The sequence below is a fragment of the Pituophis catenifer genome, unplaced genomic scaffold (genome assembly GCF_029215685.1).
Source record: "Pituophis catenifer annectens isolate HBS135680 unplaced genomic scaffold, rPitCat1.0.hap2 SCAF_19, whole genome shotgun sequence".
In the NCBI taxonomy this organism is placed as follows: Eukaryota; Metazoa; Chordata; class Lepidosauria; order Squamata; family Colubridae; genus Pituophis; species Pituophis catenifer.
The window spans coordinates 1,070,743-1,214,921 of record NW_027256899.1 but is presented as its reverse complement, the minus strand read 5'-3'; the positions used below and the strand labels follow the sequence as shown (position 1 = coordinate 1,214,921).

Sequence of the window (144,179 nt, the reverse complement as noted above, 5' to 3'; positions counted from 1 at the left end):
CCACCTTCCTGAGTGGAGAAGGTCCCCTCCGGACAAGGAACGCAGTCATAGCAGCAAACTGGCTCTCCTTCTCGAGCCCTCTTGAGAAATCCAGGATGGCAACTTTCCACACATTTGGACTGAGGCAGAGACTGAGCAGAAGAAAAAGAATGCCAAAGAAAAGGTGTTAGGACACTCCGTCCATGGAAAATGGAGGTAAAAATGGATGGAGACAAGTAGCCTCTGGTCTTCCCTGAGACAAATATGAAACCTCTGACTACTTCTAAACAGATGCAGGAGGTAAAACAACTGGCAGGTTCTTCGTTTAGTTCCTCCCTTTTGCTTTCAGAATTTAACATTACAATAAAGTACTTTTCCATTTAATAAAGTCTAGAGGGATGGAATTGAAAAAAGATTTAAATATGATGATATATTCATATTAAAACTGAGAACAAAGTTTACTGTAAAAGATTTAGGAAACTTATTTCCATTAGATTTTTTAATATGAAATTAAACTGTGATGAAGAAACCTCTGGCCAGTAAGATCTTGAAAGGTTTCCATAAAACATGGCAAAGCCACTCCACTTAGGTCCCGTCTGTTGAAGAGCTTCCATGAGATGACACCACCTGGCATGGGAGGCCAACCACCCTGGAGACTCCAGGCTTTGCCCCAGTGGTGAAATGTAAAATTCATTGTTACCGGTTCTGCGGGCATGGCTTGGGGCATGGCTTGGTGGGGTCATGTGACTGGGTGGGCTTGGCCAACTTTTTTTTTTTACTTTTTTAAAGCATTTTTTTTACTACCAGTTCAGGTGAATAGGTAGTAAAAAAAATGCTTTAAAAAGTAAAAAAAAAAAAAAAAAGGTTCCGATGATTACAGCTGTGCTGTGCGATCGTCGGAACCTTTTTTTACCTTTTAAAAGTATTTTTTATTACCAGTTTGCCTAAACCAGAGTGAACCGGTAGCATTTCACCCCTGCTTTGCCCACTTGAAATGGGACCTCAGGCTTTGGAAAACAGAGAAATGACACCAAAATTTCTCCCACCTTATTGAGCAACTTTAGCAGTGAAAGAGCATTTTGGTTGATAGAAAATCTTTGTCTTTTAAAATATGCCAGAATTTTTCTCCAGGGATCCTCCTTGGGGAGAACCAAGAAGCCCAAAATGCCCAGATCTGCTGTTATCTCTCCATTTTGGTCCAAGTACAGTTTCTTCTCAGAAATATTCCAAAATTCGTTCTTCTCCAGAAAGGGATGAAACTAGAATGGGAACATCCAGGAATTTGAAAAACAGAAAACTTTATTTCTTATCCCACATTGAATCTTTCTTCCACAATTGTCTAATCTCCAAATATGGTTAAATAGGATACAAATAATGCCATTACCTTCATAAGTGAATGAAAAGTTTTGAGAAAGATTTGTCCATCATATACTGACAAAGCATAGAGAAAATATAATTGACACAATTGGTCAATTATAGGGAACATTCTAGAGCAGATGACAAATAAAATGAACAGAGGGGAAAAAAAGATGATTCATAAACTCTTTGAAAACAAGAGGTTGATTCCCAGAAAGCATGGGTTGATCAAGAAGAAAGTAGTCAGGCTAATCTTCTCCCTGGTCATCCTGATGGAAAACACCTCCAGATGGAGAGTGGCTGGCTCTGGAGAATTTGATCGCTGAAGAGGGAGCCGGGTTTAGAGAGGGGAGAGGCACTACCGATCAGTGCTTAGTTCTTCATCAACTGATGGAAAAATACATATCAAATAGACCTGCATCATTCTACGCCTGCTTTATAGATCTCAAGGCAGCCTTTGATACAGTTCCCAGGACTAAACTATGGGAGAAGCTGGAAGCTGTCTCAATTGACCACAGGCTTCTTCATCTCTTACCTGCCCTACATACTAAAACATCCCTCAAGGTGAGGTGTGATATGCAGGGGTCCCTCTCGAAGTCAGTTAAAACTCAAAAGGGGGTTAAACGGGGGCATTTTGGCCCCCCTGCTTTTCAACTTTTACATAACTGGCATGGTAAAATGGTTAAACAAACCAAATCACTCCCCCACCAGGGGTGAAATGCTCCCGGTTCAGACCGGCTCGGGCGAGTAGGTAGCGATGGCGGCGGGCAGTTCAGAGAACCGGTAGCAAAAATCCCTGCCCCCGTCCCCCATGCCCAGCTGAGCCGCGTGATCATCAGAGCCTTTTTTTTCTTTGAAATGGTTCTGACAATCCAAGCTCTGATGATCAGGCAACTCAGCTGGGATCGTCAGAGCCTTTTGAAAGCATTTTTTAACATGTAAAAAATGGTTTTAAAAGTAAAAAAAAAATTGGCCATGCCCACCCAGTCACATTACCCCCCCACCAAGCCACGCCCACAGAACTGGTAGTAACAAATTTTAGATTTCACCCCTGCCCCCCCACCGCAAAAAAAATAGGTGACCGAAGCATCGCCCTCCTGCTCTATGCAGATGCCCCTGTGATCCTCTCCAGGACACCAGAAGGCCTGAAAAGAGCCTTGCGAGCCCTTCTCCAGCACTGTAATTACAATCAACTGGGCATAAATGATGAGAAAACAAAGATCAAAAAGGCCAAAACTTGATTCATGGTATCTAAATGGCCACAAAATAGAGCAGGTACCACCTTCAAATCCCTGGGGGTGGCCATTCAGGCCAAGGGTTCAAGAGAGATGCAGCTGCCCTGGGCCAAAGATCAGCCAGCACCATTCTTCATTGTTTCCGCACAAAGGGAGGCTACTATGTCCCTGCTGCTATTCAGCTTTTTGTGCCGAAGTCGCTAGCACAGCTCCTTTATGGGACGTTGCTTGGACCGTCAGCTTCATGTTTTACATCATTAGATGTAGTTCAATCCAAATTCACCAGATCAATTCTCCAGGTGCCACGTTGTGTCTCAAATGCACTTCTGCGCCTGGAGACAGGATTGACAGAAGCCGAAGCAAGAATCCGTATAGCTGTTGTGGCCCACCAGAGGCCAGTGGAGCTGGCAGCAGATTCGGACAGTGAAGAGGTTGGGGAGGGACATGGGCCAGTCCTGGAGTCTGGGGAGGCTCTGATGAGGGATCTGTGGCAGTGCGGACACATTTGCGAACCGGTAGGGAAGGTAAGTGAATTTCACCCCTGGATTCTCCCCTCTTCTCTGATCCTTCCCTAGGCAGCCTCTCTTCTCCTCATCCCAAAAGTCATTCTCACACTTCATTGCACTTCCTAAATAGATTATGGGAACTCTGGTGATATCACTGGATTTCAGTAACGGACTCAGAAACAATTGTGTGATGTGATTAGAAAACTGAGGGGCGGATGGTATGACAACTAAGTGGATAAAAACTGTCTTCAAAATGATACTCAAATAATTTTTAATCTTTTTAAATTTTTCCAACGACACCTGAAGGTTATGTTTGTTTACTTGATTGATTAGTCCATGGGCCAAATCAAAGTGCAGAGTTCCAAGCACAAATTATTACTAACATCCGATAAAAACAATTTAAAATGAGATTGGAATAGAATGCAATAATATATGGATAAATAAAATATGATAAAATTATATTTCAATATCACCCCTTCAGCCTACCCCAATCAGTCCCACAAATTCCGATCTCAACCGAGCCATTTTGCTCAAGTACTGAGCTGTATTAAATGTTGTTTTCAAATTCTGGCTGCAGATAAGGTGAGTCGTTTTGATATGGGATTCCCAATGGGTCCTTCGTTTGGTATATGGACCAAGGTACCTGCCTCTCACCCTTTTCTGCGGGCAGCAATCAAACAGGATGTGAACCAGGACTTCTGCCTCTGCCACTCTGCATATGCAGAGACGTCCATTATAAGGTCTAGAGTGGAATCTCCCATATCTGACCATTGTGTCCAGCTGTTTGAATCTCGCTCGCGTAAATCTCTCCCTAAGATGTTTTGGCAGTTGTAACTTTCAATAGTTGTCTAGTTGAAAAGTAGGTTTGTATTTGCTCAGCCATTTCAACTTACCCACCTTACTAAGAATAGCCATGTCATTTTGTGCTTCTACGTCCTTAATTCTTTGGGCAGCTGTTTTTTTGAATTGTTCTCCTGTTACGCAAGAGACAGGAAGGCCACAGCTACTTCCAAAATTAATCAGTTTAGTGATCCAAGAGGTTTGTGATTGTGAGTTTATCTGCTCTAGTAAGCATAACTTGGGGAGTCTATCAGTCTCCATTCCATTGACTTTGTGCCAGTGGTTTTATGCTTTGATCTTGGATAGTGGATGAATTGTATACATTCCCAATTCAGCTCTAACTGCTGCAGCAGATGTCCTTAGATCTACACCCACAATACAGGTCAGGTGCTGGGACTGTGTTTGTTCTAGTACTGTGGTTGAGTAGAAATCCCAAACTTCTGCTCCATACAAGAGCATAGGGGGAACCTTTATATACGTACATTAATGGGCCAGGGATTGAAGGTTAGGGATAACTTTTTGCTATTGGACATAAATTTTTCTATGTTATCATTAATATGGTCAAGTTGATAAATCCCCTTCACACAAGATTTGATCTAAGATGTAGATCCTAGAGTAAGCTAATTTGATGTGATTTAATTTAAAGACTATAAAGTTTTTCTACTTAAAAACCTTATTTGAAGCTTCATTTAAAAAGTTTGATAAAATAACAATGGTTTTAAATCAACTTAAAGGCGATAATCAGAAGCAAACAACAATTTTTTCTAGATCTAGATCCGTTCCAGTCGGGCTTCAGGCCTGGGTACAGCACGGAAACACGGCATTGGTCGCGTTGGTTGATGATCTCTGGAGGGCTCGGGACAGAGGTTGTTTCTCTGTCCTGGTCCTATTAGATCTCTCAGCAGCTTTTGATACCATCGACCATGATATCATGCTGCACCGGTTGGAAGGGTTGGGGGTGGGAGGCACCGTACTACCGTGGTTCTCCTCCTTTCTCTCTGACCGGTCGCAGTCTGTGTTGACTGGGGGGCAGAGGTCAACCCCGAGGCCCCTTATATGTGGGGTGCCACAAGGATCGGTCCTCTCGCCCCTTTTGTTCAACATTTATGTAAAGCCGCTGGGCGAGATCATCCGTGGTTTCGGGGTGGAGTACTATCAGTACGCTGACGACACCCAGATGTACATCTCCACCCCAGACCACCCCAACGATGCCTTTCAAGTGATGTCCCGGTGCCTGGAGGCCGTACGGATCTGGATGGGGAGAAAGAGGCTCAGGCTCAACCCATCCAAGACCGAGTGGCTGTGGTTTCCGACGTCCCGATATAGTCAGCTGGTGCCATCGCTGACTATTGGGGGCGAATCATTGGCCCCCACGGAGAGGGCTCGCAACTTGGGCGTCCTCCTGGATTCACGGCTGTCTTTAGAAGAGCACTTGACGACCATGACCGGGAGGATTTTTCATCAGGTTCACCTGATCCGCCAGTTGCGTCCCTTTCTGGATCGGGACTCGGTACGCACGGTCACTCATGCCCTCATCACCTCCCATCTGGACTATTGTAATGCTCTCTACATGGGGCTCCCCTTGAGGAGCACTCGGGGGCTCCAACTGGCGCAGAGTGCGGCCACGCGGGTGGTGATGGGAGCAACGTGGCGCTCCCATGTAACGCCTCTCCTGCGCGAGCTGCACTGGCTCCCCCTGGTCTTCCGAGTGCGCTTCAAGGTTTTGGTTATCACCTTCAGAGCGCTCCATGGCTTAGGACCTGGTTATTTACGGGACCGCTTGCTACCACCAATAGTCTCCCACCGACCGGTACGCTCCCATAGAGAGGGGCTTCTCTGGGTGCCGTCGGCCAAACAATGTCGACTGGCGGCCCGCAGGGGGAGAGCCTTCTCTGTGGGGGCACCTACTATCTGGAATGAGCTCCCCCCGGAGATACGGAGGATCCCGGATCTGCGTACCTTCCATTGCGCGCTGAAGACGTTCCTATTTCATCAAGCTGGCCTGACCTAAATTTTCCTCTTTTAAACGGGAATTTTAAATTCAGTTTTAAATTATTGGGGTTTTAAAATGTTTCAGCCAAATTTATTTAATCGGTTTTATCTCTGTTTTAAATTTTGTATCTATATGTTTTATTTTATGGCTGTTCACCGCCCTGAGTCCTTCGGGAGTAGGGCGGTATACAAATTTAATTAAATAAAATAAATAAATAAATAAAATTGTTGAATCGGATGAATTGGATGGATGGACTGGAACTGAATTTGCTGCTGGCATCCCTGAAGAGGGAGTCTGGTTTGAAGGCAGGCTGCTTGGAGATGGCTGGAGAGGCCATGGACCCTGAAGACTCAAAGTGGGCAGAACGGATGACTGAAGAAATGGATTCTTTCAAGAAGATTGAGGGAGATTGGGGAATGGACTTGTCATATTTAACTGGAAAACAAATCTTAAGAGTCATCGTGTTTCAATTTACAGGAGGTCCTATGACTTTGGGGGATGAAAAGCAGTTGCTGGGAAAGATCCTAATTAAATTTTAAGGAAATGAATTATTATTAAGAATCAAACAAAGATATTGAATTATGAACAGATTCAGGATGGGTCAGAGATAATGATTGTGGTGGTCTGAGATACATAATAAGCCCCTGCAAATTGTCTGAGAATTAAATATAATAGCAGATAACAGACAGTTTTGAAGTTTTGAAATTATATTTTTTTTATTGCCTGTTAAGTACATTTTTTTATATACAGCAGACAGATGACAAGTCAAGTGGTTGCAAATATATCGGTAGAAGTTTATAATTGTGGGCCTATTTTGCAAGGGGGAGAAATGTACATCTGTCAGTATTCAACTGGAGAACAATATATGCATATTTGGTTTTATCTGTTTTTAATGCAATTTTTTTAAAAAAATGTTTCATATAATTTTGTTTTGTCTTTGTAATAGTTTTATTTTTTGAAGTTTACCTTTTTGAATAAAATAAAATTTAATGAAAGGAATATCAAGTTTCCAGAAACAATATTTATCATCAGCACACACAGAAGGGTGCATATGTAAAAAGCAGTAGAAAAATATCTGATTTTTAGCAACTAGGACTTGACTAACAATAGAGTCTCATATAAGAACATGAATGGTGGACTGGAAGAAAGATGAGGGATACCAAACTTGACATTTATGTTTTTGAAAAAGATCTCAAAATCGTAGTTAACTGGAAACAGACTATGAGTCAGCAGGGAGATGTTCATGGAAAGAAGGCAAATGCAGCCATAAGAATCTCAAGAAGTGAACATTGTGGTTTGGAGACATCCCAACTCAAGGACCAGGTCCCCTTGCAGGCATCATGCTTAGAGGAGAATTTGCACAAAATCTACATGTGAACTTCAGGGAAGGACAATGAAGCCAAGGAAGAGATCAAAGGGGCTGCTGTTAGCTTTGAGGAAAGAGAACAAGGAGAAGAGCTGAAGATCAGGAGGAGTCTGGGAGCCCCTTTTCCAACTGACACAATCTCTCGGTTGGAGAAGGGAGGATGCAGCCCTCTTCCAATCACTGACACAGGTTACACACGAGTGTAAGATCTGCTCACTATTATTCCAGACTGTCAGACACAGAAAAATGAATTCAGTTACAAGAGAGGAGATTTTAGCTGAATGAAAGAAAAAATATGATAAAAGGATGAGCTGTTTTAGAGCTGAGCCAGTAAAGCAGAGAAGTTCAGTCTCCTCTTCATGGATTATCTGAGTGCAAAGACTGAATGCATCAGTCAGAGAAGCTTTAACTGGGATTCCTGCAGAGAGGAGGGGTTGGGCTAAGTGATCTCAGGGTCTCCTCCAAATTTATAAAGGTTGTCATGCCACAACATGTATCTATTGTGCTGTTGTTGCTCTAGCCCCACCTAGTGGCCGGGGGCAGATAAGCTTAACTGTATGGTCTGAAGCCAGACTCCCTTTTCTCTCAGTCTTTGGAGAAGACGGAAGCAGCTGGTTTGACCGAGACACATGGTCATCCGGAGGCCTCCGTCCCTCACACGGAGCATCCCTGGAGAGGTTCCAGCTGCTTCTTTGTTGGCTGATAGTTAATGCTGCCTATCTCCTATTTATATTTGATTCTAATTTTTTCCACTTCCTCAGTTTCTCCATGCCCTTTTCTCCCAATGAAACACCCAGATCCACCCCAGGCTCCCTTTCACTGGAGGAGAAGAGGGAGGTTTATCTGCCTGTTGAGCTGCACACAGACCCACCTGCAGTGGGGACAGAACAAAGGGGAAATTCCACCATGCTCATCACAAACCCACAAATACGGGAATTCATTTAAGAAGGAATACAGCATTTTCAAATGAGCAGAGTTTAATATCAAAATGCCACGGTATCTACTCTTTGGAACTATTATTTCCTGAGCAATTAACAGATCTATTGAGTTGGTTCCCCTCCTTCTCCTCTGGATTCCTTTTCCAAAGGATCTAAGATTAATGGATCCATATCGGGACCCCCATACCTGCCACGGCTGCAGTCTTGGAGACCCCAAACTCTTTTCTCCCTCCTTCCTTCTCCTCCTCCATCTGGAGGAATAAGCAGCATTCAAGGCTTTGTCCACAGTCTTCATGATACTGTAATAATGATCGTAATTTGTGACCCGGATCCTGTTCCTTTTCTCCTGGATCTCCAGTGGGGCTTTCTGGGTGCATCTTCTGCGGCCTTTGACAGAAAAGACGTTTTTTGAAAGAGAACAGTGGAAATAAAAATCTTGAAACTTTTCTTCCACAAAGAAATTGGGTTCAAAGGCATTATTCATTGGCCTTCCTTTTCCCAGATAACCAAAGTTCCAAATACTATGGATGTATTTGAGAAGTCTGCGCTTCTTCATTGTATACGTTATAAAATTTGTGAGGATCCAGACTTTCCCTTCAATGGGTCCTGTCAGACGCATAAATGTTAAATGGAAAGGAAGGATTCTCTCCCAAATGGAATCAAATTCCATGAAATGAACAAAGATGTTGACTTGTCTCCACTTAGAGAGGGAATCCCTGAGGTATGCTGTATATCCAGTTGTTGAGAACAGTTGCGATATAACAACACAAATTCCACTCCTGACAAGCACAGGAGGAAAAATCCTCATGAAATTCTCTCCCTTCTCTGTGTCTGAAGCAAAGAGGCCAATCAGGGTCCATCTGAAATGGAGGAGCAGTGGGACAATTGCTGGGTACTGGAATCCTTCTTTGGGGAGCATCCCGTGGAAAAAGGGGAATTGACTTTTATCACTCAGAGCCTCTGAAGCAATTGCAAGACGGATCTGAAAAAGCAATGAAGAATGCTGTGTTATATTTGGGGTCAGACCAAGTCCAAAATATTAGATTTTAATAAATCCAACCTGGTTCTCATGAATGTATTAGAATAGTTTGTTAATCAGACATTTTTTAAAATATTAAAGACAGAATATTAGCAAGATTGTATCATAATAATGGAAAATAATAAACAAATAAAAAAACAATAAAAATGTATATCATATTACTGTATCACCCCTACAATTTATTACTATTAGATTAACACGTGCAAATGCCAACTGGAGTATTCTATTCCAATAAAGAGCCTATTATAATTTTTGAGGATTGCTGCATCTTTTTTTGCTTCTCTATCCCAGATTCTTCCTAGAGGAAATTTTTTAACTTCTCTCTCCAGTTATACAATAAACAGGCAGACCTCAAAGCCTAATAAGATTTGTCAGTTGCATAATCCAAGTATGCTCTTTAATTGAAGTTTTGTCTGTTCCAACAGCCACAATTTTCCGAGTCTGTCAGTTTCAATAGATTAAATTTTATGCCAATGCCCATATTTTCTGAATTTAGACAAAGCAGGGCAGCAATTGGAGCCCTTTTACCCACCCCAAGATACTCCTCAGAGGCTGAGATTGGGTTGGTTCTGTTATGTATTGATACTTTTCAGCGGAAGTTTCAAACCTGCCTAAGTTTCTGATTGGTTGACGGCCTCTCCGGAATTGTATATAAGGAGGGCTGCAGCCCCTGAGTTTTTTCTGAAGTCTCACTGTATATTAAAGAGCTGTTGTCACTAGCCTGCTTGTGCCTCTCGTTATTCCCGAACCACTTCATTGGCGACGAAGGTGGGATTGAGGCCACAAGAAGCGAACCAGTGAGACCACGAGCTTCAGCCAGGCAATGAGGCGAACTACAGGAGGCATACCGAACATGTCTGCCTACGTTCCGCCCAAGCCTTTTGATCCGGCCCGCGAAAAATGGGTCTCGTACCTAACGAGGTTTGAGTGCTCGCTTGAAGCCAGCGACATGCAGGGACTCTCCGCTAATCGAAAGAGAGCCCTCTTCCTAAGCCACTGCGGACCGGACGTATTCGAGATGGCAGAATCACTGTGTGAGCCAACGCCGGTCCAGACCGTTTCCTAGGACACCCTGATGGCAACTCTTCCCGCTCACTATGCTCCCATGCCCTCCAAGTTCGTGCAACGATACCAACTCAGACAGCGCGTGCAACAGGAGGGAGAACCAGTCAGCGCTTACATGGTGAGCCTGCGTAAAGCCGCAACACATTGCGACTATAGAGACTTGGATGATGCGCTGCTTGAGCAGCTAATCTGTGGCGTCCGAGATATAAGGCGACTACTCGCTAAGCCTGATCTAGCGCTTGCTGGAGCCCTAGACGAGGTCAGGGCTCATGAAGCTTCTACAAAAGCCGCAGAAACACTGCAGCGTCTGCTGACCAGCAAAGACAGTCCCAAGTCCACACCAGTGCACAGGGAAGACGCCGGATCCAGCTCGGAGTCCGAGTCTGATGAGGATGTCTTCCGAACAGAGCACCACAGAAAAGACGCAGGCAGCCCCCGGTGCAACTGCCCCAGCTGTGGCGGGCATCATGATAGACTGTTCTGCAAATACAGAGAGGCTATTTGCAGGCGTTGCGAGAAAAAAGGGCACTTGGCACGAGTCTGTAGAGCCATTCTGCCCAGAAAACACCAACCACGTGAGCGCCACAGCCAACCAGAACCAATGCGCCAGAAGCATCCAATGAGAGAAGGCGGCGCGAAGAAACGGCGCGAATTTGAACAGCGAGATGGCTGGATACACATCGACCAGGCCAGCATGACGATCGAGGACAAAGTCAGCACAGTGGTCGAAATCAACGGCAAGCCATGCTCGATGGAGATCGACACCAGATCAGCCCTCTCCATAATGTCGTGGGCAACCCTGAAGACCATCCTGCCGTCATTCCGGAAGGACCAGCTGTCCAAGCAGAGACTGCGCATCCTAGACTACCAGGGGAACCGGGTCCCCCTTGAAGGAGTAGGCACGTTCTGAGTCACCTACGGAGACTTCGAAAAAGACCTGCCGCTAACCATTGTTTCAAAGCAGCTGCCAAGCCTTCTGGGCATGGGGTGGTTCTGAGCCCTTGGCATGGGCTTCACTGGCGTCCACCGAATGTCCGAGCCGTCACTGAAGGACAGCCTCCTGAACGAGTTCCAAGACGTCTTCAGGGACACGTTGGGCAAGTATGTGGCGACCCCTATCTCCCTAAACTTAGACCCCAACGTAGCCCAAATAAGACTTAAAGCCAGACGGGTGCCTTTCGCATTGAAACCAAAGATCGATGCGGAACTGGACAAATTAATTAAACAAGGGGTGTTGGTCCCCGTTGACCATGCAAAATGGGAGACCCCCATAGTGACCCCAGTTAAATCTGACGGCTCAATCAGGATTTGCGCCGACTACAAGTGCACGATCAACAAGGCTTTGCAGCCGAGCGCCTATCCGGTGCCAATCGTGCATCATCTACTACACTCCCTGGGGCCCGGCAAAATTTTTGCCAAATTAGACCTAGCTCAGGCCTACCAACAATTGCCAGTCGATGACGCCACGGCAGAGGCACAGACAATTGTAACTCATAGGGGTGCATTCAAGTGCACCAGGCTCCAGTTTGGGGTGAGCGTCGCACCCGGCCTATTTCAAAGCACCATGGAGCGCCTCTTGCAAGGGCTCCCAGGGGTGGTGCCCTATTTTGACGACGTTTTAATCAGCGCTCAGGATGAACGTCAACTAGGGGACAGAGTGAGGAATGTCCTTTCCAGATTTAGGGAAGCGGGACTTAAATTAAAGAAAAATAAATGCATGATCGCTGTCCCCTCTGTTGAATTTTTGGGGTACAGGGTGGATGGCACAGGCATCCACCCCACCGAAAGCAAAGTGAGAGCTATCAAAAACACACCAGCCCCCAAAACCAAAGCGGAGCTCCAAGCCTTCCTTGGACTGCTCAATTTCTATTCAATGTTTTTAAAGGATAAGGCTACAGTCGCAGATCCCCTACACAAACTCTTAGGAAAAAACGTACCATGGGTTTGGGGGAAAGCACAGGCAGCCGCTTTTGAGGCTGCAAAGAGACTTCTATCTGAAGACAGTTTCCTAATCCAATACAACGCAGCGCTACCATTGTATTGGTTTGTGACGCCTCCCCCGTAGGAGTTGGTGCCGCCCTAGGCTAGAGACTACCAAACGGCCTAGAGGCGCCCATTGCGTTTTACTCTCGCACCCTGTCAAGCGCAGAGCGGAGCTATAGTCAGTTGGACAGAGAGGCTCTGGCTGCAATTGCGGGGGTTAAAAAGTTCCATGAATACCTCTATGGCCGTCAATTCGAACTTGTGACTGACCACCGGCCCTTGCTGGGACTTTTGGCCAGTGACAAGCCCACCCCCACTGCCCTCTCCCCACGGTTGACCAGGTGGGCCATTTTCCTATCGGCCTATTCATACCAGCTTGTCCATTGACCCGGACGGACCTTGGGCCATGCGGACACCCTCAGCCGCTGCCCCCTCCCCGATTTGCTGGTCAACCCCACGCCGGAGACCCCCGTTCTGCTGCTCGACGCTATGACTTTGGGACCTATCTCCTCTTGCGAGGTGGCGAAAGCCTCTGCAAGGGACCCTGTAATTCGTACTGTAATGGGTTGGATCCTTAAGGGGTGGCCGGTCAAAGCGGTCGGTGGGGAGTACCAGGGTTATGTTAACAAACGTAACGAATTGTTTATGCAAGGGGGTTGCTTGTTGTGGGGTGATAGGGTGGTAATACCATCGAAACTGAGAATGAGGGTCTTGGAGTTACTGCACAAGTTTGGGATTGTCCAAATGAAAAGTTTAGCCCGCAGTTACGTTTGGTGGCCCAACATGGACCAAGTCATATCCGAGTGGGTGGGGAAGTGCAGACCCTGTCAGGAGTCTCACCCCGATCCCCCGATAGCGCCCATCCAAGAGTGGGAGAAACCAAAAGGGCCATGGGGGAGGATCCATATTGACTTTGCCGGCCCCTTCCACGGGCAAACATTTTTAATCGTAGTCGATGCCTTTTCAAAATGGCTCGAAATAATACTCATGCCCTCAACCACAGCCGAAGCAGTCATCAAAGTCCTTTGCAAACTATTTGCCACCCATGGCCTACCGGATACTCTGGTATCTGACAACGGCCCTCAATTCACAGCGACCCTGTTTGAGGGCTACCTGGCCGGACTGGGCATCCGCCATGCCCTATCGGCCCCGTTCCATCCGGCTTCTAATGGCTTGGCTGAATGTTTCGTAAGAAGGGCCAAAGAAGCATTGTCCCGGCTAGATAATGGGGACTGGCAGGCCAGGATAGACCAATTTCTAGCTGTCCAGCATGCCACACCATGCACGGCCACAGGGAGAAGCCCAGCCAAACTCCTCATGGGCAGGAAGCTTCGGTGCATGTTAGACAGGCTTCACCCCAATTACACACATGAGAATTTTAAGGGAGAGACCACCGGACTAAGGCAGTTCCAGGTGGGGTCCCCGGTGTTCGCTCGCAATTATGCTAGCGGACCTCTATGGATTGCAGGAACCATAGTGGGCATAACGGGCCCAAAATCATACACAGTGGACGTGGGAGTAGACAGACTCTGGAAACGCCATATAGACCAACTAAGGAAAAGATTAGTCAGCGAGGCAAACATCAATTTAGACATCTCCGAACCTAACTACAACAACTTTCCCAAAACAGCTAACTCAAGCCCGGGTTCGAGAGAATACTTAGCTGACAAGCCCTGGTTCCAGCACTGCCCCAGCAAGTCGCCACTCCCAGCCGGGGATAACCACGCCCCGGACAAAATCCAGGAGGTTCCATTGGCGGAGCCGGGATAGAAAGTCCCTCCGACCAGCTCGACGCCCCACCAAACACTGAACTGCGCAGGTCAACTAGAACGAGAACTCGGCCAGGGCACCTGCGAGATTTTGTGTGTACTTATGTAAATATTTGAATGTTAGTGCCTTCTGGGAAGGGAGGGGTGTTATATGTATTGATACTTTTCAGCGGGAGTTTCAAACCTGCCTAAGTTTCTGATTGGTTGACAGCCTCTCCGGAATTGTATATAAGGAGGGCTACAGCCCCTGAGTTTTTGCTGAAGTCTCACTGTATATTAAAGAGCTGTTGTCACTAGCCTGCTTGTGCCTCTCGTTATTCCCGAACCACTTCAGGTTCTGCTGTGGTTTCTCTCTGAAGCCCCAAACATCAGATTGATGTAAGAACATGGGGGAAAACTGGGTCTCGTATACTTTAATAATTGGGGCTGAGGAAGCTGGAGAGCTATGAGGTTTTCATTTAAGCACCACTTTCACTCCTGCCCTTTCTCTAACTGAGCTCCTTTGATGATGAGGGAGCCAAGATTCAGTCTCAGAGAAAACAATCCCAGGTAAGGAAATGTGTTACTTGCTCTAATGGCTGGCCATTTATGTCTATGATGTCATTTCACAAAGACCATAACTTTTGAACTTGCTTTAATGTGATAGTATGATACTATCACATTATCAGTATAAATCAGTGTATTCCAATAGGAATTTAGCAGGCTAAACGTGTACCTATAACAGAATTTATAACAAAATAGAAGGGTTGGAAGGGACCTTGGAGGTCCTCTAGTCCAACCCCCTCAAGCAGGAGACCCTATACATATATAGACTGGGTGAAATCAGGCTTAACAACAGTAACTGTCAGAGAAATCCTGGAGTCTTAGTCATCATTGGCATACTTCAGTCTCAAGAGACTCTGGTATCGTGCTCTGGAAAGAGGTCCTAAAACAGCATCTGGTGTGACTAAAAAGGCCAATTCGAGAGTGGCAATCCCTTCCACACTGAGGGCAGATACATTCTGTCCCCTGCCCAGCCCCCAGATTTCACTGGTTCCGGGACTGCCTCTTTGCCTCAGCCTGCCGAACAAGTGTCTCTTCGAATTGGAGAAGACCATGCTGCGTCTTTAGCCTCCAAGCTGAACAATCGGAGGGCAAGGTTTCCCAGTCGTTAATGTCCATTCCCAGGGCCTTTAGGTCCCTCTTGCAGATATCCTTATATCGCAGCTGTGGTCTCCCTCTGAGGTGCTTTTCCTGCACTAATTCTCCATACAGGAGATCTTTCGGAATCCGACCATCAGCCATTCTCACAACATGCCCCAGCCAGCATAGCCGTCGCTGTTTCAATAGTGTATACATGCTAGAAATTCCAGCACGTTCCAAGACTGCGCTATTTGGAACTTTGTCCTGCCAGGAGATGCCAAGAATTTGTCGGAGACAGCGCATATGAAAGGTGTTCAGCTTTCTCTCCTGCCGTGCGTAAAGGGTCCAAGACTCACTGCAGTACAAGAGTGTGCTCAGGACGCAGGCTCTATAGACCTGGATCTTTGTATGTTCCGTCAGCTTCTTATTAAGCCATACTCTCTTTGTAAGTCTGGAAAATGTGGTGGCCACTTTAGCAATACATTTATTCAGCTCAGAGAGAGTGTCAGAGATAGTTGAGCTGAGGTAGACAAAGTCATGGACAACCTCCAGTTCTTGTGCAGAGATTGTAATACAGGGAGGTGAATCCACGTCCTGACCCATGACCTGTGTTTTTTTCGGGCTGATTGTTAGTCCAAAGTCTTAGCAGGCCTTGCTAAAACTGTCCATAAGTTGTTGAAGGTCTTCAGCAGATTGAGCAGTGATGGCAGCAGAATCAGCGAAGAGGAAATCCCATAAGCATTTCAGCTGGACTTTAGACTTTGCTCTCAATCTAGAGAGATTAAAGAGTTTTCCATCTGATCTGGTCCAGAGGTAAATACCCTCTGTTGCAGTTCCAAAAGCATGTTTCAGCATGACAGCAAAAAAGATCCCAAATAAAATTGGCGTGAGGACACAGCCCTGCTTCACTCCACTTTGAATATCAAAGGAATCTGAAGTTAAGTCATCAAAAACGACAGTGCCGTCATTTCCTCATGAAAGGACCTGATGATGTTGAGGAGCTGAGGTGGATATCCTGTTATGTAAATAGGTTTCTTGGCGGGAAGTTTGAACTAACTGATCAGCAGCGGATTGGCTGACCACCACAGCTGCAAGGTATATAAAGGGAGCTGTTTCCCTAGGTCAATTGCTGTGTTCTCACCCTACAATAAAGAGCTGTTGTCACTCACTGCCTGGCTTGCTGCGTCCTCATTCCTACAACTTAACATTGGCGACGAAGGTGGGATTTGAGGCCAGAAGCCAAGGAAAGAGCTGAAACCATGTTCTGAGAGAGACGCGGAACGGCTGAATCCAGAATCCAGCCAGGCGAGCGAGCGGAGCACCGGAGAATCACGAACGATGTCTGCCTACACACCACCAGCACCTTTCAACCCCAAGGAGGAAAAGTGGGGATCCTATATGTCCAGGTTCGAGTGTTTCATTGTGGCCAATGACCTGCAAGGGCTACCGGACGTTCGGAGGAAGGCCCTGTTCCTGAGCCACTGCGGACCACGGGTGTTCAACACGGCCGAAGCATTGTCAGAGCCGAATTCGGTCCACACCATATCATGGTCAATGCTACAGATCCTGCTGAAAGACCACTATGCCCAAATGCCTTCGAAGTACGTCCAGCGGTACGAGTTTCAGCAAAGGTTGCAGCAGGATGGCAAATCGATCAGCGAGTACGTCGCCGCCCTACATAAAGCCGCAAACTAGTGCGAATACCAAGACCTGGATGAGATGCTCCTAGAGCAACTAGTTTGCAGAGTGAGGGACGGCCGGCTACAAAGGAGACTACTCGCAAGATCAAACCTGACCCTGCACATCGCCCTAGACGAAGCCCAAGCCCAAGAGTCGTCCGTAAAGGCTGCCGAAAAACTGCAAGTGGCCATCCATGGGCGGGCAGCGCAGAAGTCGGCGACCATGCACCGGGTGTTGAGCCTCGGTTGGGTCTCGCCATCACTGGGGAGGACGACGAGGAGGGGGCGAGCTGCTGGACTCTCCGGGGGCGTGTCATCAGCTGTTTGAGAAGTCTTTACCACTCACGCACAAAATGAAGCAAACGCTTTCATCGGAGATCGGGGGGGCATGGAGTATGCAGATGATGCTGCCTTGTGATGTAACAGAGGCGCTCTCTCCTACAGGCCAGCTAGGGGAAGGAGGGATGATGTTGACTGTTTGATTGCCAATTGATTTATTGCGCTCCTCCTACAGGCCAGCTAGGGGAAGGAGGGGTGATGTTAACTGTTTGATTGCCAATTGATTTATTGCGCTCCTCCTACAGGCCAGCTAGGGGAAGGAGGGGTGATGTTAACTGTTTGATTGCCAATTGATTTATTGCTGCGTATATAAAAGGCGCTACACTGCGATTGCGTGTAGCGCTAACTTTAAACCTTGTTTCCGGCTTGTGCCTTTCTCCTGCCTGTGTTTGCTGTGCTGAATCTAATTAAAGAAATTGCAACTGCTTTATTCCGTTCTGGTGGTGGCTTGTTTCCAGTGCAGTTGGGTGGACTGGCCGAGACCGGGAAGCCGTAAGCACCGAGAGCGAAGGGGAGTCCGAGGAGGAGGTATACCGCACAGAGCAGTCCCGGCCGGACTGGAGGGGACCCAGGGACGATTGCACCAGCTGCGGAGGACCCCATTCCCGAAACAACTGTAAGTTCAGGGACGCAATCTGCCGTTTCTGCGAGAAGAAGGGCCATATCGCTCGATTCTGCATGGCCAAGCTGGCACAAGGCTACAAACCACGAGGCCAAACCGGCCAATCTGAGGCAGTGCCGTGCCGGAGGCCCAATAAAGATGGCGGAAGCCGGAAGGGCGCGAAACTTGAAGACGCCGAGGCCTACACCATACGCATTGGTCAGACCTGCACCTCTCCCGGAGAAAAGACCTACACCACGGTCGAGATCGAGGGACGTGAGTGCCAGATGGAGATCGACACGGGATCCCCCATATCCATCATGTCGTGGGACAACCTGAAGAAAGCCATCCCCAGCGCACGCAAGTGGCAACTCCAACCACAGTGGCACAGGCTAAAGGACTATCAAGGAAACCGCATCCCCGTCGAAGGAAGAAGTGAGTTCCAAGTGCAATACGGGGAATTCAGTGAGAAACTGCCCCTCACCATTGTCAGCGGCAAGCTCCCGAGCCTCCTGGGCATGGACTGGTTTCAAGCCCTGGGCATAGGATTCACCGGAGTAAGGAACATACGAAGCACCCTGAAAGACGACCTGATGCAGGAGTTCCAGGATGTGTTCGACGAACGGCTCGGCAAGTATGTGGGGACCCCTATCTCGTTCAATCTCAACCCCAACATTGCCCCAATCCGACTGAAGCCGAGGAGGGTACCGTTCGCCTTGAAACTCAAAATAGACATCGAGCTGGACAAATTGATTAAGCAAGGGGTGCTTGTACCAGTCGACCACGCCAAATGGGAGACTCCAATTGTCTCACCAGTGAAACTGGATGGGTCAGTGCACATATATGCTGATTATAAGTGTACGATTAATAAGGCCCTTCAACAGAGCGCTTATCCGGTTCCAATTGTACACCATTTGCTGCATTCCCTAGGCCCCGGCAAAATATTCGCTAAACTTGACCTTGCGCAGGCGTACCAGCAGCTACCGGTAGATGGCGCTACCGCGGAAGCACAGACTATCGTAACTCATAGAGGGGCCTTCAAATGCACCCGCCTGCAGTTTGGGGTTAGTATAGCCACCGGACTTTTTCAAAGCACCATGGTGCGGCTGCTGCAAGGGATCCCCGGGGTGGTTCCCTATTTCAATGATGTACTCATCACCGCTGAAGATGAACAGCAACTGGGGGGGGGGGGGAGGCTTAGAAAAGTCCTAGAAAAACTCAGGAGTGCTGGACTCAGGGTCAAACGCAACAAATGCATGATCACGGTCCCCTCAGTAGAGTTCCTAGGGTAACGAGTAGATGGCAACGGCATACACCCCACCGAGAGTAAAATCAGGGCGATTCAGGAGGCCCCCACCCCTAGGGATAAGACGGAGCTACAGGCGTTCCTGGGCCTGTTAAACTTCTACACATTTTTTTAAAAAGACAAGGCAACATTGGTCGAACCTCTGCACAGACTGTTAGCAAAAAAGTCCACTTGGAAATGGGGGAAGGCCGAGGACAAGGCATTCGCGAACATTAAAAGACTGCTGTCAGCTGAGAGTTTCTTGCTACAATACAACTCTATGCTTCCCCGTGTTTTAGCTTGTGATGCATCTCCTTTCGGCTTGGGAGCCATCCTGAGCCATAGACTCCCAAATGGCCTAGAGGCACCCATCGCCTACTACTCCCGAACTCAGTCAAGCGCTGAGAGAAACTATAGCCAGCTTGACAAGGAGGCCCTTGCCGCTGTCTCAAGAGTAAAAAAGTTCCACGAGTACCTATTCGGGAGGGATTTCGACCTGATCACCGACCATCGGCCACTACTGGGGCTCATCGCGGGAGACCAACCAACACCAGCAGCCTTATCGCCCAGGATGACACGCTGGGTCATCTTCCTCGCAGCATACTCTTATCGCCTCGTACATTGACCGGGGCGGACATGGGCAACGCTGACGCACTCAGCTGATGCCCACTACCAGACAAGTTGGAGGACCCCACACCCGGCATTCCCATCTTGTTGATAGTCATATTGGACTCGGGGCCCATTACATCAGCAGAAGTAGCGAGAGCCTCAACCAAGGACCACGTGATCCGGACAGTCGCAAGTTGGGTGACGAGGGGATGGCTGGAAAAGATTGGGGGCGGCGAATTTAAACAGTTTGCGAGCAAACGGGATGAACTAACTGTGCAAGGGGGGTGTCTCCTATGGGGCGATCGGGTTATTGTTCCTTTGTGCCTAAGGGAAAAAGTCTTAACACTATTGCATGAGGGGCACCCTGGGATTGTGCGAATGAAGGGACTAGCCAGGAGCTATGTCTGGTGGCCCAACATGGACGTAGACATTACCGAGTGGGTGGGGAGATGCCAGCCCTGCCAAGAGTCTAGGCCAGATCCACCAACAGCACCAGTGAGGGAGTGGGAAAGACTCCAGGGACCCTGGTCCAGGATCCACATAGATTTTGCCGGGCCATTTCATGGACAGACCTTTATGGTCATAGTGGACGCATTTTCAAAGTGGCTAGAGATTAAATTTATGAGGGCCACTACCACCAACGCGGTTATCAGAGAACTGAGACAGTTGTTCGCTACCCATGGGTTACCAGACATCCTAGTTTCAGACAACGGGCCCCAATGCACGGCCACACAATTCGAGGGGTACTTAGCGAACCTGGGGGTCAGACACGTCCTCTCGGCCCCGTTCCATCCGGCTAATAATGGTCAGGCTGAAAGATTTGTAAGATCAGCCAAGGAGGCCCTCTCACACTTAGGCCCCGGGGACTGGCAGGAAAGAATAGATCAATTTCTAACAGCCCAACACTCCACACCTTATACCGCTACAGGCCGAAGTCCGGCAGAGCTGTTAATGGGACGGAAGCTCCAAGGGGTATTGGATAGGCTCAATCCCAACTACTCCCCCGAGGTTTTTAAGAGGGGGGAAAGGAAGCTCAGGGAGTTCACCATAGGAACCCCACTCCATGCCAGGAACTATGGGAGGGGCCCACTCTGGGAAGCAGGAACGATTACAGAAATCATGGGGCCCAAATCATACAGGGTAGACATGGGGGACGGGAGAGTTGGCCAGGCACATAGATCAACTGAGGAGACGAGTAGCCACAGACGCCAAGGAAAACTTAAACGAACCGCTCCCTGACTACCAACCAGAACCACAAACTACATCAAGCCCGGGTACAGTGGAAGACTTAGCTGACTATCCGGGCATCCAGCACCGCCCCATTGAGGAGGTCCGACCACCCAGAGAAGTCGCCGCCCACAAAGAGATCTCGGAGGTTCCATTGGCGGAGCAGGGAGAGACAGGGAGTCCCTCCGACCTGCTCGACGCCTCCCCTCCAACTGAACTGCGCAGGTCGACCAGGATATGTACACGCCCTAGTCACCTGAGAGACTTTGTATGCAAATAGCAACCCAAAATAACTTCTGGGAGGGGAGGAGTGTTATGTAAATAGGTTTCTTGGTGGGAAGTTTAAACTAACTGACCAGCAGCAGATTGGCTGACCACCACAACTGCAAGGTATATAAAGGGAGCTGTTTCCCTAGGTCAGTTGCTGTGTTCTCACCCTACAATAAAGAGCTGTTGTCACTCACTGCCTGGCTTGCTGCATCCTCATTCCCACAACTTGACATATCCAATCTTGGGCAGAATTTTATAAAGGCCGTCCCTGCTAACCAAGTCAAAAGGCTTTGTAAGATCTATGAAGGCTACAAAAAGTGGCTGTCTTTGTTCCCTGCATTTCTCCTGCAACTGTCTAAGGGAAAATACCATGTCAATAGTGGACCTGTTGGCTCGAAATCGACAGTGTCATTCTGGATAGACTCTCTCTGCAAGCACCTTGAGCCACTTCAGTATGACATGGGCAAGCAGCTTCCCTACAACACTAAGAAGAGAGATTCCACGGTAGTTGTTACAGTCACCCCTGTCACCTTTGTTCTTGTACAGTGTGACGATAATTCCATCCTTCATGTCCTGTGGTACTCCTGTACCACAGGAGTCTTAGTGGACAACCAATTAAATATGAGTCAAGAGTGTGCAGCAGCAGCCAAAAAAGCCAATGCAATCCTAAATTGCATTAACAGAGGGATACAATCAAGATCAAATGAGGTACTAATACCACCCTATAAAGCCTTAGTAAGACCACACCTAGAATCCTACATCCAGTTTTGGTCACGACACTACAAAAAAGATGTTGAGACTCTAGAAAAAGTGCAGAGAAGAGCAACCAAGAGGATTAGGGGACTGGAGGCTAAAACATACAATGAACGGTTGCAGGAACTGGGCATGGCTGGTTTAGTGAAGAAAAGGATCAGGAGAGACATGATAGCAGTCTTCCAATATTTGAGGGGCTGCCACAGAGAGGAGGGGATCAAGCTATCTTCCAAAGCACCTGGAGGCCAGACAAGGAATAAGGAGAGATTCAACCTGGAAATAAGGAGAAATTTTCTGACAGTGAGAGCAATCAACCAATGGAAGAGAAGTTGCCTTCAGAAGTTGTGGGAGCTTCATCACTGGAGGCTTTCAAGAAGAGACTGGACCGTCATCTGTCAGAAATGGTGTAGGTAGGGTCTGCTTGGGTGAGGGGTTGGATTAGATGACCTACAAGGTCCCTTCCAACTCTGTTAATCTGTATCTATCTATACTATTCCAGACAAGTGGCTGTCCAGTCTCTTCTTAAAAGCCTCCAGTGATGGACCACCCACAATTTCTGAAGGGGAGACGTTCCATTCCTCACCATTAGGAAATTTCTCCTTAGTTCTAGGTTGTTTCTCTCCTTGATTAGTTTCCCTCCATTGTTTCTTATCTTGCCTTCTAGTACTCTGGAAAATAGGTGGACCTCCTCTTCTCTGTGGCAGCCCCCCAAATATTGGTACATTGCTATGATGTCACCCCTCGTCCTTTTCACTAGACTAGACATACAGAATTCCTGCAACTGTTCCTCATATGTTTTAGTCTCCAGGCTCTTAATCATCTTTTCTGCACTCTTTCCAGAGTCTCTACATCATTTTTAAAATATGGAGACTAAAACTGGATGCACTATTTAAGTGTGGTCTTGCCAAGGCATTATAAAGCGGTACTAATACTTCATGTGATCTTGATTTTATCCCTCTGTTAATGCAACCTAGGACTTAATTAACTTTTTTAGCTGCTGCTACAGATTGCTGGCTCATATTTAAGTGATTGTCCACTCGGACTCCAAGATCCTCTCACAGTTACACTTATTGAGGCAGGTTTCACCTCATCTGTAAGTGGACATTTGGTTTTTCTAACCTAAGGGTAGAACCAGTGGTGAAATGTAAAATTTGTTACTACCGATTCTGAGGCCATGGCTTGTCGGGGGGGGGGGGGGGGGGGAGTAATGTGACTGGGTGGGCATGGCCAACTTTTTTTTTTCTTTTAAAATCATTTTTTCTACAACCTCTTCAGCCAAAGAGATTGTAGAAAAAATGCTTTTAAAAGTAAAAAAAAACAGCCTCTGATGATCGCGCGGCTCAGCTGGACATGGTGGTGGTGGGGTCCACAAGGATTTTTGCTACCGGTTCTCTGAACCACCCGCATCCATCGCTACCGGATCATTTACCGGGAGCATTTCACCCCTTACTTTTCTCTACATTGAATTTCATTTAGTTAAATAGGTCCAGGATTCAAGTCTATCTAGATCTATCTGGATCTTGAGCCTATTTTGATGTTGGCTATTCCTGCCACTTTAGTGTTGTCTTCAAATTTGATGATTTCCCCATTTCTCCAATAATTCATGAAGATGTTGAAGAGAACTGGGCCTAAAATGGAACCTTGGGGTCCCCCACTGCTTGTTTCCCTCCATGCAGACGTAGTTCCATTGAGGACCACAGGCTGACTCCATCTGGGGGTGATGCTGTCCATCCCACATATTTTTAGTGTACTGAGAAATAGGTTGTGGTTTACTTTGTCAAAGCCTTTCTGAAATACTGTATACTATGTGCACTGCATTTCATTGGTCCACTAATTTAGTCATTTTTGTCAAAGAATGAAATAAGATTTATTTATAATGTGTTTTTTTATCCTTCATTATTCCTAGTAAGTCATTCATATCTAGATTGAATAAGAAGGGTTTAAATATGCACCTTTCCCTTCCCCCTTGGTAAGCATAGATCCTTCTTCTCATGGCCCCATTGAGCCCAAACCTCCCTCTCAAACAAGGGCTTGGATCAGGGCCAACAGTCTGAGCTCCATTTTGAGGGCCATCCATTTTCTCCATCATATTTCTCTGTTTATTGAGTCCAAGCTGCACTAACTTCTAGAAAGTCAGCAAACCTTGTTTTACCTCACTGATATAGATTAGATATTTCAAGACAAACTTGTTGCCAATATTAGATTATTAACTTATCCATTATTCCTTATAAAATCTATATAGCTTTTAATTCTACCTAAAACCTCCTGGTTCTTCTGTAAGGAATGCATTTTTCTCAAGTTTAAGTAAGAGGACCATGGCATAAATTTTAGCCACAATATATGCTAGTCTATTTGGTCTATAATTGCTAGAGTCCTTTTTATTCCACTTTTTAGATGGATAAAATGCTACTATTGCCAACTTCAATCTGACTGGATAGGACAGGCATTATTTATCTGTGAAAATGAAGATGCCAATAGAGGCCCCAACAACCAGGGATATTTTTTGATCAGTTAAATAGTTGGTAGAATATCTTCTCCAGGGAATGTATTGCTTGCGTTTCAGGCCTTTTATGATTAATCTCAACATGAACATAATGGGGTAAAATATTGACATTTTTGCTAATATGGAGAAAAGCAGCTCTTTGATTCCATGGAGAAGACATGATTGCATCTATTGCTCATCCACCACACCCACCCCTCACTTTACCAGAAGGAGAAACACACACACAAACCTGTGGGACTTTGTAGGTGCCTCCTAATGTTGACATCTGGATGGAGATGTCCCTTCTAGCTCCATCAAGAAGAGCCAGTAGGTTTTCCTTCCTTCCACAGCTGTAGTTGGGGACATTGGCTTCTCCAGTGGAAAGACTGTCCACCAAGGCATCTGAAGTGTGGAAAGCGCTCCAATAGTTGTTATGGAGGTTGTAGCCCAGTGTCAGGTTGTGCAAGAGATGGGAATTCTTGTTGACCGTTTGAATATTGAAAATGAATCGTAAGCCATGTGAAAAATCATGATAATTCCTATTGTAGAAAAAATGTTATTATAATCAACAGCCACAACAAATACTTTTGTTATATATTATATATATAATCCTCCACAAGCCTACTGAGCCTTAAGCCAACATTGATTCAAAAGCAATGATCAGTTACACAAATATGGTAATGGGCTGAGGTACGGCAATTACAACTGGTTCCACCACTACTATAAATAAAACTCATTATTCAAGTGATAAATTAAGGATTGAACAGAGAGAGGAAAATAATCTGAAGTATTTTCAACTTTTTTTCATACCCATTTTTGAGTCTCTTTCACAAAATCAGACGAAAGAGAGAAGCCATGAAAATCAAAATCATTCAGGAAATTGGACATATTCCCCAATATAGGAATACATGAAAAATAAAAAAAACAGAAAAAGAGAGTGTTAGAATGGAGGGAGTGCAACTCCATTACTCTGAATGACTTACGGATCATCGAAAACAAACTGAAGAGAAGGAGCCACGTTGAAAAGCAACTTTGTATGCAATCCTTTCTTTCCACTGATGACTATACTGATTAGATGGTCTCCTGGTTTGTAAAAGCTCCATGGATTGTTTCCATCTTGGTTCTCCAAACTCAGTGGGCATTTCATTCTCAGCTTCCCAGAGACTGGATGGGACAAAAGCTGCATCAGAAGCAGAAACAGGAGGTCCATCATTCATGGGGTGAATCAATGAATCCGTTTCCTGTTTGTAAAGAAGAATTAGAAGAATCAAAGGACTCTCACAAGGTGGAAACTCCAGTTGCTTTTTCTCAATGCAGAGAAATACTCAGCTTCACCTGGAAAGGAGAGAGATGTACATTCAAGAGCACAGACTCTGCCTGTCCCAAAACTCCATATTTCTCTGCCCAAAGTCTCCCCTGGAGGATTCAGCCAAAGAGCAGAGCTGAAACTTTTATCATAATTCTCCCTCTCAGGAGGGATCCCTGGATAATTCAATTAGTTCTTGGACTAAAAAATTGTTGGGCATTTCTCTGGAGGGAAATGAAAGGGAAATAATCCTCATGTGATTCATAATAACAGGGGCAGAGATGGAATTAAATCGGTCATCTAGAATTGAGAGGTTTGGAGAATTGAGAGTTTTGGGAGCTCCATGCAGGGAATACATGGCACCTGTGGCTGAAGAAACAAATAAATCTGATGTTTGTTTGCATAGTGATGAAAGACAAAACTCCGGGGACCGGTTAATGCTGGAGCATGTCACAGATCTGAAATAGCTCCCAGCTGAGTTGGAACCAAAATTTACTTGGTTTTGAAAGCTAATGCTCAAGGGCACTGCACAAAAGAGAGAGAGGGAGGGAGGAGGAGGGAGGGAGGGAAGGAGGGAGGGAGGGAAGGAGGGAGGGAGGGGGGAGGGAGGAGGAGGGAGAGAGGGAGGGAGGGAAGGAGGGAGGGAGGGGGGAGGGAGGGAGAGAAGGAGGGAGGGAGGAGGAGGGAAGGAGGGAGGGGGGGGCGGAAGGGAGGGGAAGGTTCCCCTCCCACCAGAACGAGGGAAACGGAGGGAGCATATTTCGGAATCTCAGTCCCTGTTTTCAGGGCCTCCATGGCCGACTCAGGATGAGGCCCCTGGTCCTCCACTCTGCAGGCCTCCTCCACACCCACCCACACAGGCCGCCCTCAAAGGGCCCACAGGCAGCTCGGAGGCCCCGCAGGGAAACCTCCAGGAGGGCGGAGGGGCTCCTGCTTGGGCTGGGGTCTGACTGGATGACCTCTGGGGGCCCCTCCAGCCCTGGGATCCTCTGGGGCTCCCCCGAAAGAACTGGGAGGGGCTGCTGATCTACCGCCCAACCTCCCTCCCCCCCTTTGGGGAACCTTCCGAACTCCTGGCTGGAGAGGAAAGAAAATCTCCCCGCAGCTTTTTCTCCCCTCAAAATGGAGGGAGGGAGAATCGCCTCAGGGAAAAAGAGGCCACAAAATGGAGGAGGCTGCGGGGTCTTTGTCCGCTTTAGCTGTCCTGTTGGCTGCCTGTGGGGGCCAGCTGGGGCTGAAAGGCCGCACTGTAGGCTGCCCACTACAGGCAGCGTGAGGGACAGCTAAAGCATGGAAAGAGGACCTCGAGTACTGGACAGGGGATTCTGGGAGTTGAAGTCCAGAGGCCTTTGCTGAGGTTGAGCCACCTGCCCTGGGAGGCCCTGCACTGGACACTCGGACAGATGACCTCCACTGAAGGCCCCCCTATTTATTTTTCTCATGGGCTTCCTGGCTGCCATCTGCTTCACGGTGGCTTTCCTGGCCAGGAACCTGCCTGGGGCCTTCAACGAAGCCAAGCTGATCACCTTCAGCATGCTGGTCTTCTGCAGTGTCTGGGTGACTTTTGTGCCCACCTACCTGAGCACCAAAGGGAAATCCATGGTGGCTGTGCAGGTCTTCTCCATCCTGGCCTCCAGTGCTGGTCTGCTGGGCTGCATCTTCATCCCCAAGTGCTACATTATCCTTCTGAGGCCAGTCCTCAACACAAAGGAGCAGCTCACAGCCAGAACAAATGTGAAAACATGAGATATAACACCATTGTGATATTGGAAGAATTGTTAAAAGTTTCTTTTATTTGAAAGGAGATATTTTTCCATTTAGATAGTATGCAGGAGTCCAAAAAATAAAATGTATATGTTTCAAATTTGGAAATTTTTGAATTCTTCACAAAGGAGCAGTTTACAGCCAGAAGAAATGTGTAAATGTGAGACTGAGAATTTCAACTTTTAACATTTTCCACAGTCCAAACATAGAAAATGGTCCAAGCTGTTCTGCGTGCATGAGTGGGCCAACTATTTTTCTTGAAATAAATAAACGGTGTGTGGAAGATTGTGAGGAGACAAATTTCTTGGAGAAATGGGAGCATGTTAGCAAGACAGAAATATAGAAGGAATGTATGGAGCAACGTTGATGCCCTCATTTCTCAGTACATTTCACCCAAACTGCTCTGGCAACTGAGACATTTCTTTTTGTTTACACAATAACTCTTTCTTGAGGGTAGCAACAATACAAGGCTTACATCATCTATTAAATGAAATATGCATATGTATGATTGTCATTTTCTCCTCCTTTCCTGGAATGTATAAATATGAGTGTATCCTTTTGTCTGGAAAAATTTCCTCCCACTATTTTCTGGGGAGAAATTCCTCCAATGGACACTGAATAAATAACAACTGCCGTGAGCCTGGATTATTGGTTTTTTGGCTCCTGTGTTTTTTTCCACAGAAACTGGTGTCAGGAGTGAGAGTCACATTCTTCCATCTGTCACCAGGGACAACAGATGGGGCAGCCCTATAGGGTGAGTGTTGGGAGATTGATCCCATAACCTTCCCACTGCCACATAAAGGCACCATAGGAGCTTCTGTCAGACCACAGTCTGTGTCCAAGTGTCTCTTGTGGCTGGAAAGGTTTGTGGTCCCTTCCGTCCCAATTTCTCAGCCTGCCTGGCCCTGCTGTGAGCTCAGCCAAGCGATGTCTGGAGGCATCCAGGAACTGAAGGGGAATTTGGCTTTGCGGAGTGAATGGGACCCTCTGTGTGGAAGAATGGAGACTGACCCAGAGGTTCTGTGCAAACTCCCTTTTTCCTATTGTCTGAATGGAGGAATTCAGCTGATTTTAGGCAGGGAGGGAAGTGGATGATGGGGCTCAGGCGGACTCTGGGGAAGGAATCTTTCCCAAAGAAACAGGGAAACTTGCTGTGTCCCAGGGCTGGGAGGGGGTCCAGTGTCCCCAAACTGCAAAAAAAGGAGTGAGTGAAATTGGAAGGGATGATTAAAAAAAAACTTTTCCTCCTTGTGAGAAGAGAAATTCCTGAATCTGCACAAGGCTAGGAGAGATTCCATGAAAAAAGAAGCAGGAAAGCCGGTTTTTATTTTTGTTAGATTTTATTTTCATTGTTTTTATTATTTTTTCAAATAACTAAAGCAGGTAAACATGTCCAACTCTTCTTCTTCCTCCTCTTTTCCCCACAACAATCGCCCTGTGAGGTGGGCTTGTCTGAAAGAGAGTGTCTGTCCTGAGGTCAGCAAACAGGCTTTCAGGGCTAAGGCAGGACTTGAACTCAGGATCTCTTACAACTTGGACTGATGCCTTAACCATTGTCACTGTTAAGGCAGGGCGGATATTGGGCAAAGGCCCTGCTGGTCCCCACTGCCGCCTCGTCTTCCAGCAGGACCCCAAGTCCCCCCTCCCCCCTGGGTCTTTCTGGGGTAGAGCAGCCCCATCCGAGAGCAAAGGAGAGAAACTCCAGGACACAGAGAGAGCCCCCCCCCCAACGCCTTGGGTTCTGGAGGTGGGTCCTTGCAATAGTCATTGTCATTAAGTGAGTATTTCGGCTGGTCACTCTGCAGGTCCCAGAGGAATGAAAGCCCACCTACCTTTGGTGTGGTGGGATCAGCCCCATGAATAGGATGGCTGCATCCAGGCGGTTTTCTTGAGAGCAGGAGAGGTCGGCCTCTGCCTTTTTCTCTCTCTCTGCTTTTTCATTTTTTTCTCAGTTTATAATATAAAATGCAGAAATGCAGGAGAAAATGGGAGGGAAAACGGGGGAGGGAAAAGGGAGAAAAAGCTTCCGGCTCCCTTCTCAACCGAACCCTGGCATCTCCTGGTGGTCTCCCAACCCTGTTTAAATCCAAGCCTGCTTCAGCTTTTCCAGATCCGTCCGCTGCTGCATCCTTAAGATAGTCCTTGACTTACGACCAGTATTGCAATTGCTAAGCTGGGTGGTCGTTAAGTGAGTTGCTCTCAGTTTTGCAATGTTTATGCCATGCTTATTAAGCAAATCGCTGCATTGTTTAGTGAATCAGGTGGTCATTAAGCAAGTTCAGTTTTCACCTTTGATGTTGCTTGTCGTATTTCCATGCCGTTGTCAGGAGCACGTGACCATGGGGATGCTGCTTTCAGTCATACTTGCGAGGACCCGTCATAAATCCCTTTTTTCAGGGCCATCAGAACCTGGGACTTTCCTGGTTGTAAGCAGAAGACGACTATGGGGTCCTTGATTAGGGACGGTGTGAAATTGAATTCCTGCGTTTCTTCAGCCACCTTCTCCCCATCTCTTCTTCAGCTGAATGATCCCTGATCCTTCCTCCCATTTCTCTTCCAACTCCTCTTCAGCTGGGCCTGGAGAGGAAAACCTGGATTCCCTGGCTCTCTAATGCCGGACTCCAGATACAAGGGACAACGTTTCAATTTGGACTGCACCCCCAAACAAGGGGAACAACCTGTGGCTTCCCAGCTCTCCAGACAACTGACAGCTGTCCGTTCAGATGGACGAGTTCTGGTTGACCCGATTCAGGGCTTGCTTGTAAGAGCCCTTTAAGATTCAGTGGATAAGCCCCGCCCCCAGGTGAAGGCAGCCGTTGGTGGTTATTTTTCAAATCTCAGGCCCAGGCCAATCAGAGCCTTAGCTTGTGATGTCAGAGGCTCCTCCTGAGCTCATTGGCTGGAGCTCACCATGGTAACCTCCAGCATCCTTGGGGAGTCTGGACCACATCATGGAGGCTCTGCTCAGCATCCCTGGAAAGTGGCTGGATTGGATGGCAGCACTGGGGGCATTGCAGGGCCTCCCTCGCCTGGGCTCCTCAGGAGGCAGAGACCCTCCCCTTTAAGGCAGAATTAAGGGGGGGGAGATGAGTGAAATGGGGTTCAACCAAACACGACAGACGTGCTGATACCTGCCGTGTCTGCAGCCTCCATACCTGTCACCAAACTCCTCATCCACCATCTCGAAGGTCCTTGTCTCGGGAAAGGGGCTGGGGCCGGGCGGCTGGGGGGCAGCGATATCAACTTGGGAAAAAATTGGCTTCGGGATGTCCCAGTTGGAGAGGCATTGAGACCCCAAAGCTGGAAACTGACCTGGGGAAATTAACCTAAAAAGGGATTCCGTTGGCCAGATGTAGTTATTCCCCAAACAGACTCGGTCTGGTGATTGACTTATTTATATGTTTTCATTTTTTATTGCTTAGATTTTTATCCACCTTTATTGTTTCTCTAAATAGCTCAAGGCATGAATATACTGAAGATGCCTTTGCCCTCACAACAACCTTGTGAGGTAGGCTACGGCTGAGAGGGAGGGACTGGCCCAAGGTGACCCTCCAGGCTTTCGTGCCTTGGATGGGACTGGTAAGTCCTTGGAGGGGGGGCTCTTTCCTAATCCGAATGGTCACCTCCTCCTTTCCCTGTGATCAGAAGCCCCCTAGCAGTGCCAGAGATGGCCGAATTGATCGATCGCTGATTCTGACTCCTTTGGAGAGTTTTGATCGATGAGATGCCTCGAATTGGAGCCAGAATCAAATGGGAAGTCGGGACAGTTTGAAGGGAGACCAGTTGTGATGGATTGTCTCAGTGTTTCTCAAACTGGGCCCCTTGAAGGCATCTGTGGACTTAAGGCCGGTTAGCAAAATGTCCCCTGAACTGAGAGAGGAAGTGACTGTGTCTCTCCATTTTTCAAACAGGTCAGCACCAGGGAAGAAAAGGTCCTTGAGGGAAGATCCTTGGGGAATCTCTCAGCGAGCAGTGATGGCCTCCATCTCCAGATTAACCGGCTGAGAGATTCCTTTGACTTTCAGATCCAGGAATTCAAGAAAGACAAACAACAGATGGAAGAGCAGCACAGTTGTCTCAAGCAGACATTGGATCAACTTCAGACCACAACAGAAGACCTGCAGAAAACTCTGCTGGAGAACAAATGGAGGTTGGACCATGCCAACACGATGATCCACCAGTTAGAGGTAGAGAACAAGTCTTTGGTGAAACACACTGAAGAAATGTCTGGGGTTACTAATCAAGTGGCCTTCCTCAGAGTTGAGAAGGCTGCCTTAGAACCTCTGAGAAACTCCTCAAAGAGGTCTTGAACCTTCTTAAGAAGTTAAGAAGCACCTCTAGAGTCTTCAGCATGAACTGGCTGAGAGGGACAAAAGTTCCACTTTATGGAGAAAAGCCCCTCCATCCAACTGAGGCAGAAAGTCACCCCTCTTCAGAATGTGAGGGGAAATGAGAAGAAGCACCTCAACAATCGGCATCAGCAGCAGACCTGTGTTTACCAGGCCACAATGGAAGACCAGCAGAAAACTCTGGAGGACAACAAAGAAGGAGTGAACCAGGTCAGAATGGCCATCCAAGAATCAGAGCTGCAGAACAGGCGTTTGGAGAAAGTCAGAGAAGATCTCCACAGAGAGGTCACCAGCCAAGTGGGCTTCTTCAGAAATGATGTTGGCACTCCTGAGTGACCAGCACATGGCAGAACTTTGCTGACACTCTCTCCCCATAGCTGGAATGGAGGAATGGGGGCCTTTTACCCATTTGAGAAAGAAAAGAGACTCTTCCCCTCCCTTCCCTTGACTTGCCACCCAGTGTGCCAGGGGAGTCATGAGAGCCCTACCCTTACCAGGGGAAGCCCCTCCCTTAACCCCACCTTAACAGTCACTGCAGGACTGCCAGCTGAGCTGAAAGCCTCCCAGCCACCCAGCATCAGGGCCTGAGAGCACGGAGGAATCCCAGGGCTCCGAGCCAAGAAGGAGGGTGGAGGTGATGGCTGTGGCAGTGGTGAAGTGAGGTTGGTAACGGTGAGTCCCCAGGGTCAGATCCAACCTTCGGAGTGCCAGCTGAGGCCGAGGGGCAGCAGTGATGAGGGTGAGGGCTCTGCTGTGGGGAGAGCAGAGATCTGGGAGCTAGAAATGAGCACCCGAATGAGCCGAGCAGCTGGGAGCAGGGCAGCCGCAGGAGAGGAGGAGAAAGGAGAACAGCTAGAAGCCGAAGTGGGAGCTGAGGGGTCTGCAGGAGATGCCCAGAGGCAGCAGAGACCCCCGGAGGCCATAAGGCTGATGGAGCTGGTGACAGAGCTGGAAGACAGGGCTGGGTTGAGGGTCTCGGGGGCAGGCAGAAACTCCTGCTGCTCCAGAGGCTGCAAGAGAGGAGCAACAGGAGGGGGAAGCCGGGGGCCACCAAGGCCAACTAGAGCTGGTCAGTGGCCGGTGGGTGGAGAAGTCGTCTTAGGGATGGTAGAACATAGGAGAGAGATTGATAGGACTGGAAGGGACTTTGGAGGTCTTCTAGTCCAACCCTCTGCTCAAGGCAGGAACTTTATACCATCCGGTTCTCTTGTCCACTCTGGAAACTTCCAGAGATGGAGCCCTCACTCCTTTGGGAGGCAACCTATTCCATTGCTTGATTCTTCCTACTGTATGAAAAATTTATCCTGACTTCTAGATTGGGTCTCTCTTTAACAACCCCCCCCCATTTCCTCTTGTCCTTCCCTCCAGTGCTCTGGAGATGGAGCCCCTCCCCTCTTCTCTGTCAGATCCCTAAAAGTGCCGGAAGATTCTATCATGGCTGCCCAATCCTTCCCACCTTGTCTCAGCCAGACATAGCAAACTCCCTCAACCGTCCATCAAGTGATTTAGACTCCAGACCTTAAATCATCTTTGTTCCTCTTCTCTTCACACTGAATCTCCACAACTTTTTCTTTTTCTAGAGTCTCAACATCTTTTTTATAGTGTGGTGACCAAAACTGGATGCGGTATTCTAGGTGCGGGTGGGGGAGGGGCTGCACTCCCTGCCCAAAAGGTTCCCCATCAACTGTCCTAAAACATCAACTGTCATTTTATGTAAATCTTCATCCATTCGAATTGATAGTATATGTACAAATACAGGTAATTTTGTGCGTAAGAACAACAACAGTAATAATATACATACTTCTTCTTTTGGAACTTTATTTTACAAAATTAGGGATTTTATTGCAGTACAATAAATTTTAGTAGTAAGCTTTCTAATCTTCTAATTTTCAGCTCTTCTTCCATCCCTTAAGGGCAGACTCTTCATCCTGGAATCATGTTTTGGCTCTAATGTTACTTTATCTTGCTCGATGAAAGAAAGAAAGTTTTGCATGTAAGTAGAGATCAGGAAATCTCTACTTTCTCCGTCTCTGCCATGGATGGTCTGAGAAAGTCCGTGTCTCACCTCCTCAGTCGCTCCGTGAAGTCCTTTCTGATATTCTCCTTTTCTTCGGTCAAAACCCTTTTCTCAGTTACAAGGCTCTCAATTTTACGCTGGAGTTCCAGTCTCTCGTTCTCCATCACACCTATGATTGTTTCTGTTCTGTAAGTTTAGAAGACCAGAGATAAATTAGCCTTCTAATTTTTTTGCTTCCATCACCAAGAATCATTAAGTTCTTAATTGTTTTTACCCTGCATTTGCTTCTATCTTATATACATAAACATATACACACACAGATATACACTTATTTCCTTTTGACCCCCGAAAAAACAGCTAGGGCTTCTTTTTTGGGGAGAGGGGGTCTTATTTCCCCCCCCCACAGTACCGGGAGGCAGGGATGAGTTGCCCCTCACACCTCCTTGCCTAACTGTCTTACCAGCAGCTTACTCTGTGAAACAGCTGATCTGCGGGTGGGCTCCTGCCGGCAGCTCCAAGGAGCACGGCCACTTTTGCAGCCTCAATCCACAGGCGCTGGGCATACAGCTATGCTGAGCCTGGCGGTCTTTGGGCCCAGCAGCCTCCACTACCTTCCACTGGAGCTACTCCACACAGAGATGAGAAGAGAGCTACAGCACCTGTCAGGGCCTGAAGTGTGCCAGGCTCAGCATGGCTGTAAGCCCGATGCCTGCAGCACCGAATAGGCAGGCAGGCCAGCATTCAGCAGCCCAAAGGCATCAGTGGGCAAGGCGACATAGGCAGCACAGCTCCACCGGTGGCTGATCAAAAAGGGGCCCTGGCAGACTGGCAGCCCAGCAGGGCTGCTGAGAGCAGAGCTGCCAGGAGGGCGAAGAGGCCCCGTGACACCAGCAGCAACAGGGGCAGCTGCTTGGCAGCCAGTACGGGGCATGCCGCAGCCGAGACGTGCCCAGCAGTAGCTTTTTCTTTCTTTCTTTCTTTCTTTCTTTCTTTCTTTCTTTCTTTCTTTCTTTCTTTCTTTCTTTCTTTCTTTCTTTCTCTCTTTCTCTTTCTTTCTTTCTCTTTCTTTCTTGTCTCTCTCTCTCTTTCTTGTCTCTCTCTCTCTCTCTCCCCTCCCTTCCCTCCCTCCTTCCTCCTTCAAAGGCTAGGAAAGAGAGACCCACCCGAGACATGCGAGGTGGGAGGCCCGAGAGAAAGCGCCTGGTCTGGGCACACAGCCCTCCATGATGAAGCCCTTCCCAGGGAGCAAAGCAAGAATTTACCAATCCTGATCCTGATGGTGAGCTCCAGCCACGGCAGCGGTGGCGGAAGGAGAGCTCCAGAGCGGTGGCAGTGGTGCTCCGGGAGGGCAGCCCTCAGGGCCCCGGGAAAGCGCACAGCCAGGAGTTGCCACTTTGGGTCCTCCCAGTCCAGAAAACGCTGCAGGCAGCAGAGCTCTCCTGTTGGGAGTGAAGTCGGACCCAAAGCTAAATTTCGCTGTGCTGCGAAAGACTCTTTCCCATCCCCAGCAAGAGCAGCAGGGGAAAGAAGCAGCTGCTGACCCAGAAAACACGCCCACAAAATAAGCCACGCCCACAGAACCCGTAGGGAAGATGTTTAGATTTCGCCCCTGTTCTCCTGCCTTTCAGCCCTGCACAGGTAACTCTGCAACCTGTGGAAGCAGATCACACTGATCCAGAATTTTATATTTTATATTTTTGAGATGCAATGTAGACTTACGTGGCATTCTTCTCCCTCACACTCCTCAGCGTTTCCCCCCCGGATGTTGTAGGAGCCTGGAAAAGTTAAAATAAATAACAGGTGTGGAATATACTTATAAATCAGCTCGCTCACCCTCCGCTATCCCCAACCCTCACATCTTATTATGACAGGCACAATTTTTCAGGTATAACCTCTCCTGGTTAAAGAAAAATGGGGTTTTCACAAGGTTATTTGCTATGTGAGAGAATTGATCTCTCAGCCCAGGGGTGAAATCTAACAGGTTCTGGAGAACTGGTAGCAGAAATTTTGAGCAGTTCAGAGAACCAGCAAATATCATCTCTGGCTGGCCCCAGGAGTGAGGAGGGAATGGGGATTTTGCAGTATCCTTCCCCTGGAGTGTGGAGGGAATGGGGATTTTGCAGTATCCAACCCCTGCCACGCCCACCAAGCCATACCCACAGAACTTGTAGTAAAAAAAATTGGATTTCACCACTGTCTCAGCTTGATTCGTTCACATAATAAAATGATCATATGAAAATTTGCCATCCTTAGTAACGGACACTTAGACCATTCCCCAGAAGATTTAGACTGCTTACCTGAGGGGGGCGGGGGGTGATGGACCGCTGAGGAGGAAGAGGCCCTTTTTGGATGGGGGTCAGCTGGCCGGCACCTGAAGCCTTCTGCTGAAAAGCCATGGAGGTCATGAGGACGTTGGGCCTGGACACGAGGGAGACCCCCAAGCCCAGTTAACACAGGCACCCTGGGTCCTATAGATGGGTTGGAACTATATATTACATACCTCCGTGTGCCTCCATAAACCCAAATCCAGTGTCTCTTCTGGTACCACTGGGGAAAAAAATAGACTTCTTTAAAAACACAAACTTATTGGCCGCGATTAAAGACATTCATTTTTTCAGCCACAGTTTGATCTGGGTTCTTTATTCCCCAATATTAGGAGCCAGCTGATACTTCTGGCATCTAAACTCTTCACCCTTCCTGCTCAAGTTAAGGAGATAGTGTTGTTTTTTAATTGTATTCTACCTCTATTTGTAGACTTTCCCTTCCTTTTCATTACAGGGTTGGGTAATTACTATTCTAACTGCTAAAGTTAAGTGTTATAATAAGTCTCTTTTTAATTTCATTCTACCTCTATTTGAGAACTTCCTCTTCATTCTCATCCGTTGTAGGAAATTGCCTGCCATTGTCACAGAGGAAATGCTCTTTCCTTCAGCACTCAACCCCTTGGGTGACCCAGAGCAGCCCAGGAGACCTTCTATGACACGGGCTACGATGTCACAATCTTTGGCCCAGCTGTGGGGAGAGGCCAGGGGTGCCCCTTGGGCAGCTCTGGGCCTCACAGGAGGAAGGGGTTGCAAGCCCAGATAGAGATCCTGGGAGGTCTCAGGCAAAGTCTGTGGAATAAAAAAAGAAAAAGAAAGACGGAGGGAAGCCCCCCAAGGCTCCCAGGGGAACTGAGCACACAGAACCTTCTCAAAGTGCTAAATGACTTGGGGGGGGGGATAAGAGGGGGGGTGTTGGTAGGAGGGAAGGACGAAGAGAGGGAGGGAAGGAGAGAGGGAAGGAGGGAGACAGGGAGGAGAAAACAAAGGGAAGGGAAGGGATGCTTAACTGGCTTCCTATCTGAGCACCATGAAGACTGAAGAAGTTTGCTGCAGGCACTAGAGGTGACCTTTGACTATCTCTCTGTCCAGGGTTAAAGGGATCAAGTGGATCACTCAGCCCACTCTGAATCCATCTCCCCTCTCCCTCTTCTCTATCCTGGATGCTCTGGCCCACTCCTTTCATAAAACTGACTGGCTTCCCTTCATTTCCTGGGAGGTTTATTTTGGGAGGTGGGACATCGGAGGCAGCTGGGGCAGCTGGGAAGGAGAGAGGCTGTCCGGTACAGAATTTATGGAAATATCAGATTCCAAAGTCTTTTTGGTCCAGAGGAGGAAAACCTCTTTCCCCCAAAGTGCCTGACTTTATTTATTTATTGGTTCGATTTATATGCCGCCTTTTTCCGGAGACTCAGAGTGGCTTACAATCCGTTAAGCAATAGCCTTCATACTTTTGTATATACCTGCTTAGTAGGGCTTTCGGGGGCCCCCAAGCGGTGTTCTTTTTTATACAAAGTCAGCTTATTGCCCCCACAAACTGGGTCCTCATTTTACCTACCTCGAAAGGATGGAAGGCTGAGTCAACTTGAGCCTGGTGAGATTCGAACTTGCAGTAATTGCAGGCAGCTGGTGTTACTTAACAGTGCTTTAGTCTACTGCGCCACCAAGGCTCTTATAAATAAATAATATAATAAATAAATCGGAGGCCTTGAAAGTTGCCTTAGATTGGCACCCCGGTTTGAAATTTTATTCACCTTTGCTTAGATTGCGTAAAGGCTGGGAATTGTATTTATGGTTTTGATGATGCTGAGAATCATATATAAATTGAGCAAATCAATGAGCTCCTTATAGCCAGAACTTGGACAAAGGCAGGAGCCTTAAAAGGTTTTATTTTCCCCACTCAGGTCAGTTACAGCCAGTCCTCGACTTATGGCCGTATCTTTAATAATGCTTCAAAGTTACAACGGCCTCGGATAAAGTCACTTGTGACCGTCGCAACATCCCTGGGGTCACGTGATCACAATTTCTGACCCTTTTTTTGCCAATTTCAGACATTGGGGAAGCCGGAATTGCTTAATCACAGCCTGATTCGCTTAATAACTGTATGATTTGCTTAATGACAATGGTGATTCACTCAACAACCTTGGAGATGTTGCCCCTTTGAGACCTGTATGCAGTGAAATTTCATTTTAATGTATGCCAATTAGTCTACATTTAAAGTGACAATAAAGTCTATTCTATTCTATTCTATTCTATTCTATTCTATTCTATTCTATTCTATTCTATTCTATTCTATTCTATTCTATTCTATTCTATCCTATCCTATCATATCCTATTCTAATTCTATTCTATTTCTAAGGATCAGGAATTGTGTATCAATCACAGTTATAAAAATATGGGACTGGGCTGGGCAGGGGCCACTACAACCGTTTCAATCACTACTTTAAACAAAAGTTAGCATTCAAGTGATGAGCTCAAGTTTGGATGGAGAGAGGAAAATAATCTGGAGTTGTTACAGTTTCTGTTCCGTCCCATCTTTGGATTCCAGGATTCCAGATCTCCTGGAGCAATCCCACCAATTGTTGTCAGTATATATTTTTGTTGAACCACCAAAGACTGGATTGACCCAGACGCCATTCTCACAAAGTACTAGAAACTTGAATTTGATTTGGGTTTTTTTCTCTTTCCCTTCAATAGCTGGGGTGAGATTTTTATTTCACAAATAAGAAAGCTTACACATTTTTAAAATTAAAATAAATAGAAATTCTAAATACTTTCAACCAGCACAGAATGTAATGTTAACACTATAACTATTTTAGCTATTTTCTATAAGCACTATTATAGAATAGTACTATTTTCTTTAACGTCCAATTTCACTTCATCTTCTGATCTTTCTGCTCTGCGTCTCCAATAGATTTGCTTAAGTCTGACTTTTATTAATCTTTGCTTTTAATTGCTTTATATCTCATGGATCTCACTCTAGACAGCTAAAGAACTTTTTCTACAGAGTTTGATCATTTATCTTTTTTTGGTGTTCCCTTTTTATTTTTCTTCTGTCAAAGTCTAGGTTTTCCTTTGTTTTTTAAAATATATTTTTAAATATTCCTTCGTTTTCTCTGACCCTTCCCTCCTTCTGATTCTGGGCTGCATCTGAACAGAAGAAAGCAGATTTTGCATTCAAATCCTCCAGTTGTTTTTTTTTCTCTTTAAACATTTTATTAATTATAGAATAAAATACAAAAATACAAAATCAAAAAGGAAGAGACAGGGGGAGGAGAAGGGAAAAGAGAAATGAGGGGGGAGGGAGGAAAGAAAACAAAAGCGTTGATTTCAGACTTCCTCTGTTGCAGTAAAATAAAGCATTAAAATTGAACATCTTTTTACTTTTCCGTAATAATATAAAGGAAAGCAGATTTTGCATTCAAATCCTCCAGTTCTCAGGGAAGACAAAAAATCCCGCCTCTCTCTCTCTTTAGTGGCCGCTTCTATTCCTGCCCCCTTCGTCATGACAATGATGTAGCCATTCAAAGAGGGGGAAGAGACAGTTGCCTGGGAGCTTCCCTGCCCTCAGCCTGATGGAGAAGAGGCTGAAGAAGCCAAGCCAAGGGGGGGGGGTCAGATAAAGAGCAAAATTCAAAGCTTTGGGCGGGATGAGAAAGAGGGAAAACCTTCCAGAATTGCAGAGGGAGGGGGCCTTAAGTCCCTTCCCCAGAAAAGGCTGCAATGAGGAGGGTCTCCTCAGCTGGGGGCTCTGGAGCAGTGGTGGTCCACAAGAAAATTTTAATGGTCTGCAGAAAAATTATTTGCGTTTTTTATATTCCTCAAACTATGGCCCCTGGGCCAGAGACGTGCAATTAACGTTTGTCTTGTAGCCAGCAGGGGCGCTACATCAGTCCCTGCAAACTCCATCACTTGAGCCCGGCTGGAGTTTCACGTGCCGCTCTCTGAAGTGCCCGGAGTCCCAGTGATGGGATGGGGTCTTTCGGGCACTTAGCTTGGCCTCCTGTTTAGTAGCTCCAGCCCCTCCCTCCCTCCCTGGGAATCCAGGTGCTTCAATGAGCAGCAGGCGAAACTCCTGCCGCCCAGGAGGAGAAGAGTGCACCGGAGCCCAAACGTTGGGCCTCGCTGGTCTCAGAAGCCAGGGATCCTGCAGGTATCTCAGCCATGTAAAGGTTGCCCAAATCCTCGGGTGTTCACTCCATTCGCCTGCCCTCCCAATGCACCTGGGCCTGCGGAGGGTATTGCAGAGGCTGCATTCACACAACAGGCATGACCAGGGCATTTGCGTGCTAAACTTAGTTGGCGTTGTGGCTGGTGTTCAGCTAGGACCCCCCTCCCTCCCCTCCACCAGGGCTGCGGAAGACCTCAAAGGAGCAGTGCTCTTTCTTCCTTTGCAGACTCTGGAAGGGGCAGAGAACCTCAGCGGAGATTGCAGCAGGCGGAGAGGGGAGGAGCGCAGGTGGCTTTAGTTGCAAGTGCGAAGGCTCCTATGCTCCTATGGGGATGTCGCTGCGCCAGGTGTGCCTCCTTCTCCTGGGCTGGTCATCCAGGCAAGCCAGTGCACCTGGGTGGAGGAGCTGCTCCGGGACGACCAATGGGCCAGTCCTGTGACTAGTATGGGACCGACTTTCCCACAGACATCAACAAGCTACCGTCAGTCTGCCTGTTTTCTTTTTTCCTTCACTCAGATTGACCACAAAGCTTTTCCCTGAGAGAAGGAACACAAAAGAGGTTGCTGGAAGGCTGTGTGCCCAGACCAGGTGCTTCATCTCGGGCCTCCCACCCGGAGGCCTGACAGAAGCAGAGATGGGCAGGAGGCCCAGAGAAAGCACCTGGTCTGGGCACACAGTCTCAAGCTAGGTTGACGTCCCCCTGCATCGATCCAGCAGACAAAACAGGAAAGGCGGGTAGAGAGAAACAGTCCAGTTGTCAAAGTATGCCTGAGTGGGAGCCTAGAGAACCGGAGAGCCTCTTCCCCGTCTTCCCAGGAGCCTGGGACTTCTTGCGACCGGCCCCTGAGCTCCCTTGCAGTTTGTTCTGCTGCTGCTGAGGATGGGCTGCAGCAGTCCCACCTTGGCCCACACCAGCTCCTTGCAGTCGCCCATGCCGGGATGGCTGCAGAGACTCCCCCCCTTCCAGGTCTTTTTGTGTGGGTCGGAGGGGGGCAGAAATTCCACCTTGGGGTCTGCTTCAGCCTCCTGATGTGGGGCGTTGGGCAAAGGCTGGAGGGAAGGGCTGCTGGTGGCAAAGAGCCGGAGGACCTTGTTCCAGTGGGACAGCATCATGGTCTGGAACTGGCTGACCTTCTCAGCCCACTGAGCCCCCAGGTGCCAGTACCTGGCCTTGCACTCCCGCAGGTCTTCCCTCTGCTTGGAAAGCCTATGCTCATAGTCCTCAGTGAGGTGCTTCTGCTGAGCCTCCTTCTAGGTCACATCCAGTTTGAACTGAGCTGTTTTGCCAACTCCTTTCTCGTGGTGCCTGCTTAGCTCCAACATCTGCTTCCTGTTGGGACCCTAAAGAGCCTGGGGGGGGGAAGGTGAGGAGTGGCTGGGAGGGAGGGGTGAGTAGAGGCTGGCGAGACACCCCTCAAGATGAGTGGCATCGAGTTGGCCACACCCACCCAGCCACATGACCACCTAGCCACGCCCACCCAGTCGGTCATTAGGCAGATCATATTAATGGTCCGCGGGATTTAAAATTATGAGTTTAATGGTCCCTGAGGTCCAAAAGGTTGGTGATCCCTGCTCTGGAGGGTCTGGAAGGGCCACGGGGAGCCCCATCTTCCTCAGAGTCATGGAGGGTCCCCTCCAGGGTGAGGCCAGCTGCCTTTTCCCCTAGGGCAACCCCAGATCCCCCTTGGAAGACCCAGCCCTGCATGGCTTCTCCCCCACAGGAGCCTCTCCTGGAAAGACACGGAGCCCAAGAGAGACTGGAGAAACCCCAGGGACTGCGTCCCCCCCCCAACATTCAACCCTGGGACCCATAAACCAGGTTAGTCTCTTCCCAGGTATGTCCCAGATCCCCTCCTCCTTCCTGGCCATCCTGGGCCTTCTCTGTGGGTCTGGGCTTTGCTTTCCCCTGAGTGCCCCATGCATGGAAAGAGGTGGCTGAGCAACATGGGATATGGTCTCCCCCATTTCCAGGACTCAGAAGATGGAACCTGGAGGGGGATTTTGCAGATCTGCTTCCCTTCCCCGAGGCTCCCCAGCTCCCTTCTTCCAAGAAGGGCTCCCCACTCAGCTGGGCAGAGTCCTGTCTGGCATCCTTGCAAGAGCCCCCTTGCCTGGCCTGTGCATGGGAAAGGGTGGCAGGGGAACATGGGATATGTTCCTCCCTCTCTTCCTTCCTTCCAGCGAGAGGCAGCCTTGATTTCTCCATCTCTTATAACTTCTCTCTCTCTCTCTCTCTCTCTCTCTCTCTCTCTCTGTGTGTGTGTGTGTGTGTGTGTGTGTGTGTGTGTTTGTTTGTTTGTATGTGGATGTAATTTTTTTAATTCTATTTTTTCACGAAAGCTGATTTTGTTCTTAGAAACTGGCCACACTATTGCATCAGCCCTTTTATGTGGTGCCCTTGAGCATTAGCTTTCAAAATAAAGTAGATTTTGGCTCCAACTCAGCTGGCAGCTATTTCAGATCTGTGACATACTGGCCTCTGAGATTTTCTCTTTAATCACTATGCAAACAAATATCAGGTTTATTTTTTCTTCAGCCACAGGTGCCATATATTCACTCTGGGGCCAATTTGAAGCATGGAGACTCCAAACCTCTCAATTCTAGATGACCGATTTAATTCCATCTCTGCCCCTGTTATTATGAATCACATGGAGATTATTTCCCTTTCATTTCCCTCCAGAGAATTTCCCAACAATCTTTGACTGCAAGAACTAGCTGAATTATCCAGGGATCCCTCTTGACAAGTACAATTATGATAAAAGTTTCAGCTCTGCTCTTTGGCCAGGGGAGACTTTGGGCAGAGAAATATGGAGTTTTGGGACAGGCAGAGTCTGTGCTCCTGAATGTACGTCTCTCTCCTTTCCAGATGAAGCTGAGTGTTTCTCTGTGTTGAGAAAAAGCATCTGGATATTCCACCTTGTGAGAGTCCTTTAAATTCTTCTAAATCTTCTTTAGAAACAGGAAAAGGGTTCATTGATTCACCCCATGAATTATGGACCTCCTGCTTCTGCCTCTGATGCTGCTTTTGTCCCATCCGGTCTCTGGGAAGCTGAGAATGAAATGCCCGCTGAGTTTCAAACAGGAGGATGGAAAACAACCACAGAGCTTTTACAGCCCAGGAGACCATCTCATTGGTTTAGTCATCACTGGAAATGAAATATTGCATATAAAGTTGCTTTTCAATGTGGCTCCTTCTCTTCAGTTTGTTTTCCATGATCCGTAAGTCATTCAGGGTGATGAAATTGCCCTCCCTCCATTCTAACACTCTCCTTCTTTTCTGTTTTTTATTTTTAATTTATTACTATATTGGGGAATATGTCTAATTTCCTGAATGATTTTGATTTCCATGGCTTCTCTCTTTTGTCTGATTTTGTGAAAGAGACTCAAATCCAAAAATGGGTCTGAAAAAAAGCTGAAAGGGCTGCCAATTATTTTCCTCTCTCTGTTCAATCCTTAATTTATCACTTGGATAATGAGTTTTATTTAAAGTAGTGGTGGAATCAGTTGTAGTTGCCGTACCTCAGCCCATTTCCATATTTGTGTAACTGATCATTGCTTTTGGATCAATGTTGGTTTAAGACTCAGGAGGCTTGTGGAGGATTATGTATTAAAAACAGTATTTATTGTTGCTTTTGATTATAATAACATGTTTTTACCATAGGAATTATTATGATTTTTCATATGGCTTACGATTCATTTTCAACATTCAAACGTTCAACAAGAATTCCCAGTTCCTGCACAACCTCACACTTGGCTACAACATCCACGACAACTATTTGAGCACTTTCCACACTTCAGATGCCTTGCTGGACATTCTCTCCACTGGAGAAGCCAATGTCCCCAACTACGGCTGTGGAAGGAAGGAGAACCTCCTGGCTCTTCTTGATGGAGCTGAAAGGGCCATCTCCATCCAGATGTCAACATTAGGAGGCACCTACAAAGTCCCACAGGTTTGTGTGTGTTTTTCTCCCTCTGGTAAAGTGAGGGGTGGGTGGTGGTGGGTGAGCAATAGATGCAATCATATCTTCTCCATGGAATTCAAGAGCTGCTTTTCTCCATATTAGCAAAAATGTCAATATTTTACCCCATTATGTTCATGTTGAGATTAATCATAAAAGACCTGAAATGCAAACAATACATTCCCTGGAGAAGATATTCTTACTTCAAAATTTAAATCAGTTTTGATTTAACTGATCAAAAAATATCCCTGGTTGTTGGGGCCTCTATTGGCATCTTCATTTTCACATATAAATAATGCCTGCCCTATCAAGTCAGATTGAAGTTGCCAATAGTAGCATTTTATCCATCTAAAATGTAGAATAAAAATTACTCTAGCAATTATAGGCCAAATAAACTAACAGATATTGTGACTAAAATTTATGCCATGATCCTCTTAGTTACACCTGAGAAAAATGCATTCCTTGCAGAAGAACCAGAAGGTTTTAGGTAGAATTAAATACTATATAGATTTTATAAGGAATATTGCACAAGTTAACAGTCTAATATTGGCAACAAATTTGTCTTGAAATATCTAATCTATATCAGCGATATTTGACTCAATTTGACTCAATTTGACTCAATAAACAGAGAAATATGATGGAGAAAATGGATGGCCCTCAAAATGGAGCTGTTGGCTCTGATCCAAGCCCTTGTTTGAGAGGGAGGTTTGGGCTCAATGGAGGCATGAGAAGAAGGATCTATGCTTACCAAGGGGGAAGGGAAAGATGCATATTTGAACCCTTGTTATTCAGTCTAGATATGAATGACTTACTAGGAGTAATGAAGGATAAAAAAACCAGATCATAAATAAATGTTATTTTATTCATTGACAAAAATGACTAAATTAGGGGACCAGTGAAATGCAGTGCATGTAATATATAGTACTTGGATTTCAGAAAGGCTTTGACAAAGTCTTCCACAACCTATTTCTCGGGAAGCTAAAAATATGTGGGATAGACAGCATCAGCCGCAGATGGAGTCAGCCTGTGGTCCTCAATGGAACTACGTCTGCATGGAGGGAAACAAGCAGTGGGGGACCCCAAGTTTCCATTTTAGGCCCAGTTCTCTTCAACATCTTCATGAATTATTGGAGAAATGGGGAAATCATCAAATTTGAAGACAACACTAAAGTGGCAGGAATAGCCAACATCAAAATAGGCTCAAGATCCAGATAGATCGAGATAGACTTGAATCCTGGGCCTATTTAATTAAGTGAATTTCATTGTAGAGAAAAGTAATGTTTTACACTTAGGCTAGAAAAACCAAATATACATTACAGATTAGGTGAAACCTGGCTCCATAGCATTAACTGTGAAAGGGATCTTGGAGTCCTAGTGGACAATCACTTAAATATGAGCCAGCAATATGTGGCTATAGAAAATCAGAGGCCAAGCATTTGCTCTGATCAAAGATGTTCCTCCTGCTCTCGCAGAGAGCTTTATTTTTTTATACAGTTTTACACAGGCAGATAAAAGGCAGGACAGCAACAGCGTTCTAATTGGAAAATCCTCCTCCCTGTTCCCCCACTTAGAAGGAAGGTCAGATAACACAGACCAGAGCCAGAGCCTTGAGATCATCCAGGAAGAAGATACATGACACCAGAAACAGAAGCAGTTTGCTGCATTCTGTCCGAATTAATTCTTCCATCCCTACATCTCACTCTTTTTTATCTTGTTTGTGAAGCCATCCTCTTACAAGGGCCAGAAAAAGGGGTTATTATCAGGAGAGGAATATCCTTGAAGTTATACATATGTTACAAAAGCAAGAAATACACTGAACAAAACAGCATCCTCCAATTAAAATAGCACAAATGATAAAATTATACAAAATTTTAAGTTGATGCTGAATGTTTCTTGAAGTGATGTCCCAGTGCATGGAGGCCGTGCGGGCCTGGATGGGGAGAAACAGGCTCCGACTCAACCCCTCCAAGACCGAGTGGCTGTGGCTTCCAGCGTCCCGATATAGCCAGCTGACGCCATCGCTGGCTATTGGGGGCGAATCACTCGCCCCCACGGAGAGGGCTCGCAACTTGAGCGTCCTCCTGGACGCACGGCTGTCTCTAGAAGACCATTTGACGGCCGTGGCCAGGGGGGCTTTTTATCAGGTTCGCCTGATACGCCAGTTGCGCCCCTTTCTAGATCGGGACTCTCTACGCACAGTCACTCAGGCACTAGTCACTTCCCGCCTGGACTACTGCAACGCTCTCTACATGGGGCTCCCCCTGGGGTGCACCCGGAGGCTCCAGCTGGTCCAGAACGCGGCCGCGCGGGGGATTATGGGGGCGACGAGGCGCTCCCATGTGACACCTCTCCTGCGCGAGCTGCACTGGCTACCGCTGGTCTTCCGGGTGCGCTTCAAGGTGTTGGTGACCACCTTTAAAGCGCTCCATGGCTTAGGGCCGGGGTATTTACGAGACCGCCTACTGCCACCAATAGCCTCCCACCGGCCAGTACGCTTGCACAGAGTGGGCCTCCTCAGGGTGCCGTCCGCCAGACAATGTCGGCTGGCGACCCCCAGGGGGAGAGCCTTCTCTGTGACGGCGCCCACCCTCTGGAATAACCTTCCCCCAGAGCTACGTATAATAACAGACCTCCGGATTTTTCGTCGGGCCCTGAAAACCTATTTATTTCAACTAGCTGGGCGGGCTTGAGCTAAATTTTTAATTGATTTTAAATTGGGTTGTTTTAATTTACGGCCAGAATATTTAATTATTTTAATACTGTTTTTTAAATTTTATATGCTTTGTTTTTACTTAGGCTGTGCACCGCCCTGAGTCCTATTTGGAGAAGGGCGGTATAGAAATTTAAATAAATAAATAAATAAATAAATTCATCTAAAATGTTAAAGCAACAAAGTTACATTTTCAAGAACTGAAACAAATCAATTGCGTTAGGGGGTGAATAATACACAGCTTCCCCCCAACGAGCTATATTCTTATAGTCAAAGTTCCCTTCGAACAAATACTCACTCAAATTACTAAAGTTTTGAATTACTACATACTGGGATTAAACATGTAGAAAGCAAATTTTCCATATCATAAACTTCAGACAAACAAAAGGCATCCATTTTGGGTTTTTTATTTTTTATTTATTTTTAAACAAAACATAAAACATCCATCATGAATCATCAGTGTGTCGGTTGGTAACAAGTCTTTTGTGCATCTTCACCATATTCATAGCTTATTTATTATCTAATTTCTCATATTATCAATCTAATATGTACCTGTATTATTATCCTCATTAATCATTTATTTAACAATGGCTATTTCTTCCCACGTTTCGTAGAAATATTTTCAAATTTAAGTTAATTTATATTATAATAGTCATTTCCTCCTCCTAGATCAGTCCAATAATCATACATCATTATATTGTATATTATATATTTCTACAATTCTTATATTATAAAGGTCTCAATCATATTTCATTTCCATGTTTTTTTATCTAGCCATTGATAAAACAGATCCCATATCTTGTAATATTGTTTATCTTCTTGTTCTCTAATTTCAAATGTCAATTTGCTCATTTCAGCACTTTCCATGATTTTCTTAATAACTTCCTCTTGTGTTGGTATTTTCTCATTTTTCCAATTTTTAGCAAACACAATTCTAGCTCCTGTTAATACATTCACAATCAAATATTTCAATTCTCTATTGTATATTTCAGGTACAATCCCCAATAAAAAGATCTCTGGTTTAAAGTCTATGTGTTTCTTTTTTTTTATTTTTTCCAACCATGTGTGGATTTTAGTCCAGTATTTTTTAGCTTCAGCACAAGTCCACCACATATGGTAATATGAACCTGGTATCTGATGACATTTCCAACATTTTTCAGATTTGCCCTTGAACATCCTGGCTATCCTCGTAGGGGGTAGATGCCACCTGTAAAACATCTTATACAAATTTCCTTTTATGCTGTTGACATTGTCATTTGATAATTTTGCAACCACAGTTTTTGCCATTTCTCTAAGTCAATTCCATGTCCAAAAATTTTCCCCCATGCTATCATTGTTTCTTTGACTTGTTCTTCCTCCAATTTAACCTCCAATAAATATTCATACAATTTTTTAATTACATTGTCATCTGCACCTGTTAAAATTTTATCCAAATTAGTCAAATTATTATAAAAGCCTTCTGTCTTAGAATCTTTATCATATCTAGAATGTATTTGCATATATGAAAACCAGTTCATCTTTATACCTTGTTCTTCTAATTCTTGCATAAATTTAAGTTCACCCTTTTCATTCAGTAATTCACTATATCTAACAATTTGTTTCTTTCTAAATGTTATTGAATATAAGAATGCTTCAATAGTTGATAACCAGACTGGAATTTTTAAATAATGTTGTTTTTTTAATCTTCTCCCAGTTTAATAACAGAGCCTCTCGTATGTAGTGTCTTCTAAAGTACCCCTGTGTTTTTGTTCCCTTATACCATAAAAAAGCATGCCATCCCAACAACAAGTCATGTCCTTCTAAAGTCAATAATTTAATATTTCTTAACATTATCCATTCTTTAATCCACGTCAGATTTGTCGCTTGATAATATAGTTCCCAATTGGGCAAACCAAAACCTCCTCTTATTCTAGCGTCTTGCAACAATTTTAATTTTATCCTCACCTTTTTACCCTGCCAAATGTATTTTAACACTATTTTGTTCAAATCTTCAAAATAATCTTTTCCCAACCTAATTGGAATTGTCTGGAACCAGTATAGAATTCTAGGCAGTATATTCATCTTAATGGTTGATATTCTCCCTATCAATGATAATTGTAAATTTTCCCATTTTGCCAAATCTGTCACTAACTGTTGTTTGCGTTTATCGTAATTGTTCTCTTTGAGTGCACTGCATCTTGTTGTCAAATGTATCCCCAAATACTTAAACTTATTTGTAACCTGCATCTTTGATACTTCCGCCAATTCTTTTTGTTTTATTAACATATTTTTTGTCAAAATCTTTGTTTTGTCTTTATTTATTTTCAAACTTGCTACTTTTCCAAATTCTCCAATTTTATCTATCAATATAATTATTGATTCTAATGGATCTTCAAGAATAAAAACCAGGTCATCTACAAATGCTTGCAATTTGTATTCTTCCTGTTGAATTTTCATTCCTTTTATATCTTTTCCTTCTCTAATATTCCTGTTTAGCACTTCTAATGTTAGCACAAACAACAGAGATGACAGTGGACAATCTTGTCTCGTTCCTTTTTTTATTTTAATAGACTCTGTCAATTCTCCATTTATCATTATTCTTGCTGTTTGTTTATGGTACATGGCTTCTATAGCTTGAATAAATTTTCTACCAAAGCCCATCTGTTCCAGTTGTAATGACATAAATCACCAATTCACATTATCAAAGGCTTTCTGTGCATCTAAAAATATCAAAGCCAAATTTGCTTTTCAGGATGTGCCTCATAATATTCCAAATATTCAGAATTATCCTCATATTGTCTCTAATCTGTCTTTTTGGCAGGAATCCATTTTGATCAGAGTGTATAAAATTATTTAAATATCTTTTCAGTCTTTCTGCCAATATTGAAGAGAAGATATCATAGGCTGAATTTAGCAGGGATATAGGCCTATAATTCTTGATTTGTTATGGGTCGGTATCCTCCTTTGGAACAAGTGTAATATATGCTTCTGACCATGACATGGGAATTTTCATCTTTGACATAACTTCATTCATGACTTCTAGCAATGGGAGATTCAATGATTCCTGTAATGTCTTATAATATTCCGCTGGCAGTCCATTCTTTTGTTTTTAAGTGCTTCAGTTAATTCCATCATTTTTATATTTCTTTCTAGCATCATTTCGGTATCCTTGGAAATCTGGGGTAGATTCGCCTTCTGTAAATATCTTTTAACATTTTCCTCATCTATATCCTCTTGTTCATACAGTTTTCTATAATAATCTTATATAATTTTTTTCTTCTCTTTATTCCCAAATCTAATTTGTCCTTGGTCATCCACTAGCTGTGTTATTTTTCTTGATTCTCTCTCTTTTTTCAGTTTATATGCTAGCCATCTACCTGGTTCGTTAGCATCTTCAAAATAATTCTGTTTAGGACTTCTAATTTTTTGTGCTAAATCTTCTTTTTCTATCAATCCCATTTTATATTTAATTGTATCCATTTTTATTTTAATATCCTTTTTTTGTGGAGATTTCTGTAATTCTTTTTCCAGTTTCTTGTAATTATCCTAGAATGTTTTATAAGCTCGTCTTTTCTTAATATTCCTTTTCCTTGTATAGTCTATTATCAAACCTCTAGCATAAGCTTTCATTGTATCCCAAAGATTTTGCATTGATATATCCTCTTTTCTATTCTCTTTAAAAAAGAAAGTCAATTCTTTCTCCGTTTTTTGTACAAAGTCCTTTTCTTTTAGTACTGTGTTATTTAGAGTCCATCTAGACCTTCTCCTTTGTCCTTTCCATTTCACTGTCATTGGATTGTGATCTGCCCAGGTATTTGCTTCTGTATCAATTTCTTCTATGTTGAAGTCAATTCCATTGTCGTCCAAATCATATCTATTCTAGACCATGATGAATGTCTATTGGAATAAAAAGTATATTGTCTACTTTTTGTGTTTCTTTCTCTCCATGCATCTTTTAAATTTATTTCCTCTGTCATTTTGAAAAAAGATTTCAGAAGAGTCTTTCTACTTTGCTTTATTGCCTTCTGTGTATTATAATCTAATTTCTCATCTACTATACCACTGAAGTCTCCCATCATGCAAATATTATCATAGTCCAATTCAATTATTTTCATATGTCATTTTCTATAAAAATCTTCTTGATTATCATTTGGAGCATATATTGCTATTAAAAGTATTTTCATATTATTATCTATTATTTCCACCATAAAAATAATCATCTGTATATATTTGCTCCGCTGAAATTGTATCTCTAATATATAAATCAACTCCTCTTTTCTTACATTGTGGCAATGAAGTAAATAATTTGCCTAATTTTGGCTGTACCAACAATTTAAAAGGCTTTAAAGGATGGCATTAGTACCTCTCTTGATCTTGATTGTATTCCTCTGTTAATGCAATATAGGATTGCATTGGCTTTTTTGGCTGCCGCTGCACACTCTTGACTCATATTTAATTGGTTGTCCACTAAGACACCAGGATCCCTCTCACAGTTACTGCTATTATGCCTGGTTTCACCCAGTCTATATGTGTATAGGGTCTCCTGCTTGAGGGGGGTGGACTAGAAGACCTCCAAGGTCCCTTCCAACCCTTTTATTTTGTTATAAATTCTGTTATAGGTACACATATTTAGCCTGCTAAATTCCTATTGGAACACACTGATTTACACTGATAATGTGATATTCTCATACTTACACATTGGATTGTATGCCCTGTGAAGAAGACTTGGATTTTTTTGTCATAATAATTATCTGATAATTAAAAAATCAAGTTCAAAAGTGATGGTTTTTGGAAAACAACATCATAGCCATAAATGCCTATTTGAGGGTAATCCAATAGAGCAAGTAACACCTTTCCTTACCTGGGTTAGTTTTCTCTGAGCCTGAATCTTGGCTCCCTCACCATCCAAGGAGCTCAGTTAGAGAAAGGGCAGGAGTGAAAGTGGTGCTTAAATGAAAACCTCATAGCTCTCCAGCTTCCTCAGCCCCAATTATTAAAGTATCTGAGGCCCAGTTTTCCCCCATGTTCTTACATCAATCTGATGTTTGGGGCTTCAGAGAGAAACCACCAGCAGAACCAACTCAATCTCAGCCTCTGAGGAGGATCTTGGGGTGGGTAAAAGGACTCCAGCTGCTGCCCTCAGAGCTGATTTGGGAATTTACACCATTTCTGCTTTGTCTAAATTCAGAAAATATGGGCATTGGCATAAAATTTAATCTATGGAAACTGACAGACTCTGAAAATTGTGGCTGTTGGAACAGACAAAACTTCAATTAAAGACCAAACTTGGATTATGCAACTGACAAATCTTATTTAGCTTTGAGGTCTGCCTGTTTCTTGTATAACTGGAGAAAGAAGTTAAAAAATTTCCTCCAGAAAGAATCTGGGATATAGAAACAAAAAAAATGCAGCAATCCTCAAAAATTATAATAGGCCCTTTATTGGAATAGAATACTCCAGTTGGCATTTGCACATGTAATCTAATTGTGATCAATTGTAGGGGTGATACAGTAATATGATTGACATTTTTATTGTTATTTAATTTGCTTATTATTTTCCATTATTATGATACAACCTTGCTAATATTCTGTCTTTAATATTTTAAACAATGTCTGATTAACAAACTATTCTAATACATTCATGAGAACCAGGTTGGATTTATTAAAATCTAATATTTTGGACTTGATCTGATCCCAAATGTAACAGCATTCTTCATTGCTTTTTTAGATGAATCTTGAAATTGCTTCAGAGGCTCTGAGTGATAAAAGGAAATTCCCCTTTTTCCACCAGATGAATCCCAAAGAAGGATTCCAGTACCCAGCAATTGTCCAGCTGCTCCTCCATTTCAGATGGACCCTGATTGGCCTCTTTGCTTCAGACACAGAGAAGGGAGAGAATTTCATGAGGATTTTTCCTCCTGTGCTTGTCAGGAATGGAATTTGTGTGGTTATATCACAACTGTTCTCAACAACTGGATACACAAGAGCATCCCTCAGGGATTCCCTCTCTAAGTGGAGACAAGTCAACATCTTTGTTCACTTCATAGAATATGTGTCCATTTGGGACAGAATTCTTCCTTTCCATTTAACATTTATGCGTCTTCCAGGACCCATTGAAGGGAAAGTCTGGATCCTCACAACTTTTCTATGGTATTCAATGAAGAAGCGTAGACTTCTCAAATACATCCATAGTATTTGGAACTTTGCTTATCTGCCAAAAGAAAGGCCAATGGATGATGCCTTTGAACCCCATTTCTTTGTGGAATATCAGTTTCAAGATCATTATTTTCTCTGTTCTCTTTCAAAGAACGTCTTTTCTGTCAAAAGCCGCAGAAGATGCACCCAGAAAGCCCCACTGGAGACCCAGGAGAAAAGGAACAGGATCCGGGCCCCAAATGAGTATCAATATTATAGTGTGATGAAGACTCTGGCCCAGGCCTTGAATGCCGCTTATTCCTCCAGATCGAGGAGGAGAAGGAAGGAGGGAGAAAAGAGTTTGGGGTCTCCAAGGCTGCAGCCGTGGCAGGTATGGGGGTCCCAATATGGATCCATTGATCTTAGATCCTTTGGAGGAGGAATCCAGAGGAGAAAGAGGGGAACCAACTCAAGAGATCTTCCAATTCAATTACTCAGGGAATAATGGTTCCAAAGAGTAGATCCCATGGCATTTTTATATTAAACTTTGCTCATTTGAAAATGCTGTATTCTTTTTTAAATACATTTCCATATTTGTGGGTATGTGATTAGCATGGTGGAATTTCTCCCTTGTTCCGCCCCCACTGCAGGTGGGTCTGTGTGCAGCTCAACAGGCAGTTAAACCCCCCTATTCTCCTCCAGTGAAAGGGAGCCTGGGGTGGATCTGGGTGTTTCATTGGGAGAAAAGGAGAAACTGAGGAAATGCAAAGAGTGAGAATCAAATATAAATAGGAGATAGGCAGCATTAACTAACAGCCAACAAAGAAGCAGCTGGAACCTCTCCAAGGATGCTCCGTGTGAGGGACGGAGGCCTCTGGATGACCATGTGTCTCGGTCAAACCGGCTGCTTCCGTCTCCTCCAAAGGCTGACAGAAAAGGGAGTCTGGCTTCAGACCATACAGTTAGGCTTATCTGCCCCCCGGCCATTAGATCGGGCTACAGCAACAACAGCACAATAGTTATATGTTGTGGCATGACAGCCTTCATAAATTTGGAGGAGACCCTGAGACCATCTAGCCCAACCCCTCCTTTCTGCAGGAATCCCAGTTAAAACTTCTCTGACTGATGGCTGCTCCGTCTTTGCATTCAGATAATCCATCAAGAGGAGACTGAACCTCTCTGCTTCACTGGCTCAGCTCTAAAACAGCTCATTCTTTTATCATATTTTTTTCTCTCCTTCAGCTAAAATCTCCTCTCTTGTAACTGAAATAATTTTTCTGTGTCTGACACTCTGGAATAATAGTGAGCAGATCTTACACTCATGTGTAACGTGTGTCAGTGATTGGAAGAGGGCTGCATCCTCCCTTCTCCAACCGAGAGATTGTGTCAGTTGGAAAAGGGGCTCCCAGACTCCTCCTGATCTTCAGCTCTTCTCCTTGTTCTCTTTCCTCAAGGCTAAGAGCAGCTCCTTTGATCTCTTCCTTGGCTTATTTCTCCTTCCCTGAAGTTCACACGTAGATTTTGGGCAAATTCTCCTCCAAGTGTGGTGCCTGCAAGGGGACCTGGTCCTTGAGTTGGGGTCTCCCCAAACCAAAACATTCACTTCCTGAGATTCTTATGGCTGCAATTGCCTTCTTTCCATGAACATCTCCCTGCTGACTCCGATTCTGTTTCCAGTTAACTATGATTTTGAGATCATTTTCACAAACATGCATATCAAGTTTGGTATCCCTCATCTTTCTTCCAATCCATCATTCGTGTTCTTATATGAGACTCTGTTAAAACTCAGATTTTTTCTATTGCTTTTTACTCATGTACCCTTCTCTGTGTCCTAATCATAAATATTGTTTCTGGAAACTTGATATTCCTCTTATTAAATTTTATTTTATTTGTTAAATTGGTGCAAATGCAGCAGGCGAGAGTCGCTAGTGATTCAGCACCCTTTTTATTTCCAGCAAATGTGACTGCGCTCTGCCGGCTGAGCTTCCGGAGGTTGTCTTTTAAGAAGCTCCAGACAGACCAGCCAGCTAATGACAGCAGGTTAAATCTCCCACGGTCAGGACAATCAATCAGCGGAGAGCACGAAACTTTATGTAGATTCTATCCAATCCAGGGCAAGCATGAAACCTTATGTAGATTCTAGCCAATCCATTCATAACACCCCTCCCCTCCTAGAATGAACAGTGTCCAATCCCCTGCCTACCTATGTGACATAGTCCTCTAGGTAGGCGGGTTGCCAGCTTCCTACTGGACCTGCGCAGTTCACTTGTCCCCGGGATCTTGGCTGCAGAGATTGAGTCTGGTGTTCCTCCGGCTGCCTGAGAAGGAGTTTCTGAGCTGTGGATCAGCTCATAATTGTATGCCGTGAGGAAAATGGCCCATCTGGTCATCCTCGGGGACATGTATGGCAGGGTCTGTTGGTTACTGGCGAGGAGTTCTAATAGGGGCTTATGGTCAGGTACAAGCTCGAAATGTCTACTGTACACATACTCGTGGAAACGCTTGATCCCTGCCACCATGGCCAAGGCCTCCTCATTAATTTGGCTGTAATTGCGCTCGGCCAATGACAGGGTCTTGGAGTAGTATGCTATTGGTGCTTCCATTCTGTCTGGTAGGCGGTGGCTGAGGACCGTCCCAACTCTGAAAGGAGAGGCGTCACAGGTGATCCGAACCAGCAACGTGTGGTTATATTGGATCAGGACGCTGTCGGATGAGAGGAGGTCTTTACTGCTGCAAAAGCTTGGTCTTCCTTCCGTCCCCAGGTCCACGGTGTCATCTTCCCCAGGAGGTTGTGAAGCGGTTCAGCAATGGTGGCCTTCTGTTGTAAAAATGTGCTATAAAAGTTTAACAGTCCCAAGAAGGCTTACAGTTGTGCCTTATTCCTTGGGGTGGGGGCATTCTTAATAGCTTTCATCTTGCTGTCAGTTGGGTGGATGCCCGACCCATCTATTAGGTAGTCCAGGAACTCTACCTGCCTTACGCCAATTTTGCATTTATTAGGGTTCACTTTGAGTCCTTTTTCCTGGAACCTCCCCAAGGTCTCGCGCATGTGTTCCATCAACTGGCCTATTGACTCTCCCAATATAAAAATGTCATTGAAGTATGGCACCACCCCTGGGATCCCGTGCAGTAGCCGCTCCATTAGGCACTGGAAAAGTCCTGGGGCTACGCTGACCCCAAACTGCAACCTGGTACATTTAAATGCCCTTCTGTGAGTCACTATGGTTTGTGCTTCGATGGTGGCTTCATCTACTGGCAGTTGCTGATAGGACTGGGCATGGTCCAGCTTGGCAAATATCTTCCTGCTTCCTAGGGAATGCAACAGATGTTGCACCATGGGCACTGGGTATGCACTCTGCTGGAGGGCCTTGTTCAGTGTACACTTGTAATCCGTGCAGATGCGGATGGACCCATCTGGCTTCATGGGGGTGACTATGGGAGTCTCCCACACCGCGTGGTCAGTTGGCATGAGGATTCCCTGGGCAATGAGCTTGTCTAATTGTTCCTCAACCTTGGGCCGCAAAGCAAATGGTACCCTACGGGGTTTGAGCCTGGTGGGGGTCACCTGGGGGTCTAGGTTAAATGAAATGGGTTTCCCCATATATTTACCTAGTGTTGTGGCCCCGCCCTCTGAGCCTGTCCCATCGGAGGAAGAAAGCTCCGAGCATGAGGAAGAGGAGTCAGCCAGGCCTCCCTCTCCAGGCCCTTCCCCTCTGGCATTGTCTCAAGTGCCGGCCGAGGGAGAGGAGACAGCTGATTCGAGTCAAAGTGATAATGACACATCATTCCTGGACGCACGCCTCCGAAGGCGTGATAAACGTTTGCAGCAGCTTGGGAGGCGTGCTAGGGATTAGAACTGAGTCACTGGACCACACCCCAGAGACCACACCCCAGAGACTATATAATAGAGAGTGGTGGTCAAGGATCTTTTGTGACGAACAAAGCAAAACCTTGGAGTCACTAAAGCCTCGTCCGGAACTGCTGGGAGGAATATTATTTCTGTTTGGACTTTCTTGAACGTTCGTATCTTATCTGTCTGTTTGTGAAAATAAAGTAACTTGGCAGACGGTGTGTCTATCGCTGCCAAGTCGGAGATAAGAACTGAATGCGTTCCAAAGTGTTTCCTTAACCCTCGACTGGCTGTGTGTGTGTGTGTGTGTGGGGACGGGGACAGATCATCTTGTTCGTCACCACATACTCCATCGTTAACCCACGATGGACCAACAGCTGCAGCAGCAGATACAGCAGATGCTGGAGGCCAATCAGCTTCTGCAACAGCAAGTAGCACAGCTAACTGCCCAACTTGCTTTGGGAAATGCTCCTGCAGCTCCACCTCCTCCCCCTCCCCATCCGAGATGCCCAGTGAATGTGCCAGATAGGTTTTCTGGGCAGCAGGAGATGTTTCCGGCCTTCTTGGGACAATGCCAACTGTTTATGGCAATGAGGCCGGAGGATTTTCCGGATGACCGGGCTCGGGTGGCATTTGTTATCAGCTCCCTCTCGGGCACTGCCGCCCGATGGGCCACGCCCCTGTTGTTGCAAGATAGCCCCTTGCTCCTGGACTTTCAGGGCTTTTTACAACACCTGCGCACTATGTTTGAGGACCCCCTCCGGGTGCAGACGGCAGCGAGGCGCATCAAGGACCTCCGCCAAGGCAAGCGCCCCCTGCAGGACTATATTGCAGAGTTCCGACTGCTAGGCCAGGATTCGGCTTGGAATGAGGTGGCGCTGATGGACGCCTTCCAGGACGGCCTTTCCGACGAGATGCAGGACGAGCTGGTTCGTGTGGAGGCGCCACTGACCCTCGACGCGCTGGTGACCCAATGCCTGCGTATCGACGCCCGCTTGCAACGGCGACGGCCCTGTCGGGCTCTTCCGGAACCATCGACAGCGTCGGCACCCCCCGCGTTTCGCACCGACAGCGCTCCGGATCGCACAGCGTTTTGTGGCGACGGCTGAGGAGCCTATGGAGCTCGGAGCAGCCAGACCTCAACTGACGGCCCAGGAGCGGATGCGGAGACGTCAAGGGGGGTTGTGCCTCTATTGCGGCGAGGCGGGACATTTTGCCGCCTCGTGTCCCCGGAAGCGGAGTGGACCGCTCAAGCCTGTTCCGGAGTCTCGGCGTGACCTGCCGGGAAATGGGCCAGGCCTGGCCTAGGGGAAACTCTGGGTCAGGCACGTGACCATGCCCCGCCGGAGTCGGCGGCTGTGGACTGTGAGCCCCCTCGGCACCTGATTTTGAACACCCGGGTGTTGTTGGCTAACCGGTCGGAGGGGCTCCAAGCGCACGCGCTGGTGGACTCGGGGGCCACCACGAACTTTATGGACCAGGCCTTTGTGGCCCATTACAAAGTCCCCTTGGTTCCAGTGGACCCTCCGTTGAGGGTTGAAACTATAGATGGGCGGGAACTCGTGGCGGGGCCCATCAAAACCGCTACCCAGCCCTTGCGCCTCGCCATTGGAAACCACGAGGAGGCGATCCAGTTTTACGTAACGGCGGATCTGCACTTTCCCTTGGTCCTGGGGATGGCCTGGCTTCGGGCGCACGACCCTCAGGTGGCGTGGTCGAGAAATGCCATCTCGTTCCCGAGCCTGCAGTGTGTCGACCACCTTCGCCACACCTGCGCCGGCCAGGACGTCTCTGCCCCAAACGTCTCCTTGCCTCCGGAGCTGACGCCCTTCGCCGACGTGTTCAGCGAGAAGGAGGCGGACCGCTTGCCCCCGCACCGACCCTACGACTGTGCGGTGGACCTAATGCCCAACGCGCCCCTGCCATCGGGACGCCTGTACTCCATGTCGGAGCCCGAGCTGGCCGCCTTACGGGACTTTCTGGAAAAGAACCTGGCCCGTGGGTTCATCCGGCCTTCGACCTCCCCGCTCTCGGCCCCGGTCCTCTTCGTTAAAAAGAAGACGGGGGACTTGCGCCTGTGTTGCGACTACCGGCGCTTGAATGCCATCACAGTGCGAAATCGCTACCCCCCTGCCGCTGATCCCGGAGCTGATGGAGAGGTTGCGGGAGGCCTCAATCTTCACTAAGCTCGATCTCCGAGGGGCTTACAACCTGGTGCGCGTGAGAGAGGGGGACGAGTGGAAGACGGCGTTCGGCACGCGGTACGGACACTTCGAGTATACCGTCATGCCGTTCGGGTTGACCAACGCCCCCGCGGTCTTCCAGCACTTGATGAACGATGTGTTCCGGGACATGCTGGATCGGTTCGTGGTGATCTACTTGGATGACATTTTGATCTATTCCCGGACCCCGGAAAGTCACCTCCAGCATGTCCGCCAGGTCCTGCAGCGCCTGCGGGAGCACCAGCTCTATGCGAAGTTGGAGAAATGCTACTTCTTCCAGACTTCCATAGAGTTCCTCGGGCACATCATCACCCCCGAGGGCATCGCGATGGACCCGCACAAGGTGGAGGCCTTGCGCAGTTGGGAACCCCCGCGTCGGGTGAAGGACGTCCAGCGTCTGTTGGGATTCGCCAACTACTATCGGACCTTCATCCCGGGCTTCGCCACCCTGACCTTGCCGTTGACCCAGCTCCTTCGGAAGAAGGTCCCGTTCCAGTGGGGGCCCCCGCAGCAGCAGGCCTTCGAGGTCCTCAAGCAGGCCTTCCTCACGGAGCCAGTCCTGAGGCACCCCAATCCACACCGTCCGTTCGTGGTGGAGACGGACGCGTCCAACGTGGCGATTGGGGCGGTGCTGCTACAGGCTCCGGTGGATGGCGGCACTCTTTTTCCCTGCGCATACTACTCCCGGAAACTCAACCCTTCCGAGCGCAACTACACCATCTGGGAAAAGGAGTTGCTGGCCATCAAGGCCGCGTTCGAGGCTTGGCGACATCACCTCGAGGGGGCCCGACACCAGGTGGAGGTGCGGACGGACCATCGGAACCTGGAGCACCTCACCACGGCATGGAAGTTGAACCAGCGGCAGATCCGGTGGTCGTTGTTTTTTGCCCGGTTCAACTTCCACGTCACCTACATTCCGAGCAACCTCAACCAGAGGGCGGACGCGCTATCCCGTAAGCCGGAATACTTTTGCCCCAAGGACTCCCTTCCCCCCCGGACGGTGCTGCCAGCGGACTCCTTGGCCGCGGTCCAGGAACCGGTGGACCTGCGGGCTCAGGTGCTGGAAGCGCAGCGACGGGACGACTGGTTGCAGCAGCGGAGAGCGGACGTCGGCCCCGCGTCCCCATGGACCGTGGAGAAGGGCTTGCTCAGACATCGGGGTCGGCTGTACGTGCCCACGAGTCCGCTCCGAGCCCTCGTTATGAACCAGTGTCATGACAACCCCGCGGCGGGGCACTTCGGCTTCTTTAAGACTTTGAACCTGGTGACACGGACTTTTTGGTGGCCTCGGGTACGGCACGACGTGCACGCCTACGTGACGTCCTGTGTGACGTGCCGACAGGCCAAAGCCGCGTCCGGCCCCCCTCCTGGACTCCTCCAGCCGCTGCCGACACCGGAGAGACCGTGGGGAGCCATCTCCATGGACTTCCTGACAGACCTGCCCCTGTCCGCTACGTACACGACCGTCCTCGTGGTGGTGGATGCACTCACGAAGATGGCACATTTCATCCCGTGCCGCGGCCTGCCCTCGGCCCGCACCACGGCTCGCCTGTTCCTGCAACATATCTTCCGCCTCCACGGCCTGCCGGACCGGGTGGTTTCGGACCGCGGGGCCCAGTTCACGGCCCGCTTCTGGAAAAGCCTGATGGCCGCGCTGGAGGTGCAGGTGCGCCTGTCGTCGTCGCACCATCCGGAGACTGACGGGGGCACGGAGAAGGTCATCGGCATACTGGAGCAGTACCTCCGCTGTTTTGTCAACCAGCAGCAGGACAACTGGGCCGAGTACCTTCCCCTGGCGGAGTTTGCCTTTAATAACTCCCAACACACCTCCACCCAGATGACCCCGTTCCATGCCAACGTCGGATACCATCCACGGCTTTTCCCGTTGACCATCATGGACTCCCCTGTTCCCGAGACCCGGGACTTCCTCTCAGAGCTGCAGGCGGTGCAGCAACTGGTGCGGCGGCAGCTGATCCGGGCGAAAGAGGATTATAAACGGTTCGCCGATCGCGCCCGCCGGGCGACGCCACCGCTGGAAGTAGGAGATCGGGTGTGGTTGTCCACGAAACACCTCCCCACGGACCGGCCGGTACGGAAACTGGCCCAACGCTTTATCGGTCCCTTCCCTATCGAGGCGGTCATCAATCCGGTGGCCTACCGGTTGACTCTACCCCGCTCCATGCGGCTCCATCCTGTTTTTCATCGGTCCCTCCTGGTCCCTGAGGCCCCCGCGAGCCATCTCCGCCGCCCACCGACGCCTGCCCCCCCAGCCGCAGCCGACGAGGACGACGCCTCGACGTACGAGGTGGACAGTATCCGGGACTCCCGTTGGCTGAAGGGGCGCTTCCAATACCTCATCGCCTGGAAGGGGTACGGGCCCGAGGATTTCACCTGGGTGGACGCGTCTGCCGTTCAGGCCCCTGACCTGGTGCGGGCTTTCCACGAACAGTTCCCGTCCCGACCCCATCCCGACCGTCAGACCCGGGGGAAGGGCCCTGCGGTGGGGGATAGTGTTGTGGCCCCGCCCTCTGAGCCTGTCCCATCGGAGGAAGAAAGCTCCGAGCATGAGGAAGAGGAGTCAGCCAGGCCTCCCTCTCCAGGCCCTTCCCCTCTGGCATTGTCTCAAGTGCCGGCCGAGGGAGAGGAGACAGCTGATTCGAGTCAAAGTGATAATGACACATCATTCCTGGACGCACGCCTCCGAAGGCGTGATAAACGTTTGCAGCAGCTTGGGAGGCGTGCTAGGGATTAGAACTGAGTCACTGGACCACACCCCAGAGACCACACCCCAGAGACTATATAATAGAGAGTGGTGGTCAAGGATCTTTTGTGACGAACAAAGCAAAACCTTGGAGTCACTAAAGCCTCGTCCGGAACTGCTGGGAGGAATATTATTTCTGTTTGGACTTTCTTGAACGTTCGTATCTTATCTGTCTGTTTGTGAAAATAAAGTAACTTGGCAGACGGTGTGTCTATCGCTGCCAAGTCGGAGATAAGAACTGAATGCGTTCCAAAGTGTTTCCTTAACCCTCGACTGGCTGTGTGTGTGTGTGTGTGGGGACGGGGACAGATCACCTAGGCCCTCGTTGAAGACGTCCGCGAACTCTGCCAATAGCTGGTCCAGTTTGTGGGTGGTTACGCTGTGCAGTCCGGTGATGTCCAGGCCCAGGAGTTTGAACCATTCTACTCCCAGCAGTAATGGCCGGTGGCTGCCAATGACCGTGAGCGGCAGCCAGACTTGGAACTTGTGGAATGTTACTTCGACCACCATTCTGACTAGTACCTCTATCCGGTTTCCTTGATAGTCATTCAGGCGGACATTTGGCGGCTTCAGGAACTTTCTGCTTGGAGCTGGGTTCAACTTCTTGATTGTTTGCCAGGATACGATTGTAAAATATGACCCTGTGTCCAGCTCCATTTTGCCTAGTTCCCCTTCAATGGTCACGATTGCATGGTATTTCTCCTGCTCATATGCATCTGTGCGTCCCACGGTTGTGTGATGGATTTCTCTGGGAGCTTGGCATTGGTCCTCTCTTCATCTGCTCCATTGTTGGCCGGCTCTAGGGTTCCCTGGTCTTCCTGATGGGGCTATAAGCTTTGGCTGAAAATGAATGGGTTGGGGCACTTTGCAGGCTTCAGCAATGTGGCCCTTTTTCTGGGATCGGCAACATGTTGCGTCCTGGAAATGGCAAGCCACCCTTGTGTGGAAACCCATGCAGCCCGGGCAACGTGGCTGCCTGCTCTCCGCATCCCTGAGGTTCTGCCATTTTTCTGGGTATACATGGTGGATGGTGTCGTCTGCATCGTCCCAGTTGTCATCGTACTCAGGGACTTCGGTTGACCAGTCAGGCTCCTGGTATGTGTGGTGCACCCCGCTGGTCTTCCTCACGTTTGCCGCCAAGTTGTCTGATGATTCCACAGCCCTGGCCTCCTCAACAACGTCCTTGAATGAGACCCCTCTCCTTATCAACAGTTCCTTTTGCAACGAGAGGTCTCTCATCCCCAGGATGATCCGGTCCTTCATCATTTCTTCGGGATTTATGAACTCGCACCTGGTAGCGATCTCCCAGAGTCTGGCCACAAAATCATTGACGGTTTCTCCCTCTTGTTGGCACCGGTGGTAAAACTCATTTCTGCTGACCATGGGGGCAGCGGATGGTGTGTAGTGGTCTTCTAGGGCATGTTGCAGGGTGGCCCAGGCGACGGTCTCCACATCTGCTGGGGTGATCAGCGTCTGTGCCATGTTGTAGATCTTGGTGCTGCAGTAGGTCAGGAATAATGGTCGCTTCCTGTTTTCAGGCCTGTCCTGGTAATCGTTGGCCTCCAGGAACATTCTGAAATGGCCCATGTATGTGTGCCAGTCTTCTGTCTGTGGGTCGAAGATCACTGGAGCCAGCGATGCTTCCGATGCCATTTGTGCAGGTGGTCGGGGATCCTTGTTGCAAGATAGCTGTGTGGTTCACGAGGAGGTTCTCAGGTCCCTTTTTGTCCTTCATCACAAGTGTTAAATTGGTGCAAATGCAGCAGGCGAGAGTCTCTAGTGATTCAGCACCCTTTTTATTTCCAGCAAATGTGACTGCGCTCTGCCAGCTGGGCTGCTGGAGCTCGTCTTTGAAGGAGCTCCAGGCAGACTAGCCAACCAATAACAGCAGGTTAAATCTCCCACGGGAGATTTGTTCTTTCAGATCTGCAACATTTTGTTAATTTCGCATTAAAATTAAATAAAATTAGCACATCTGGAGGTGTTTTCCGTCAGGATTACCAGGAAGAAGATTAGCCTGACAACTATCTTCTTGATCAACCCATGCTTTCTGGGAATCAACCTCTTTGATGATTCAAAGAATCATCTTTTTTTTTGCTCTGTTCATTTTATTTGTCATCTGCTCTAGAAGATTCCCTATAATTGACCAATTGTGTCAATTATATTTTTCTCTATATTTTGTCAGTATATGATGGACAATTTTTTCTCCAACTTTTTCATTCACTTTTGAAGATGATGGCAGTATTTGTATCCTAATTAAGCATATTTGGAGATGAGACAATTGTGGAAGAAAGATTCAATGTGGGATAAGAAACAAAGTTTTCTGTTTTTCAAATTCCTGGATGTTCCCATTCTAGTTTCATCCCTTTCTGGAGAAGAATGAATTTTGGAATATTTCTGAGAGGAAACTGTACTTGGACCAAAATGGAGAGATAACAGCAGATCTGGCCATTCATGGCTTCCTGGTTCTCCCCAAGGGGGATGTCAGGAGTGAGATTCTGGCGTATTTTGAAAGACAGAGACTTTCTGTCGACCAAGATGCTCTTTCATGGCTAAAGTTGCTCAATAAGGTGGGAGAAATGTTGGTGTCTTTTCTCTGTTTTCCAAAGCCTGAGGTCCCATTTCCAGTGGGCAAAGCCTAGAGTCTCCAGGGTGGTTGGCCTTCCATGCCAGTTGGTGTCATCTAATGGAAGTTTTTCAACAGACGGGACCTAAGTGGAGTGGCTTTGCCATGTTTTATGGAAACCTTTCATGATCTTACTGGTCAGAGGGATCTTTCTTCATTATAGTTTTACTCTACATTAAAAAATATAATGGAGACTTCTGGTTTGTCTGCCTCCGATGAAAGGCGGTCCTAAAAAGGGACCCGCTGCCTGTAGAGCCGCTTCGATCCCAAGAAGCGGCTTGAAAACTCCCAAATCTGAAGGATTGGAGGAGGAGAGTGAGCAAGGAGCTGGTTGAGCCCCTGTGAGCCCCCAGAAAATCGCTACTGGGGAGGAAACAGGCGCGGCTCCCTTTCAACTTGCTGAGACTCCAGACAGCGTGGGACGACTCTGCTTTCTGCAGAGCAAGTCGGCTGCAGCAACCATCCAAATTAAATGAAACCAACTTCAATAATTAGCGGAAATAACAACTTGAACCTTCAAATCTAAAAATTGCAAATATTATTGTTTTTGTGACTTTCTGACTTAAGTAAAAGTACGAGCGAGTGAAAGCGGCTTGAAAAAATGGCGCCCGGCTTCAGCGTTAACAAGCTGAGAGTGAGAGTGGATTTGTAAAGTTATTTTAACTAGCTACAAAGTCGCGCTGATTGTAACAAGGAGGAACAGGAGAAGAGGAAAAATTCTTTTTAAAATAAGCCTGAGCTTGCTTCAGTCTAATTCTATCCCCAATTTGATTAAACCTGGGGGACTTTTTTAGAGGACTTTGTGGTGGTGGAAAAGGAAAAAGGATCTCCTTTTTCAGAAAAGCTAATCTACGTGGCAGAATGGCTTCTAAGAAACAGGAAGGAAAGGCTGCAGGGGGGGGGATCCCCCACATATAAACCTGAGCAGCAGCTTCCTCCTGCTCAGCAGAGTCAGAAAAAAGATTTTGATGTTGAAAGTTTAAAAGATTTTATTACTCAGCCTCTGGATGATAAATTTCAAAAATCTCAACAGGAAATTAAGCAGGAAATTAATGAAATTAAAAAGGTGGTGCAAGAGAATTATGGCAAGGTGACTAATAAATTATCGAATGTGGTGTCTGGCCTGTCAGAAATTATTATTAAAGTGGATTCCAAACTGGAAGAATTTAAATCAGAAGTCAATGTTAAAATAAAGGATACTGACTATAAAATTTCTGATGTTGATAATAAAATGCAGAGAGTTGAAAACGAAATCACGATGATGCAATTCCGGTCCATGGAATTTGCCATTAGGATTAGAGGTATTAAGGAGAATGATCGACAAGACCTGAGACAGATTTGTGCTGATGCTTTGGCTGTGTTATTAAAAATTAACTCTGAAGAGATTTTTTACAAAATAGACAAAATTTACAGAGTGAATTCGTGGGTGGCCAGACAAAGACAATTGCCTAGAGATGTGGTGATATATTTTACAGATAGAAGAATGAGAAATGATATTTTGCAAAAATCCTTCCTCTCTTCCGTGCAAGTGGAGGGAGCTCAAATTGGAATTTATAAAGAACTACCACCTAAAATGTTAAAAGATAGAAAAGATTTTGGTTTTTTAGTGAATGAATTGAAAAAACAACAGATACCATTTCGGTGGGATGCCCCAACTGGCATAATTCTGAAGTACAATGGAGAAAGATATCGATTGAATACTGTTGAGAAGGCGGAACACTTCTATTCTACTGTTTTTAAAGAGAGATCACCATCTCCACGTACATCTACTGTGTTGGAGATAAAGGAGAGTGACAAGGAGAAGCAACCTCAGCAAGAGATGGAAGAGCAGCTTAAGCAGGTGGAGCCAGTGGAAGTGCAGGGTGCTACAGGAGGTTTTCTGGAGGAGCCCGTTAGAACCTTCCCCAATTTTGTCCACAAGAGATGTGGCTTTGGACCTAGCTTGGATGGCTGAAGCCAAAGACCAGCATATAACTCATGCAATTTCTAAGCAACTGAAAGAAAAGCAACAACAGGAAAGACAATACAAAAAGGGAGCTAAGAGTACTATACAAGAAAGTGAAGCCATGGGGAGAGCAAAGCCGAAGCTCTCGGAAGATATTCGGCAATTCTGCTCATCGCTTCAAAACAGTGTAGATGACAATTAAGTTTTTATCTTGGAATGTGAATGGACTGAATTCACCACAGAAAAGGAAGAAGTTATTTACATACTTGAGACAATTTAATAATGATATAATTTGCTTACAAGAAACTCATGTCAGAACACAAGATCAAAAATACTTGATAAACTCAAAATTAGGAACACATTTTATAGCTTCAACTTCGGAAAAAAAGAATGATGTGGTCATTTATATAAATAAAAGACTGTCAGCTAAAATTATAGAAGCAGATGAAGGCGGCAGGTTTATAGCAATTGAACTGCATACGGCAAATGGCCAAATTCTTGTGATTGGAATTTATGCTCCTAACCAACAACAGGATCATTTTTATAAAACTTTACACACTAAAATACTGCAATGGGATTATAGATCTATTTTAATTATGGGAGATTGGAATGGTGTAATTGATTCCAAATTAGATAAAAAGAGTTTGTCGAAGTCAAGGATTAGATTACCACAGACTTTTTTCGACATGAAAGAAGATTTGGAATTAAAAGATATTTGGAGAATACATAATCCAAAAGAATTGGACTATACCTTCTTCTCTGATAGACATAGATCTTTTTCCAGGATTGATTTTATTTTGTTATCAGATGATTTACTTGTTAAGACAAAAAGAACAAAGATTTTCCCAAGAACTTTAACAGACCATAGCCCAGTATGGATAGAAATTGAGATGGGAAAGACTGAGAGAAGATCATGGAGATTAAATGAAAACTTGTTCAGATATGAAAAAAATATAATAGAACTTAAAAAGCAGATGAAAGGATTTTTTGAAATAAACTTGAATAAGGGCACCCCAATTGAAATTGTGTGGGATGCGAGTAAAGCGTATATGAGAGGGGTACTCATTTATATGAATTCTAAACATAAACTGAATCGACAAAAGAAAAGATCTGAATTGGAAGTAGAAATAAAGAATAAAGAACAGTTACTTATTAAAAATCCAACAGATGAAAGAATACGTGGTGCTATAAAACTTTTGAAAGATCAATTTCAAATGCTTATGGTGGAACAAGCTGCAACAAATTTACAATATGCGAAGCACAATACATTTTGTAATGCCAATAAACCGGGCAGATGGTTGGCCTATACATTAAGGAAGAAGCAGAGTATGCGGACTATTGATAGTATCGATATTGGAGGGAAAGAAATTTTTCAACAAAAATTAATTAAAGAAGTCTTTGTAGACTATTATACCAAATTATATGCTAAAGATGATATGCAGAATGGACTTATAGAAAAATATTTAGAACATAAAAGAGTTACAAAAATTACCAACCAACAAAAGGAAAGAATGAATCATCCTATAACAGTTGAGGAGACAATTGCAGCAATTAAGCAATTGAAAAAAGCTAAAGCTCCTGGAACGGATGGCTTGACTGCAGTGTATTATAAAACTTTGCAAGCAGAAATGGTGGAACAACTCAGAAACTTATTTTGTAATATATAACAAGGGGATAAAATACCCCCATCATGGAAAACAGCTTACATTTCTTTGATACCAAAAGAGCATGTAGGTCCTAAAAAACCGGAGAACTATAGACCAATATCTCTTCTGAATAATGACTATAAAATTTATGCAAAAGTACTAGCCAACAGGTTGATGCCAGTAATTCAAGAGGTGATTCACGATGATCAAGCGGGATTTATAGAGGGCAGATATATGAAGGACAATGTAAGGCAAGTTATAGATATATTGGAATATCTTGAGAAGAATAAACAGATCCCTGCAGTGCTGGTTTTTTTGGATGTGGAGAAAGCCTTTGATAGAGTGGATTGGAACTTTCTACTAAAGACTTTAAGAAAGATGGACTTTGGGGATCAATTTATACAGGCGGTTTCAGCAATTTACCAAGAGCAAAAGGCACAGATTATTATTAATGGAAGTTTGACAACAGACTTTAATATTGAAAAAGGAACAAGACAAGGTTGTCCGTTATCCCCATTGTTATTTATTTTAACATTAGAAGTCTTGTTGAATACAATACGGGACTCGAATATCTTGAAAGGTATAGTGATAAGGCAAGAGGACTACAGAATAAGGGCATTTGCAGATGATCTGGTTGTTACCCTAACACAGCCGATGGAATCAATAATCCAGATGAAAGACATTATAAAAGACTATGGAACGGTATCAGGATTTAGACTGAACCAGAAAAAAACTAAGATGATAGTTAAAAATATGACACAAGATCGAAAACACGAACTTGAAAGGAGGGCAGGTTTTGAGATTGTCCCAAAGGTTAAATATCTAGGAGTTCAGGTTGCAGAATCAAATATGAAACTGTTTCAAAATAATTATGAGGCGTTGTGGCGAGATGTACAGAAAGATATGGAGACTTGGAAAAAACTGCAGCTGTCTTTACTTGGAAGAATAGCAGCAGTTAAGATGAACATTTTGCCAAGATTTCTTTTTTTGTTTCAAATGATTCCGGTGCTTAAAAGTGATAAACAACTGAAAGAATGGCAAAGTGGAGTGAATAAGTTTGTCTGGAACGAGAAAAAACCGAGAGTGAAATTGAAAATTATGCAAGATGTTCCAGAAAGGGGAGGTCTTAAACTTCCAAACCTACAGTTATATTATGAAGCAGCAGCTCTGACTCAAGCAAGCGATTGGTTTGGAAGGAAAAAGACTGGAATATTGAATATAGAAAGTTTTGATCTTGAATTTGGATGGCATGCTTACTTATTTTATGAAAACAAAGTGGATAAAGTATTTAAAAGCCATATACTTACAGAATCTTTGATGAGAGTTTGGAAGAAGCACCGATTCAAATGGGATTACAAAATACCGCTATGGCTGGATCTTGGTCATATTATGTGGAATACAAATATAATGTCACTCGGGGGGTTTTTATACAAAGAGGTTCTTTTCACAGATGCGGGCAGATGGCAACTGAAGACATTAGAGACACTGTTGGATGAAGGGATTAACTTAACTTGGTTACAATATAATCAATTACAATTGAGATGGAAAGAGGACCAAAAAACTGGTATTATGTTGCATGAGGAAGAATTGGTTAGACATATAAAAGAGAAAGGTCCAATGCATATTAAAAGGCTTTACAATGTTTTGTTAGAAAGGGATTCAGAAACTGAATTGGTTAAAGATTGTATGATTAAGTGGGCACAAAATTTTGCAGAACCAGTGATGTTGGAAACATGGGAAAAAATTTGGGTCCAGAATGTTAAATTCACACAGTCGCAGAATTTGAGGGAAAATTTTTATAAAATGTTTTATAGATGGCATTTAGATCCTAAGAAATTATCGTGTATGTACCCTAATGTTCAGCCAAAATGTTGGAGATGTGACTGTTTAGATGCTACATATTATCATGTTTGGTGGACTTGTAAGAAAGTTAAGGCTTTTTGGATAAAAATTTGGTGGGTCATGCAGAATGTTTTGAAGAAAAAAATTTAATTTTCTCCACAATTGTTTTTATTGGGTATAGTTAAGGGTTTTACATTGGATGAAACAAAGTTGATATTGTATATGATAACAGCAGCGAGATTATTGATAGGTAAATATTGGAAAAATGAAATTTTGCCCACTATCGAGGAATGGACTTTGAAGATGGCCAGCTTTGCAGAGATGGCGAAGATTTCAGCATATCTAAAAGACCGCTCACAAGAGACTTATGAATGGGAATGGAAAAAGTGGATAGATTATGTGCAGAACAAATATCAAATTAGGAAGTATCAAATAGCTTTTCAATGACAGTATTATATTAAGATAGAAATATTTGAATTTTGTGAAGATGAAAAATTATATGGGGGATGGAGGGGTTCAAGTTTTATATAAAGGGGATTTTGATGGGAGTACATTCTATGGAAGTCCGGGGGGAGGGGAGGGTTAGGGGGGGTTGGGGAGGGTTAGGTTGGGGAGCTTGGGGTGGGGCCGGGGGGGGGAAATGGGGTGAAAATGTAATTGTAAAACTTTTGCAATAAAAAAAAATCTAATGGAATTAGATTCAATCTTTTACAGTAAACTTTGTTCTCAGTTTTAAGATGAATATATCTTCATATCATCCCTCAAGACTTTATTAAATAGGAAAGTACTTTATTGTAATGTTAAATTCTGAAAGCAAAAGGGAGGAACTAAAGGAAGAATCTGTCAGTTGTTTTACCTCCTGCATCTGTTTAGAAGTAGTCAGAGGTTTCATATTTACCCCAGTGAAGACCAGAGACTACTTGTCTCCATCCATTTCTTTCCCCATTTTCCATGGACGGAGAGTCCTAACATCTTTTCTTTGGCATTCCTTTTCTTCTGCTCAGTCTCTGCCTCAGTCCAAATGTGTGGAAAGTTGTCATCCTGGGTTTGTCAAGAGGGCTCGAGAAGGAGAGCCAGTTTGCTGCTATGACTGCGTTCCTTGTCCGGAGGGGACCTTCTCCACTCAGGAAGGTGGGTCACACTGAGGAAAATGGGAGGCTTTGTGAAACTGGATCCATCCAGAGCATTTTGAGGAAAGTGCAAGCTAAAAGACAGATTGAAGCTCACCTGGGTTTTTTATTTTTAACCTGCACAATTTCTTATCTAAACGGAAGGAAATCAAAAAGACTTGGAAGGAGGGGGGCTGGGAAGGGATGGGAGGAGGGGGTGGCAGACTGGACAAGCTTTACTAACAGCAGAGGAAACATCTCTTCTGCTTTTTAGTTTGGATATGTGCTGCTAAGTTTACCTTTCTAGGAACATCTGAGATCTTTGAAACTTGTGAAAGACCTTGCAATTCATTGTTTATTGGCCTCCCTTGAGGACCATAATCTGGTGCTGTGGATAGTTATGGGGGGAACTCATTACACAAATATTCTGCCAGTCATGTAGATCAATCAATCAATCAATCAATCGGAATAGAATAGAGCTGGAAGGGACCTTGGAGGTCTTCTAGTCCTACCCCCTGCTCAAGCAGGAGAACCTAGACCATTTAAGACAAGTGACTGTCCAGTCTCTTCTTAAAAACCTTCAGTGTTGAAGCACCCAAAAGTCTGGAGGCCAGCTCTTTCCACTGGTTAATTGCTCTCACTGTTAGGAAGTTTCTCCTTAATTCCATATGGCTTCCAGATGTTACAATATGATGTAGATGTCCACCAAGTCTAGGATAATAACTGCCATGTGGCAGGACTCAAGATGTTTGTCTAAAAAGATTATATGATTCATTATTAACCTCTAATAATATAGGTTCCTATGAAGATTCTACACATTACACTGGAAATAATTAACATCCTAGAACCTCCCTCAACTTCATATACCTAGCTACATTTTTAAAGAAAAAAAATATCCTTCTTATGCTCTTTTTAATGAAATAGTTAAGAAATACTTCTTGGAAAATGCCTGTGGTATCAGCTGTTATCCAGAGAAGGTTTTTTCTTGCAAGAGAAAAGGACAGATATTAAGGATATATTCCTTTTTTGCTTTCTCAGATACAGAAAAATGCACCAAGTGTCCAGATGATAAATACCCAAATGAGGACAGAGTCCAATGCACCCCCAAAGTTATAACCTTCCTGTCTTATGAAGAACTTCTGGGAATCATCCTGATCTCTTTTGCCCTATTCTTCTTCCTAACCACAGATCTTGTTTTAATCATCTTCACTAAATACAGAGAAACTCCCCTTGTCAAAGCCAACAACCGGGACCTCTCCTACATCCTCCTGGTCTCCCTCCTGCTTTGCTTCTTCTCTCCTTTTCTGTTCATTGGTCAACCAAGGAAAGCCACCTGCCTTCTCCGACAAACGGTTTTCAGCATCATCTTCTCAGTTGCCGTTTCTTCTCTCTTGGCCAAAACCATCATGGTGGTGCTGGCCTTCCTGGCCACAAAACCAGGAAACCGAGTGAAGAGATGGTTGGGAAAGAGCTTGGCCAACTCCATCATCCTTTCTTGTTCTGCTGTCCAAATTATCATCTGCTCCATCTGGCTGGGAGTTTCTCCCCCCTTCCCTGACTCTGACCTCCAATCCCAGTCTGGAGAGATCATCCTGCAATGCAACGAAGGGGCCGTTGTCATGTTCTACGTCACCCTCAGCTACATGGGCTTCCTGGCTGCCATCTGCTTCACGGTGGCTTTCCTGGCCAGAAATCTGCCTGGGGCCTTCAACGAAGCCAAGCTGATCACCTTCAGCATGCTGGTCTTCTGCAGTGTCTGGGTGACTTTTGTGCCCACCTACCTGAGCACCAAAGGGAAATACATGGTGGCTGTGCAGGTCTTCTCCATCCTGGCCTCCAGTGCTGGTCTGCTGGGCTGCATCTTCATCCCCAAGTGCTACATTATCCTTCTGAGGTCAGAGTTGAATACAAAGGAGCAGCTCACAGCCAGAAGAAATGTGTAAATGTGAGACTGAGGAATTTCAACTTTTAACATTTCCCACACTCCAAACATAGAAAATGGTCCAAGCTCTTCTCCATGCATGAGTGGGCCAATTATTTTTCTTGAAATAAATAAAGGGTGTGTGGAAGATTGTGAGGAGACAAATTTCTTGGAGAAATGGGAGCATGTTAGCAAGACAGAAATATAGAAGGAATGTATGGAGCAATGTTGATGCCTTTATTTCTCAGTATATTTCACCCAAACTGCTGTGGCAACGCAACTGAGACGTTTCTTTTTGTTTACACAATAACTCTTTCTTGAGGGTAGCAACAATACAAAGCTGGGGAGGTAACTTGAGTCTCCCTAATTCTGAATATTCATGCTCACATCATCTATTAAATGAAATATGCATATGTATGATTGTCATTTTCTCCTCCTTTCCTGGAATGTATAGATATGATTGCATCCTTTTGTCTGTAAGATTTCCTCTCACTATTTTCTGGGGAGAATTCCTCCAGTGGACACTGAATAAATAATAACTGCAGTGAGCCTGGATTATTGGTTTTTTTGGGTCCTGTTTTTCTTTCCACAGTAACTGGTGTCAGGAGTGGGATTCACTGTTGTGTATGTATCTATTTTGTGCAGGAAATTCAAATGCATGGTGAATCCTGATTGGTTCTTGGTGACCTCTGGAAAGTATATAAAGAGGGCTGTTGCCTGTGAGTTTTTGCTGAAGTCTCACCCTGAATTAAAGAGCTGTTGTTGGTAGCCTGCTTCTGCCTCTCGTTATTCCCGCGCCACAACATTGGCGACGAAGGTGGGATAGAGGCCACAAGAGGCAAATCGAAAAGAGCTTGGAGTTTCAGCCAGGGTGACTGCCGAACACGGAGACGTGGCATGTCTGCCTACGTTCCGCCAAAGCCTTTCGACCCGACCCGAGAGAAGTGGGGATCGTATCTGACAAGGTTCGAGTGCTCCTTGGAAGCGAGCGAAATGCAAGGGCTCTCCGCAAACAGAAAATGGGCTCTGTTCCTAAGCCACTGCGGGCCAGACATATTCGAGATGGCAGAATCCCTCTGCAAGCCAACCCCAGTCCAGACAGTCCCCTGGGACGTCCTTCAAGCCAACCTGAAGGCTCACTATGCTCCCGTTCCATCCAAATTCATGCAGCGCTACGAACTCCGGCAAAGAGTTCAAAAAGAAGGGGAGCCGGTCAGTGCTTTTGTGGCCGCGCTTCGAAAAGCTACTATGCATTGTGACTACAGAGACTTACACGATGCATTGCTTGAGCAACTGATTTGCGGGGTTCGTGATACCCGGTTACAAAGGCGTCTCCTAGCCAAGCCGGACCTAATGCTAGCCGGCGCACTAGACGAAGCCCGAGCACACGAGGCATCAATGAAGGCATCGGAAGCGCTGCAATGTCCCAATTCAAGCAAGGACAGGCCGAAAACAGCCCCCGTCCACAGAGAAGAGGTGCGAACCAGCACTGAGGAAGAGTCGGACGAGGACATCTTCCATACAGAAAAGAGATCAAGTGAACAAAGCCGCCGCCACGAGAACTGCCCCAACTGTGGCGGGGATCACGAGAGACAGTCGTGTAAATACAGAGAAGCCATCTGCAGGCGTTGCGATAGAAAGGGCCATCTAGCACAAGTCTGCAGAGCTCAACTTCCGCGTAGTCAAAAACCACGTGACTACCGCGACCAACCAGAATCGGCTCGTTCAAAACAGCCAATCAAAGACGACGGCGCAAGAAAACGGCACGAACCTCAAAAGCGGGAAACCTACAGCATGACAATCGGCCAAACCAGCACGCCCAATGACGAGAAAGTCTACACGAAAGTAGAAATTGATGGCAAATCGTGCGAAATGGAGATCGACACCGGGTCGACGCTATCGATCATGTCCTAGTCAACACTCAAGGCACTCCTGCCCAAGCTTCAGAAAAGCCAGCTATCCCGACAGAAAATCCGCCTACTCGACTACCAGGGGAACCGAGTTCCTGTTGAAGGAGTGGGCACGTTCTGGGTCACCTACGGCGAGTTTCAGAAAGAGCTGCCTCTGACCGTCGTCAGCAAGCCCCTTCCGAGTCTACTGGGCATGAAATGGTTCTGAGCCCTTGGTATGGGTTTCACGGGCGTCCACAACATCAACGGATCATCACTGAAAGAAACACTGCTTCACGAATTTCGAGACGTTTCGAAGAGACTCTAGGCAAGTACGTGGGGACCCCTATTTCCTTCAATTTAGACCCCAACATAGCGCCAATTAGACTGAAGGCAAGGCGAGTTCCCTTTGCCTTAAAACCCAAAATCGATGCGGAGCTCGACAAGCTCATTAAACAAGGGGTGCTAGTTCCTGTAGATCACGCTAAGTGGGAAACCCCAATAGTTACTCCAGTTAAAGCAGATGGCTCAATTAGAATTTGCGCCGACTATAAATGTTCGATTAACAAGGCGTTGCAGCAGAGCGCCTATCCGGTTCCTATAGTCCACCATCTACTACACTCCCTGGGCCCTGGCAAGCTATTCGTGAAGCTAGACCTTGCGCAGGCGTACCAGCAACTGCCAGTAGATGACGCTACGGCAGAATCACAGACTATAGTAACCCACAGAGGTGCCTTCAAATGCACCAGGCTTCAGTTTGGGGTCAGCATCGCCCCAGGACGTTTTCAAAGTACCATGGAGCGCTTTCTACAAGGCCTCCCAGGCGTCATCCCGTATTTCGATGACGTTTTGATTAGTGGCCAGGACGAAGTGCAGTTGGGCCAAAGGGTTAGACAAGTCCTAACCAGATTCAGAGAAGTGGGACTTAAACTCAGGTGGAATAAATGCAGGATAGCAGTGCCATCAGTAGAATTCTTAGGCTACAGAATCGACGGCTCAGGCATTCACCCCACAGAGAGCAAAGTAAGGGCCATCCAAGGCGCACCCACCCCCAAGTCAAAAGCTGAGCTGCAGGCTTTCTTGGGCCTACTCAATTTCTATACGATGTTTTTGAAACAGAAAGCCACCGTTGTGGAGCCTCTGCACAGGCTCCTTGGAAAAAACGTCCCGTGGGTTTGGGGCAAGCGAGAAGCGACCACTTTCAACGCAGTAAAGAGACTTTTGTCCGAGGACAGTTTCCTCATTCAGTACAATGCTGAACTACCTCTGGTGTTAGTCTGTGACGCTTCCCCCTTTGGTGTTGGCGCAGTTTTAGGCCATAGACTGCCGAATGGGTTAGAGGCACCCATCGCCTATTACTCTCGCATTCTGTCTAGTGCTGAAAGGAACTATAGCCAGCTAGATAGGGAGGCACTAGCGGCTGTAGCAGGGGTCAAAAAATTTCACGAGTATCTGTTTGGCCGCACTTTTGAACTCATTAGAGACCACCAGCCTCTTTTGGGACTTTTGGCTGGAGATTAACCGACCCCGGCGGCCCTCTCCCCCCGGATGACCAGATGGTCCATATTCTTGGCCGCATACTCGTACAAACTGCTCCACCGACCGGGCAAAACCTTAGGACATGCTGACGCCCTCAGCCGATGTCCTTTACTGGAACTATTGGACAACCCGACCCCGGAAGCCCCGGTTTTACTGCTTGACATTGTTTCCCCGGGCCCCATTTCTTCGAACGAGGTGGCGAGGGTTTCTGCCAGAGACTCTGTTTTGCGCACAGTAATGGGCTGGGTAACGAGGGATTGGCCTACCAAGGTGGACGGTGGTGACTTCCAATTGTATTTCAACAAGAAAAATGAACTGTCACTGTTGGGGGATTGCTTGCTGCGGGGTGACAGGGTGGTCATTCCTTCGCGATTAAGGCACAGGGTTCTAGAAATGTTACACGAGGGACACCCTGGGGTTGTTCGCATGAAAGGCCTAGCTCGTAGCTATGTTTGGTGGCCACATCTCGACCAAGATGTCACTTAGTGGGTAGGGAAGTGTAGGCCCTGCCAGGAGTCCTGCCCAGATCCCCCCATAGCACCCGTTCGGGAGTGGGAAAAACCAAAGGGACCGTGGGGGAGGATTCACATAGATTTCGCTGGCCCGTTCCATGGCCAAAACTTTCTAATTATTGTAGATGCATATTCTAAGTGGCTCAAAATTGCCCTAATGCCATCGACCACTTCTGAGGCCGTAATCAAGGTACTCAGAAAACTATTCGGAACACACGGGTTGCCGGACACTCTGGTGTCCGACAATGGGCCCCAATTCACGGCAACTCAATTCGAAGGCTACCTAGCCGAACTAGGCATTAGACATGCACTATCCGCTCCTTTTCATCCGGCTTCTAATGGCCTTGTTGAACGATTTGTAAAAATGGCCAAAGAAGCCCTCTCCCGACTCGATGCAGGGGACTGGCAGGCTAGGATAGACGAGTTCCTAGCAGTACAGCATGCTACCCCGTGCCCCACTTCGGGCCGCAGCCCGGCCGAACTTTTAATGGGCCGAAAGCTACGATGCGTTCTAGACAGACTGCATCCTAATTACTCCTCTGATAGTTTCACTGGGGAAGGGGGAGGACTAAGACACTTCGAAGTAGGATCACTAGTCTTTGCTAGAAGCTACACCAATGGACCATTATGGGTAGAAGGAACCATCGTAGGAATTACTGGTCCAAAGTCATACACAGTAGATATTGGGCATGGTAAAATCTGGAGGAGACATATAGATCAATTGCGTAAACGTTTACCAAACGAAACCCCATGTCCTAACTACCCAAGTCTTTCCGACACAGCTACCTCAAGCCCGAATAAGCCGGAATACTTATCTGGCAACCCTGAGTTCCAGCGCCGCCCCACCGAGCCGACATTCCCAGCCGGAGATCGCCACACCTCCGGAGAAATCCAGGAGGTTCCATTGGCGGAGCCGGGAGAGACGGGAGGTCCCTCCGACCGGCTCGACGCCTCGCCAACAACTGAACTGCGCAGGTCAACCAGGATTAAGACACGCCCTGGTCACCTGCGTGATTTTGTATGTAAATATGTAAATAGATAGAATAAGTGCCTTCTGGGAAGGGAGGGGTGTTGTGTATGTATCTATTTTGTGCGGGAAATTCAAATGCATAGTGAATTCTGATTGGTTCTTGGTTACCTCTGGAAAGTATATAAAGAGGGCTGTTGCCTGTGAGTTTTTGCTGAAGTCTCACCCTGAATTAAAGAGCTGTTGTTACTAGCCTGCTTGTGCCTCTCGTTATTCCCGCGCTACAACAGGAGACAAAATCGGAAAGGGAGGGGAGGTGGGGGAGGACCTGGAGGTGCTCAGCCTCCCTGGCTTGGGGAGAAGAACGGAACTTAATGGGCCTCAGCGCAACAGCCGCTCTGAACGGCAGAGACAGACAGAATGAATGAAAGGAAGGAAGGAAGGAAGGAAGGAAAGAAGGAAGGAAGGAAGGAAAGAAGGAAGGAAGGAAGAAAAAGAAAGAAAGAAAGAAAGAAAGAAAGAAAGAAAGAAAGAAAGAAAGAAAGAAAGAGGAAGGAAGGAGAGAAAGAAAGAAAAAGGAAGAAAGAAAGAAAAAGGAAGGAAGGAAAGAAAGAAAGAAAGGAAGGAAGGAAGGAAGGGAAATAAGAAAGGAAGGAAGGAAAGAAAGGAAGGAAGGAAGGAAGGAGGAAAGAAAGAAAGAAAGAAAGAAAGAAAGAAAGAAAGAAAGAAAAAGAAAGAGAAAGAAAGAAAGAAAGAAAGAAAGAAAGAAAGAAAGAAAGAAAGAAAGCTTTTCTGTCCTGTGGGGGGGGGGGAGGGGGGAGGTCGGCTAACCCTCCAAAGGCTTCTGGGCAGGAGCTGCCAGGGGGAAGGACCGCCGTCCTAGGAGCGCTGGGTCAGACCAAGACCGGGGAAGGGATTAATATGGGGGGGGGAGGGGAAGCGATGCGCCCTTTCAGGTGGGAGGGGGAGAATTGAGAGACCTCAAATCTGCAGCGGATGAAAAGCTCCAGGTGATGCCGGTCCTCTTGGAAGCTCACCTGGACGCAGGTAAAAAAAAGGGGGGACGTTGACATCTTTAACCACCCCCCTCAAAAAACCTTCGCTTCCTCCCGAGCCCCCCCCAAGGGCTTCCCGCTCTGCGCCGTTGCTGCCACTGCCCTTCGCCTCGCCTTCCTCCGGGGTGAAGGGAGCTGCCGTTTCTCCCCACGCAGCAGCCCGACGGCTGCAACCTCGCAGGGAGAGGAATCCATCCCCGGAGCCCGGAGGTGGCCGATCCGCTCCCCCACAAAGCTGGTGCCCCCCCCACCCCGCAGACCCCCGGAAGTCCCACGTGGGCTCGCTCGGCCAGCCCCGGGGGAGGGAGGCGGGAGAGGGGCTGTCGGAGGCGGCGCTTGCCGAGCGGGGGGGGGGGCGAGGGAGTGGGGCAGGCGAGGGGTGCCAGGTGGAGGGGAGCCAGGGGGCAGCAGCAGAAAGCAGCTTCGTCTGTGGGAAGCCGTCAGTTGTGCCTGGAGACCATAGGGGGAGTCAAAGGCCGCTGAGGGACTTTGTGCCAATCACCGGAGCTTTAATCCCACCTTCCAACAAAAGCCAAATGGGGGACTTGGAGCCAATCATGGGGGACTTTGAGTCCTGCTCCAATTTTAGGCATGAAAGCCAGCTGGCTCTGAGTTCTAATCCTCCCTTAGGCATGGAAACTCCCTGGGGGACTTTGGGCCAATCACCAGGAGGCTCCTGAGTTCCAGTCCCGCCTTAGTACTTTTTGATTGGGGGAGTGAAACTTGGAAATATTTTCTCATATGAATATTCTGTTGTTACTAGCCTGCTTGTGCCTCTCGTTATTCCCGCGCCACAACATTGTGAGTTCTAGTTCTGTCTTAGGCATGAAAGCCAGCTGGGTGAGTTTGAGCCAAGGTCTAGGAGGCTCTGAGTTCTAATCCTCCCTTAGGCATGAAAACTTTCTGGGGGACTTTCAGCCAATCACCAGGAGACCTTTGAGTTCCAGTCCCGCCTTAGTCCTTTTTGATTGGGTGTGTGAATCTTGGAAATATTTTCCCAGATACCAGAATTGGGGATTCCTAGAGTGTGAGATGGCCGAGTGCCCAATATTGTGTGGGGTGATGGAGGAAAGTGAAATTGTGGGAAAACACCACTTCCATGTTGGGCAAAGCCATAAGTCTCTCTGCCTTCTGCTTGTGGGAGAACCAGAGGGATTTGTGTGGTCACTGTGAATCTTAGACTGATCTTGGTCTGATCCATCAGAGCTTTTCTTATTATCTTTAAAATGGAATTCACAAAAGGATTCCATTCACAATTAGGAGCCGTTCTGAGACTTAAACAGATTCCCAATTGATCAGCAATCTTTGTGGTTGGAGAGCAGAACAGCTTCCATGGGTGCCTCTCCCTAGAAACCAGGAAGTCCCCCCCCTATTCACCCCCTTCTTGGACCTGGATGAATATTATGCAGCATTGAAGGTTTGTGACCTGGTCAGTGATGCGGCTGCCTTTAGACAGGATCCCTTCAACCTCCTCCTGGGGAGAGTCTCCAGGTCCCCTTTCTCTGGACATCTTCTCCAGCCCTTCACAGACAAGACAAGCTTGGAAGAGGAGCAGAGAAATTGCTTTAGGTAGAAATTGTAGAGTGGAAAATTAAAGGCTCTGAAAACTGCTATTTTATTTCTCTGGTTGATGAAGGAAAAAAAAAATACAGTGGAAATTTCTTTATACACTTTATTTTTTATTTACTTCATTTATTTCTTATTATTTATTTATTTATTATCATTTATTTCTTATTATTTTGGTGTGAAATACATACCAAAATAAAAACAATCCCAAACTGAAATCCCAGACAGTTGTTCTGCTGAATTCTTTCTGCAAAGGAGGCTTTTATGAGGAAATCAAGAAAGAACTATATAAGAGTGATGAAGATTTCCCTCTTCAGCTGAGAGCCATTTAAACATGGCAATTGATATCATTCTGGCATTTTCAGGCAACCAGGCTGGTTCCCACAGCTTCCTCCTGGCCTCTTTTCCTCTTCACTCTCTCACACACACTTTTAGCTGCTGTCAGTAGGAACAAGTGCTCCAGGGGTGGGTTCTAAATTTTTTTACTACCGGTTCTGTGGGCGTGTCTTATTTTGTGGGTGTGGCTTGGAGGTCATGTGACTAGGTGGGCGTCGCTAGCTGGTCAGAGTCATTTCTGGAAGGTCCTTGCACTTACGACCCGACTCATTTGTTTGCTTTTAACACTGATCAGCTGTAGGACGGCCCTTTGAAGCCCCGCGGCAAGAGTTTAAACAGTTTTTTTCCCTCTAGTCATCAGCTGGAACTCAGGAGGCAGCAATAGGTTGGGGGTGGGACCAAATAAAAGCTAAGAATAACCTGCGGGGGTGGGGGGGTGAGAGGGCGGGGGAGGGGAGAACCGGTTCAGTGACGTCATATCATCACCGCTACCGGCTCGGCCCAACCGGATCAAACCGGGAGGAACCCACCACTGAAGTGCTCATATTTTTTATAAGGTGTCATATTTAGTAGCTGTTGCTGAACAGCAAATTCCTCTGAATGACTTTCACAGAGTTCTCTTTAACAAAATTTATTGAGCTGAAAAGAAAGAAAGAATTCCAATCGTTCAACAGTTTCCCATTTTGAAACTGATATTTTTTTCTTTTCCTGCATACTATGGAATGGAAATAATTAATATTTCCTTTCAAATAAAAGAACAATTACCAATTCTTCCAATATCACAATGGTGTTATATCTCATGTTTTTACATTTGATCTGGCTGTGAGCTGCTCCTTTGTGTTGAGGTCTGGCCTCAGAAGGATAATGTAGCACTTGGGGATGAAGATGCAGCCCAGCAGACCAGCACTGGAGGCCAGGATGGAGAAGACCTGCACAGCCACCATGTATTTCCCTTTGGTGCTCAGGTAGGTGGGCACAAAAGTCACCCAGACACTGCAGAAGACCAGCATGCTGAAGGTGATCAGCTTGGCTTCGTTGAAGGCCCCAGGCAGGTTCCTGGCCAGGAAAGCCACCGTGAAGCAGATGGCAGCCAGGAAGCCCATGTAGCTGAGGGTGACGTAGAACATGACAACGGCCCCTTCGTTGCATTGCAGGATGATCTCTCCAGGCTGGGAGTGGAGGTCAGAGTCAGGGAAGGGGGGAGAAACTCCCAGCCAGATGGAGCAGATGAGAATTTGGACAGCAGAAGAAGAAAGGATGATGGAGTTGGCCAAGCTCTTCCCCAACCATCTCTTCACTCGGTTTCCTGGTTTTGTGGCCAGGAAGGCCAACACCACCGTGATGGTTTTGGCCAAGAGAGAAGAAATGGCCACAGAGAAGATGAGGCTGAAAACTGTTTGTCGGAGAAGGCAGGTGGTTTTCCTTGGTTGACCAATGAAGAGAGAAGAAGACAAGAAGGAAAGCAGGAGGGAGACCAAGAGGATGTAGGAGAGGTCCCGGTTGTTGGCTTTGACAAGGGGAGTTTCTCTGTATTTAGTGAAGATGATTAAAACAAGATCTGTGGTTAGGAAGAAAAGTAGAGCAAAAGAGACCAGAATGATGCCCAGATATTCTTCATAAGACAAGAAAGTTATAACTTTCGACATACATTGGACTCTGGCCTCATTTGGATATTTATCGTCTGGACACTTGGTGCATTTTTCTGTATCTGAGAAAGCAAAAAAGCAATATTTCTTTAATATACTGGGTTTTTTTTACATTTCAAGAAATACCCTTTTTGGATGACAGCTGTTACCATGGGCATATTCCAAGAAGTATTTCTTAGCTATTTCATTAAAAAGATCATAAGAAGGATATTTTTTTAAAAAAATATAGCTAAGTATATGAAGGTGAGGGAAGACATAGGATATTAATTATTTCCTGTGTAATGCGTAGAATCTTCATAACAACCTATATTATTAGAGGTTAATAATGAATCAAATAATCGTTTTAGGCAAACATCCTGAATCCTGCCACATGGCAATTAATATCATGGACTTGGAGGATACCTACAGTATCCTGTAACATCTGGAAGCCATATGGAATTAAGGAGAAACTTACTAACAATGACAACAATTAACTAGTGGAACAGCTGGCCTCCAGAAGTTGTGGGTGCTTCAACATTGGAGGTTTTTAAGAAGAGACTGGACAGTCACTTGTCTGAAATGGTATAGGGTATAGGGGGTGGATTAAAAGACTCCAAAGTCCCTTCCAGCTCTATTCTATTCTATTCTATTCTATTCTATTCTATTCTATTCTATTCTATTCTATTCTATTCTATTCTATTCTATTCTATTCTATTCTATTCTATTCTATTCTATTCTATTCTGATTGATTGATTGATTGATTGATCGATTGATCGATCGATCTACATGACTGGCAGACTATTTGTGTAATGAGTTCCCCCCATAATTATCCACAGCACCACATTATGGACCTGTGACAACTTTTCAATGATCCTCAAGAGGTGGATCCAATATACAGTGGATTGCAAGGTCTTTCAGAAAGTGGACCTAAAACAATTCATAAAATTTCAAAGAACTCAGATGTTCCTAGAAAGATAAATTTAGCAGCACATATCCAAACTAAAAAGCAGAAGAGGTATTTCCTCTGTTGTTAGTAAAGCTTGCCCAGTCTGCCAACCCCTCCTCCCATCTCTTTCCCAGCCCCTCCTTCCAAATCTTTTTGATTTACTTCCTTTTAGATAAGAAATTGTGCAGGTTAAAAATAAAAACCCATGTGAGCTTCAATCTGTCTTTTAACTTGCACTTTAATGAAAATTCTCTGGATGGATCCAGTTCCACAAAGTCTCCCATTTTCCTCAGTGTGACCCACCTTCCTGAGTGGAGAAGGTCCCCTCCGGACAAGGAACACAGTCATAGCAGCAAACTGGCTCTCCTTCTCGAGCCCTCTTGACAAATCCAGGATGACAACTTTCCACACATTTGGACTGAGGCAGGGACTGAGCAGAAGAAAAGGAATGCCAAAGAAAAGATGTTAGGACTCTCTGTCCATGGAAAATGGAGGGAGAAATGGAAGAAGACAAGTAGTTTCTGGTCTTCAGTGAGGTAAATACAACACTTCTGACTACTTCTAAACAGATGCAGCGACTATATTTTACTGATAAAGAAATAAAGGGAGACTGGTATAGATCTATTTCAAGCTTCTTAGCTCTCATCAGCCAGCCTTACCCTTACTTGGATTCGAACCTGGGCTGCCTGCATGTTAGGCAGTTGTATTACCCACTGAGCCACAAGTTCTCCTCCCTTCATCAGCCTGAGCCAGGGGAAAGATTAAGTGTTTTACCGAGACACCTGGTCTACTCCAACATGTGGGAGAGAGCATTCTGCTCTCTTTTGCCTTTCAGCTGCAACCCAGGAGCCCTCAAGCAGTTGCATCCACAACAAACCATTTTTATACCAAATATATTTTACTGATAAAGAAATAAAGGGAGACTGGTATAGATCTATTTCCCTTACTTGGATTCGAACCTGGGCTGCCTGCATATATATATGAAAAAGAAAGAATATATAAATATCCTGGTTACGAAGAAAAAAACTGGCTAAAAGAAAAAACACACATAAAACCTACGAAAAGTAAGAATATATATATATATATATATATATATATATATATATATATATATATATATATATATATATATATATATATATATATATATATGTTAAGATCTCCGTCCATGGAAAATGGAGGGAGAAATGGAGGGAGACAAGTAGCCTCTGGTCTTCACTGAGGTAAGTATGAAATCTCTGACTACTCCTAAACAGATGCAGGAGGTAAAACAACTGGCAGATTCTTCATTTAGTTCCTCCCTTTCGCTTTTGGAATTTAACATTACAATAAAGTACTTTTCTACTTAATAAAGTCAAGAGGGGTGGAATTGAGAAAAGATTTAAGTATGATGATATATTCATCTTAAAACTGAGAACAAAATTTACTGTAAAAATTTTAGGAAGCTTTTATTCCATTAGGTTTTTTAATATGAAATTAAACATTGATGGAGAAAGAAACCTCTGACCAGTAAGATCTTAAAAGGTTTCCATAAAACGTGGCAAAGCCATATCACTTAGGTCCCGTCTCTTGAAGAGCTTCCATGAGATGACACCACCTGGCATGGGAGGCCAACCACCCTGGAGACTCCAGGCTTTGCCCACTGGAAATGGCTTTGCCCCAGTGGTGAAATGTAAAATTCTGTGGGCGTGGCTTGGTAGGCGTGGCTTGGTGGGGTCCTGTGACTGGGTGGGCTTGGCCAACTTCTTTTTTTTACTTTTTTAAAGCATTTTTTAAAATACCGGTTCGGGCAAATAGGTAGTAAAAAAATGCTATAAATTTTTTTTTAAAAAGGTTCCAATGATCACAGCTGTGCTGCGCGATTGTTGGAACCTTTTTTACCTTTTAAAAGTATTTTTACTACCAGTTCGGCCGAACTGATAGTTTTTATTACTACCAGTTTGCCTAAACCAGAGTGAGGTAGTACCATTTCACCCCTGCTTTGCCCACTTGAAATGGGACCTCAGGCTTTGGAAAACAGAGAAAAGACACCAAAATTTCTCCCACCTTATTGAGCAACTTTAGCCGTGAAAGAACACCTTCTCTGATAATAAATCTCTGTCTTAGAGAATACGCCAGAGTCTCTCTCCTGGCATCCTCCTTAGTGAGAACCAAGAAGCCATGAATGCCCAGATCTGCTGTTATCTCTCCATTTTGGTCCAAGTACAGTTTAAAGTAGGAAATATTGCAAAACTCGTTCTTCTCCAGAAAGAGATGAAACTAGAATGGGAAGATCCAGGAATTTGAAAAACAGAGAACTTTTTTCTTATGCCACATTGAATCTTTCTTCCACAATTGTCTAATCTCCAAATAAGGTTAAATAGGATACAAATACTGCCATTACGTTCATAAGTGAATGAAAAGGTTTGAGAAAAATTTGTCCATCATATACTGACAAAGCATAGAGAAAATATCATTGACACAATTGGTCAATTATAGGGAACATTCTAGAGCAGATGACAAATAAAATGAAGAGAGGGAATAAAAGATGATTCATAAACTCTTTGAAAACAAGAGGTTGATTCCCAGAAAGCATGGGTTGATCAAGAAGAAAGTTGTCAGGCTAATCTTCTCCCTAGTCATTCTGATGGAAAACACCTCCAGATGGAGAGTGGCTGGCTCTTGAGAATTTGATCGCTGAAGAGGGAGCCGGGTTTAGAGAGGGGAGAGGCACTACCGATCAGTGCTTAGTTCTTCATCAACTGATGGAAAAATACATATCAAATAGACCTGCATCATTCTACGCCTGCTTCATAGATCTCAAGGCAGCCTTTGATACGGTTCCCAGGACTAAGCTATGGGAGAAGCTGGAAGCTGCCTCAATTGACCACAGGCTTCTTCATCTCTTACCTGCCCTACATACTAAAACATCCCTCAAGGTGAGGTGTGATATGCAGGGGTCCCTCTCGAAGTCAGTTAAAACTCAAAAGGGGGTTAAACGGGGGCATTTTGGCCCCCCTGCTTTTCAACTTTTACATAACTGGCATGGTAAAATGGCTAAACAAACCAAATCACCACCCCCCAAAAAAAGTAGGTGACCGAAGCATCGCCCTCCTGCTCTATGCAGATGCCCCTGTGATCCTCTCCAGGACACCAGAAGGCCTTAAAAGAGCCTTGCGAGCCCTTCTCCAGCACTGTAATTACAATCAACTGGGCATAAATGATGAGAAAACAAAGATCAAAAAGGCCAAAACTTTATTCATGGTATCTAAATTGCCACAAAATAGAGCAGGGAAGCACCTTCAAATCCCTGGGGGTGGCCATTCAGGCCAAGGGTTCAAGAAACATGCAGCTGCCCTGGGCCAAAGATCAGCCAGCACCATTCTTCATTGTTTCCGCACAAAGGGAGGCTACTATGTCCCTGCTGCTATTCAGCTTTTTGTGCCCAAGTCGCTAGCACAGCTCCTTTATGGGACGTTGCTCGGACCGTCAGTTTCATGTTTTACATCATTAGAAGTAGTTCAGTCCAAGACCAGATCAATTCTCCATATGCCACGTTGTGTCTCAAATGCACTTCTGCGCCTGGAGACAGGATTGACAGAAGCCGAAGGAAGAATCCGTATAGCTGTTGTGGCCCACCAGAGGCCAGTGGAGCTGGCAGCAGATTCAGACAGTGAGGAGGTTGGGGAGGGACATGGGCCAGTCCTGGAGTCTGGGGGAGGCTCTGATGGGGGCTCTGTGGTAGTGCGCACACATTTGCGAACCGGTAGGGAAGGTAAGTGAATTTCACCCCTGGATTCTCCCCTCTTCTCTGATGCTTCCCTAGGCAGCCTATCTTCTCCTCATCCCAAAAGTCATTCTCACAGATCATTGCACTTCCTAAATAGATTATGGGAACTCTGCTGATATCACTGGATTTCAGTAAAGGACTCAGAAACAATTGTGTGATGTGATTAGAAAACTGAGGGGCGGATGGTATGATAATTAAGTGGATAAAAACTGTCTTCAAAGAGATACTCAAATATTTTTAATCTTTTTAAATTTTTCCTACGACACCTGAAGGTTATGTTTGTTTACTTGATTGATTAGTCCATGGGCCAAATCAAAGTTCAGAGTTCCAAACACAAATTATTACTAAAATCCGATAAAAACAATTTAAAATGAGATAGGAATAGAATATAATAATATATGGATAAATAAAATAGGATAAAATTATATTTCAATATCACCCCTTCAGTCTACGCCAATCAGCCCCACAAATGCCGATCTCAACCGAGCCATTTTGCTCAAGTACTGAGCTGTATTAAATGTTGTTTTCAAATTCTGGCTGCAGATAAGGTGAGTCGTTTTGATATGGGATTCCCAATGGGTCCTTCCTTTGGTCTATGGACCAAGGTACCTGCCTCTCACCCTCTTATGCAGGCAGCTATCAAATAGGATGTGAGCCAGGTCTTCTCCCTCTGCCACTCTGCAAATGCAGAGACGTCCATTATAAGGTCTAGAGTGGAATCTCCCATATCTGACCATTGTGTCCAGCTGTTTGAATCTCCCTCACGTAAATCTCTCCCTAAGATTTTTTTGGCAGTTGTAACTTTAAATAGTTGTCTAGTTGAAAAGTAGGTTTGTATTTGCTCAGCCATTTCAACTTACCCACCTTACTAAGAATAGCCATGTCATTTTGCGCTTCTATATCCTTAATTCTTTGGGCAGCTGTTTTTTTGAATTGTTCTCCTGTTAAGCAAGAGACAGGAAGGCCACAACTACTTCCAAAATTAATCAGTTTAGTGATCCAAGAGGTTTGTGATTGTGAGTTTATCTGCTCTAGTAAGCATAACTTGGGGAGTCTAGCAGTCTCCATTTCATTGACTTTGTGCCAGTGGTTAAATGCTTTGATCTTGGATAGTGGATGAATTGTATACATTCCTAATTCAGCTCTAACTGCTGCAGCAGATGTCCTTAGATCTACACCCACAATACAGCTCAGGTGCTGGGACTGTGTTTGTTCTCGTACTGTGGTTGAGTAAAAATCCCAAACTTCTGCTCCATACAAGAGCGTAGGGGTAATCTTTATATACTTTAATTAATGGGCCAGGGATTGAAGGTTAGGGATAACTTTTTGCTATTGGACATCAATTTTTCTAGGTTATCATTAATACGGTCAAGTAGATAAATCCCCTTCATGCAAGATTTGATCTAAGATGTAGATCCTAGAGTAAGCTAATTTGATGTTATTTAATTTAAAGAATATAAGGTTTTTCTATTTAAAAACCTTATTTGAAACATCATTTTAAAAGTTTGATAAAATAACAATGGTTTTAAATCAACTTAAAGATGATAATCAGAAGCAAGCAACAATTGTTGAATTGAATGGATTGGATGGATGGACTGGAACTGAATTTGCTGCTGGCATCCCTGAAGGAGGAGTCTGGTTTGAAGGCAGGCTGCTTGGAGATGGCTGGAGAGGCCATGGACCCTGAAGACTCAAAGTGGGCAGAACGGATGACTGAAGAAATGGATTCTTTCAAGAAGATTGAGGGAGATTGGGGAATGGACTTATCATACTTAACTGGAAAACAAATCTTAAGAGTCATTGTGTTTCAATTTACAGGAGGTCCTGTGACTTTGGGGAATGAAAAGCAGTTGCTGGGAAAGATCCTAATTAAAGTTTTAAGGAAATGAAGTATTATTAAGAATCAAACAAAGATATTGAATCATGAACAGATTCAGGATGGATCAGAGATAATGATTGTGGTGGTCTGTGGTAGATAAGAAGCCCCTGCAAATTGTCTGAGAGTTAAATAGAATAGAAGATAACAGACAGTTTTGAAGTTTTGACATTTATTTATTTATTTATTTTTGGATTACCTGTTAACAACATTTTTTATATACAGCAGACAGATGACAAGTCAAGTGGTTGCAAATATATCGGTAGAAGATTATAATTGTGGGCCTATTTTGCAAAGGGAGAGAAATGTACATCTGTCAGTATTCAACTGGGGAACAATATATGCATATGTGGTTTTTAGTGCACAATTTTTTAAAAAAATGTTTCATCTAATTTTGTTTTGTCTTTGTAATAGTTTTATTTTTTGAAGTTTGTAGTTTACCTTTTTGAATAAAATAAAATTTAATGAGAGGATTATCAAGTTTCCAGAAACAATATTTATCATTAGCACACAGAGAAGGGTGTGTAAGTAAAAAGCAGTAGAAAAATATCTGATTTTTAGCTACTAGGACTTGACTAACAATAGAGTCTCCTATAAGAACACGAATGAGGGACTGGAAGAAAGATGAGGGATACCAAACTTGATATTTATGTTTGTGGAAATGATCTCAAAATCATAGTTAACTGGAAAGAGAATCTGAGTCAGCAGGGAGATGTTCGTGGAAAGAAGGCAAATGTAGCCATAAGAATCTCAGGAAGTGAACGTTCTGGTTAGGGGAGACCCCAACTCAAGGACCAGGTCCCCTTGCAGGCACCACGCTTGGAGGAGAATTTGCAGAAAATCTATGTGTGAACTTCAGAGAAGGAGGAATAAGCCAAGGAAGAGTTCAAAGGGGCTGCTCTTAGCCTTGAGGAAAGAGAACAAGGAGAAGAGCTGAAGATCAGGAGGAGTCTGGGAGCCCCTTTTCCAACTGACACAATCTCTCGTTTGGAGAAGGGAGGATGCAGCCCTCTTCCAATCACTGACACAGGTTACACACAAGTGTAAGATCTGCTCACTATTATTCCAGAGTGTCAGTCATGCAAATATGCATTCAGTTACAAGAGAGGAGATTTTAGCTGAATGAAAGAAAAAAAATATGATAAAAGTTTGAGTTGTTTTAGAGCTGAGCCAGTTAAGCAGAGAAGTTCAGTCTCCTCTTCATGGATTGTCTGAATGCAAAGACTGAGCAGCCATCAGTCAGAGAAGCTTTAACTGGGATTCCTGAAGAGAGGAGGGGTTGGGCTAGATGGTCTCAGGGTCCCCTTCAAATTTATAAAGGTTGTCATGCCACAACATGTATCTATTGTGCTGTTGTTGCTCTAGCCCCTCCTAGTGGCCGGGGGCAGATAAGCCTAACTGTATGGTCTGAAGCCAGACTCCCTTTTCTCTCAGCCTTTGGAGGAGACGGAAGCAGCCAGTTTGACCGAGACACATGGTCATCCAGAGGCCTCCGTCCCTCACACGGAGCATCCCTGGAGAGGTTCCAGCTGCTTCTTTGTTGGCTGTTAGTTAATGCTGCCTATCTCCTATTTATATTTGATTCTCACTCTTTGCATTTCCTCAGTTTCTCCGTGCCCTTTTCTCCCAATGAAACACCCAGATCCACCCCAGGCTCCCTTTCACTGGAGGAGAATAGGGGGGTTTAGCTGCCTGTTGAGCTGCACACAGACCCACCTGCAGTGGGGATGGAACAAAGGGGAAATTCCACCATGCTCATCACAAACCCACAAATACAGGAATTCATTTAAGAAAGAATACAGCCTTTTCAAATCAACAGAGTTTACTATTAAAATGCCATGGTATCTACTCTTTGGAACCATTATTCCCTGAGTAATTGAATTGGACAGATCTGTTGAGTTGGTTCCCCTCCTTCTCCTCTGGATTCCTCCTCCAAAGGATCAAAGATTAATGGATCCATATCGGGATCCCCATACCTGCCATGGCTGCAGCCTTGGAGACCCCAAAGTCTTTTCTCCCTCCTTCCTTCTCCTCCTCCATCTGGAGGAATAAGCGGCATTCAAGGCCTGGGCCAGAGTCTTCATGAGACTGTAATATTGATACTCATTTGGCGCCCGGAGCCTGTTCCTTTTCCACTCGGTCTCCAGTGGGGCTTTCTGGGTGCATCTTCTGCGGCCTTTGACAGAAAAGACGTTATTTGAAAGAGAACAGCGGAAATAATGATCTTGAAACTTTTCTTCCACAAAGAAATAAGGTTCAAAGGCAGAATCCATTGGCCTTCCTTTTCCCAGATAAGCAAAGTTCCAAACACTATGGATGTATTTGTAAAGTCTGCGTTTGTTCATTGGATACCCTGCAAAATTTGTGAGGATCCAGACTTTCCCTTCAATGGGTCCTGGCAGACGCATAAATGTTAAATGGAAAGGAAGAATTCTCTCCCAAATGGAATCAAATTCTATGAAGTGAACAAAGACATTGACTTGTCTCCACTTAGAGAGGGAATCCCTGAGGTATACTGTATATCCAGTTGTTGAGAACAGTTGTGATATAACCACACAAATTCCACTCCTGACAAGCATAGGAGGAAAAATCCTCATGAAATTCTCTCCCTCCTCTGTGTCTGAAGCAAAGAGGCCAATGAAGGTCCATCTGAAATGGAGGAGCAGCTGGACAATTGCTGGGTACTGGAATCCTTCTTTGGGGAACATTTTGTGGAAAAAAGGGAATTTCCTTTTATCACTCAGAGCCTCTGAAGCAGTTTTAAGACTGATCTGAAAAAGCAATGAAGAATGCTGTGTTATATTTGGGGTCAGATCAAGTCCAAAATATTAGATTTTAATAAATCCAACTGGTTCTCATGAATATGTTAGAATAGTTTGTTAATCAGACATTGTTTAAAATATTAAAGACAGAATATGAGCAAGACTGTATCATAATAATGGAAAATAATAAGCAAATTAAAAAACAATAAAAATGTAAATCATATTACTGTATCCCACCCCTACAATTTATCACAATTAGATTAACACGTGCAAATGCCAACTGGAGTATTCTATTCCAATAAAGGGCCTATTATAATTTTCAAGGATAGCTGCACCTTTTTTTGCTTCTCTATCCCAGATTCTTTCTGGAGGAAATTTTTTAACTTCTTTCTCCAGTTATACAAGAAACAGGCAGACCTCAAAGCCTAATAAGATTTGTCAGTTGCATAATCCAAGTTTGGTCTTTAATTGAAGTTTTCTCTGTTCCAACAGCCACAATTTTCAGAGTCTGTCACTTTCCATAGATTAAATTTTATGCCAATAATACCCATATTTTCTGAATTTAGACAAAGCAGAAATTGGGTAAATTCCCAAATCAGCTCTGAGGGCAGCAGCTGGAGTCCTTTTACCCACCCAAAGATACTCCTCAGAGGCTGAGATTGAGTTGGTTCTGCTGGTGGTTTCTCTCTGGAGACCCAAACATCAGATTGATGTAAGAACATGGGGGAAAACTGGGCCTCAGATACTTTAATCATTGGGGCTGAGGAAGCTGGAGAGCTGTGAGGTTTTCATTTAAGCACCACTTTCACTCCTGCCCTTTCTCTAACTGAGCTCCTTGGATGATGAGGGAGCCAAGATTCAGGCTCAGAGAAAACAACCCCAGGTAAGGAAAGGTGTTACTTGCTCTAATGGCTGACCATCTATGGCTATGATGTCATTTCCCAAAGACCATAACTTTTGAACTTGCTTTATAAATTATCAGATAATTATTAAGACAAAATTGCATTAACAGAGGGATACAATCAAGATCAAGAGAGGTACTAATACCACCCTATAAAGCCTTAGTAAGACCACACCTAGAATCCTGCATCCAGTTTTGGTGACCACACTATAAAAAAGATGTTGAGACTCTAGAAAAAGTGCAGAGAAGAGCAACCAAGAGGATTAGGGGACTGGAGGCTAAAACATACAATGAACGGTTGCAGGAACTGGGCATCGCTGGTCTAGTGAAGAGAAGGACCAGGGAAGACATGATAGCAGTCTTCCAATATTTGAAGGGCTGCCACAGAGAGGACGGGGTCAAGCTGTTTTCCAAAGCACCCAAAGGCCGGAGAAGGAATAATGGATGGAAACTGAACAAGGAGAGATTCAACCTGGAAATAAAGAGATAAAGTTGCCTTCAGAAGTTGTGGGAGCTTCATCACTGGAAGCTTTCAAGAAGAGACTGGACCGTCATCTGTCAGAAATGGTGTAGGGTCTGCTTGGACTAGATGACCTACAAGGTCCCTTCCAACTCTGTTAATCTGTATCTATCTATACTATTCCAGACAAGTGGCTGTCCAGTCTCTTCTTAAAAGCCTCCAGTGATGGACCACCCACAATTTCTGAAGGGGAGACGTTGCATTCCTCACCATTAGGAAATTTCTCCTTAGTTCTAGGTTGTTTCTCTCCTTTGATTCTTGTCCTGCTTTCAAGTACTTTGGGAAATAGGTGGACCTCCTCTTCTTTGTGGCAGCCCCTCAAATATTGGTACATTGTTATGATGTCACCCCTCGTCCTTTTCACTAGACTAGACATACTGATTTCCTGCAACTGTTCCTCATATGTTTTAGTCTCCAGGCCTTTAATCATCTTTTCTGCACTCTTTCCAGAGTCTCTACATCTTCTTTATAATATGGTGACTAAAACTGGATGCACTATTCCAAGTGTGGTCTTGCCAAGGCATTATAAATCAGTACCAATACTTCATGTGATCTTTTTTTTTTATTGAAAAAGTTTTTCAAATACAGATTTTTCCCCTTTTTCCCCCCTCCTCCCTAACCCCCCCTCCCCCTCCCCCCCTGTGACTTCTTCATAATAAGACCCAAATTCATAACAGATTATATATTACTTTACCATCCACTTACTCCATCCCCATATGCTGACCCTTTCTTTCTAATAAAATTATCATATCCCCCTTATACTATACTATACTATACATTTCAAAGTGACATTCTATTATAACATTATCTAATAACTCCTAATTTAACATAATAATATTATTATATCTCCCAATTTAGCGATTTCTGCTCATAATCTACCCTTTTACTACGCCCCATACATATATCTCTTAAGTCAAATCTTTTATGTATATTAATATAACATTTCAAAGCAACCTTCCACTATAAAACTATATAATAAATCCTAATTTAACATTTATTCAGTTCAGCTACCCATTTCCTTCCCCCCCATCGTTATATCTCTTAACTCAAATCTTTTACATATATTCACATCTAAACATAATATCCCTTTTCTTTAAACTAAACAATCAATAATCTAACCTGTCTCCACCCACTTTCCTACAATACTACCATAATTGTTCTTAATATCTTTATTCTTCTGCCCACTCCACTAGAAAAATATTCCCTTATGTAAATAAAATCCTAAAAAGACTTTAAGCTTGTAATCCATATGATATCTTCTGTAATGTCTTTCAGCTGGATGATAAACTCCATTACCCATGTTAGGGTAACATCGCATCCTAATTCCAACAGTATTTTCGGTATCTTCAATTACCATCTGCCCCCATCAGTAACAAATATCTTCATATTAAAAAAAAAAACAACAACAACCACCCGAGTGACTTTATATTTATATTCCATATAATGTCTATAGAGGTGTCTTTTATCCAGATTATTAATTCCAACCACCATAATAGGGTAACAACCAGATCTTCTGCGTGCCCCAATCCAGTAACTTTCTTGCCATGTAACTCAGCATAAACGTAATATATTTATCAAAAAATCCAAAAAACAAAAAAGATATTTCCAATCCATTCAATTTAAGGCCCTTTTCACATCCCAAAAGTTCAGCACTGCAGAGGTCTGTCACTCTCCTCAGGATAAAATAAACCAATACTTTGCCCATTATCTTTTCATATATTCAATCCTCTCTTAAATAACTGGCATTACACTGTCGTTTAGTTTAAAAGTTTTTGTTTTTGTGAGACCTACTTCTTCTTTTCTTGACTTTTTGTGGGTTGAATCTCCATCCTGAATTCTTTTCTGTAGATTGTGTATCGACTATTTGGTTTTCATGCTGATCTATAACTTGATCTTGTTGGTTTTGCTTTTGTGGCTTAAATCTTTCTGGTTCTATAAATTGTATATCAACTGATTGATTTCCATGCTGGTTTGTGGCTTGATAAGTCATTACATTAGAATCCGGAACCGCCTCTCTTATATTAAATAGTCCAGCTGAGACCTCTGAGAGAGAATCCAAAAGCGGCTCATCTGTGGAGACCTCTGTAACTTGTTGTTTCTTCATTACTTCCATCTCCTTCTGCTTTTCTTGAATTTCTATCTCTTGTTGATTTTGCTTTTTAAGGACCTTGTAGTAAAATTATTCCGCTTTTTCAACAGTATTTAACTGATATCTTACTCCTTGATATCTCAATATTATACCCACTGGAACATCCCACCTGAATAAAATATTTTGTTTTCTTAGCTCAGTCACCAAAAGTCCAAATTTCTTTCTATCTCTTAACATCTTAGGCGGCAATTCTTTATATATCCAAATTTTTCTCCCATACAGTTGTGGAGTAGAATTAAAGGATTTTTGCACAATATCATTTCTTATTTCTTTATCTGTAAAGTAAATCACCACATCTCTAGGCAGTTGCCTTTGCTTTGCAATCCAAGAATTTACTCTATAGGCCTTATCAATTTTATAGGATACCTCCTCAGGATGAACCTTTAAGATCCCAGCCAGAACTTGAGCAGATATTTTTCTTAGGTCATCACTATTATTTTCCTGTAAGCCTCTCATTCTGATCGCAAATTCTGTAAGCCTGTATTGCATCATTACAACTTCTCTTTCAATCCCTTGCTTTATATCTTCTGCATTATAAGTCTCGTGACCAGCTTCCTTTTTAGACTTTACTTCTAAACTATTGTCTTGAATATTTATTAAATCATTTTCAATTCTTTGTATTTTATTGTCCAAATTATAAATCTTATCATCAACTTCCTCCATTTTAGACTCTAGTAATTTGATATTTGTATCCAACTTTATAACAACTTCTGAAAAACCATTAGTCACTGTTACAATCTTTCGTTGCAAATTATCATACTTTAGTTGTATCATTTCTTTAATTTCCTGCCTTAATTTTTCAAATTTCTGATTCACAGTCTCATAATATTTTGCCATTTCCTCCTGAAGAAATTCTTTTAAGTTAAAACCATTCTGCAGAGTCTGTAGGCTCAGAGCTTGTTCAAACAATTGTGAGTGGGGGAGCACCGCCCCCCCACTGCTTGTCTATCAGGCTTTATAAGTTTTAACGCCATCCTGCCAACAAACTCTTTTTTTTTCCCCAAACAAGATCAAGTACAAATCTCCAAGGAGAAAGGAACAATTCTTCCAAATTGTAGCCAGCACTATATATTCCGCTACTTTGTAGCTGTTACAGAAGGACTCTCACTTTCAGCTTTCTTCTACTTCCCAAGCCTCAGCGGTCGCCATTTTAAAGTTTTTTTCTCTTTCACTCTAAAATGCTTATAAATTCATTAAGGATACTTGCAATTTAGGGTCCCAAGTCCAAGTCTCATCTTTTTTAATTAATACATCTGTTAGGTTCGTTGATTAATCCGGTTCCAGCGCCTAGCTCTGCAAAAAGGCAGAGTTCTCCCGATGCCTGGAGCAGCGGCGAGCGGGAATAGGGAGCCACAACCTGCTCGTCCCCAAGAGTTAAAAAAAAACTCTGGGGACTTCACAGAGGGCTCTACCTGCCCTCGCCTGCTCTGACTCACATTTCCGTCAGGAAATGGAGTTTTTCGAGCCGCCTTTCAGGTGTAAAGGCGGCTCTTTACAGGCAACAGGGCTGGCGGTCACGGAGGACCGTCTGGCGGCGCCGGAAGCCAGACAGGAAGTCTATACTTCATGTGATCTTGATTTTATCCCTCTGTTAATGCAACCTAGGACTGAATTAGCTTTTTTAGCTGCTGCTGGCTCATATTTAAGTGATTGTCCACTCGGACACCAAGATCCCTTTCACAGTTACTGTATTGAGCCAGGTTTCACCTAATCTGTAAGTGGACATTTGGTTTTTCTAGCCTAAATATAAAACCTTACTTTTCTCTACATTAAATTTCATTTTGTTAGATAGGCCCAGAGTTCAAGTCTATTTAGATCCATCTGGATCTTCAGCCTATCTTCTGGGGTGTTGGCTATTCCTGCCACTTTAGTGTTGTCTTCAAATTTGATGATTTCCCCATTTCTCCCTTCATCCAAATCATTCATGAAGATGTTGAAGAGAACTGGGCCTAAAATGGAGCCTTGGGGTCCCCCAGTGCTTGTTTCCCTCCATGCAGACGTAGTTCCTTTGAGGACCACAGGCTGAGCCCATCTGGGGGTGATGCTGTCTATTCCACATATTTTTAGCTTAACTGAGAAATAGGTTATGGTTTCTTTGTCAAAGCCTTTCTGAAATCCAAGTACTGTATACTACATGCACAGCATTTCATTGGTCCACTAATTTAGTCATTTTTGTCAAAGAATGAAATAACATTTATTTATGATCTGTTTTTTGATCCTGCATTAATCCTAGTAAGTCATTTCATATCTCGACTTAATAACAAGGGTTCAAATACACACCTTTCCCTTCCCCCTTGGTAAGCATAGATCCTTCTTCTCCTGGCTCCATTGAGCCCAAATCTCCCTCTCAAACAAGGGCTTGGATCAGGGCCAACAGGCTGAGCTCCATTTTGAGGGCCATCCATTTTCTCCATCATATTTCTCTGTTTATTGAGTCAAATGCTGCACTAACATCTAGAAAGCAGCAAACCTTGTTTTACCTCACTGATATAGATTAGATATTTCAGGACAAATTTGTTGCCAATATTAGATTATTAACTTGTGCATTATTCCTTATAAAATCTAATAAATAAATAAACAAACAAACAAACAAACTTTATTGTCATTGTATGTGTATACACAGTATACATATACAACAAAATTTACTTGACACCCAAAGACCAGGTCCCACACATATAATCCCCAAACACACTCCCACCCACCCCAATTCCCCACCCCTAAAACCACCCAAACATCCACACAACAGACCAAGTAATACTGTCCAACAGCTCACTGATGGTGGTCCTTTAGTTCATTGTTGAGTGCAATTATAGCTCTGGGATAAAAACTATTCAGAAAACGTGTGGTCCAAATTTTAATTGTTCTGTATCTTCTGCCAGAAGGCAACAGTGCAAAAAGATTGTAAGCAGGATGGGAAGCGTCTCTGAGAATGTTATACAACTTCCTCAAACAGTGAGATTCGAAGATGTTGTCCAGGGCTGGTAGCTGGAGTTCGATAATATTCTGGGCAGTTTTAATGACTCTCTGTAGAGCTTTTTTGTCTGCTACAGAGCTGCTCCCATACCATGCAAGAATGCCGTATGTCAGGACACTCTCAATGGTGCTGCAATAGTAGGACGGAAGTAGATGCTGAGATAGATTTATCTTCCTGAGCATTCTCAGGAAGTACAGCCTCTTCTGTGCCTTCTTCACAAGCATGTTAGCATTCATAGTCCATGAGAGGTTCTCCGAGATACAAATTCCCAGAAATTTAAAACTACCCACCCTCTCCACCTCCTCACCATTTATGTACAATGGTAGATGTACATCTCTCTTCCTCCTGAAGTCAATTATGAGTTCTTTAGTTTTTGTGGTGTTAAGTGTGAGGTTATTTTCATTACACCACAATGTCAGCCCTTGTACTTCCTTCCTGTAAGCAGACTCATTGTTCTTATTAATGAGCCCCACCACTGTTGTGTCATCCGCAAATTTAATAATTGTGTTGATGTTATACAGTGGGGTGCAGTCATGCGTGTACAAGGAATAAAGGAAAGGGCTTAGCACACAACCCTGGGGGGCTCCTGTGCTTAGTATCAGAGTAGAGGAATGGTGAGATCCCATCCTTACTGACTGTGGCCTACCTGTCAGAAAATCCCTTATCCACAAACAAATCCTCTGATTTAAACCCAAATTGGACATTTTAAAAAACAACCTGTTGGGTTATTTAGCTTTTAACTCTACCTAAAACCTTCTGGTTCTTCTGCAAGGAATACATTTTTCTCAAGTTTAACTAAGAGGATCATGGCATAAATTTTATCCACAATATCTTCTAGTCTACTTGGCCGATAATTGCTAGAGTAATTTTTATTCCACATTTTAGATGGATAAAATGCTACTATTGCCAACTTCAATCCGACTGGATAGGACAGGCATTATTTATCTGTGAAAATGAAGGTGCCAATAGAGGCCCCAACAACCAGGGATATTTTCTGATCAGTCAAATAGTTGGTAGAATGTCTTCTCCAGGGAATATTTTGCTTGTATTCCAGGCAATGTTTTGCTCGTATTTTATGATTAATCTCAACATAATGGGTTAAAATATTAACATTTTTGCTAATATGGAGAAAAGCAGCTCTTGGATTCCATGGAGAAGACATGATTGCATCTATTGCTCACCCACCACCACCCACCCCTCACTTTACCAGAAGGAGAAAAACACACACAAACCTGTGGGACTTTGTAGGTGTCTGCTAATGTTGACATCTGGATGGAGATATCCCTGTCAGCTGCATCAAGAAGAGCCATGAGGTTCTCCTTCCTTCCACAGCCATAGTTGGGGACATTGGCTTCTCCAGTGGAGAGCATGTCCAGCAAGGCATCTGAAGTGCGGAAAGTGCTCACATAGTTGTTATGGATGTTGAAGCCCAGTGTGAGGTTGTGGAAGAGTTGGGAATTCTTGTTGGCCATTTGAGTGGCGAAAATGAATAGTAAGCAATTAGAAAAATCGTAAGAAGTCCTATTGAAAAAAAAGTCATTATAATCATCAGCCACAACAAATACTTTTGTTATATATAATCCTCCAGAAGCCTATTGAGCCTTAAACCAACATTGATCCAAAAGCAATGATGTGTTACACAAATATGGAAATGGGCTGAGGTACAGCAACTACAACTGGTTCCACCACTACTTTAAATAAAAGTCATTATCCAAATGATAAATTAAGGATTGAACAGGGAGAGGAAAATAATCTGCACCCCTTTCAGCTTTTTTTCAGACCCCTTTTTGAGTCTCTTTCACAAAATCAGACAAAAGAGAGAAGCCATGGAAATCAAAATCATTCAGGAAATTGGACATATCCCCCAATATACATAGGAAGAAATGAAAAAAAAAATAAAAAATAGAAAAGGAGAGTATTAGAATGGAGGGACTGGAACTCCATTAGTCTGAATGACTTACGAATCATGGAAAACAAACTGAAGAGAAGGAGCCACATTGAAAAGCAACTTTATATGCAATTGTTTCATTCCACTGGTAACTATACTGATTAGATGGTCTCCTGGTCTGTAGTAGCTCCATGGTTTTCCATCCTGGTTCTCCAAACTCAGCAGGCATTTCATTCTCAGCTTCCCAGAGACTGGATGGGACAAAAGCAGCATCAGAGGCAGAAGCAGGAGGTCCATAATTCATGGGATGAATCAATGAATCCCTTTCCTGTTTCTAAAGAAGAATTAGAAGAATTCAAAGGACTCTCACAAGGTGGAATATGCAGATGCTTTCCTCATTGAAACACAGAGAAATGCTCAGCTTCATCTGGAAAGGAGGGAGATGTAGATTCAAGAGCACAGACTTTGCCTGTCCCCAAACTCCATATTTCTCTGCCCAAAGTCTCCCCTGGAGGATTGGGCCAAACAGCAGAGCTGAAACTTTTATCACAGTTCTCCTTCTCAGGAGGGATCCCTGGATAATTCAAGTAATTCTTGCAGTCAAAGATAGTTGGGAAATTCTCTGGAGGGAAATGAAAGGGAAATAATCCCCAAGTGATTCAAAATAACAGGAGCAGAGATGGAATTAAATCCATTATCTAGAATTGAGAATTTTGGGAGCTCCATGCAGGGAATACATGGCACCTGTGGCTGAAATAACAAATAAATCTGACATTTGTTTGCATAGTGATGAAAGAGAAAATCCCAGGGGCCAGTTAATGCCAGAGGTTGACACAGATCTGAAATAGCTGCCAGCTGAGTTGGAGCCAAAATTTACTTTATTTTGAAAGCTAATGCTCAAGAGCACTGCAGAAAAGGGCTGATGCAATAGTGCAGCCAGTCTCTAAGAACAAAATAAACTTTAGTGAAAAACTAGTTTTTTGAACTTTGCAGAGTTAAAAAAAAAAATCAGAGAGAGAGAGAGAGAGAGAGGGAGGGAGGGAGGGAGGGAGGGAGGGAGAGAAGGATGTTAGAAAAAAAACCAAGTGAAAAGAGATGGAGAAATCAAGGCTGCCTCTCACCCCATGTGGGGAGGGGAGCTCAGGAGAGAAGGGGGGAGGGGGGAGGGGAGCTCAGGACCCTCATGTTGCAGATGGAAAGCTGATCTTCAAAATCCAACTTTCATCTTCCGAGACCTGGGAATGCAGAAGCCCATGTCCCATGTTCCCCTGCCACCCTTTCCCATGCACAGGCCAGGCATGGGGCTCTTGCAGGGATGCCAGACAGGACTCTGCCCGGCTGAGTGGGGAGCCCCTCTTGGGAGGAGGAAGCTGGGGAGCCTCATGGTGGGGGAGGGAAGCAGATCTGCAAAATCTCCCTCCAGGTTCCATCTTCTGAGTCCTGCAAACGGGGGAGACCATATCCCATGTTGCTCAGCCACCTCTTTCCATGCATGGGGCACTCAGGGGAAAGCAAAGCCCAGACCCACGGAGAAAGCCCAGGATGGGCAGAAAGGAGGAGGGGATCTGGGGCATTCCTGGTTTATGGGTCCCAGGGTTGAATATTGGGGGCGGGGATGCAGCCCCTGGAGATTCTCCAGCTTTGTTTGGGCTCCGTGTCTTTCCAGGAGAGGCTCCTGTGGGGAGAAGCCATGCAGGGCTGGGTCTTCCGAGGGGGATCCGGGGTTGCCCTGAGGGAAAAGACAGCCAGCCTCACCCTGGAGGGGACCCTCCATGACTCTGAGGAAGATGGGGGTCTCCTGTGGCCCCTCTAGAGCCCCCAGCTGAGGAGACCCTCTTCATTAGAGCCTTTGCTGGGGAAGGGGCTTAAGCCCCCCTCCCTCTGCAATTCTGGGAGCTTTTGCCTCCTTCTCATCCCCCCCAAAGCTTTGAATTTTGCTCTTTATCTTCAGCCTCTTCTCCATCAGGCTGAGGGCAGAGAAGCTCCCAGGCAACCGCCTCTCCTTCCAACTTAAGAAAGTAAAGACTCTTGAAACATGATAGTTCAAAAGGATCCTTTTATTAAGCAGAAGTGATAGCAACCCAGTTAAAGAAAGAGCTGAATACCCTTAGGCAAAACAAGTAGGATTAAAGCAGTAGAGACCCCTCCCTTTAAGTCAGAATGCAGCCAATACACAAGTGTGAAGATGTTTTCTTTACTAGTTTCCCTGAGAACTGAAACAAACATGCATTCTCACCGTTATCCTTTAAAGTGAAACAACCCACATGGCTATCATAAACATTCCTCCACGTTAAGAGGATCTCAGGGCTCTTTGGTGCCAGGATATAGGTTGTAAAATATCTGTTGACACAGGCAATGCTAATAAATCAAATCCAAGTCTCCCCCTTCTCCCAATTGATTGGCAGTATCACTTTTAGGGATCTGACAGGTGTTTTAAATTGATTGGTTCACACTACAGGTGGGAAATTCAGGAGATCTCAGTGGCTGAGCTGTCAGACAGCTCCCTTTAAAAGAGGGAGCTCACTCACTTCTTGTACCAGTCTACCAAATAAACGAGCTGTTGTCTTAGCTGAGAGTCCTGCCTCTTCACTCGACCCACAGTTAACACTTTCCACACTCCGTGCATGGATCTGGTTTCCTCCTGAGGGGATCCTTTGATGGGAAGGGAAGGATCTCCTCTTCCTGAGACTCTTTCCACCCATCAAGAGTTGAAATGGTTTCTCCTCTTGGCTCTCTGGCTGCTTTTCCTCCTTTTGAGGTCCTCATTGAGATGGAGGGGATTCTCCTCCCGGGTTACGTCCAGTTCCTTGCAAGATTTGGCTCATCCACTCCTAGACACAAATAAAGAAACTCCCATTAAAATACAAGAACAAGAGATCCATCTACCTACTTTGTGTGTCTTCTTTTACCACCACCAATATATTGTTTCCCTCTGCTTATAATTGGAGGACCCTGAGGTTGTTTTCCTTCTGACTCCGTCCCAGAAAATTTAAGGCCTCCTTGCTGGGCCTTTCCTGTTGGTCACAAGAGAAACTGATTTGTCTCTATTCCTAAGTGGGTCCCACTTCCGTTAGACTCAGAGAATGAGGGAGTGGCAGGAAAGACCTGATTAAAGAGAAAAAGTCACCTCTAAGAAACCATAAACCTTTTTTTCCATCTCCTGCAGAGGGAAGTGAAATGCGGCCTGAAGGAGCTTTTCCTCCAGGACCCCCTCCTGCTTCTATAAAGCCCCCTCCTCATCCTTGTTTCTGCCCCTCCACAAGGGGAGACTTTGCTTCTTGGAGCACCCACAACTTTCCTTTCCTCTCTTTGGGAAGACAAAGGGGTCCCGGGAAGAGAGACCAGGGTCCTTCTCCAGGTGCCTGAAGGTCCCAGCGCTTTGGATGGGGGACAAAACCTTCAGCTGAACCTGGCAGGAGTGAAGGGTCTCCTGAGTTGTTTTCTCCTTTTGGTTCTGGGACTTTATCACCTCTGAGGATGGATGGATGGGGGGCACCAGCACAGATCCCCCCCAAGGCCTGATCTGGGGGTCCTTCTGGAGCCACAACTCCTGCCTGAGGATCAGGGGGCAGCCGTAGTTAGGAGGGGCCATGGCAGAGTTTTGGGTTTTGCCCCAGTCGCTCCCTTTCCTGGGCCACCTGGCTCCCTTCACGGCCACTCACGCCCTGCTCGCCCCCAGGATGGACTACTGCAGAGCTCTCTCTGTGGGGCTGCCCTTGGAGAGCATCCGGGGACTCCGACTGAGGCAGAAGGCAGCTGCGAGGACAGTTGTGTCTCTGCTGAAACAGCGGTGGACAAAGAACAAAGGGACCTCGACATACAACGGTTCATTTAGTGGTGGTTCAAAGTTACGAGGACACTAAAAAAAGACTTATGACCCTTTTTCACGCTTACAATTATTGCAGTATCCCCATGGTCACGGGATCAGAACTCAGATGCTTGGAAACTGTCTCAAATTTATGACGGTCGTAGTGTCTCGGACTCAGGTGATGGCCTTTGGGGACCTTCTGGCAAGCAAAGTCAATGGGAAGCCAGATTTGCTTAACGACCGTGTTGCTAACTTAACAACTGTGGTGATTCACTTAACAACTGAGACAAGAAAGGTTGTAAAATGGGGCAAAACTCACTTAACGACTGCCTTATTTAGCAACATAAAATTCTGGGCTCCATTGTGGTCATAAGATGAGGACCGTCTATAGACTTATTTGGAAGCCTCCTTCCCAAATGGTGAAGTGACATTCGACACAAAGACACACAATCGCGCACAAAGGACCAGAGTGCAACTGTGACAGAAGGGGATGAATGGAGGCAGGTGGGAAGTCCTGGGATTTGGCTCCCTTCAGACGGAGCCCTTCCTCTCCTGGGATGAGTCCTGAGTTAGATCCCCCAGGAAGACACACACACACACACACACACACACACACACAGAGTGTGGCTGTTGGGGGGGTTGTGCAGGTTCCCTCTTGCCTGGGAGGGGTCCCCTCCCTGATAGCCTCTTCACCTGGAAGCCAAGAAAAGGGGGAGTCAAAGGCAGCAGCCAAGAAGGGCTGAATTCAAACTCTCTGCTGCCATTTTGCCAGCTCTGAGCCAGCCGGGAGAAGGGAAACGATCCGGGCAAAGCAAAGAGAGATTTTTTCTTTCCGGCCTCCGTCCCAGAAAAGACCAGCAGGGAGGCATGGAAGATGCAGGAAAATGGATCAGCTCTTCTCCCCTGTTGGGAATCCTCCCCCTGCGGCTCCTCCTCCTCTTCCGGGCTGAGGAAGAAGCCTTCTGCTGGGGAAAGGTCTCCCCTCCCCCGTCCCAAATCCAGCTCTGGTCTCCAGGGACAGGATGGGCAGAGCTGCTCCGGGACCCCCAGGTGCCCCATCTGAGCTTCTGGGGTCTTCCTGCTTCAGCCACAAAGGATGGTGGAGGCAGCCGCCGTTTTCCCAGGACCCCTCCGGGTAACACAACTCTTGAAGTGGGGGCTTGGCCAGAGCTTCTCAAGGGACCCATTTCTGAGAAGGATGGGGGGGGGCTTTTCCCACCTCTGCTGCCCTGCAAAGCTCCTTTTCCATGGGGCTGACATGGAAACTTCCTGGACCTGCCAAGAGGAAAGTGGTTTCTGGAGACCAGGAATTCCCTCAGCCTGTTCCAGGAGCTCTTTACCCCTCCAGACAGGGAGAAGCTTTCCTTGTCACACGAGATCCTTTCCTCTCTCCAACCGATCCCACGGATCACCTCCAGAGTAAAGAGTATTTTGGGGGGTGCAATCCGATGGGATGCAGCTGCCCCTCTTCCCCCCAAATAACCAGCATTCCCCAAATACAGTCCTGGCTAGGCTGTTTTCTCCTTTGGCTTTGCAAAAGGGGATTTTTCTCATTTCTCTTGATCTGAAAGGGTTCGGGGCAGCCAGCAGCACATTCTGGGGCCTCTGCCCACCTGCTCCAGGCACAGAATTCGCCTCCATCCCTTTGAGCCAGCACCGGCGGTTCTTCCAGGGTCTCTGGTTGAGAAGAGCATCCAAAGTGCCTGGGATCTCTGGACCCTCCAGGCTGGCTCTTCAGGACCAGGCAAGCATCCCTCTCTGGGGTTCCAAGTGGGTCCCCTAAGTGGATGGAGGGAGTCTGCCCAGGGCTCCCTTCCTTGGAGTTGGGCAGAAACGTCCCTTCCCAACCTTCTCCCTCCCTTTTGGCCTCCCATTTGCAGAGGGGAGGGGGATCCAGCCAGGCTGAGTCTTGGATGGGATTAGCCCTCCAAACTCACAGTCCATCTGAGGCACCATAAAGGGCCAGGCAGGCAGACTGATTGACAGATGTAATAGTGTGGGGGGGCTTAGATCTCCCTCCCTCCCACGAGGGTCCCCCAACCTCCCCCACCCGAGTCTTGGAGAGGATTGACCCACCCAACTTTCTGCTGGAGTGCCATAAGGGCCCCAGACAGACACACAGACACAGACACAGAGGGAGGGGAAGGCTTGTCTCTCTCTCTCCCTCCCAGGAGGGGTTCCAAAACGCCCCCCTCCCAGCCTCCTTCAGGGAACCCCCAGCAACGCTGTCAGCAGCTCCTTTCCTGCAGGGAAATCCTGGATTGTCCGTGGGGGGGGCAGTGGGGGGGGAAAGTGGCCAGCCACCCTTTGCTTGGCAGTGCTGGGGAGACCTCCGAAGGATGGTAGGGATTCCTTCTTGGGGCTCCCAAAGAGCGTCCAAACTTTCCTGGCATGGAGAGATAAAGAAGCCTAAAAGGAGAGAAATTCCTGCGTTGGCTGCGATTGTGGCTGGAAGGAGATAGGAAACCCCCCTCCTTGCAAGACCCCCTCCCCCCCACTGCAGCCTTCCCTCTGGTGGGACTCCCTTCCTGGGGATGCTCCTCCTGGCCCCTCCCTCCCTGCCAGGCCCCCTTGCACCCTCTTGGCCCCGGAGGAAGGGCTGGGGGGCGTCTGGGTACAAAGGGCAGGGGTGAGGTGACCCCATGTCTTTCCATCAGGTGGGGAATTGAGAGAAGCAGAGATGGGCAAAAGGCAGAGGCACATGCTCAGTTCCCTTCTGAGGCTCGCAGGCTGCCAGGACTTTGATGCCTGCGGAGGGAGCCCCTGGTGGTCCCCGCCAGCCACAGCAGCTCCCCTTGTGAGAGATGCGCCTGTGTCTCCTTTGCACCACCATCCAAGTGGGGTTGAGATCTGATTGGTGGGGGGAGTGGATGACAGGACACAGAGGAGAGAAACGCTCAACATCAACTGACCACCTGTAGTTCGCGTACATAGGCTGCCTCATCTACGCCGGTCTGACTGAGGCACAGTGCAAGGGTTAAGGCCAGAGAGATGTTGAGTCCTAGAGTGGAAAGGAGTTCCAACTTCCTTGCAAAAGTTCCTCCTATGAGGAATTCTCCCCGCTCCCATCGGGAGCCACTGTGGGCAACGTTCTCTCGCACATGCTCTGTTTGTCCTCTGAAGCTGCCGAGGCCGCTTCTTCCAGGAGTTCTGCACACAAGGCTTGGAGGCTTCCCTCCCGCAGGGAGGCAGGGCCAGGGGGACGGCCCCTCCCCTTTCCCTGCATTGAATTGCTCAGATGGGCACTGGTGGGGCTTGGTGTGCAGGTGGCGCCAGGGATTTTTTGGTGGGGGGACTGCGGGGGGGGGGCTACAAGAGGCCTTTCTGGGTCCCTGCGGGGGGGAGGGACTCTTGGCGGGCACTGCTAGAAGGGCCTAGGTGCCCCTCCCCATAGGAAAGGAGCGATGGATTCTCCCAGGGGGAGGGGGGAGAAGTCTGGTATTATGAGGGAATTATGGGTTCTGTGGTCCAGGATATCTGTTGGAGGGTGGAGTTCTGGGGTTGTTCTAGTGTTTCTTTCTCTTTCCCCTCCCCCCCTCACACACACACAAACTATCACAAATCTCAGAGTAGAATATTGATAACTACCCAGCCCAGCAAAGTGACATCTCTCCTCCACATCTGGAGGAGCCCCAAAGGTCCCATTCCCAGCCAACTCCCCAGTGGAAGAGGGAGAAAGTTCTTACCCCACCACATCTGGAAGGCCCAGGACCCCCAACCCTTCTACATGATAAAGAGGGGCTTGCAGGGGGACAATACAAGGGACTCAAGAAGAAACTTGCACCCTTTGGAAGAAAGCAGAGCTCTCATTTGGGAAGATGGAAAAGGGGGGTCTTTTGGGGGATGATCCTGGGTGGCAGAAAGAGGGCTCCCTTTGCCCTCAGCTCTTCTTTTCCCCAGAGTAGCCCCCTTTGATGGGAAGGGATCCAGGCAGCCCTGATCTTCAGTGGGGAGGGAAGTCCAGAGTCTGAAATTGTTCAGTGAAACTTTTTGCCTGAAGCCAAGTTCTCTGGCAGGAAAGTTTTCCATTCGGGGCCTTTGGGGCCAGGGGGAGAAGAGAGAAGCTGCCCCCGACTCCCTGGGTCTCTCCCCAAAGTCTCCCGGGAGGATTCGGCCAAACAGCAGAGAAGAAACTCGGAGGATAATAATTCTCCCTCTCAGGAGGGATCCCTGGATAATTCAAATAGTTCTTGAACTCCGAGATTGTTGGGCATTTCTCTGGAGGGAAGTGAGAGGGAAATAATCCCCATGTGGTTCATAATGGTAGAGCAGAGATGGAATTAAATCTGTCAGCTAGAATTGAGAGCTTTGGGATGTACAGCCTTGAAATTGGCCCCAGAGGGAATACACGGCACCTGTGGCTGAAGATAAAAAGAAATGTGACATTTGTTGGCATAGCAATTAGAGAGAAAACCTCGGGGGATAGTTAATGCCCGAGCATGTCACGGATCTGCTTGTTGAGTTGGAGCCAAACTTTACTTTACTTTGAAAGCTGCTGCTCAATGACAAAAGGGCTGATGTAATAGTGTGGCCTGACTCCAAGAACTAAATGAAAAAATAGTGAAAAACTACTTATCAGAACTTTGCATAGTTGGGAAAAAAAACCCACATGCACAGACAAACAGAGAGAGGGAGAAGTGAGAGAAAACCAAGTGAAAAGAGATGGAGAAATAAAGGAAGCAACTCAACCCTGGAAGGGAGGGAGGGAGGGATATGGAAAACTGCTATGCAAAATCCCCTTCAAACTTCCATTCTCTGAGACCAGGGAATGAGGCAGGGGAACATGGGAATGTCCCATGTTCCCCTGCCTCCCTTTCCCATGCCCAGGCCAGGCAAGGGGGCTCTTGCATGGATGCCAGACAGGACTCTGCCTGGATGAGTGGGAGCCCCTCTTGGGAGGAGGAAGCTGGGGAGCCTCGTGTTGGGGAAGGAAAGCAGAGCAAAATCTCCCTCCAACTTCCATCTTCTGAGTCCTGGAAATGGGGGAGACCATATCCCATGTTCCACTGCTACTTCTTTCCATGTATGAGGCACTCGGGGGAAAGCAAAGCCCAGACCCAAAGAGAAGGCCCAGGATGGCCAGGAAGGAGGAGGGGATCTGGGGCAGCTCCCCACCCTCCACCCCCCATTCCTGGTGTTGGAAGGGAAAATCCATCTGGTTCAGTTCCAATCCGGAGAAAGACGCTGGAAATAAAATGGAGGCTCCTTGGGAAGAAGGTCCATTGATTGATGAAGTAGAACCACCAGGGCTCTGGACCAGCTGAACAACTAGCTGGACAAATGCCAGGATTTTATGCAGGTCCTGAAATGCTGCTGGGGGGGGGAGGAGGGGTTGGGCAATGCCTGAAATGCATTGAAATTGTGCCATGTAGTGAGCTCTGTGTCTTCTGCTAAATGGTGGTGGGTGAATTCTGAAGACCGAGTCTGCTTTCTGTCTTTAAAAACCTCTTTCTCCATTTCTCCTTCAGGGAAATATAATATTCTGCCTTTTTCATATTTCCCAAAATATTTCATTCTTCTAGGAGAGGGGGGGGCTTCCCACACTGGGAAGAGACAAACCTGGTTTATGGGTCCCAGGGTTGAATGTTGGGGGGACGCAGCCCCCGGGGTTTCCCCAGCCTCCCTTGGGCTCCGTGTCTTTCCAGGAGAGGCTCCTGTGGGGGAGAAGCCATGCAGGGCTGGGTCTTCCAAGGGGGATCCGGGTTTGCCCAGAAGAGAGAGAGAGAAAAAAAATTGTGTCTGGCTTATTGAGCAACGTGTGAGTTAGCCAATTCTTGGTGCAGGGCTTTAACTCCTTATAGAAGGGAGGAATGTAGAGCTGCATTTTTCAAACTTGGAATTTTACGATGAATGGATTTTTAATTCCCAGAATCTCCTGGCCTGCATGATGAAGTCCCTGCATTGTTGGGTGGGGAATTCTGGGGGTTGAAGTCCATTCATCTTAAAGTTTGAAAAAGACCAATGCAGACCAAAAACTCTCCACATGTTGCCTCCATTTTGGAAAACAACAAGCACGCCTGAAGAGACCACCAGTGATTGCATAATGCAGAAACCATGATTTGTTATGGCCATCAGAAGTGCCACAATTAATTGGACTGACTTATAATTCTAAGACCCTGATCCTGGTTTGGAAGCCATCCTGGTTGGTTCTTAGAACTCTCTAAGCCAACATTGAGCAAAGGACTTGGAAAAAGCCTCGTGAAAGCAGCAGCCTCCATTCTTCCTCCCAACGCCTGGCAGGAGAGAGAGAGAGAGAGAGAGAGAGAGAGAGAGAGAAGGGAACCCAGGGAGGGTCACAGCCACATTCTCCCTTCTTCAGTTTGATGGGATTCACACCCAGCCTTTCTGCTCTGGGGAGCAGCCCCAGTATCCTGAGCCATGGCCTCATTGGGAATACTGGAAACCAGCATCCAAAGCCATCTCTGGGGCTCCAAGTGGGAGGAGGGGAATCAAAGTGTCAGGCCTGCCTCCGTTCAAAACCCGGGAAAGAAGCCCCCCTCCCTGAGTCCATTGAAGTAGAGAAGAGGTCCTTTTTCTGAGTTTGAGATGGTAGCGGCAAAAGCAAGGCAAGATCTGATTCAAAAGGCATGAAAGTTACAGGTTGAAAGTTTCCCCAAATCCTTCCCCACCCCCACCAGGGACCCAGGCTGAAAGTCCAATCCCTGTCCCACATAGTGTCGTGTGGGGCACATCTTCAGGTGTTTTCGTCCACCTGGAGTCCTAGGACGGTTGGCCTTGACTGGGTGTAAACAACTCCCCAAGGAAGGACGGAAGGAGGGAGGGAGGGCGGGAAGGATGGAGGGAGGGAAGGAGAGAGGGAGGGAGGGGGGGAGGGACGGAAGGAAGGAAGGAGGGAGGGAAAGAGGGAGGGAGGGAAGGAGGGAGGGAGGGAAGAGGGAGGGAAAGAGGGAAGGAGGGAAGGAGAGTGGGAAGGAGGGAGGGAGTGAGGGAAGGAAGGAGGGAGGAAGGGAGGGAGGGAAGGAAGGAGGGAGGAGGGAAGGAGGGAAGGAGGGAGGGAAAGAGGGAGGGAGGGAAGGAGGGAGGAAGGGAAGGAAGGAGGGAGGGAGGGAAGGAGGGAGGGAAGGAGGGAGGGAGGGAAAGAGGGAAGGAAAGAGGGAAGGAGGGAAGAAGGGAGGGAGGGAAGGAAGGAGGGAGGGAGGGAGAGAAGGAGGGAAGGAAAGAGGGAAGGAGGGAAGGAGGGAGGGAGGGAAAGAGGGAGGGAAGGAGGGGAGGACGGGGAGGGAGGGAAGGAGGGAGGGAAGGAGGGAAGGAGGGAGGGAAGGAGAGTGGGAAGGAGGGAGGGAGGGAAGGAGGGAGGGAGAGAAGGAGGGAAGGAAAGAGGGAAGGAGGGAGGGAGGGAAGGAGGGAGGGAGGGAAAGAGGGAGGGAAAGAGGGAAGGAGGGAAGGAGGGAAGGAGGGAAGGAAGGAGAGTGGGAAGGAGGAAGGGAAGGAGGGAGGGAGGGAAGGAAGGAGGAAGGGGGAAGGAGGGAAGGAGGGAGGGAAAGAGGGAGGGAGGGAAGGAGGGAGGGATTGAAAGAGGGAGGGAAAGAGGGAAGGAGGGAAGGAGAGTGGGAAGAAGGGAGGGAGGGAAGGAGGGAGGGAGGAAAGGAAGGAGGGAGGGAAGGAGAGTGGGAAGGAGGGAGGGAGGGAAGGAGGGAGGGAGGGAAGGAGGGAGGGAGAGAAGGAGGGAAGGAAAGAGGGAAGGAGGGAGGGAGGGAAGGAGGGAGGGAGGGAAAGAGGGAAGGAGGGAAGGAGGGAGGGAAGGAGGGAAGGAAGGAGAGTGGGAAGGAGGGAGGGAAGGAGGGAGGGAGGGAAGAAAGGAGGGAGGGGGGAAGGAGGGAAGGAGGGAGGGAAAGAGGGAGGGAGGGAAGGGGGGAAGGAGGGAAAGAGGGAGGGAAAGAGGGAAGGAGGGAAGGAGGGAGGGAAGGAGAGTGGGAAGGAGGGAGGGAGGGAAGGAGGGAGGGAGGGAAGGAAGGAGGGAGGGAAGGAAGGAGGGAGGGGGGAAGGAGCGAAGGAGGGAGGGAAAGAGGGAGGGAAGGAGGGAGGGAGAGAAGGAAGGAGGGAGGGAGGGAAGGAGGGAGGGAAGGAGGGAGGGAGGGAAGGAGGGAGGGAAGGCAGGGGGGAAGGAAGGAAGGAAGGTATAAAGTGGGTGACAGGGTTTATCTTTCCACCAAATACTTACAGACTTCACAAAAATCAAAAAAAGCTTGGACCCAAGTATGTGGGTCCTTTCCTGGTCACTAGACTTATTAATCCAGTAACAGTTGAATTGGAGTTGCCAAAAACTTTGAGACGAATCCACCCGGTGTTTCATGTTAGTTTGTTGAAACCAGAACACTCGTCCCCTTTACGACCGGACCAAGATTCCCCTCCGGTCCCCATACTGATAGAAGGGGAACAACATTTCGAAGTCAAAGAAATTTTAGACTCTAGGAAGCACCACGGTAAGGTGCAATATTTGGTGGCTTGGAAACATTTTCCTCTGTCTCAAGCTGAGTGGGTGAACAAACGTGATGTCCGGGCACTAAAGAAAGTACAGTTGTTTCATACCAAATATCCTGATAAACCTTAATGCCTGTATTGCAATTTTTCTTTTCTTCCTTTTCTTTTCCCTGTTTAGGACTAACGTCTTTTCTCTGGAGGGGCCGAATGTCAGCCTCTGATTTTACTGCTTTGGCTGCCATAAGAAATGGGTGGAAGAGAATTGGAGAGCGTGTGGGGGGGGGAAGCGTGCTGGAGGATTTTGAAGAAATGAAACCTAATCTCCGAAGTGGCTATCGGGTCAACTGTCATCGCGTTCCTGATTGATGCCAGACGTGCTTCCACCTGACCTCTGGGAGACCTTTGGATTGGGTGATTGATGATGGACAGTGGGAGGGGATGCTTTCTACATGCAACTTTCGCGCCTATTGCTTTAGTTTCAGCTTTCCTTTGGTTGCGTTCACTTCATTTTCTAGTAAAAGTACATTACTCTATAAAATATGGAGTTTGGCTCATTCTTTCCTGGACTTTGAAGGAAGCACACCTGACAAATAGGTTGACTCCGTTTCACACATTTGGGTGCCTGGGAACCTTCCCCCATCCTGTGTCCATGTGTGAAGCAGGTCAGTATGCTAACCTGGCATCTGATTGATGCATTTTGCTATGGCCCATTATGCCAACGTAGCAGTTTTCCTTCATGAACCTGGATTAAGGGTGTTGTATGAACTCCCCTAGATTCACCAGCAATCAGCTATGGGATGATGGCCAACGCAGTCAGGCCAGACTGCAGACAGGATGGAAAACGTTTTATAGGTTCTGCTTTTGGCTTTGGGGTTTTCCACAACCCACTGCAATACATTGTTTAGCACATTGTCTGAACCAATTCCAGGTTTGGCATTCAGGCAATAGAGTTGGGCTAATGGGGGAGAGGCAGAAATGAATCCTTGTGGCTGGAGGGGGTCCGTGATTTGCCACAATGTCTGGACAAAGCTTGACAGAGGCTTGCAGAGGTCTCTCCATGGGTGTTCAGAGCAGGGGTGAAATCTACTTCCCTTCCCTACCGGTTCGGAAGCGAGCGCTCTGAGCACGTATGCATCACGGGTATGCTTGGTCCCTCTGCATATGCGCAAAGCCTTCTGTGCATGCACAGAGGGTCAAAAACAGGTTACTTCCTGGTTAAAACCAGGAAGTAACGACATCCGGGTGGGTGGGCAGAGCCTCGTGCTGCCGCCATTACCGTATCTCCGAACCACACGCCGCCACCGCTACCATTTCAGCCGAACCGGTCCGAACCGGTAGCATTTCACCCCTGGTTCAGAAGATTAACTGGTGACTTCGATGCTCTTTCTCCTGCTTGGAGCCTCACAGATGCTTTTGGATGCTGGTTTCCAGAATTCCCAGTTAGGCCAGGCCTAAGAACACTGGAGTTGCTGGGTGTTTATGAAGCCAAATTTAAAGGGGGAATGTGGTTATTACCCTCACTGGGTTGGCTTCAGCTCTCTCTCCTGCCAAGCGTTGGGAGAAATCATGAGCGCTGCTTGCTTTAAAGAGTCTTTTTCCAAGTCCAAGTTCCAAGTTTCCCATAATCCTCAGCCACAGTTATGCAGTTAGCAAAGACAGTTAGATTTTTTTTAACTCTGCAAAGTTCAAAGAACTAGTTTTTCATTAAAGTTTATTTTGTTCTTGGAGTTTGGCCACACTATTGCATCAGCCCTTTTGGGCAATGCCCTTGAGCATTAGCTTTCAAAATCAAGTAAATTTTGGCTCCAACTCAGCTGGCAGCTATTTCAGATCTGTGACATGCTCTGGCATTAACTGGCCTCTGGGATTTTCTCTTTAATCACTATGAAAACAAATATCAGATTTATTTGTTTCTTCAGCCACAGGTGCCGTGTATTCCCTCTGGGGCCACTTTCAAGCATGGAGCCCCCAAACCTCTCAATTCTAGATGACCGATTTAATTCCATCTCTGCTCCTGTTATTATGAATCACATGAGGATTATTTCCCTTTCATTTCCCTCCAGAGAATTTCCCAACAATCTCCAAGTCTAAGAACTACTTGAATTATCCAGGGATCCCTCCTGAGAGGGAAAATTATGATAAAAGTTTCAGCTCTGCTGTTGGGCCGAATCCTCCAGGGGAGACTTTGGGCAGAGTTTTGGGACAGGCAGGGTCTGTGCTCTTGAATCTACGTCTCTCTCCTTTCCAGATGAAGCTGAGTGTTTCTCTTTGTTTGAATTAGGAAAGCAACTGGAGATTCCACCTTGAGAGAGTCCTTTGCTTCTTCCAATTCTTCTTTAGAAACAGGAAAGGGATTGATTGATTCACCCCATGAATGATGGACCTCCTGCTTCTGCTTCTGCTGCTGCTTTTGTCCCATCCAGTCTCTGGGAAGCTGAGAATGAAATGCCCGCTGAGTTTGGAGAACCAGGATGGGAAACCATGGAGCTTTTACAGCCCAGGAGACCATCTCATTGGTATAGTCATTACTGGATATGAAAGATTGCATACAAAGTTGCTTTTCAACGTGGCTCCTTCTCTTCAGTTTGATTTCCATGATTCGTAAGTCATTCAGGGTGATGGAATTGCACTCCCTCCATTCTAACACTCTCCTTCTTTTCTGTTTTTTATGTTTCATTTCTTCCTATATTGGGGAATATGTCTAATTTCCTGAATGATTTTGATTTCCATGGCTTCTCTCTTTGGTCTGATTTTGTGAAAAAGACTCACATCTAAAAATGGGTCTTGTGCGGTTACAGATAGTGAGTTGTGGTGAGTTAGTTACCTTAAGGATTAAGAGCTGTCCCCTTAAGAGATTGCATTATGGGAGATGTAGTGAGAGATTGCATTATGGGAAATGTAGTCCAGGACATGTGACCATATCTGTGTGGCTGATTGGCCACTGAGGCTTTCTGCCTGGGTTTCAGAACAAAGACTGGGCCATTTGGAATTACCGCAGAAGAAAGAAAGATGCTTTCTGAATAGGGGGTCAGAACTACCATCCCTTTACCCTAGGACAGTGTTTCCCAAACTTGGGAACTTCAAGATGTATGGACTTCAACTCCCAAAATCCCACAGCCAGCCATGCTGGATGGGGAATTCTGGGAGTTGAAGTCCACACTTCTTAAAGTTCCCAAGTTTGGGAAACACTGCACTAGGAAATGGGAGAGATTATGCAATAAGGATGCATCTCAACATGACTCACCATGATTCACCTTGACCCTAATAAACGATCTGTATGAAACCTGTTTGCTAGAGTTTATCTGCCTGTTCCCAGAGGAGCCAGATGCCTGGGGAACAGAAAAGGTCTGGAAAAAAGCTGAAAGGACTCCAGATTATTTTCCTCTCTCACTTCAATCCTTAATTTATCACTTAAATAATGAATTTAAAGTAGTGGTGGAATCAGTTGTAGTTGCTGTACCTCAGCCCGTTTCCATATTTGTGTAATTGATCTTTGCTTTTGGATCAATGTTGGCTTAAGGCTCAGTAAGCTTCTGCAGGATTATATATTAAAAGAAGTATTTGTTGTTGCTGTTGATTATAACAACATGTTTTAACAATAGGAAACTTTATGGTTTTTTATATGGCTTACAATTCATTTTCGCCATTCAAACGGTCAACAAGAATTCTCAGCTCCTTTACAATCTCACACTGGGCTACAACATCCATGACAACTATCTGAATACTTTACGCACTGCAGATGCCTTGCTGGACATGCTCTCCACTGGAGAAGCCAATGTCCCCAACTACGGCTGTGGAAGGAAGGAGAACCTCCTGGCTCTTCTTGATGGAGCTAGCAGAGAGATCTCCATCCAGATGTCAACATTAGCAGCACCTTATAAAGTCCCACAGGTTTGTGTGTATTTTTCTCCATCTGGTAAAGTGAGGGGTGGCTGGTGGTGGGTGAGCAATAGATGCAATCATATCTTCTCCATGAAATTCAAGAGCTGCTTTTCTCCATATTCTCCATATTTTACCCCAATATGTTCATGTTGAGATTAATCATAAAAGGCCGGAAATGCAAGCAATACATTCCCTGGAGAAGACATTCTACCAACTATTAAACGGATCAAAAAATATCCCTGGTTGTTGGGGCCTCTATTGGCATCTTCATTTTCACAGATAAATAATGCCTGCCATATCCACTGCGATAGAAGTTGGCAATAGTAGCATTTTATCCATCTAAAAAGTGGAATAAAAATTACTCTAGCAATTATAGACCAAATAGACTAGCAGATATTGTGGCTAACATTTATGCCATGATCCTCTTAGTTAAACTTGAGAAAAATGCATTCTTTGGAGAAGAACCAGAAGGTTTTAGGTAGAGTTAAATGCTGTATAGATTTTATAAGAAATAATGGATAAGTTAATAATCTAATATTGGCAACAAATTTGTCTTGAAATATCTCATCTATATCAGTGAGGTAAAACAAGGTTTGCTGCTTTCTAGATGTTAATGCAGCATTTGACTCAATAAACAAAGAAATATGATGGAGAAAATGGATGACCCTCAAAATGGAGCTCAGCCTGTTGGCCCTGATCCAAGCCCTTGTTTGAGAGGGAGGTTTGGGCTCAATGGAGCCATGAGAAGAAGGATCTAGGCTTAGCAAGGGGGAAGGGAAAGATGCATATTTGAACCCTTGTTCTTCAGTCTAGATATGAATGACTTACTAGGACTAATGCAGGGTCTAAAAACAGATCATAAATAAAGGTTATTTCATTCTTTGACAAAAATGACTAAATTAGTGGACCAGTGAAATGCAGTGCATGTAGTATACAGTACTTGGATTGCAGAAAGGCTTTGACAAAGTAAACCACAACCTATTTGTCGGGAACCTGAAAATATGTGGGATAGACAGCATCACCCCCAGATGGGCTCAGCCTGTGGTCCTCAAAGGAATTATGTCTGCATGGAGGGAAACAAGCAGTGGGGGACCCCAAGGTTCCATTTTAGGCCCAGTTCTCTTCAACGTCTTCATGAATGATTTGGATGAGGGGAGAAATGGGGAAATCATCAAATTTGCACGTGACACTAAAGTAGCAGGAACAGCCAACATCAAAATAGGCTCAAGATCCAGATAGAACTAGATAGACTTGAATCCTGGGTTTATTTAACTAAATGAAATTCATTGTAGAGAAAAGTAATGTTTTACACTTAGGCTAGAAAAACCAAATGTACACTTACAGATTAGGTGAAACCTGGCTCCATAGCAGTAACTGTGAGAGGGATCTTGGAGTCCTAGTGGACAATCCCTTAAATATGAGCCAGCAATATGTGGCTGTAGAAAATGACCACCACATATGATAGTATGATCCCGGCAAATGCAAACATTTCCAACATTTGGCTGATTTATCCTTAAACATCTTTGCTAATCTTTCTGCTGGCATATGCCACCTATAAAACAGATTTTCTTTATATGTAATTGCCATTGTCAATTTATAATTCCTTTCCCATAGTTGTTGCCATTTCTCTAATTCTATTGCATATCCAAAATTTTTCGCCCGTGTTATCATTGTCTCTTTTATCTCATCATCTTCCAATCTAATTTGCAACAAATAATTATACAGTCTTTTAATCGTTTTTTCATCCTTTCCAATCATTATCTGATCCAACTCTGATTCCCCCAAATTAAAACCATATTGTTTCAAGTCTTTATCATATCTTGATTGTATCTGCAGCCGTGTATACCAGTCAGTCTCAATCCCCTTTTTTCCTAAGTCTTGTTTCTGTTTTAATTCTCCCTTCTCTGTTAAAATGTCTTTATATCTTACAATCTTGTCCATGTTAATCGTATTTGGATGTGTCAACATTTCTATTTGTCAGCCTCAGCTTTGCCTGCTTCAGCTGCCATAAGAAACGGGGGGAGGGATTAGTTATGGGGCAAAGGGTGGGAAGATGCAGGAAGAGGTTTTTTTTTCCTTGTAGGACGTGTCTTCATAAGAAACGAAAGTGGATCTTCAAAGGGGACGGCTGACCAACTGCCCTACATTCCTGATGAATGACGCTGCCAGACGTGTTGCCACCTGACCTTAGGAAGACCTTTGGATTGGCTGATGATTGATGGACACGGGGGGGGGAGAAGCTTAGTAGATGCATTTCGTGCGTTTTGCTCACTTCCAGCTTTACCTGGGTTGCGATCTTTTCATATTCAGTAAAAGTACTATTCTCTTCTAAATGATTGAGTTTGGGTTTTCGTTTCCTGAATACTGAAGGAAGCATACCTGACATTAAGCTGGAAGTGAGCAAAACGCGCGAAATGCATCTACTAAGCTTCTCCCCCCCCCCCCCCGTGTCCATCAATCATCAGCCAATCCAAAGGTCTTCCTAAGGTCAGGTGGCAACACGTCTGGCACTATTGTTGAAAGCCACATTGGTACTTCCATATAATGTTTTTCTTTCATTCTTTCCCAAACTACCAACAAGCCATTCCTTACACAATGTCTCTGGAAATATCCATGAATCCAATTTTTTTCATACCATAAGAAAGCATGCCATCCTAGTTGTAGGTCACGTCCTTCCAAAGTCAATAGTTTTGTATTTCTCAATAAGATCCATTCTTTAATCCATGTTAATATCGCCGCTTGATGATACAATTCCGAGTTTGGTAGACCAAATCCTCCTCTAAACCTGGAGTCTTGAAGCAATTTAAGGTTAATTCTCGCTTTTTTCCCTTGCCATATGTATTTACATCATTTTATTCAAACTTTCAAAGTATTTTTTCTCCAACTTTATCGGAATTGTTTGAAAAAGAAACAACAATCTTGGCAATACATTCATTTTGATTAACACTATTCTCCCCATTAAAGATAATTGTAAATTTTTTCATTTTTCCAAATCTGTTTCAATTTGATTTCTTAATTTATAATATAACCGATGTGATTTCTAACCAAAAGTTGAGGGGCTGCCACAGAGAAGAGGAGGTCCACCTATTTCCCAAAGTACTAGAAGGCAAGATAAGAAACAATGGATGGAAACTAATCAAGGCCATTGATTTTCCCCCGATTGATTGATTAATTAATTGATTGATTAGATGTATTCGCCAACAGAACTTCTTATTCTGCGAGACTCCCCCCTCTCGCAGGTGTGGCCCTCCACTTTATCAAGGGCCTACCTTTATGACGGGCTTTGGCACCCCGAGAGGTGGCATGCTGCAAAAAGGGGATTAAGGGGTTTTTTAGGGAAACTTTTTGATAGATTTTTAAGGGATTTTAAGGGGCGGGAGGGTTGTGTGGGTTTGGGGGTTAACCCACGGGGGGAGGGGTCCGGCCCAGCTGTTAGTGGGGCCACGGAGGGTGCAGATTCTGGGGGTAAGAGGGACATCAGAGTCCATTCTGTCGAGGGCTTTTCTATCAATGTGTTGAGTGGGAGGGGCAGATATGGTGGGAGCAGGGGGCCGCATCATGTAGTGGGGGCGCGCACTCGCTATCTTCGAGCGGTGGCACGCCCCGGTCCCCATAGCCCTTCTCGTATCCCAGGCTGTTCAGACTCTCAGGGCCCGAGCCTTCGGCTGCTGTCGTGCAATGCCAGATCCGTGGTAAATAAAGCCCCCCTCATTTGCGATCTTATTCAGGAGGGGGGAGCGGACCTGGCAGGTATTACGGAGACCTGGTTGGGCCATGAGGGGGGGGTTCCCCTCGTGGATATGTGCCCACCAGGTTTCCGAGCATTCCATCAGCCGAGAGCTCAGGGCAGGGGCGGGGGGGGGTGGCGGTTATTATAAAGGAAAGTCTTGATCCGAGGGAGACCACTGTTCCACAGATAGCCGGATGTGAGTCCCTTTTTGTGAGGTGGGGTCGTGGAGTACAGATGGGCTTGTTGATCACGTACCTGGCTCCCTGCCGCGTGGCAACGGCCCTGCTCGAGCTGCTCAACGTCATAGCTGAGGTGGCGGTTGGTACCCCCAGACTTCTAGTCATGGGGGATTTCAACCTGCCGTCTATCGGCGAAACGTCTGAGGTGGCTCGAGAGTTCATGGCTTCCATGACGGCCATGGACCTTACTCAGTTAATTCATGACCCCACTCACACGGGTGGACACACTCTGGACTTAGTTTTTGTCTCTGGTCAGTGGTTGAGTGGCCTTGATACAGGGGATATAGTCATCGAACCCTTGTCATGGTCTGACCACTCGCTCCTTCGACTGGACTTTCTAACCGCTGCACCCCGCCGCAGGGAGGCGGGACCGACCAGGTGGTTCCGCCCCAGGCGCCTGATGGACCCTGATAGGTTCCAGATGGAGCTTGGGCCATTTCCTGAGACTCTGGCTCATGACTCGACTGAGGACCTGGTGGCCGCCTGGGATAGTGCGGCTGCCGGGGCCTTGGACCGTGTCGTGCCTTTGCGGCCTCTGACCCGGCACCGAACTCACCTAGCTCCTTGGTTTTCCGAGGAGCTCAGGGAGATGAAGCGCCGGAAAAGACGCCTGGAGAGTAGTTGGAGGACCAGTCGCTCCGAATCCGACCGAACACTGGTGAGGTCTCATATTAAGACCTACCTAGTGGCGATAAAAGCGGCGAAATCTAGTTATTTTGCCGCTCTTATCGCGTCATCAGATAATCGCCCGGCCGCCCTGTTCAGGGTGACCCGCTCCCTCCTCCATCTGGAAGCGCGGGATGACCCCTTGCAGGGCCGAGCCGAGGATTTTGTGCAGTATCTGTATGACAAAATCGCTCAGATTCGGGAAGGACTGGCCTCTGACTGGGTATGTCCGGATGGGATGACTGAGGCAGGTCTTGAGAGTGTTATCTGGGGGGAGTTCGATCCTGTGGCTCCCGAGGACATGGACAGGGTCCTGGGACGGCTGAACGCGACCACATGTTTATTGGACCCGTGTCCCTCCTGGTTGGTTCTGGCTTCCCGGGAGGTGACACGAGGCTGGCTCCAGAAGATCGTTAACGCTTCTTTGAGTGAGGGGGTCCTGCCGGCCGCTTTGAAAGAAGCGGTTGTGAGGCCCCTCCTCAAGAAGCCCTCTCTGGATCCGGCTGTTTTGGCTAACTATCGTCCAGTCTCCAACCTTCGCTTTGTTGCGAAGGTTGTTGAGAGTGTGGTGGCGCAACAGCTTCCCCGGTACCTGGATGAAGCTGTCTATCTAGACCCGCTCCAGTCCGGCTTCCGGCCTGGGCACAGCACGGAAACGGCATTGGTCGCGTTGGTGGATGATCTCTGGAGGGCTCGGGATAGGGGTTGCTCCTCTATCCTGGTCCTGTTAGACCTCTCAGCGGCTTTTGATACCATCGACCATGGTATCATGTTGCACCGGTTGGCGGGGTTGGGGGTGGGGGGCACCGTTCTGCGGTGGTTCTCCTCCTACCTCTCTGACCGGTCGCAATCTGTGTTGACGGGGGGGCAGCGGTCGACCCCGAGGCACCTTGCTTGTGGGGTGCCACAAGGGTCGGTCCTCTCGCCCCTTCTGTTCAACATTTATGTAAAGCCGCTGGGTGAGATCATCCGTGGCTTTGGGGTGGAGTTCCATCAGTACGCTGATGACACCCAGCTGTACATCTCCACCCCAGGCCACCCCAACGATGCCCTTGAAGTGATGTCCCAGTGCCTGGAGGCCGTGCGGGCCTGGATGGGGAGAAACAGGCTCCGACTCAACCCCTCCAAGACCGAGTGGCTGTGGCTTCCAGCGTCCCGATATAGCCAGCTGACGCCATCGCTGGCTATTGGGGGCGAATCACTCGCCCCCACGGAGAGGGCTCGCAACTTGGGCGTCCTCCTGGACGCACGGCTGTCTTTAGAAGATCATTTGACGGCCGTGGCCAGGGGGGCTTTTTATCAGGTTCGCCTGATACGCCAGCTGCGCCCCTTTCTAGATCGGGACTCTCTACGCACAGTCACTCAGGCACTAGTCATTTCCCGCCTGGACTACTGCAACGCTCTCTACATGGGGCTCCCCCTGGGGTGCACCCGGAGGCTCCAGCTGGTCCAGAACGCGGCCGCGCGGGGGATTATGGGGGCGACGAGGCGCTCCCATGTGACACCTCTCCTGCGCGAGCTGCACTGGCTCCCAGTGGTCTTCCGGGTGCGCTTCAAGGTGTTGGTGACCACCTTTAAAGCGCTCCATGGCTTAGGGCCAGGGTACTTACGAGACCGCCTTCTGCCACCAATAGCCTCCCACCGGCCAGTACGCTCGCACAGAGTGGGCCTCCTCAGGGTGCCGTCCGCCAGACAATGTCGGCTGGCGACCCCCAGGGGGAGAGCCTTCTCTGTGGCTGCGCCCACCCTCTGGAACAACCTTCCCCCAGAGTTACGTATAATAACAGACCTCCGGATTTTTCGTCGGGCCCTGAAAACCTATTTATTTCAACAAGCTGGGCTGGCCTGAGTTAAATTTTAAATTGATTTTAAATTGGGTTATCTTAATTTCGGCCAAAACATTTAATTATTTTAATATTGTTCTTAAATTTTGTATGCTTTGTTTTTTATCTTGGCTGTGCACCGCCCTGAGTCCTATTTGGAGAAGGGCGGTATAGAAATTTAATAATAAATAAATAAATAAAGGAGAGAAACAACCTAGAACTAAGGAGAAATTTCCTAATGGTGAGGAATGGAACATCTACACTTCAGAAATGGTGGGTGGTCCATCACTGGAGGCTTTAAAGAAGAGACTGGACAGCCACTTGTCTGGAATAGTATAGATAGATACAGATTAACAGAGTTGGAAGGGACCTTGTAGGTCATCTAGTCCAAGCAGACCCTACACCATTTCTGACAGATGACGGTCCAGTCTCTTCTTGAAAGCTTCCAGTGATGAAGCTCCCACAACTTCTGAAGGCAACTTTATCTCTTTATTTCCAGGTTGAATCTCTCCTTGTTCAGTTTCCATCCATTATTCCTTGTCCGGCCTTTGTCCGGCCTTTGGGTGCTTTGGAAAATAGCTTGACCCCTCCTCTCTGTGGCAGCCCCTAAAATATTGGAAGACTGCTATCATGTCTCCCCTGGTCCTTCTCTTCACTAGACCAGCCATGCCCAGTTCCTGCAACCGTTCATTGTATGTTTTAGCCTCCAGTCCCCTAATCCTCTTGGTTGCTCTTCTCTGCACTTTTTCTAGAGTCTCAACTTCTTCTTTATAGTGTGGTGACCAAAACTGGATGCAGGATTCTAGGTGTGGTCTTACTAAGGCTTTATAGGGTGGTATTAGTACCTCTCTTGATCTTGATTGTATCCCTCTGTTAATGCAATTTAGGATTGCATTGGCTTTTTTGGCTGCCGCTGCACACTCTTGACTCATATTTAATTGGTTGTCCACCAAGAGTCCAGGATCCCTCTCACAGTTACTGCTATTATGCCTGGTTTCCTGCTTGAACAGGGGGATGGACTAGAAGACCTCCAAGGTCCCTTCCAAACCTTTTATTTTGTTATAAGTTCTGTTATAGGGACACATGTTTAGCCTGCTAAATTCCTATTGGAATACACTGATTTATACAGATAATGTGATTTTATCATACTTACACATTGGATTGTTTTGTCTTAATAATTATCTGATAATTTATAAAGCAAGTTTAAAAGTTATGGTCTTTGTGAAATGACATCATAGCCATAAATGGTCAGCCATTAGAGTAATGTGGGAAAGTAACAAATAAAGTAATAAATAAAGTAAAAGCAGGTCCAACTAGATGATCACTGAAGGGCCCTCTTTGTTCTTAATATTGTAAAAGAGAAAATGCTTTAATTGTATCCAGCACGTAGGCAGGCACATTCCTTCCAAGTAGGATTTCTACTTCAAGGCCTCTCAGTTGTCACAGATAAGGACAGTCTAGGTGATTTACATTTTAAGGTCAGAGAGAGGAGATGACCATATTATGCTTCAGTAACTTCTTAGAAGAATTATAACTGTTTTGCAAAGATAGTAACAAACTCAGTAATTAGGAAATGTCAATTAAAAATGACAAATGTATATGACCATATGAATTGCTGACTTCACAGAATCCTTTGTTTGAAACTGTATAAATGCTTTGAGCTGAAAATCATACTTCGTCAGACCTCCATTTTTATGGTAGCGATGCCAAGGTTTGATCCTTTATTGCAATAAATAAATAAACTGATTCTGTCTGCCCTGAAGGGATGGTTCTTTAATTCCCTATTTCCACAACAAGAGCAAGTAACACCTTTCCTTACCTGGGGTTGTTTTCTCTGAGCCTGAATCTTGGCTCCCTCATCCTCAAAGGAGCTCAGTTAGAGAAAGGGCAGGAGTGAAAGTGGTGCTTAAATGAAAACCTCATAGCTCTCCAGCTTCCTCAGCCCCAGTTATTAAAGTATCTGAGGCCCAGTTTTCCCCCATGTTCTTCCATCAATCTGATGTTTGGGACTTCAGAGAGAAACCACCAGCAGAACCAACCCAATCTCAGCCTCTGAGGAGGATCTTGGGGTGGGTAGAAGGACTCCAGCTGCTGCCCTCAGAGCTGATTTGGGAATTTACCCAATTTCTGCTTTGTCTAAATTCAGAAAATATGGGCATTGGCATAAAATTTAATCTATAGAAAGTGACAGACTCTGAAAATTGTGGCTGTTGGAACAGACAAAACTTCAATTAAGGACCAAACTTGGATTATGCAACTGACAAATCTTATTAGGCTTTGAGGTCTGCCTTTTTCTTGTATGACTGGAGAAAGAAGTTAAAAAAATTTCCTCCAGAAAGAATCTGGGATAGAGAAGCAAAAAAAGATGCAGCAATCCTCGAAAATTATAATAGGCCCTTTATTGGAATAGAATACTCCAGTTGGCATTTGCACATGTTAATCTAATTGTGATCAATTATAGGGATGGGTTACAGTAATATGATTTACATTTTTATTGTTTTTTAATTTGCTTATTATTTTCCATTATTATGATACAATCTTGCTAATATTCTGTCTTTCATATTTTAAACACTGTCTGATTAACAAACTATTCTAATACATTCATGAGAACCAGGTTGGATTTATTAAAATCTAATATTTTGGACTTGATCTGATCCCAAATATAACACAGCATTCTTCTTTGCTTTTTCAGGTCAGCCGTACAATTGTTTCAGAAGCTCTGAGTGATAAAAGGAATTTCCCCTTTTTCCACCGGATGAATCACAAAGAAGGATTCCAGTACCCAGCAATTGTCCAGCTGCTCCTCCATTTCAGATGGACCCTGATTGGCCTCTTTGCTTCTGACACAGAAAATGGAGAGAATTTCATGAGGATTTTTCCTCCTGTGCTTGTCAGGAGTGGAATTTGTGTGGTTATATCACAACTGTTCTCAACAACTGGATACACAACAGCATCCCTCAGGGATTCCCTCTCTAAGTGGAGAAAAGTCAACATCTTTGTTCACTTCATAGAACTTGATTCCATTTGGGACAGAATTCTTCCTTTCCATTTAACATTTATGCGTCTGCCAGGACCCATTGAAGGGAAAGTCTGGATCATCACAAATTTTGCAGCGTATCCAATGAACAAGCTCAGACTTCTAAAATACATCGACAGTATTTTGAACTTTGGTTATCTGCTAAAAAAAAGGCCAGTGGATTCTGCCTATGAACCCAATTTCTTTGTGGAAGAAAAGTTTCAAGATCTTTATTTTCTCTGTTCCCTTTCAAAGAATGTCTTTTCTGTCAAAGGCCGCAGAAGATGCACCCAGAAAGCCCCACTGGAGACCCAATGGAAATGGAACAGAGGAAGGCTCCCAAATGACTATGAATATTATACTGTCATTCAGACTCTGTCCCAGACCTTGAATGCCGCTTATTCCTCCAGAATGAGGAGGGGAAGGAAGGAGGGAGAAAAAACTTTGGGGTCTCCAAGGCTGCAGCCGTGGCAGGTATGGGGTCCCAATATGGATCCATTAATCTTAGATCCTTTGGAGGAGGAATTCAAAGGAGAAGGAGGGGAACCATCTCAAAAGATCTGTCCAATTCAATTACTCAGGGAATAATGGTTCCAAAGAGTAGATACCATGGCATTTTAATATTAAACTCTGCTCATTTGAAAACGCTTTCTTAAATGAATTCCTGTATTTGTGGGTTTGTGATGAGCATGGTGGAATTTCCCCTTTGTTCTGTCCCCACTGCAGGTGGGTCTGTGTGCAGCTCAACAGGCAGCTAACCCCCCCTCTTCTCCTCCAGTGAAAGGGAGCCTGGGGTGGATCTGGGTGTTTCATTGGGAGAAAAGGGCACGGAGAAACTGAGGAGATGCAAAGAGTGAGAATCAAATATAAATAGGAGATAGGCAGCATTAACTAACAGCCAACAAAGAAGCAGCTGGAACCTCTCCAGCGATGCTCCGTGTGAGGGACAGAGGCCTCTGGATGACCATGTGTCTCGGTCAAACCGGCTGCTTCCGTCTCCTCCAAAGGCTGAGAGAAAAGGGAGTCTGGCTTCAGACCATACAGTTAGGCTTATCTGCCCCCGGCCACTAGGTGGGGCTAGAGAAACAACAGCACAATAGATACATATTGTGGCATGACAACCTTTATAAATTTGAAGGGCACCCTGAGACCATCTAGCCCAACCCCTCCTCTCTGCACGAATCCCAGTTAAAGCTTCTCTGACTGATGGCTGCTCAGTCTTTGCATTCAGACAATCCATGAAGAGGAGACTGAACTTCTCTGCTTTACTGGCTCAGCTCTAAAACAGCTCAAACTTTTATCATATTTTTTTCTCTCCTTCAGCTAAATTCTCCTCTCTTGTAACTGAATTCATTTTTCTGTGTTTGACACTCTGGAATAATAGTGAGCAGATCTTACACTCGTGTGTAACCTGTGTCAGTGATTGGAAGCTGCATCCACCCTTCTCCAACCGAGAGATTGTGCCAGTTGGAAAAAGGCAGTGGTGGGATTCAATTTTTTAAACAACCGGTTCTGTCGGCGTGGCTTATTTGGATGGGCGTGGCTTGGAGGTCATGTGACCGGGTGGCCATGGCTATGTGTATAGGGACTACTCAGAGGGCTGAAAAAAGTCATTTCTGACAGGTCCTCGCACTTTTGACTGGTCCTCACACTTACGACTATCCTCACATTTATGCCCATTTCAGCATTCTTAGCAACCATGTCACTCATTTCACAACTGCTTCTCTTCACCATGGTGACAAGATAGGGCAAAACACGTAAAATTTGAGGACAGTCATAAGTGCGAGGACTGGTCAAAAGTGTGAAAACCGGTCAAAAATAACTTTTTCAGCCCTCTGAGTAGTCCATATGCAGATAGGGACTACCCATAGGGCTGAAAAAAGTGATTTCTGACAGTTCCTGGCACTTTTGACCGTTCCTCGCACTTATGACTGGTCATCATTTATGCCCATTGCAGCATTCTTAACAACCGTGTCACTCATTTCACAACTGTGGTGCTTCATGTGACCAGGTGGGTGTGGCCAAGTGGTCATGTGGCATCGCTTCTTTGCCCTAATGACAGTTTGCTGCAATGGTCATAAGTGTGAAAAACGGCCATAAGTCACTTTTTCCAGTGCCATTGTAACTGTTGTAAGTCAAGGATTACCTGTACAAGAAGCTTCTTTGCTTGCAAAAAGCTGCCCTAAATACCAATCATTAGATTAGAAATACCTGCAAACTGGAGTTACAAATCAGGCAGGGTGCCAGAGCACCTTGAGGAATTAAAATAGTTAAAATGCAGTGATAACTATCAGCAGCCAACTCTTGCTCATAAAGTGAAACCCTTTAGCAGAGAGGTCATTTAAGCTCTCCAGAATGAAGCCAAGGAGCAAACAGAGGATCTGTTGCTTGTTAAACCAATGACCAGAACAAATAGAAACAGAACCAGTCAGATTTCCAAAGCTGCTTCTTTTCAGGAACAGAGATTAACATTTTTCCTTCCAAACAAAGCTGACTAGGGAAAATTATCTCATCACTAAACACAGAATTAAACTTCACCAAAACCAGTTTTAGACCAAAAGTCAGAAACTCACGTTTGAATGTCAATCATTCTAGCTAGCCAAGAAGCCTTGCTGATTGTCACTCATCTTGGTTCCTTGTCATTAAAAGCTTCTGCTTCGTTATTCAATTATTTCTTTAAAGTGCTGATCATTGCACCCTGGCTGGAAGAACTCCAACAGGGGAGTATTTCCTCCCAACAGCCGTATAAAAATCTTAAAACAACCCTTCCCCTTTAAGAAAGTCAAGCAAAAAAAAAAAAAAATCCTCCGAGAACCTCCGGAACCGGAAGCAACAGTAAGTCTAGGCATACTGCCGGAGAGGCAGTTTCTGTAAGCAGGGCAATAAACATTAGGCTAGGAGACAACACTGAATGTTGTAATTCTTTACAGGATTAACCCTGTAAAGTAGAAAAAAAATAAAAGGAGATTTCTTTTAACAACCAGTTCTCCAAACTGCTTAACTATTTAAAACTACTTAACTACTTAACAACCGATTCTACTGAACCGGTGCGAACCGGTAGAATCTCACCACTGGAAAAGGGGCTCCCAGACTCCTCCTGATCTTCAGCTCTTCTTCTTGTTCTCCAGTCCATTCCCCAATCTCCCTCAATCTTCTTGAAAGAATCCATTTCTTCAGTCATCCGTTCTGTCCACTTTGAGTCTTCAGGGTCCATGGCCTCTCCAGCCATCTCCAAGCAGCCTGCCTTCAAACCAGACTCCTCCTTCAGGGATGCCAGCAGGAAATTCAGTTCCAGTCCATCCATCCAATCCATCCGATTCAACAATTGTTGCTTGCTTCTGATTATCACCTTTGATTTAAAACCAGTTATTTTATCAAAATTTTAAATGAAGTTTCAAATAAGGTTTTTAAGTAGAAAAACTTTATATTCTTTAAATTAAATCACATCAAATTAGCTTTCTCTAGGATCTACATCTTAGATCAAATCTTGCATGAAGGGGATTTATCAACTTGACCGTATTAATGACAACATAGAAAAATTCATGTTCAATAGCGAAAAGTTATCCCTAACCTTCAATCCCTGGCCCATTAATTGAAGTATATAAAGGTTTCCCCTATGCTCTTATATGGAGCAGAAGTTTGGGATTTCTACTCAACCACAGTACTAGAACAAACACAGTCCCAGCACCTGAGCTGTATTGTGGGTGTAGATCTAAGGACATCTGCTGCAGCAGATAGAGCTGGATTGGGAATATATACAATTCATCCACTGTCCAAGATCAAAGATAACCACTGGCACAAAGTCAATGAAATGGAGACTGATAGACTCCCCAAGTTATGCTTACTAGAGCAGATAAACTCACAATCACAAACCTCTTGGATCACTAAACTGATTAATTTTGGAAGTAGCTGTGGCCTTCCTGTCTCTTGCGTAACAGGAGAACAATTCAAAAAAACAGCTGCCCAAAGAGTTAAGGATGTAGAAGCACAAAATGACATGGCTATTCTTAGTAAGGTGGGTAAGTTGAAATGGCTGAGCAAATATAAACCTACTTTTCAACTAGACAACTATTTAAAGTTACAACTGCCAAAAAAATCTTAGGGAGAGATTTATGCGAGCGAGATTCAAACAGCTGGACACAATGGTCAGATATGGGAGATTCCACTCTAGACCTTATAATGGCCGTCTCTCTATTTGCAGAGTGGCAGAGGCAGAAGTCCTGGCTCACATCCTGTTTGATTGCTGCCTGCATAAGAGGGTGAGAGGCAGGTACCTTGGTCCATAGACCAAACGAAGGACCCATTGGGAATCCCATATCAAAACGACTCACCTTATCTGCAGCCAGAATTTGAAAACAACATTTAATGCAGCTCAGTACTTGAGCAAAATGTCTCGGTTGAGATCGGAATTTGTGGGACTGATTGGGGTAGACTGAAGGGGTGATACTGAAATATAATTTTATCCTATTTTATTTATTTAGAATATTATTGTATTCTATTCCAATGTCATTTTAAATTGTATTTTATCCAAATTCCATTTTAAATTGTTTTTATCGGATTTTAGTAATAATTTCTGTTTGGAACTCTGCACTTTGATTTGGCCCATGGACTAATCAATCAAGTAAACAAACATAACCTTCAGGTGTCGTAGGAAAAATTTAAAAACATTAAAAATTATTTGAGTATCATTTTGAAGACAGTTTTTATCCACTTAGTTATCATACCATCTGCCCCTCAGTTTTCTAATGACATCACACAATTGTTTGTGAGTCCATTACTGAAATCCAGTTATGTCACCAGTCTTCCCATCATCTATTTAGGAAGTGCAATGATGTGTGAGAATGACTTTTGGGATGAGGGGAAGAGAGGCTGCCTAGGGAAGGATCAGAGAAGAGGGGAGAATCCAGGAGTGAAATTCACTTACCTTCCCTACTGGTTCACAAATGTGTGTGCACTACCACAGAGCCCTCATCAGAGCCTCCCCAGACTCCAGGACTGGCCCATCAGTAATGGGTTGCTCCCGGTTCACACCGGTTTGCAAAAACCGGTAGTAAAAAAAATTAATAGTTCCGAGAACCAGTAATAAGATTGGCTGGGCACACCCCCGAACTGGTTCCCGGCCTGGTCAAGGTTCCCTTACCCCGCCCACTCCCAATCTATTGCTGCCTCCTGAGTCCCAGCTGATGGCTAGAGGGAAAAAAACTGTTTAATTTCTTGCTGCGGGGCTTCAAAGGGCCGCCCTACAGCTAATCAGTGTTAAAAGAAAACATATGAGTAGACCGGTGCCTGCAAAAATAGAAAAAACAGCCCCTTTCAGCTTCAGCATAGGTTAATTAGCGCAAGTTGATTAGATTGGCCTCCCGACTCTCAGCTGATTTGCTCTCAGCTGTTTTGCGCAGGGCTCTGTTGCTAGCTGCAAAGAGTGCTGGAGCAGATTTTTTTCCCCCTAGCTATGCTGAAAAAACAAAACTGAAAGTAAAGCAGGCTCTGCTGCAACGTGACAAAATGAGGTAGGGAGAGATTTCTTTTTCTTTTTCTTCACCAAAAAAGGTAGATGCAAACAATGGGAAATTTAGGGCAAAAGAGGAGAGTTCAGGATTTTAAAACACAAAAGAAAAAAAAGCTCTATTTAACTAGGGAATTGTAATAATTGAGATACTATTAATTTTATATTGTGTTGAAAGCAGGAATGGTTAAGTTGTGGTTTGGAGGAATATATGGGGGAAATTATTTGGTTTATTATTATTGGTAAATATACTTAATTGATTTGTAAGAAATTGGATTGCATGGAAATAATTGGAATATTCATGTTCATATTGATTAATATACAAAAAAGATAGTTATATAACTAATTGATTTATATTAAAATGTTGAATTTGTATTAAAACAACTGTAATATTACATAATTAACCAATGTGAGGATGGATATAAAAATAGATGATAATGGGAAGGGGTATAATATAGAATAGAAGGGAAAAATTGAATTTGATTAAGATTAGAGATGAGGATGAAGGGTAATATTGGTTTTTTTTAAAACATAGATGAGGAATAAATATGGTAAAAAGGAAATATAGAAATTGTAAATTTAATTGAAATGACTAAACACTGTTTAAATTTGTGAACCAGCCAAATATTCTGTTCAAAGAAAATACATTGTATGTTTGTATATGTGTTTCTAATTATTGCTACTTATTCATATTTGTTCTCTTTTATTCTTTAAAGTTTAACAATTCATTCTTTATTTTAATATCTTTATATTTGTTTGGGGTTGCCTTTCTTCCCTTTCATCTTTTTTTTTGTACAGCAACCTTTCTCCTCAAACCTACCACCTCTCTCTTTTCTTTCCTTCTTACTTTCTCTTCCTCCCCCTCTTCTTCTCCTCCCTACTTCCTCTTCCTTTCTCCTTCTCCTCCTCTCTTCCTCCCTCTCTCACCTTCCCTCTCTCTTCTCCATCCCTCTCTATTGCTGTATCCTTTTGTGCATATGGACTACTCAGAGGGCTGAAAAAGTTATTTTTGACTGATCCTCGCATTTTTGACCAGTCCTCGAATTTACGACTGTCCTCACATTTTACGTTTTTTGCCCTATCTTATCACCATGGTGAAGAGAAGCAGTTGTGAAATGAGTAGCATGGTTGTTAAGAATGCTGCACGGGCATAAATGTAAAGATAGTCATAAGTGTGAGGACCAGTCAAAAGTGTGAGGACCTGTCAGAAATGACTTTTTTCAGCCCTCTGAGTAGTCCGTATAGACATAGCCATGGCCACCCGGTCACATGACCAGCTAGCCACGCCCACCCAGTTATATGACCTCCAAGCCACGCCCACAAAATAAGACACGCCCACAGAACAGGTAGTAAAAAATTTTAGAACCCCTGTGGCCCATGTCCCCCCCCAACCTCCTCACTGTCCGAATCTGCTGCCAGCTCCACTGGCCGCTGGTGGGCCACAACAGCTACATGGATTCTTGCTTCGGCTTCTGTCAATCCTGTCTCCAGGCGCAGAAGTGCATTTGAGAGACAACGTGGCACCTGGAGAATTGATCTGGTGAATTTGGATTGAACTACTTCTAATGATGTAAAACATGAAGCTGACGGTCCGAGCAACGTCCCATAAAGGAGCTGTGCTAGTGACTTGGGCACAAAAAGCTTAATAGCAGCAGGGACATAGTAGCCTCCCTTTGTGCGGAAACAATGAAGAATGGTGCTAGCTGATCTTTGGCCCAGGGCAGCTGCATGTTTCTTGAACCCTTGGCCTGAATGGCCACCCCCAGGGATTTGAAGGGGCTTCCCTGCTCTATTTTGTGGCCATTTAGATACCATGAATCAAGTTTTGCCCTTTTTGATCTTTGCTTTCTCATCATTTATGTCCAGTTGATTGTAATTGCAGTACTGGAGAAGGGCTCGCAAGGCTCTTTTAAGGCCTTCTGGTGTCCTGGAGAGGATCACAGGGGCATCTGCATAGAGCAGGAGGGCGATGCTTCGGTCACCTATTTTTTTTGGGGGGGGGGGGGGTTATTTGGTTTGTTTAGCCATTTTACCATGCCAGTTATGTAAAAGTTGAAAAGCAGGGGGGCCAAAATGCCCCCGTTTAACCCCCTTTTGAGTTTTAACTGACTTCGAGAGGGACCCCTGCATATCACACCTCACCTTGAGGGATGTTTTAGTATGTAGGGCAGGTAAGAGATGAAGAAGCCTGTGGTCAATTGAGGCAGCTTCCAGCTTCTCCCATAGCTTAGTCCTGGGAACCGTATCAAAGGCTGCCTTGAGATCTATGAAGCAGGCGTAGAATGATGCAGGTCTATTTGATATGTATTTTTCCATCAGTTGATGAAGAACTAAGCACTGATCGGTAGTGCCTCTCCCGTCTCTAAACCCGGCTCGCTCTTCAGCGATCAAATTCTCCAGAGCCAGCCACTCTCCATCTGGAGATATTTTCCGTCAGGATGACCAGGGAGAAGATTAGCCTGACAACTTTCTTCTTGATCAACCCATGCTTTCTGGGAATTAATCTCTTGTTTTCAAAGAGTTTATGAATCGTCTTTTTTCTTTCTCTGTTCATTTTATTTGTCATCTGCTCTAGAAGGTTTCCTATAACTGATCAATTGTGTCAATGATATTTTCTCTATGCTTTGTCAGTATATGAGGGACAAATTTTTCTCAAACTTTTTAATTCACTTATGAAGATAATGGCAGTATTTGTATCCTATTTAACCATATTTGGAGATTAGACAATTGTGGAAGAAAGATTCAACGTGGGATTAAAAAACAAAGTTTTCTATTTTTCAAATTCCTGGATGTTCCCATTCTAGTTTCATCCCTTTCTGGAGAAGAATGAATTTTGGAATATTTCTAAGAGGAAACTGTACTTGGACCAAAATGGAGAGATAACAGCAGATCTGGGCATCAAAATCTTCTTGATTCTCCCCTCCCTCAGAAGAGGGGTTCTGGCGTATTTTGAAAGACAGAGACTTACTATCGACCAAGATGCTCTTTCATGGCTAAAGTTGCTCAATAAGGTGGGAGAAATTTTGGTGTCATTTCTCTGTTTTCCAAAGCCTGAGGTCCCATTTCTACATGGGGCTCCCCTTGGGGTACACCCGGAGGCTGCAGTTGGTCCAGAACGCGGCCGCGCGGGGGATTATGGGAGCGATGGGGCGCTGACATATAACACCTCTCCTGCGCGAGCTGCACTGGCTTCCTGTGGTCTTCCGGGCGCGCTTCAAGGTGTTGGTGACCACCTTTAAAGTGCTCCATGGCTTAGGGCTGGGGTATTTGCGAGACCGCCTTCTGCTGCCGATAGCCTCCCACCGACCGGTTCGCTCTCACAGAGAGGGCCTCCTCAGGGTGCCGTCGGCCAGACAGTGTGGGCTAGCGACCCCCAGGGGGAGAGCCTTCTCTGTGGCAGCACCCGCCCTCTGGAATGACCTGCCCCCTGAGATACGCACGATATCAGTCCTCAGTCTTCGGGCCCTGAAGACACACCTGTTCCATCTAGCTGGGCTGGCTTGATCCCATCCTCTCAGTTTTTAATCGAATTTCGGTTTTAATTGGGTTGTTTTAAATTCGGGCGAAAATTATTTAATTGTTTTTTAAAAATGTTTTTAAATTTTATACGCTATGTTTTATTCTGGCTGTACACCGCCCTGAGTCCCACAGGAGAAGGGCGGTATAGAAATATAATAAAATAAATAAATAAATAAAATAAGTGGGCAAAGCCTGGAGTCTCCAGGGTGGTTGGCCTCCCATGGCAGGTGGTGTCATCTCATGGAAGCTCTTCAAGAGACGGGACCTAAGTGGAGTGGCTTTGCCATGTTTTATGGAAACCTTTCAAGATCTTACTGGTCAGAGGTTTCTTTCTTCATCACAGTTTTACTCTACATTAAAAAATCTAATGGAATAAAAGCTTCCTAAAATTTTTACAGTAAACTTTGTTCTCAGTTTTAATAAGAATATATCATCATACTTTAAAAAAATCAATCCCATCTCTCTAGACTGTATTGAATAGAAAATTACTTTATTGTAATATTAAATTCTGAAAGCAAAAGGGAGGAACTAAAGGAAGAATCTGCCAATAGTTTTACCTCCTGCATCTGTTTAGGAGTAGTCAGAGATTTCATATTTACCCCAATGTAGACCAGAGGCTACTTGTCTCCATCCATTTCTCCCTCCATTTTCCATGGACGGAGAGTCCTAACACATTTCCTTTGCCATTCCTTTTCTTCTGCTCAGTCTCTGCCTCAGTCCAAATGTGTGGAAAGTTGTCATCCGGGATTTGTCAAGAGGGCTCGAGAAGGAGAGCCAGTTTGCTGCTACGACTGCATTCCTTGTCCGGAGGGGACCTTCTCCACTCAGGAAGGTGGGTCACACTGAGGAAAATGGGAGGCTTTGTGGAACTGGATCCATCCAGAGGATTTTCATGAAAGTGCAAGTTAAAAGATAGATTGAAGCTCACCTGGTTTTTTTATTTTTAACCTGCACAATTTCTTATCTAAACGGAAGTAAATCAAAAAGACTTGGAAGGAGGGGCTGGGAAAGAAATGGGAGGAGAGGGTGGCAGACTGGGCAAGCTTTACTAATAGCAGAGGAAACATCTGTTCTGCTTTTTAGTTTGGATATGTGCTGCTAAGTTTACTTTTCTAGGAACATCTGAGATCTTTGAAACTTGATGAATTGTTTCAGGTCCACCTTCTGAAAGACCTTGCAATCCACTGTATATTGGATCCTCCCCTTGAGGATCACTGAGAAGGTGTCACTGGGCCATAATCTGGTGCTGTGGATAGTTATGGGGGGAACTCATTACACAAACAGTCTGCCAGTCATGTAGATCAATCAATCAATCAGAATAGAATAGAGCTGGAAGGGACCTTGGAGGTCTTCTAGTCCTACACCCAGTTCAAGCAGGAGACCCTAGACCATTTAAGACAAGTGACTGTCCAGTCTCTTCTTTAAAACCTTCAGTGTTGAAGAACCCAAAACTCTGGAGGCCAGCTCTTTCCACTGGTTAATTGCTCTCACTGTTAGGAAGTTTCTCCTTAATTCCATATTGCTTCCAGATGTTACAGGATACTGTAGGTATCCTCCAAGTCCATGATATTAACTGTCAGGTGGACTCAGAATGTTTGCCTAAAATGATTATATAATTCATTATTAACCTCTAATAGTGTAGGTTCCTATGAAGATTCTACACATTAAACTGGAAATAATTAACACCCTAAAATTTCGCTCAATTTAATATATCTGGCTACGTTTCTTAAACAAATCCTTCTTATACTCTTTTTAATGAAATCTTTAATAAATACTTCTTGGAAAATGCTGCTGGTATTGGCTGTTATCCAAAGAAGGCATTTCTTGTAAGATAAAAGGACAGAATATTAATGAAAGTTGCTTTTTTGTTTTCTCAGATACGAAAAAATGCACCAAGTGCTCAGATGATAAATATCCAAATGTGGACAGAGTCCAATGTATCCCCAAAGTTATAATCTTCCTGTCTTATGAAGAACGTCTGGGCATCATCCTGGTCTCTTTTGCCCTTCTCTTCTTCCTAACAACAGGCCTTGTTTTAATCATCTTCATTAAATACCGAGAAACTCCCATTGTCAAAGCCAACAACCGGGACCTCTCCTACATCCTCCTGGTCTCCCTCCTGCTTTGCTTCTTGTCTCCTTCTCTCTTCATTGGTCAACCAAGGAAAGCCACCTGCCTTCTCCGACAGACAGTCTTCAGCATCATCTTCTCAGTTGCTGTTTCTTCTCTTTTGGCCAAAACCATCATGGTGGTGCTGGCCTTCCTGGCTACAAAACCCGGAAACCGAGTGAAGAGATGGTTGGGGAAGAGCTTGGCCAACTCCATCATCCTTTCTTCTTCTGCTGTCCAAATTCTCATCTGCTCCATCTGGCTGGGAGTTTCTGCCCCCTTCCCTGACTCTGACCTCCACTCCCAGCCTGGAGAGATCATCCTGCAATGCAACGAAGGGGCCGTTGTCATGTTCTACGTCACCCTCAGCTACATGGGCTTCCTGGCTGCCATCTGCTTCACAGTGGCTTTCCTGGCCAGGAATCTGCCTGGGGCCTTCAACGAAGCCAAGCTGATCACCTTCAGCATGCTGGTCTTCTGCAGTGTCTGGGTGACTTTTGTGCCCACCTACCTGAGCACCAAAGGGAAATCCATGGTGGCTGTGCAGGTCTTCTCCATCCTGGCCTCCAGTGCTGGTCTGCTGGGCTGCATCTTCATCCCCAAGTGCTACATTATCCTTGTGAGGCCAGACGTCAACACAAAGGAGCATCTTACAACCAGAACAAATGTAAAAACATGAGATATAACACCATTATGATATTGGAAGAATTGTTAACGGTTCTTTTATTAGAAAGGAGATATTCTTTCCATTTAGATAGTATGCAGGAGTCAAAGAAAATCATATCTATATGTTTCATAATTGGAAATTGTTGAATGACTGGAATTCTTCTAGCTCCCTTTCCTTTCAGCTCAATAAATCTTGCTAAAGAGAACTTTGTAGAAGTCATTTAGAGGAATTTGATGTTCAGGAACAGCTACTGAATGTGACATCTTATAGAAATAATTGAGGCACTTGTTCCTACAGCTAAAAGTGTGTGCGTGAGAGAGAGAGCAGGAAAAGAGGCCAGGAGGAAGCTGTGGGAACCAGCCTGGTTGCCTGATCATCTCTGTGAGAATGCCAGAATGATGTGAAATGCCATGTTTGACTGGCTCTCAGCTGAAGAGGGAAATCTTCATCACTCTTATATAATTCTTTCTTGATTTCCTCATAAAAGCCTCCTTTGCAGAAAGAATTCAGCAGAACAGCTGTCTGGGATTTCAATTTGGGATTGTTTTTATTTTGGTATGTACTTCACACCAAAATAATAATAAAAAAGTAAATAAAAAAATAAAATGTGTAAAGAAATTTCCACTGTGTTTTTTTTTTTCTTTCCTCAACCAGAGAAATAAAATAGCGGTTTTCAGGCCTTTAATTTTCCACCCTACAATTTCTATCTAAAGCATTTTCTCTGCTCCTCTTCCAAGCTTGTCTTGTCTGTGAAGGGCTGGACAAGATGCCCAGAGAAAGGGGACCTTGAGACTCTCTCCAGAAGATTGAGGGAATCCTGTCTAAAGGCAGCCGCATCATTGATCAGGTCACAAATGTTCAATGCTGCATAATATTCATCCAGGTCCAAGAAGGGGGGGGGGCTTCCAGATTTCTAGGAAGAGGCACCCATGGAAGCTGTTCTGCTCTCGAAACATAGAGATTGCTGATCAATTGGGAATCAATTTTTATGTTTCAGAATGGCTCCCAATTATGAGTAGAATCCCTTTGCAAATTTTATTTTAAGGAGATAAAAAAAGCTCTGATGGCATCAGAACAAGGTCAGTCTAAGATTCTGTCAGAATGTTCATGACTGGGAAGACACGATAACAAAGTCAGCCAATGAATAGGCATAGCAACTAAATCAGCCAATTGAGAGCTGAGACAGACTGGATCCAGGGCATGTCTTAGTCTGCAGCTTCTGAGTCTGTGCAGAGAAAAGAAATTGAAACCAGTGTGTGAACTTGTCTGCTGTTCTGAGCTGAAATGAAACTGTGAAACTGTATTGTAAACTTACTTAATGTATTATTATTGTATATATAAAGAAGTTAATGAATCCAGCTGAATCAGTTTCTGTGTGCTTCTGGATTTGATTTTCGTAAGAAACTCTGATAGATTCACAGTAACCACACAAATATCTCTGGTTCTCCCACAAGCAGAAGGCAGAGAGACTTATGGCTTTGCTCAACACGGAACTGGTCTTTTCCCACAATTTCACTTTCCTCCATCACACCACACAATATTGGACACATTAATCTGAGAAAATATTTCCAAGTTTCATACCCCCAATCAAAAAGTACTAAGGCGGGACTAGAACTCAAGAGTCTCCTGGGGATTGGCCCAAAGTCACTCGGGAAGATTTCATGCCTGTGGGAAGATTAGAACTCAGAGCCTCCTGGACCTTGGCCCAAATTCCCCCAACTGGCTTTCATGCCTAAGGCAGAACTAGAACTCACAATCTCCCAATGATTGTCTCAAAGGCGCCCATTTGGCTTTTATTTTAAAGCTGCTTTGAAAACTTTAGTGAGGGGAGCAAAGGCCCTTGTCTGGCTTTGGTTCTCTGCACCCTCCCCGGGCACTCCTGCCCCCCCTTCTTCCCCCCCAGCACCAAAGGCTCCTCCTGCAGCTGCGCCTCCCTTCTCCCCTCCCCCCTCCCCCAACAGACAGCTGTCACTCAAGCCCCTGTCCTGCAGCGGCACCCTCGGCAGGCAATCCGCCTGAGCCGCCTCCTCGTCCCTGCAGAAGCCGCCTCGGGGCTTGTGCGGGAGCCTCGCCAGGGAGCCGGGTGGGAGGGCGAGCACTGCGGAGGGGGCGACGGGGAAGACGGTCATGGGAGGAAGGGATCGGCCACCACCGGAATCCGGGCCAGGTTGGTCTCCGGCTAAGGTTGCAGCTGTCGGGCGGGGGAGAAACAGCGCCCGCCTCCAGTCCCCGAGCAGGAGAGACGAGGAGGAGTGGTAGCAGCAAAGTTGGGGGCTCTTGGAAGGAAGGGGGGGAGGGAAGCGACTCTGTGTGTGGGTGTGTTTGGGTGTAAATGCCCCCTTTTGATCTGCATCCAGGTAAAGGGGCTTCCCTTGTCCCTCCCGCCCCCCTTAGTCGCTTCTCCACTCTTCGTCCGACCCGGCCCTCCTCCTGCGGCACTCCTCCTGCCTGGCAGCTGCTGCCCAGAAGCCCCGGAGGTCCCTCCCCCCCAGGACTGAGAAGCCCCCTTCCTGCCTCTGCCAAGGGCTGCGCTGAGGCCCCGCCCAGACCCCCCCCCAAGACCCGCATCCTCTGTTCTGGGGAAGCTGCGGGGGCGATGGGGAAGCTCAGCCCGTCTTCAACCCCCAACCTCCAGGCGGCAACATCTGGGCCAGGCGAGGAGAGACGAGAGGCGGGGCCCCCCAGGTGCGGAACCTCCCCCGTTACTCAGAGACAGAGGCGCTGAGTGGAGGAGGTGGTGGGGGGATGAGGCCATTCAAGGGAAGCCTGGGGGGGAGAGAAAATGGGGGGGAGTCGGTTGATTGGCGGCTCAGCGTGATGCATCCTCCGTGGGTGGGAGGCTGAAGGGGCGACGGCAGGCGAAGGCTCCTCTCCAAAGAGCGGGGAGGGGTTCGGGAAGCGTGCCGCAAAGGCTTCAAAGGCAGCGGAGGGGCTGCGTGGCTGCTGTGCCTCAACCTACTCAACCTAGTAGACACACGGATGGATGGATGGATGGATGGACAGCAAAGCGCCTCCTCACCCCCCTCTTGCCTTGCCCAAAGACACAGCCGTGGCGGCCGCCCCTTGCGTGTCTGTTACAAGGAATGGTGGATCAGGCCCAATAAAGAGACTTGAGTCATCAAGTAAAATATCTCTCCTTTATTTGCAGGTTCATCATATCATCACTTGGTTACATTAGTATCTGAGGAACAAGGAGGAGTGTGCACACCTTTTATATCTGTGGGCGGGGATTCAGGTAAGGAGGGGTCTATGGGAGGAGCTGGCCAGGTGGGTGTCTGGGTTAACCCCTGCACTACTGAGCTATAGCTGATCCTAGGCACGGGTAGGGCATTTATACCTGACAAATCCCCCTCTAAATGCCTGACCTGTGTCTGTAAGCCTGACTGACTGTGTGGTACCTTGAGGCGGATGTTGAGCTTAGAAACTAAGTGTGAGTGTTGTTTGCCTTGTAGAGGTTTTGTAAGTATGTCTGCGGTCTGTTCTTCTGTGTCGCAGTGTATGGCCTTTATGAAGCCAATTCTGGAGAGCTGTCTCACGTGTTTATATTTTATGTCTATGTGCCTTGACCTTTGCCCTACAGCGTCGGACATGGATATTTCTATGGCGGCCTTGTTATCCTCGTAGATATTTATTGGGTAAGCTGGTTCTCTCCACACGCTGGCGAATAGGTCGTCGAACCAGATGAGATTGTTGGCAGCTTTGGAGAGGCATATGTATTCGGCCTCAGTGGTCGAGGTTGCCACCAAGATTTGTTTGCCTGTGTACCAGTGTACGGGACTGTTATTTAAGTAGAATATGTACCCAGACGTGCTTTTCCAGCCTTTGGCATCTCCGGCCCAGTCAGCATCAGCGTAGCAGGAGAGGATGGGTTCGCTGGATTTTTCAGGCTCTAGGGTTAGGCATGCATTGGCGCTTTGTTTCAGGTATCTTAGCAGTCTCTTCACCGCGTCCCAGTGGTATGTGGTGGGTTTGCTCACGTGCCTGGACAGTAAATTAATGGATAGAGCAATGTCCGGTCTTGTCCAGTTAGCGATATACAGGAGGGAGCCTATGACTGACCTGTACAGCGTGTTGTCTCCAAATTTGGGTGATTCATCATGCATGTTTTTTAGGAAGTCCGCCTGCATGGGTGAATCACATCCCTTGGCGTCTGCCATGTTGCACTTATGGAGTAACTCTTCTATTTTCTCTTTCTGTGACAGTTGGAAACCTTTTGGTGTTTGGTTGACTTGTACCCCCAGGTACCGGTTTATCCTTCCAAGGTATTTTAGGGTGAAATGCTCGCTCAGCCTGCTGGCGAAGGTGTTGCGGTTGGCTTCGTGTTTGCTGATGTATAAAATGTCATCCACGTAAACTAGGATGTATTCTGGTGAGTCCCCCTCTTTCCTGGTGAAGAAACAGTTGTCAGCTATGGTTGCCGTGAATCCCATAGACTTCAGGGCCTCTACCAGGCATTCGTACCAGCGTTTGCCTGATTGCTTTAGTCCGTACAGGCTCTTATGAAGTAACCAGGTGTCCCCTCTGTTGGTTTCTTTGCTGTGAGGGGCTCTGATGTATATCTCTTTGTCTAATTTGGCGTGCAGGTAGGCGGTCTGCACGTCGAACTGGTGCACCTCCAGCCCTAGCAAGGATGCGATGACCAAGGCGCTTTTGACGCTCTCTGTTCTTACGGTGGGCGAATAGGTGTCTGTGTAGTCCTCCGGAAACCTTTGAGCAAAACCCTGGGCAACTAACCTTGCTTTGGATAGGCTTTGACCGCCCTCTAAGTTCTTGACTTTGAAGATCCATCGGGTGCCTATTGTGTTCTTGCCCTCTGGGACTTTGGTGGGGTTGTATACCTCCAGCTTCCTCAGGCTGTCCAGTTCTTTGGCCATGGCTAACTCCCACTTTGCCCTCTCCCCCTGGGGTAGTCTCAGTACCTCTTCGTAGGAGTTTGGCGTAACGTGGTTCGTGTGCACGTGCATCACGTAATCATTTAGCCTTTTTGGCAGCTGGTTTCTGGTTGACCTGACCGGTCTGGTTGCTGTCTGCTCAGTGTCATGCAGATATCTGGCCTCTCTTTGTGTCAGTGATTCGACACTTATCTTGGGATGATTCTCTTTCCATCCCTCAACCTTGATGCCTTGGAGGTCGGGCTTGGGCCTGCTCCTTTCCTGTCTACCCACTGTCTCGTTTCTGTTTTGAGTTTGCTCGATTGGACTATCCTCCCGCTCGGTGGGTACCTCATTTAAGTGTATTCTGGACCAGTTGGCTTGCTCATGGAATGCCGCTGTTCTAGAGATCACAAACCTATTATTGCTGTCCACAAACCTGAAGCCCTTGGTTCCTGGCTCGTATCCCATAAACCTGAGCCTTCTGGATACCTTATCCCCTTTCTTGCGCAACTGCTTGGGTATGTGTACATCAGCAGTTACACCGAACACATGTAGGTGTGCTATCTGTGGCTTCTTGTTATACATGATCTCGTATGGTGTTTTGTCTATCACACTGAACCATGTTCTATTTAGAGTGTAGTTGGAGTAGACCAGGGCTTCAGACCAGAAGTGTTGGCCAATGCCCGCGTCCTCTAAGGCGCACCTGATCATCGTTTGCAGCGTGGAATTCCGTCGTTCTACGACCCTGTTCTGAAAGGCGGAAAACGGGGACGACGTAAAGTGAATCACGCCTTTGGACCTGAGCCATTGTGAGAAGTCCTTGGATAGAAACTCAGACCCTCTGTCGGTCATGATTTGTTTGATCTGTTTGTTGTTTTGGATTTCTACTCTTTTATAAAACTCTTTGAATTTTTGGAAGGCCTCATCCTTTTTTCTTAAGGTGTAGACGAAGCCATATCGACTATAGTCATCCACTATGGTGAGGAAGTACTTTTTCTTATAATTTATGGATGGCCTTAGTGGCCCTACCAGGTCCATGTGCACTAAGTCGAATATTTGTTTGGCGGCACGTAACGACTTCTTGGGTCTGGGTTTTACCTTTAGTTTTGAACACTTGCACACCGAGCACTCGAGGTAGTTTTCACAGTTTTTTATTATGACACCCTCGGTACAATTGGCCATTTTCTGTATCACGGGAAAACTGGCGTGTCCAAGCTTCCGGTGCAGCAGATGGGCACAGTTGTCATGCATTGGTTTGCCTATTGAGGGCCTCTTTTGGGTATGTTTGTTGTGTTGTGTTTCTGGTGTCGTGTTATCATCGTTGTCTATCTCTCTCCCGCCTACCTGTTCACCCTCAGTTCTGCTTTGGTCAGTGTCTTCTGCGTTCTCTGAACTGGTGTTTATGCTGTGGGTGTAATCCTCATAGAAAGTTATGTAAGGTAACCCTTGGTTAACGGTTACTCTCCCTACATCTTCCCCGTCCTTGCTAACTTTGACATTTCCTTTTGTGAATATCACCTCAACCCCAGATTCCTTGCTAAGCTTTACTGCGGCC

The 144,179-nt window shown here is 45.8% G+C and overlaps 2 protein-coding genes across 2 annotated transcripts; one reads left to right on the top strand and one right to left on the bottom strand.

Moving 5' to 3' along the window:
• The first annotated feature begins 43,357 nt into the window (after positions 1 to 43,357).
• On the top strand, positions 43,358 to 137,762 carry LOC139326222 (vomeronasal type-2 receptor 26-like). Its single transcript, XM_070956378.1, has 6 exons — positions 43,358 to 43,584; positions 44,027 to 44,315; positions 52,741 to 53,538; positions 64,338 to 64,550; positions 135,680 to 135,806; positions 136,852 to 137,762. Exons 1-6 carry the CDS (start codon positions 43,358 to 43,360, stop codon positions 137,760 to 137,762), a joined length of 2,565 nt encoding a protein of 854 aa, XP_070812479.1.
• On the bottom strand, positions 81,731 to 99,894 carry LOC139326225 (vomeronasal type-2 receptor 26-like). The gene is made up of 5 exons (XM_070956380.1): positions 99,688 to 99,894; positions 91,126 to 91,920; positions 85,551 to 85,763; positions 83,808 to 83,934; positions 81,731 to 82,641 (listed from the first exon to the last, which is right to left on the bottom strand). The coding sequence occupies exons 1-5, from the start codon at positions 99,823 to 99,825 to the stop codon at positions 81,731 to 81,733; spliced, it is 2,184 nt and encodes a 727-aa protein (XP_070812481.1). The 5' UTR covers positions 99,826 to 99,894.
• Positions 137,763 to 144,179: the final 6,417 nt, after the last annotated feature.

Coding starts and splice junctions, on each gene's coding strand:
- LOC139326222 (XM_070956378.1), top strand. CDS start 43,358: ATGGACCTCCTGCTTCTGCCTCTGATGCTGCTTTTGTCCCATCCGGTC. Junction 53,539..64,337: donor CAAGGCTGCAGCCGTGGCAG/GTATGGGGGTCC, acceptor TTCCCATTCTAG/TTTCATCCCTTTCTGGAGAA. Junction 64,551..135,679: donor GGCTAAAGTTGCTCAATAAG/GTGGGAGAAATG, acceptor TCTTCTGCTCAG/TCTCTGCCTCAGTCCAAATG.
- LOC139326225 (XM_070956380.1), bottom strand. CDS start 99,825: ATGCTCTCCACTGGAGAAGCCAATGTCCCCAACTATGGCTGTGGAAGG. Junction 85,764..91,125: donor CAAGGCTGCAGCCATGGCAG/GTATGGGGATCC, acceptor TTCCCATTCTAG/TTTCATCTCTTTCTGGAGAA. Junction 83,935..85,550: donor GGCTAAAGTTGCTCAATAAG/GTGGGAGAAATT, acceptor TCTTCTGCTCAG/TCCCTGCCTCAGTCCAAATG.